Source organism: Electrophorus electricus, chromosome 17 (genome assembly GCF_041902795.1).
Source record: "Electrophorus electricus isolate QZ-2024a chromosome 17, ASM4190279v1, whole genome shotgun sequence".
Classification (NCBI taxonomy): Eukaryota; Metazoa; Chordata; class Actinopteri; order Gymnotiformes; family Gymnotidae; genus Electrophorus; species Electrophorus electricus.
Window position 1 is genome coordinate 21674839 of NC_137513.1, and position 141706 is coordinate 21816544.

A 141706-nucleotide genomic window follows, 5' to 3' on the forward strand; every position below is an offset into this window, starting at 1 on the left:
AGAGTGAAGGAGCCAGACACACGGCGATGTTCATGGGTGTCATCTGGTTCTCCTGGACGGAGGAAGTGACATCACTGAGGAAGCAGAGCAAGGTCTGTAGCACCTCCCGGTTCTCGTCCGACATCAGCATGATGGCCGCCTGGACAGCCTGCAAGCGCTGCTCCTTGGGCACGTCTGTGGGGGCGGGGCAGAGAGGGTGGGGTGGGGTGGAGCGCCAGTCCAAAACACAGGCAGCAGGTAAGCCAAGTAGTTATTCACATATTACCTGTAGCAAGTGGGGAAAATTATTACAGATTTAATTACTACTATCCTGGACCTGGAAGAAACCAGGACTAAACTGCAGTGACCAGTTTAGGACTAATGAACTAATTAACTAATCAACTAATCTGGATCTGGGGAACTGGATCTAGCCGTTTTCTGTAACCAATAAAACTTAGTTTAAATTGCAATAAACGATAAAGACAGAGCGTCATTGTGTCTGTGTGTGAGAGTCCTCACGTTGGTAAATATGGAGGAAGGTTTCTCCCAGTTTGCTAGTGAGGAGAGGCTCGGGAAGGTCTCTGAAGAACTGCTTGACCATGTCTGCCACGTCGTAGGCAGACTGCTCCTCATAGGTCACGTCCTCCGGAGACTGCTCGTTCATCTGCCGGAGTGCCTGGATGCGAGACTTCACTCCGGATTTACGGAAAAGGCCCACCTGGAGATTAGCGTGAGAATGGCCTTAGAACACTGAAATTAAAAGATAACCTCAAAGCATTAACCACCAGTTCCAACGTTGTTACACGTAACAGCGCGACACGCCAATTCCTCTGAATGATTCGTGAGGGTCTCAAGATGAATGGGAATACACAGGCATAACTAACCTGGTCAAAGCACTGGCTCCTGAGGTGTGTAGGTGTAGCTAACCTGGTCAAAGCACTGGCTCCTGAGGTGTGTAGGTGTAGCTAACCTGGTCAAAGCACTGGCTCCTGAGGTGTGTAGGTGTAGCTAACCTGGTCAAAGCACTGGCTCCTGTGGTGTGTAGGTGTAGCTAACCTGGTCAAAGCACTGGCTCCTGAGGTGTGTAGGTGTAGCTAACCTGGTCGAGGCACTGGATCCTGAGGTGTGTAGGTGTAGCTAACCTGGTCAAAGCACTGGCTCCTGAGGTGTGTAGGTGTAGCTAACCTGGTCAAAGCACTGGCTCCTGTGGTGTGTAGGTGTAGCTAACCTGGTCAAAGCACTGGCTCCTGAGGTGTGTAGGTGTAGCTAACCTGGTCGAGGCACTGGATCCTGAGGTGTGTAGGTGTAGCTAACCTGGTCAAAGCACTGGATCCTGAGGTGTGTAGGTGTAGCTAACCTGGTCAAAGCACTGGATCCTGAGGTGTGTAGGTGTAGCTAACCTGGTCAAAGCACTGGCTCCTGAGGTGTGTAGGTGTAGCTAACCTGGTCAAAGCACTGGCTCCTGAGGTGTGTAGGTGTAGCTAACCTGGTCGAGGCACTGGCTCCTGAGGTAGCGTAGAGCCTGCTGAAGGCCAAGAGGTAGAGGCTGCCCAAAGCGCTGAACATGCACGATCAGAGGGACACCAAACACATTCTTCTCCTTGTAGTCGGGCACCTTCATGCGCTTCATGAACTTGGGCACTGACCTGCACCACGGACGAAGACTCGGTAAACAAGGGTGATGAATTTCTAAATGTCAAGGCTTGACAAATTTGTGCTGGAAAACATTAAGCATGACTCAGCAAGCCAGAAACTCTGACCACTGCACTTTTTTTTTTTTTTTTCAAGAAAAATGATCTTAACAGATAATGGCAACACGTGCCCTCTTTGGCAGAAGACTCAGACTAAACAGATTTTCTTCTCAGTGGGAAGGCAGGCGGGCGCCTTACCAGGTCCAGCCGTGCTTGTTGGTCATGGAGTACTTCTCCATGATGGCGGTGAGCCGGAGCAGCGAGAACCTCTGCAGCAGGCTGAGCTGTGCTGCCGACTGGCTGCTGATCTGGAGGCAGGCCACCGACCGGCTCAGACGGCTGGTCATCTGGAAGCTCGGCCAACGCAAGCTGGGCACGGCAAAGACAAGCGGCTTTGGTTAACTCGCGAGGGAAAGGAAAGACAGCTAAACGGAGTGCGTTTTAAATTCAGCCTTACTGGCATTGCACGGAACTGAACGATGTGGAGATATATCCTAGGTTTGTGTCAAGACGCATTTGTGGCAAAGACTAACAGTCTTGATAAATGCATCCAAAGCAAGTCCGTGACCAGTAGCAATAACAAATCGCAATCATGTATACGCATGCATAATCAAATATATTTGCTTGTAAGGGAAATGTAAATACAAAATATGCAAATTTAACATTCAGGGTCAGATGTCAAAATGTGTGCTGTGCAGCATGTTGGGTGGTGCAGGGGTTTGTGAATTAGGATTACAAGTATGAAGTGACTATGAGCATAGACTGTGCATGGGATTATGAGCATGCACAGCCTGTAAGGGATGATGAGCATGCACATCCTCTAAGGGATGATGAGCATGCACAGCCTGTAAGGGATGATGAGCATGCACATCCTGTAAGGGATGATGAGCATGCACATCCTGTAAGGGATGATGAGCATGCACATCCTGTAAGGGATGATGAGCATGCACAGCCTGTAAGGGATGATGAGCATGCACAGCCTGTAAGGGATGATGAGCATGCACAGCCTGTAAGGAATGATGAGCATGCACAGCCTGTAAGGGATGATGAGCATGCACAGCTTGTAAGGGATGATGAGCATGCACAGCTTGTAAGGGATGATGAGCATGCACAGCTTGTAAGGGATGATGAGCATGCACAGCCTGTAAGGGATGATTACTTGATTGTAAGTGGAAATGAGAATTAGATGACAGTCCTCTAACAGAGACTGAGAATATTGCCAAAGTGGTGCAATTATGCGAACAATTTTTATTCACAGAGATGATTCTAAAATATATAGCACTGCAAACGGCCTATGTACCAAAACCCTTTATGTGTCTAAACTGAGTATGAAACTTACCGGTTAGGCCTGGTGAGTGAGGCCCCTACCCCAGAGTCTCTCCTCTCCCTCCTGCCAGTACTTTCGCTCTCGTTAAGCGAGATGCCGTCTCTGTCACCGTTGCTGGGCTGGCGTTCCAGGTCCAGCGTGATGTGGCCAGAGGACTGGATGGCGGCATCCACCTGCGACAGGCAGGGGGCACCACTGTCCCCGATGGGAAGGACGTTCTTGGACCAGTGGTCGACGATCTGCTGCAGGCCGCTGACGTGCTGAAGAATGTCGTCCAGGTGGGGGAACAGGGCTTCCTTCTCCAGATCAATGAGGTCGCCAGTGCTGGCGTGGAGGTGCGAACCGGGCACATTATCGTAGACGCTGATGCGACTTCCGCGTGAGCAGCACTGCGTGATGGGCCGCGGCTCCCTGGCGGCGGGCGGCCGCACCCTTTCCGCCGGCTTGCAGGGCGGCGCTGCTGTGGGTGAGAGGCTCTCGATGGACAGCGCTTTGGGGAAAGTGCCCGGCTTGTGGTCTTTGGGTATGTGCACCACCAGGTCCTCGTAGGAGCGGAACTCGTTACGGCGGTTCTGCTCGGCCACGCCCCTGCCTGCGGCGGCGGGCACAGTGAAGACGTCCAGGTCATCCAGATAAACCCCGGCGCGCTTGTGGCGGGCGCGGTGGGCCTTGCGGTCCGTCAGGCTGGGCGTGCTGACCGCACTGCCGCTTGACAGACTCCCGCTGCCCTCTCCGCTCGACCGCGACAGGCCGTCCACGCCCGGGGGCGGCTCGGGGGAGCCCGCGTTGCTGTCGACGATCTCCAAGCGGCGAAGGGCCCCGGCGGCGTGGGGCTCGTGCCGGAGGACGGGCGCGCTGATCACCGGAGCAGCGCAGGCGGGTCGGGCTCCGGCTGGCGGCCCGGTGCGCGTACGCAGGGCCTCCATGTGCCACAGGAAGTCTTTGGCACGCGCGTGGCCCCGTTTGAGACCCTTGGCTGGGAGTGAACCGTAGCCGGGCGGGTCTGGGGAGCAGGGGGCCGCCGCCAGCGAGCCGCGCTCAGGCGCGGTGTCTGAGTCGCCGGCGCTCGGAGGACACAACCCTCCCCTGCTGCTGCTGCTGCTCTCACTGTGCACGGATGAGGCCTCAGGTTCGCTCAGGTCCGTGAGGACGCTCTCTCTGCTGTGCGTGGTCCGCAGACCCGACTCCTCCACAGACTTGCCGTGCTCCACCCCTCCCAGCAGGCAGTCGATGTCCTGGAGCCTGGACCAGCGCCGGCTGCTCCACTCAAAGGTCCATTTGTCGCTGATGGCGAACAGGTTGTCCTCATCTGAGTCCTCACTCTGGAAAGCAAGAAAGTGGTCAAATAAGTTGGGAAAAAAATCTATAACTGGAAACCTGTGTTCTGTGTACCACAGGGGAATACAGTTGAAGTGCTCTGGTAATGCTACGGTAACAATCAATAATGATTTTAATGTTTTAATGATGATGCAGTGGTAATTGAAAGCATAGAAAACAAACCAGTCTTAGAAATTATATCATGTATTTCATTCCAAACCATTTAACCATCACAAGAAATTTAAAAAAATTCTTTGTTATTTCCTTGATTTTTCCTTCTGTCCTAAAATATATAACCTCCGTTCACAAGACGCTAGTTCACAAGGAACTATTGCAAAGCCATTCCCATCCTGAAGGGAGGGCTTTGCTCAAAGGTGTTTAGCTGGAGCTACAGCTTCTCCATGCAACAGGGAATTCTCAAATATCACATAAGCTAGACTGCAGGGATGAAAAGGGAAGCTGAACGGCGGTGGAATGTGGTGCTCCGAGGGCAAAAAATACACACCTGCATAACAAAGCTGGAATTCAAAGCCTAAAACGCAATATGAGCGCTACAGCAGCGTGAACTGTAAACTAATACAGTTCACTGATCTGACAAAAATACAACAAAAAACAACAACAACAAAAAAACTTACTTTCTTTTTGGGAAGGTTTACATCAAGTTTCATAGAGGCACACTTGTTCAAGGTGTTGAGCCGCCTGGATAAACATAAATAAACCAGAAGTACATGTTAGACATTTCCTTAGACCTTATCACCGCATTCCTGCAGTCTGCACAAATTCACAAAGCTACTGCTAGCTAATCAGACCCGAAGATCTCCTCCTCTTCTGGCCAGCACTCCTTCTGGGCAGCAGTACGCCCAGGCGAGTCTTCCAAACTGGCCCCATGCTCCGTGTTCTTTTGGTTCCTCTAATTAGCAGAACCTCAGTAACTGCAGCTGCGGGGGCCAGAGGCTGAACCTGCGGAGCTCCTAATGCGGTCCCAAGCACGCATTCTTCTGTTCACGTGAGAAGACAGCGGAGCTCCCGCTTGCTGTGGAGCGGCAACCATTCCCAAAGCCAGCTCGGAGTTATTTAAGCACACAAACCCGGATGAAGAATGGTGCCAGAATAAAAGTAAAACAAACCCCCTAGATCTGCATTTTCAGGGCCGTACCCCTGCCCAAACATGCTTTGCTGGATCAGAGAGCCATTAAATCCTGGTTTCAATTACAGCCTCACAATGGCGCATAACGATATTTCATAAGCGGTAAAAGTGGAGCTTGGGGGGCGCCTGATCTCTCACTTTGTGGGAAAGTTGGTTGGGAGGTTAGATGAAGAGCCAGTTTATGCAGTAAAGCCAGCGCAGCGAGGATGGAAACATTGACGCCTCCTCCCACACCGGCTGCGCGAGGGAGGTTGCATCTGCGGCACAATAACCGCAGCTTTTTTAACGTCCCATCATCCCGTTTGAGGGGGGTTGGGACTCGGTGACGGCGAAGACCTCGGAGTGGGGAAATCACAGCATGTCACTATAAAGTAATTTAAGAGACATGTAGTGCTGTAGACTAAAGTTTCATGCTACTTTCTAAAGCGTCGTTGCCTGTTGATGGCATAACACCTCCTACAGTGTCCCAGAATTATACTACGATACTTTAAATATCAAGTGTTTTTGATGTTATATTAAGAAAGTTTTCTGATCGGGCTCTAAAATTCCGCACACTGAAATGTTCTGAATAGCAAGCGCATTTCACCATTTGCATAAGATTTGCAAAGCGAACACAGAAGACCCAAGGGGAGGTAAGGAATTTAGAATCGGAACTGCTGTCAGTCAACTGGAAGAGCCCAATGTTGACGCAGTCACCGAGGCTCGCTAGCACCACGCGCGCACACACACACACACACACACACACACACACACACACACACACACACACACACACACACACACACACACACACACACACACACACACACTGCTGAATCAGACACTTGGTGGCTCCCTGGGGCTTCTGACCGGAGTGAGAAGTCAGAGGGAATGAGCGGGATAAGGTGGGAGCCAGTGGCATTGTTCCCCTACAAGGGCGAGGCGGTTTGGAATTTCGATGAGCTGCTTAAGGGTTGTTTGGAATCACAGCAGACTGAGTTGTGCAAAGCCGGCCCGCGCTCTCCCACCCCTCCTGGCAGGGTCGTCTCCATGACGACTGCAATCACAGGAGAGCTGGCTTTCATTTCAATATGAAAACACATATTGACCCACAGCGTTTGGAGGAGAAGCTATGCTCATTATAGTCACAGCATCATTATAGTTACAGCATCATTACGTTGCCAGAACAATAAACCACGCGATGGAGGCGATGGAGTGAAGACAGACATGCTCATATATTAAACGCGATGATTGTAATTACAGTAAACAAAATGAACAGATATGAAAGCAATAACAAAGATGCGCAAAGAAGCGAAGTGATTTGTCTCGACAACACATCTGAGCTGAGTGAGTCAACTATCATGTGTTTCAAATCGGTTCCGTAGTGTTTTATATTGCAAAGCCACGCATTGAAGGTTTTGTCCATCAGGAGAGGTGTTACAGAGCCGAAACGTGTTCCTGTTTGTCCGTAAGATGCAATCAACAGCAAGGACTTATGCATTCAGTGGGGATTGTGAGAGTGTGCACCCTGTATTAGCATCACCCATATACACACTATAGCATCGCAATGCATTCTGCACACTAAAGGTTCATGTCTTACCGGCACAGGGGCTCCACAAGGTCTTTATCCAAGAAATCGTGATCTTTCTTCACAGGAGAGATGTCTATGGGGAACTGAGAATCTGTAAAGAAGACCTAAATAAAAATTCGAGTACCAGGTTGCCTTTTCATCAAACATTACAATGTAATATACATCTGCTGAGCTTTTTCACAGTACTGACATTTGTGTGTTGTAATAGTTTCTTAACCGATCCGGATCCTACGATCACCAGCATTCCACCGGCTCGATAAAGCCTCCTTCTTCTCTCCGAGGAATATCAGTGCATTTCACATGGAAGCGGATAGGCATTGTCGGAACCAGACCCTTTTGTGTGCTACCAGGGAATTGATGGAAACTCCAAAAACAGTAGCAGCGCAGTAGTAGCAGGTTCCTGGGTTTTAAGCCTGCAGGTGTAAGTGGACTGTAACACAGGCTACAGCTTGGCCCCTTCTGCCGCTAACAACACAAAGGGCCTAGAAGGACCCTTGCCTGTGTCTCCTGGGTGATTTCACAGCGAAGTTATGAAAGAAGTACCTTTGATTACCTTTACACGGCAGGTTTTATGAAGGGAGAAACGTTCTGGGAATTCATATTAAAGTAGCGTGCAATAAACTAATTTATAAACCAGCACATATGCTGGTGTCTGGAGCAGGCTGGAGCATTCAAAGAGTCCCAGCACGTGCAGCGTGGGGGTTTAAACAAGCTTGTGTCACCACGGCCCTGCCAACTCAACGCCGTTTCTGTCAAATTCGCTCTTAGAATGTGCTGTACCGTAGGATGTGTGGACTGTAACCTTAAACTCGAGCACGATCTGCCGAGGTGCAGTCTGTGCTCTGTAAAGTTAAAGAGCTGTCTTCCTGCCCATAGGCCAGTTGGCAGCTGTACAAATGGGGCTCTCAGAAACAGCACGAGTCAATGACGCATCACGCTATAGGGAGAACAAACGGGTTTGTCAGCGGAACGGACGCACATCCAGTGTAGTCTGGCTCTGGAGTGCGAGAGCTGATAAAGTGTGTGTCTGCATGGGAGCAGCGTTACCTTCAAACAGCTGTGCGTACTGCGGGAATCCTGCAGCTCGCAGCCAATCACAGGCTTCCTTCGCTTCAATCTCTACAGTGGGGAAAACATAAGAACGTGTCTGTTAGGACCCATCTAAATCACAGGCTTTTTGTACCTTTTTTTTACTCTGCAGGAAGTGAAACAGATTACACATTGCACCGTTCATTTTCATGGGGAGGTTTCTAATGTCTAAATACAGTCAAATAAAGTAACAAAAAAAACCAAAAAACATTTCTGTCATTGAGCCATTGAAGCCATTATTGGTTAATTTTCAGTCAAAACTTTGAAACTTGTGTTAGACAAGATTTTGCAACAAGAGTTTGGTTGGTTGGTTGTAATGTAATTTATGCATATCAGAACTTGTTTTTTAAATTCCACTGTTCCATATTATTTCATTACAGTACACTGGAAAACGTGACCTCGTTAAAGTGACCTTGTCGCGTAGCTCAAACAACAGCTCTGGGATAGAGAAGTGTGTCTCTGTACTTGACTTCATTCTTCAAGCTTCACGAAGGCCAGCTATCCGTTACGTGTCGGTCCTTCTCACGTAACCATGTCAGGTTAGGTGTGCCGTCCCAGGGGACGTTGACTGATGCAAAAATGTCATTATCGTCATGTCTCACGCGATGACTTGAATGACAGCGACTCCTTCTTACTGCGCGTAAAAGCCACTGGCAAGTGTAACGAGTCAGATGTGGCAGTTCACGACGCACACTTGATAGCTTAGTGACGCCAAGCGCAAATGACCGTGTCTTGGGTGTTCAGAGGATCCGCCCGAGGGGCTGTGATCACATGCCTTCTAGGTAGCCATTCTCAAACTCACAAACACCATATGATGAACCCAGAAAAAAAAAAAACTGCTTAGCATAAACAAAAAGCAGCTCGACGTTGATAAAATGAGACAAAAACAGATGTTCCTCGCTAATAAACTTAAGTTCGGCCTGTGCTTCAGTCTGAAATCCATCTACTGAGCTATTATCTTACTTAGCAATGCCTGGCTCTGCAGTTTCCTCGTGGAAAACAATCAGGGCTGGAAGGTGATTGTGGAGAAGACCACAGTACAACCACACGTAATCATGAGTCCAGGACACGCCATGAGCTTTGGGATTAAAGCCCAACAAACACTTCACACCGTAAACAAGGGTCGGTCAAGTCCAACTCCTTTTTCCACCACCACAGGCTGACCACATGGCATTAGTGGACATAGCAGGAGTGTATCCCGTCAATAAATGTGACACCAGGCCTCAAGGTTAAATAGTGCAAAAGTGTCCAGCCTGAATCACATCGATGTCACTCCTTCTCAGTCATGTCATGTCTTGCTCATGTCTCACGTGCTGACTCTGATAACCTCTGGGAGGAAAAGTATCCTGACTCCACCTGGTAGTGAACATCTCCATGTATCTCTCCCCACAACGATCGGACAAATTAAGTTCTCCAGCCTCACCATCATGTTTTCAAATTATATAAAAATCTCAAGCCTTAATTTCCTTACAGCCCAGCTGTATGTATGATTTTCATACAAGTTCTCACAGTTCGGACAGATGTTTATCTGACCCAGATTTAGAATTCAGACTCTCCACTCAGCAAATATTGGCAGAGATAATCAGACCAGCGCCTGCAAGTTCACCACACACGGCAGAGAGTCAACAAAACCTCTGACTCCAGCACGGCTTTTGAAAAGTAAATAGACACCAAGCTCGTATCCGGAGGTGGGACCTCTGTCGTTGCCGGCATGTACGCAAACTGTGGGAATGTCACAGGAGCTTTCCCGGGTGCAGCGGAGGGAACGTGTAACGCGAGACAGGGATTCCACCATGCACCGCGCTCGACAAATCTATCCCACGATGCCCTGCACGCATGCACCGCCTCCTATTGTGGGTGCTCAGGGAAGACGCCGTACCCATAGGGCAGCACACACCAGTGCAATAATCGCAGTTTGGGTGTCAATTTGCCATCGTTACAATAGTGAGATACGCAGTCTGTACTAGGTACAAATTAAGGGCTAGACCAATTCTAGACCAATACTAACAATCAGCATTTACATGTTTATTACTTAATACTAAACTAATATACTTGTACTTATATCTAAATATATACAGTGTACAGTGTACAGTGTGTGTCATATATATATATATATATATATATATATATATATATATATATATATATATATAGAGAGAGAGAGAGAGAGAGAGAGAGAGAGAGAGAGAGAGAGAGAGAGAGAGAGAGAGAGACAGAGAGAGAGTGTGTTATTTTAATTAATTTGTGAAAGTAGAGCCTTATTATAGAATAACGCCTTATTTTCACAAATTACTGGTAAGAAAAGAAGTCCAGTGAGTTGCCATCTACAATCTGGCCAGTTACAACCTGGTCTTTCAGAGCATCACACAGAGAGTCATCATTACCATTCTCGTCCTAGAGATTAATGAAAGGCCAGCGTAATCCTGACACGAAGGATTACCAATCCTAGGATTACATACAGTACATCTCTCCCAATCACAGAATCAGTCAGAATGATCATTTTTCTAAATATAACTTTCACAACTGCCTGTATCATTAACACAAGTGGCGAGAGCTGGAATTCTCTGCACTACCAATAGTAAAGCGCACTTAGACAATGGGGAAGTATATCAAGCGACTAGAAACGTAGGCAAGGCTCGCCTGTTGAAAAAACAGCATCACTCATCTCTTCTCGTACAGCAGGGTACGAGGAGACGCCGGAAAACGCTCTGGAGAGTCAGTGTGGCTCCGGCTGGGCATTTTGGTGAGAGGGGGTGATACAACTGCCCCCGGCCACCTGACCGACTTAAAGCCGTCCTTCCACTTTCACTGCTTTCCCAAATGTAAGGCTTCGTGCTGGAGCTACACGTCACCTTTTATCTTAGTTTACATCCATAGCAATATTTACATTCAATTAACAACAACATTAAGTCGACCAACTCCACACGATCAAGTACTGGCCAAAAAGGTACTTACGAGAGACTTTCATTGCAGGTCCACATGGCAAGCAGCTCTGCTAGTATGTTTAATTCGGCTTAATTCTCTCTGAACAGCTGCTTTTCTCAGAGACGCCGTGGCATTGAGGAGTCTCTCTTTATCTGTCCTTTTCCTCCCTCTTTCTCTCTTTCTCTCCCCTGCTCCTCCTGTCATACTTGAGCTTTTCTCCGCCCCTGACTCTCAAACTCCTCCCCCTTCAGCATTCCCCGCCCACCCCAGCTCCACCCCCTTCTCCACTAAATCCCCTACAGCTTTTGCCGAGCCCTCTCAGCACATTCTCGGCACTGCCCCCCCCCCCCACTCCCTGGCAGCATGCCAACGGGACGGGGCACTCGCAACCCTGGACTTTCTCATCCTCCCTTGCCCCTCTGACCCAATCGGACGCAGGGGTGTCGTCATCCACTCTGTCTGCGTGTGCTGTTCAAGGGCCATCATTCACACCGTCTCCGCCACGCTCGAATCGATGCAGAGGCGTTCTCTGGGAAGAGGGGAGGGAGGAAAGTTTGGGAAAGTCAGAGCCCGCTTCCAGCAAACCTCCGAAGGAGCCGGAAAAATGTGAGAAGATGAAGAAAGAAAGAAAAAAACAGAGAGAGAGAGAGAGAGAGAGAGAGAGAGAGAGAGAGAGAGAGGCAGAGAGAGAGAGAGAGAGGCAGAAGAGAGAGACAGAAGAGAGGCAGAGAGAGAGAGAGAGAGAGAGAGACAGGAGAGAGGCAGAGAGAGAGAGAGAGATAGCGGAGGGGAAAATTTGACATCAGGCGGAGGCAGCCTCAGCTCTGAATCACGGCATGCCACGGCTTCCTGCAGCACGCGCTCACGTCGCCCCCGGCGGGAAGGACAGCAGCTGGCCTGCTCTCTGACCGGCGCCTACGGCCCGGCACATGGTCAGGCGCCGGGCCTGGGCACGAGAGCCTGGAGCCTGATGGAGCTGTAAAGGTGGGCTGACCCCCCTCCGCCATGAATGGGAAACAAAGCACAGAAGCCAGAGAAATGCCATCACAGATTCCTTTACACATTAACTCAGGAATACAGGTTGCAAAAAGCTGTAATCTGATAAACAAATATGATGTCATTATGTATGTATTGCATATATAATTAAAAGAATAAGAACATGTAAAAGAAAGGATAGTTTCTATTAATATCTGTCAATCATTCAGATTTTATGATGACCTACATATATATTTCACATCTAAGTGGTTTTTCAACTAATAGTTCCCTCTAGAGATTATCGCAAAACATTCAACCCCACAAGACTTCTATACCCAGCCAGACATAACATCATTTCCACTGTAACTTCGGGGGAACTAAAACAAAGCATTAAGATCTCTCAGTGCTTTGTTTATGCTCAGTGACGCAGGGAGTCTTAATAAACCACTTCACCTAACTCACGTAACCCTTCGTTCGTAAAGCGTCTATGGAAATGCTTGCCCACAACAAATTGCAGGAAATGGCTCTCTTGTGTCTGAAAGCATTTGCTAACGACACACGTCTGTCTCGTGCCTGCCTGCCCCAATTCAAATTACACACATGGGGTGAATCAGTCCCATGATGCTACAGGACACCTCACAGAAAAGTACCGGCACAAGGCCACTCGCGGTTCCTGTAAACTTTGCCCATCTCATTGGAAAACACCTGGAGGCCATTCAGCATGAAAACACGCTCTGTCTCACTGCCCCCGGGCAGAGAGTAGCTAGACTTACAGCTCTAGGACCCGATAAGGGATTGTCTTTCCTCTTAATTTCTGCTAACAATTCCACTGAGTCACAGCAGACAGTCGCGTAAGATGAAGGTAAACTCCGATGTCTGAACTTGCCGTTTCGTAGGACATGCCACACTAAAAGCAGTCTGGCTGAACGCTGATGGAAAGATTCTGTTAGGAAGGAGTGAAAAAAGTGTTACTAATCACATAATTATGCAGCAAGCCCTGAGAGCTCGACACTTCGCTGGACGTGCTTGCGTGCGTTTGTGAAATACATTTTAATCAAATCTAAATAAAGTCTAAATAAACACATTTTGATGAGCTGCTTAACAATAATGCTGAGATTATGGTTTCTACAAAACACAGGTTTAGGCAGTAAACATTACAGCAATTAAAATATAACTTTCACAGTCTCTACACCATATATAGCATGATGTGTCAGAGACAAACAGACATGTAACTTGCTGCATGTCCCATTCCGAGACAAGAGGCAAGTCAGAAATAGCAGATGGCCAAACGACAGGGGGACTAAAGGTCAGGGAATGTTGTCCAGACACGTCTGTGGTTCAAGGAAACGCGATTGACGTTGTATGGCGTCATACATTCAGGCAAACTGGCCCATACTGCATCCTTGTAGTGACCTGTGGTGTTGTATGTACAAGGCCTGTATACATCACACATGTACATTTAACATCCGGTACAAAAAGAATGTGTTATTCCCATGTTTTTCGCTTTCAGCTCATCATTTCGGTGAGAACTTTTCAAACGGTCATCTTGTTGAAAAGCACGCGATGACTCTCGTTGGACGAGAGGGGGGAGTCAAGGCTAAATTGCTCCGTGTCATGGTCTACCGATCGAAGCCCAGCAGGAGAGAGCGTACGTGTGACAGGCAGAACCTACAGCCAACTCTGTCCCCTTCGCACAAGGGTTGTCCACACAAAACTGCGTCCACCACAAGTGTCACCACAACAGAGGCAGACATTAATTAATATGAGCACAAACGCTAGTGGGGGAGACTTCACGGGACAGGAACTCTGCTCGGCAGCATGGAGAGCGCACACATATCCGCAGCTCTAGTGGGCACAGCGCGAACGTCTCGGCAGAACGTTACGGTCAGCCGGTAGGACATGGGAAATTCCACTACGGGGGGGTCATTGTTCCCAGATGACAGCCATAACACAAGCTTTAACAAGCAGTGCAGTATGGAGTAGGCCACTGCCATAATATTTCTAGAAAGCAGCCATGGTGATGGCTATTTACGGTCAAACAGCGGACTTGCTGAAATGTGTGGCATATTGGGACGGTTCTGAAGGACCACGCAGACAGTCAACCAATGGCAGCGCTCCATGTCAGAGCTGCAGCTATAAATAGTGCACAATTATCAGTCACAGAGTGGCACTTGGGAGACATCCTGCTACTGCTCTAGCAGGCGAACACAAGAGGGAACAGCACCCAGAAGAGACTGCAGAGAATATGGAGGAACCATGGCGATATCTCAGCGGAGGACCCGCCGTGCAGCACGCGGGTGCGCCAGTCCGACGGCCAGCGTGTTTCTGCACAATGGCAGCACACTCAAGACGGCTAGAGGAGAGCAGACGGCCAGCCACCCCGAGAACTGGCCGAGAGCGGTCTCAGCGCAGTCACCACGATGCACGGTGGGACACAGTGAGACAAAGGTGCCCAGAGACAACATGAGCAAGACCTGGAGAGATCGCAGGCCAACCCAGACCAGCTGACCTCCAAAATGGTCTCAGAGAGAAAGAGAGGATGTCACACTCACGAGGACTCTCGTATTTTACATACTGTTAATCTAAGTAGAGTGTGTTCTGGCAGGAGCTTTCTTTATTGGGTATTAAGATAGGTGATACAAGCTGAAACGTTATTGAACAAAATGACATAAATCTAGCAAAAACATGTTATCTGGAGCACTTTGGTTAAACAGCATGTGTTGTTTGACATGTTCATGGTGTATTTATAGATACACTAAGCAGTATTAGTGTGTGTGAAATGTAATATACTCAGTTTTAGTGAATCCTGTCATTTACCTTGCTGCAAAAAACATATATCACATATACTCTTATAGAAAACATATATCACATATACTCTTATAGAAAACATATAAAAAACATATATCACATATACTCTTATAGAAAACATATAAAAAACATATATCACATATACTCTTATAGAAAACATATAAAAAACATATATCACATATACTCTTATAGAAAACATAAAAAACATATATCACATATACTCTTATAGAAAACATATAAAAAACATATATCACATATACTCTTATAGAAAACATATAAAAAACATATGCCCTTTCCCCTTTTTGTGTAATTAGTTATTTTAGTTTTTCATTTTATACAACTTTAACATTAAAATTCAAAATATGCTTTAGTCTTACTTTACGTCATTCTTGTGGGCATTTAAAAATAAAACTTGCAATAATACTTTACATGAATGTATTTATTCTGTAACAGTAACAGAACAGTAAATGGACGTGTGTTTTTCATTGCAATGGTCTGATCTACCTGCTGGGAATTATTACAACTGTTGATACATTTGGTAATTTCCTTCTTGTTTTGGAACTTGCGTATAACAAAGAAATCTGACTGTGCCGAAGGATTAACTGTGAGCCAAGGAATGATCCCACATGACTTCCATTAACATAGGTTTCGATGTTATTATGATGTTACATATTTACACTGAAATAACAAGGAACAGCAGATTACATGTAAAAACATTTGATATGTTCCCCAGACTGCACAAATATGCCATCAAAAGCATTCCTGAGCTGCCCTGGTGTTTGTGTTGCCCCCCAAAAAGACCCAGGAGTAATTCCGATCAGGAACACAGAAAATGGCTTTCGATCCTGAGAGCAGTCAGTCAGTAGGTGGCCACTGCTGGTGCACTCTGGGTCCAGTTAGGTTTCTTCCGCAAAGGCCCTGAAGTGAATGCAAAGACGCGCACACCTCAGATTAACACCTGGCCCACCCCCCCTCACACCTCTCACTTTGGCCAATCTCTCATCCCATAATCTGAGTCCGCCCCAGATAAGCCCCGCCCCTGGCAGCATCGGCTGATGATGCCGGATTTGCCCGACATGTTCCTTTGCCGTCACAGACCAACTCTGAAATCAACTGGGAAGAAGTGGACATATTTGGGAAGTGTTGGACAGTGCAGGTTGGGATTCCAGCACTCCTCAGTCATGCCCTGTCGGTCTTGGCACTACGGGCCAAGACGATGCTCTGTAGAGTGTAGATGAACCTTCCCATCTTAGAAAAGCTTTTTCTTACCACACCACCACAAGCTCAAGAGCCCAGAATTCCCGGAGAGACTAAAACCCGGGGGTTCGGCTAGTGGCTATGGGCTCTCAGGTGGTTTCAAAAATGTTCATAAAGACAGATGTGGCACTTCATTAACAGGAGAGACTCTGAGGGCCGGTGTGATGGAGCAAGTTAAAGACATGTCTGTGTGGTGAAACGGTTGTAGCTGTTCCAGTCATTGTGTTATTCTGGGAGTAAAAGAGCAAACAAAACAAGGTCTTCTCCTGAGGGGTGTTGTGATCAGATGACAAGGCATGGTCCGTGATCTGTGGTCCGTGATCCATGAGCTGCAGTCCATGAGCTGCAGTCCATGAGCTGCAGTCCATGGGTGTTCCCCTTAAGGCTGCGCTCCTGGATGCTCGTATGGCTTCCTGACCAAGCTGTCATAGCGGGGAGAGGCCGAGCCCCAATCCCAGAGGGACGAGCGAGCACCTCAGCGCCCAGGATCTCCAAAAGGCGCTCAAGAGGAAGACTCCAGCCAAGCGCACTGAGCAGTCAGTCGCTGTGCACCAGTTAAACACTTCCAGATGCTGGCCCACAGCCACTTTCCCACACACGCTGAAGTGTTTGGACAGATCTTCTGTAGGGCTTTTCTCCCTCAGCGAGCACGTCAGCTCGGACGTGAGGAGCTCTCTCTCCTTAGTTCTTCAAAAGACGTCATGTATACTGCAGCCTCATGAACACCCAAACACATTAACACTAATGAAAAAGCGCACAAAAGAAGGGAAAGGAGGCTAGTTCTCTGTTAGATTCCGACTCAGACTCGTCTTATTGAGAAGAATTAACCAACTCTAACCCATATTACTCAGAATTAACCAACTCTAACCCATATTACTCAGAATTAACCAACTCTAACCCATATTACTCAGAATTAAACAACTATAACCCATATTACTCAGAATTAAACAACTCTAACCCATATTACTCAGAATTAAACAACTCTTTCTGAGAATTAGCAAACACAATCCCAGTTTACTGCTAAGAATTACTCTAAATAGGACTTTGATTTCTGGAACATAACTCTCAAAGCAGCCTTCTAATTTTTTCAAGAAATCTTTATAAGTCTTGTAATCTTCAAAGATGAAGCCTGCTCAAAAATGATGAGGTTAATTACACCTGAAAAACATAAGAAACTGACTGTGCCCATGCACATCTGTGTGTGTGTGTGTGTGTGTGTGTGTGTGTGTGTGTGTGTATGTGTATGTGTGTGTGTGTGTGTGTATGACTAGGCACATTTTTTTTCTCAAGAGTATTTACCTCAGCAGGGACTGGTCTGTCCTTGACACTACACCAGCCGTACTGTAACACTGAAATCAGTTCACTTCATACTTCATCCTGCTTAATGCTACTTTAATGTTTTATTTCCATCTCTCTGTCTCTAATCTAACCTCTCTCTCCCTCACTCACTCTCTCTCTCTCTCTCTCTCTCTCACACACACACCCTCTCTCTCTAATCTAGTCTCTCCCTCTCTCTCACACACACATTCTCTCTCTCGCTAATCTAATCTAACCAGTCTCTCTCTCTCTCTCTCTGTCTCTCTCACACACACACATTCTCTCTCTCTAATCTAACCAGTCTCTCTCTCTCACACACACACACACATTCTCTCTCTTTCGCTCTCTCTCTCTCTCTCTGCCTCTAATCTTACTGCTGCCCAAAGCTTTCTGAACATGAAGCTTATGTGCTTTGTGTACTGATGAGCATATTCTGTTTGTTGTGTGTCTGTCTGTGCCTGTGTGTGTGTGTGTGTGTGTGTGTGTGTGTGTGTGTGTGTGTGTGTGTGTGTGTGTGTGTGAAGTCTCCTTTGCCCTGTAATAATGTTTAAATGTCACATAAGATGATCCAGCTGTAGGCAACAATATCACAGATCACTCCTTCACGACTTTGCTTGGTGTGTCATAACAACCGCTTGTGTATCCTGTAATTCACTCAGCTTTATAATAAAGATAACACACACTGACAGTAACACTGACATTTAAACACTGTAATCTACATTTCCATGCTGGTATATCATAGCTGTAACACTCTCGTACTTGAGTGCAACTGTACAATCGCCTAAAAACTGCATGCATGTATATGGAACTGTGTTAAGCCGCTGTGTTAAATGTCAGTGCTATGTATTGCTGAACAATTACTCACATGTGGCCATGGCCTGTATCATATTAATACAGTAGTGTTTGTTTTTATGGATTTCAGACAGCAGCTGAACTTTGACTAACAAGGCCTTTTACTCTATTTAAGAACCATGCAATTCGTTTTTACACCAGCAGGGGACTCTCGTCAGCCAAAATCCCAGTAGGAAACCAGATCTGAGACATTACTAGCATATCTGTTCTGTTTCTGGACATGCAGAAAACGTCAACCACCTACACAAGAGCCCGACAGCTTTGTCTTTTATCCAACCTATTGATTTAGCCATATACGATAAATTACAAAAATAAGCCATGTAAGATGCAGTGTGTTGACCGCGACAGGCTACCGCTTCCAAGAAGACAGAAAAACGATGCATTTGTGTGTGTGTGTGTGTGTGTGCTTTTTTCCTGTTTTCCTTTTGGTATCTTATGCTCTCCGGCGACTACAGAAATGCAGTCTTTGTAATGTATTAGTAGTGGGGTACTAAAATAACCATCACTTGGTTATTCTGTGAGTTCTGTCCATGCCAGCTACACCAGATACTGCACCGAGAGCTAAGCCCAAACCAGGAGCCGCAGGTCAGCTGTAGCCCTAGTGGAGCCCACTTTCTGAACGTTACAGGCATTTGTTTTATTACTTAGACAAAGGGAAGAATATAAGGCAGCTTGGCAAGTTATTCACATGAGGTGAAGCCAGAGACAAACTTTTAAATCAGCACCTTTTTTTGATAGAGAACATAAGGGTGCAATAGAAAAGCAGTACTGTATGATCGCAGTCTATATGGAAGAGAATAAAGGCATTGCATGTGCAATGAGCATTTTAAGGGTTAAATAAATCACTCTTCTCTCGTGTAACCACACTCATTAGGCTTGTAACTGTGACCTTGAACCTGGTAAAAAAAAAACGTCCATCTCTGAGAGAAAATAACAGTAGCGTACCTGCCACGTCAGAGCTCCTAAATCTGTTGTTTTGAAAGCCCAAACTGAAAGGAACTCAGTGATGCCAGAGAATCTGTGATCAGTGTGTGGACTCGAGCCATAAGTGGAACTTGCGGAGGGGGATCGTCTTCTAAGTTTTTGAAAGAAACTCTCTGAGTCATCTCGCTAGCTGAGTCACAGCCCGTTCCTTTGCTCTGGGTGCACTCAAAAATCTTAATGAATTATCTCTTTTTCTGGCTTGGAAATCACAAAAGTATGACAATTTGATGGCCTTAATAATGAAGTTGAATAATATCATTTTGCAAACATACTACATGGTGCAAAACAACCTGTATCTAAATCCTGGAAGGCATCTTTCCTGGAATAATGCATCAAGAAATTTCTGGCTCAGGTTCTTGAGAGCTGCTTCACATAAGAAGATCTCAATGCAAGGAACTTAGACGTGCAAACCTGCAGCCATCCCAGAATGGCCCGGGGCACCGGTCAAGCGGAGGGGGGGCGGGGTCCTCGCCCTTCTTTAGGCTCAAGTGCCTGAATACTTTCCCCTACTCCAGCTCTCAAAAACAAAACAAGAGCACACGGCCCCTTGCAAACCTGCCGTTACATTCTAATGATGGGACTCTCACGCAGCGCAGGAAGAGGGCCTTTTCCCACAACACTGACATCATTCGTTCCCTACGCTTGGCAACACGTGAGATTGACAAACAGCTTTGGATAGCGCTTACATGCAAACCGGGTTCGCTGAAAACCTCTGACCGCTCCGAGCTTCAGATACGCGTTGTCTAAAAACTGATATCAATTTATTAGCTCCAACGATGTAGATATTTTTGTGTAGTGAAACACATTTCATGTGCTGAAATGATGCGGCACAATCAAGATTACAATAAGACCAACAAAAAGACTTTTTGTGGTTAAAACAAAACAAGAAAAGCATGAATAAATAAAAGAAGTTAGCCAGCAGTTAGAGTCCCACACTAAGGATGAAGTGCCATCACAGCAACCTGACAACTAGCGTCAAGCGTTCTGTTAACATTTAAAAGCTCACAGCAACACAGATGGCAGGGCATTAGATCCAAGTTCTCTGCTCCGAAAGTGGCCCCCGGAGAACGTCCTGACCCCATACGGATCGAACTACTGACAACCGACAGGACAACATTGGAGAAGAGAAGGAGACGCCCATGACGGTGTTCGAGGTGTCAGCAGTTAATTGTCCCGCCCTTTCACTAGTCTGTGATGGCAGAAGGAGCAGAAAGATGCAAATAAGAGATTGGCATGTTTGGTGTGGTAGGCCATGGTTGAGAAAGGTGTCAGGGAAGTGCATATATCCAAAGAGATTCATTATTTCCTGGAAAGGGTTTTATCCTAGTTCTAGAGACTTCTACCTCTCTATTAAAACTAATCAAGTATTAAACCACTGCCAAAGCATATACAGGTTTAAAACTGAGTAGTTTATCCTACAGTTTTAACATAACAGCTACTAAATATGATGTTATCTAGAATTTATAGCCATTAGACAAATGCGGAATGAAAAAATGGACAAAACCATTGTGACTTTAGACACCATCAAAACAGATAATAGCATAGCTAAAGGGAGGTTCAGCTTTGTGCTCTGTGAAGTGATTTTTAGGAAGGGCCAAATGAGTATAGCAGCGCGAGGCGTACACAGAGCGGGGGGCGTGCACGGAGAGAGGAATCGTGGAATTCAGGAGAGGCACCTAAAAATCCAGCAGGAAATTTCCTTAAGCATGAAGTCATGAATAGCTCATTGATTCTGCACAAGTGAGCATGTGTCTCACTTGTTTGTCGGCCTTTGTAAGCATGGATGTGTGTGCTTTGTAGGGTGTGTGCGTGTGTGTGTGTGTGTGTGTGTGTGTGTGTGTGTTAATGTATATGCTCAAACAGCAGTAGCTGATATGTAGGTCTGTTGATCCTGCTTGTTTCTTTGTGTCTGGTTCCCAGATGGCCATGAACTGAAAAACATGCCAGCACAGCAATGCTGCTCTCAAGATTACGCACTTGAAATAATCCTGGCAGAAGAAGAGTTCTTCTGGAACCCACCACAAATCCCTACATGGACTAAACATTCAAGGAAGGTTATTGAGGAGTCTTTCATCACTTACGTAGTCAACGTGTCCTGTTTAACCAGCCCCTGTGCACGCTCCTTCTGAACCAACAGAGTGCGCCCAGAGTCGGCGCCCGGTGGCTTGTGGTGGACACAGTCTGGTCACTAAAGTGGCTCAGCATTATGCTGTCAGTGCAGGAGGAGAACGCTCAGCTCTTTTCAGCGTGAAAGCTACAAGCCTTTTTAGTAATGTACATACTCAGTGTTACTCTCTCTGGATGGCGTGGCTGGCCTGCTAATGGAAGCCACGCCAGAGGGTGTGTGTGTGTGTGTGTGTGTGTGTGTGTGTGTGTGTGTGTGTGTGACCTGCTCTCTCACTACCCTCTCTGTCAACAGCACTGACCGGGTGGGATGCAGGAATGTGAGGGTCACGGGATTGACCTTTTACTTTCTCCTGCTTTTCAGGCTTTAGGGCAAGACGTAACTGCCCCACTTTCCCTGACACACTGCGGAGGAGGATTTACGGCCAGTCACAGGTGATTCGAGGTTTTTTAATACTGTGTCTAAGTCGTCACGGACAATGTTATCGTCTATCACAAATACAGATATGTATTAGTGCACACACACCACATCACTAATCAAACAGCAACACAACAGTCAAACTTAAAATTACTTGAAATTCCTACCAAATATAAAACCTATGAGTGCACGTTTTAAAATAGGACATATGATGCATATGAGCACTGAGCATTATTTACAACACAATAATGAGCTGTCTGGCTGAGAAACCACTGTAATCTTACACTTGAGGAAACGTACAGGTCTCTGACGGCAGAGACTGATCTTCAGGACAACTCAGTCAGCTGCAGACAGCTGACTTTTCAGCAAGGAGACTGTCCTACATACCTTGTGTTGATGTCAGACAGGGCAACTATGACTGAACTATGATTGAAAGGCCAACTGCTCTTGAACCCCCTCAGCAGAGCCTACATCACCCCCCGCCCCCGTGTTTCGGCACAGATTATCAAGATTCCCTGAATGTGTGACACATGCCTCTGCCGGGCCTCACGATTCCATGGTACGTCTCCAGTCAAAGAATAACCTGAAGTGTGACTGCTATCGCACATACACTACCCACAGCCTACAGTTGGCGTGTTTGGAAACATGTTTGGAAAACCGTAGAAGGTCACTTTACCTGATTTCAGTGTCGCAAAAGGCAATGGAGAAGATAAACACCATTGAATGGCAAGAGAACTGTTATGTGAAATCAGCATGGGGTTTGTCGTTTTATCCACAAGAGCTTGTGAAATATGGGTGGCATTTGAAGTTGATGAGGACATGAGAGCCACACCTGCACATACGTGTGTATGTGTGTGAGAGTGTGTGTGAGTGAGTGTGTGTGTGTGTGTGTGTGTGTGTGTGTGAGTGTGTGTGTGTGTGAGAGAGTGTGTGTGTGTGTGTATGTGTGTGTGAGTGTGAGTGTCCTAGTCCTTATTGTCATATTTGACCATGACCCAAGGTCAGCTTCCATGTTGATTAGAATATAATGTCTCCTCTCAGAGGTCAAACATTATTGCTCAGGTTCTCCACCATTGTGGTCAATAGCTGGAGTGGTCAGTAGCTGTGGGTGGTCATTAGCTGGGGTGGTGAGTAGCTGTGGATATCAACATTCAGAGAAACTCACGGTCACTTTGCTTTGCAACGCAGCCCATATAAGTCTAACTGTTTCAAGTAAACTAGTTCAACATTTATCGGTGTCTCTGTTGAACCTTAGTTACAAAAAATAGACTGTGTTTTAAAAATTTCTGGTTAATGAGCAGTTTGTTAAATAACAGTTCCCTACACAAGCTGAAAATGAAATCGAATTGCCTGTGAAAGACACTGCATGTACAAATGGCTCTCTGTAGGGAACCAAAGCTGAACTTCTCATGCCGAAGACCAAGGTAGCAATATACCGCAACACTGCATTCACAGCCCAGAGGCCGAAACCCGGCTCAACCCAGACTGTAGAGTGCAAGTATATTCTACAGTGTAAACATGTTCTACGGCATACACACACGCACGCAGACTTTGACCCTTTGAGCCTGCCTCTGTGGCTCTACCTGCTCCGTACGTGACAGCATACGTTAACACACTCACACACACACACACACACACACACACACACTCACACACACACACACGCACAGACTTTGCCGCCTGCATGACTCCACCTGGCCGTACCTGCTGCTATCCTCTGGAGCAGCTGCTGGCGGGCGATGATGCGTCCCAGCCTGTAGCCGGAGCGTCTGTGTCGGTGGTCCATCCTCAGGTAGATGCTCCGCGTCTCTGGGGTCATACTCCCCAGACACGCGCTGTTCTCACTCTCTGTCAGCTCCCTGAACATGGCTACACGGCACAACGCCTTGCAGCTGCCCCCCCCCCACCCCCCCCGCCCCTTTTCCCTGAAAGACAAATACCAAAAAAACAGGCTCGCAAGCGTCTGTCCACCAACAGCCCAACACGTGTAAGATATGAGACCAAAGAGCTCTACGGAATCTGGGAGGCCTGCCAAGGTCCAAGCCACCACCTCTTTCCGGTCACGTGACTGGCTCGGAGCCAATAAGGAGTGAGGGCAGAGGGGCTGCCCCTCTCGGCTAAGCTGAACCCAAGGTCTGTGTGAGCGCGGCTAGGCACGGGAGGGAAATATAAACACCAGAGGAATGCTTGCAAGCTGACAAAGCGGAGAAAAGTAGGAGAGCAGGGCAAAGATAAACAGTCAGGCTGAGACCCACCCTGGCCAAAGTGAACAAGCCCACCGCTGTGAAGCCCCATGCAGGTGCCAAGAGCACTTAGGAGGAGTCTGTTAGCTGAGAAGAACAGGACGAAAGGAAAGAGAGAGCGAGAGAGAAACTTTGGAGGTGTTGCGATAATGATTTTAAAAGAAGATAATGAAATTTCATGCAGAAATAAAGTACAGATTCTGGGAGCCAAATCTGTAAGAACACAGTGGTGAGCTGTTTCCATAGAAACGTGTGAACAGTGCAAAGGGGGGACGTGAGTAGGTAAAGCACCTCCCTCATCACCTCTCTGCACCCGCAGTGGGCTTGCAACGTGAAAAGTAGCAGCGCTCGATTTCACAACACTCTCTCACACAGAGCAGGGCACCCAGGGAAACCGCAACAGCAACATACCAGAGACCTCATCAGTTAAGAAAAAAAAAAGCTTTGTTTCTTAGATGTCTCAGGAATGTAATACATTTTGCTAAACGTATTTCACAAAACATATAAGGTTTAGCCGAAGGACAAAGGTGAACACTGACTAAAAGCTACTAAACCTCCCAACCTAACCTCACATCCCAATCACCTCGGCCTGTTAATTCGGGTCTTAGCGCTATTAAACAGCCCATACCCTAGTGTATAATGTCACCCACGTTTGATTGGAGAGAAACGAGGGAAGCTATACTGCCGTGTAAATAGTGTGCCAGTGGGCACAGTACCAACCCAAGCATATTCCCTGCCCTTTCATTGGCTGACTGGCACACCGCTCACAGTGCTCACAAAGACCGCAATTCAACGTCAAGTAGCCTGCTACACCCAAACCGGCACCCCCAGTTCCACACCAAGCTGCGGGCGAGGGATGTGTTTTTCCTGTCTGACAGCTGCACCATGCTTGTGCAGGCTCTGTGACACGGCCGCGAATTATTTCATTTATTGACGCAAAGCGCAAATACCCAAACAGTGTCCTTTCTGTGCCGTTGTTCCAGACGCACAGACTCACACCAGTAACTACAGGTGCAGCACACTGGGGGGTTTCACTGACGCCTCATTTGCTGTGCCCTCATTCGGTTTGCATTCGTACTGGAACAAGACTCAAATGCACCATTTACATTTAATGCGTTCGGTTGCCTCCTGTCACTGATCTGAGGCCAGTTGTATATGAGCATACAGGGGGTGTTTTGGTAAGGACAGCTAATCCTCAGTCCGAATAATGTCCACCTGCAGTCTATCAGAAACATGAAACCAGGGGGTTCCAACAGCAACTTGTCTTAGGTGACATGTAAACATAATATCATGACTAATAGCATCATTAATTAATGCGCAGTTTATAACAAGCTGCAGTACATATTCCATGCAAAAAAAAAGGCTACTTCTCACAAACCCAAATCAAACACAACCAAAAGAGAACTCAAACTACAGATATACAGTAAGAACCTGTTGTAATCATTTCATAGCAAAACTGCAGAACTTTCGTATTGGTGCTAAAACTGCACATTAGTATCTACATCTCTAGACTACAATTCCCACTATGCAGCATACATAAATCACTTCTGTGACACATGCAGCTAAATACTAGAACATTGCAGCCAAGGGTGCATCGTTTGTGAAGGTGACAATGCTCAGTCCGTATCTGGCGCTGACATTTCACTTCTCTTAAATAAATAAGCACTCAACTGTAATCCCGCCCTGCGAATAAGAATGACAGACATGGACAGATGAATGCATGACATGATTTCTGGGAGAAAATGCATCAGAAATGCATTTGTGAGATCGCATATTTAAGAGCACTGCGAACGCCCTGAATGCAGCTACATACGTGGCCACTCCTGACACAAGGGCTCATCTGCACCCAGTCTCTCATTATCTGTGCACAAGAGCTAATGACAAATGGTCCACAATGACATTTAAAAATGAAAACGCTTGCAAACATGGAGGAGGGGCCAGCCTGCTGCCTGCCAAGGAACACACATTCCACGTTCTGTCTATCTGTGATACAGACACGCGTCCACATGCTCACATGAGCATGTATGCACGTACGCACGCACACACACACACACGCACGCGCGCGCACACACACGCACACACACTGATTAATCCTTTGAGCAACACTGAGCATCACATACCTTGTGTAAACATAAACTATGTAAAGCACTAAAGGCTCCTTAAAAGAACTCGAGATACTTTTGTCTTTTGCCCATTATTATGCATTCGGTTCAATGCAACATTTCTGTTTTGCAGTGTATAGAAAGTTAATCTGGTATGGACCATTTCAGGACATTCATATAATAATGTTCTATTGTTATCTTACTCATCAGTTCATGGTTATTAACGCTAACAGCAACTTTCATGCAGGTTCCATGTGTAAAAAGAAGCCTATGAACAGTGTGTGTGTGTGTGTGTGTGTGTGTGTGTGTGTGTGTGTGTGTGTGTGTGTGAGTGAGTGTGTGTGAGTGAGTGTGTGTGAGTGAGTGTGTGTGTGAGTGAGTGTGTGTGTGAGTGAGTGTGTGAGTGAGTGTGTGTGTGTGTGTGTGAGATAGAGCGAGGGAGATCTGTGAGATGTCTATTGCACGCCTGCCTCAACATGTTCTGTGTAAAGGGCTATATAGTATAAGCATAAGAATTCAAATGTATGGCTTCCCCCAGGTAACAGCCAGTTAGAAGGTGATTCAGCAGTCACCTACAATAGTGTGACGTGCAATTCATTTGGCTTTGTTACAGCACACTAAATTTACAAGTTTCACTGAAAAAGTATCAACCTTTTAAAGGTGATTTCAGGTAGGGAACTGATACACAAAATCCCCTTAACATGTTATGTTTACATTTTTCTCAGTCACAGATGAGACCCCCCCCACGTAAACAGCAGACTGGATTTGTGTTGGGATTCAAAGACAAAGAGAATCCTTTGAAACGTGGCTTTGACACGACTTCTTAGCCATCAGACAACATGAGATGGGCCGATTGCATTTGATTACAGTTACGGTCAGGTGTACTTTTACGCTGGTCTGCGCCCCACCAAAAAAAAAAAACTGCAGTGAGATACTATCCGGAACGATGGCAAACTAAGTTTAACTGGGAGAAGAAGCTGCTTCTGTTGTTTATTGTGGGGACATGGAAGGGCATGATATTCCCAAAGCTGGGAAGATCGTCTGGGAAGCGGCCTATGACTGAGGACAATGGGCAGGTTCCAGATGAAACAGGCCAGGTGCACAAGACTATGCAGGTGCTCAAGCAGTCCAGCCGGCGCTTTCACAGTCAATCTCCAATATTCCAGCTCGACCGATTCATACTTCTCTACGGTCCAAAATAATCACCCCATGTATTGTTTCTGTTTAGCCTGATCAAGAAATCAAACTCAGCTTGCCTACATAACTATATTTGGTAAAGGTATCTGTATAGAAAAAAAACAAACGTTCTAAAAACAGTTGATCTGTCCTCCCCAGTTAATGCATTATACCCATGCTCCCAACAATCCACATGCCTTATGTCTCTTTGCAGAAGACGTTTTGCTCGTACAAAGCCGAGGCTGTCCGCCTGTTATACTTTCAGACACAACTTTTGGTCAAAGGCTGGTTTTAAACCCATTTATAGTTTTGTGTGAGGACAACATGAGGGGACGGCACGCTCTTCTCCAAAACAGCCTCCAGTTGTAGGACTTGAGGCTCACATTCAAATGCATGCCTCACAGGAGGCATTTGAGCTACAGCTCCACTCCACTCTATCCATATTAGGCTCACAATTGCTTGGTGTGTTTATAAACAGACCATCTAGGCAGTGGAGAATGGCACTTGTATGGCACGTTACTATAAAATAGAAGAGGTGGAATTCCTGAAGCATGTCAGTAGAATGCTTTCGGTATCTAAATTCGCAGCGTGCGTCAGGATCCCCAAAGAGGTTACTACATGAGCCCCATTATAATAGTACAAATCCTCAGGCAGGCAACCAGGACAGGGAAATCTCTAACACGAAAAAGGCGATCTAAAAGGTCAAACGTTAGATTAAAGGATTTTTTTAAGTAGTAAACAATATTTATTAAAGTGATTGTTATTTCTACATTTTTTCTTTAAAAAAAAAAAATTCAGCTCACATAAGATGAAGAATCAATCTGCTTTGTGGTGCTCAAATGAACCAGTTTATGTTCCACAGAGCAGGTCACCCACTTGGAGACAGCCATGTTTAAAATAGATTGAGTACTGCATCTGATACATCCAGGCCAACAGGTGTCAGAATAATATTTCATAATGTGAAGAATTATTATTGGCAAAATAAATTATTGCTCCTTAAATTGTAATGATTGGAATCCCACCAGCTACAAATCCTGTCTGCCAAGCTAAGAAACAAGAATGAAACATTTTATTAATTCCAAGGGAAATTTGTGAACCACTGTCCGCAAATTATTTCCAACCAATGACCAAGAAACACTGAAACAGCCTAAATAAATAAATAAACATAAACATAAACACGCGCACACACACACAAAGCCCTGAAAGCCCAAGACCATCTGAAAGCCCAAGACATTTCCAGGAATCACCACAGAATAGCATTGAGTGACATCTAGTGGTCACTTGGGGTATTTTCTTTTACTGTTTTTGTTCACCCCATTAGGCTTTTGCTTCGGGAAACACAGGGGGCTCAGCAATGGCACAATATTACAGCTTAAATAGAAACTTTTCACTGATAAGATAACAATAGGTTTACTCTCAAGAGCAATTCCCTATTGCCAATGGCCTCATTTAATTGCAGATCAGTGAAATTTCACTGCGAACTAACAAACACTGGCCCGATACTGCAGTCATGAAATCTACTAATAGAAGCCTAAACATTACAGCTGTCCTATGCCTCAGCATGACAAAATAAAGGTCGCATCTTAATCGGGCAAAACCCAATAAAGGCTCATGATAGGAAAACTGCTTCTGATGTACTATTTCTCTGATTAAATAACTTAGCATTTATTGTACCCAAACGGGGAGAAACTAATCTTAGTCCTCACGCCAAATCTTCCAAAATTCAATCCAAAAACAGATCAAATGATTATTTATTAACAATTAAGTGAAGCCAGTAGTGTTACCGAAACGGATACTTTGAAGTCTCAAAACAAAAACATTTTTACAAAAGACATGTAGTTTATGAATAATGCCTGATGTAAATCGTTTTACTGTTAAAACGCGAAACGACATGTAGCACACTTTAACTCACAACTTCCTAAAAGTCGACATCTAGCCTTTTACACTTGTTGCATTACGATAGCATGCGGTATAACTATCAGGATGATTGTTTCTTCCTCCTTCTAAACCTTGCAAAAGCTGCACTGTGCGCAATACCGTGCGTAAAACAACGGCTCCTATCAGCTGGACTGCAGACCAGTGCACAGGCAGGGTGTCCTGAGAGCCATGCGCGTTCAGCGGCACAAACCTGCAAGCCGTCGCTCTCTGACCTTTTTCCACAATAAATCCCGAGCTTTGGACGTGGAGTCCCGCAGCTGCTCGCTAAGCGAACGCCCGAGTTTCTGTCGTAGAGACTTTCGCGTCGCTGTCATTGGAAATACGTGGCCATGTTCGGGGACTCCCGCTGCTTCTCCAAAAACGGGACCCTCCTCCTGAAACGGCTAGGCATCCCGGGCTGCCTCACGAGCCTACGCCGCCTTGCAGCCAGAATGCACCAGGCATTTTCCCGAAAAATAAGCACATGGTGAATAAAATGACCTGATACTCCTCTTTGGTGATTACAATGAACGCAAACTTCTTTTTTTTTCACGCGGAGTGGAGGATCCTTTGGCAGGACCAGCTCGCGGTCACGCAGGGCCAGATGTGGGTTTGCGTTGGAAGTTTTCGACTTCAGCCCGAACCGTACGCGCAGTCCTCGCGCAGCGCACCTCCTTCCCTCGCGCGCACTCTCACTGGCACGTGCATTTCGTGTCAAGTGTGAGAGCCAAGAAAGGAAACTTTCCGTGTCACCTAATATTTGCAAAAATAGTGTTCACTATATCTACACTCACTGCCATTGAGCTTATTAGAAACCCCTGGCTTGCACGCACCTAACTTAAGTAGGCTACACCTACCTTACAAGTGAATGACTGCTGACTGTGGATATTCATTCATTCATCCTTTCTTTCCTCATAAAAATTCCATTCGTTTGCTTGTTTATTTAAGACATGCTCTTGCAATCAATATATTCAGTGGAAGATGCTTGGAAAATTTGACACAAATTACGATTGGCTTCTTTGAAAGACGAATCATATTCCCAGTGCAAACATGGATTTGTGTCTCAGTTTGCAAATTATTTTGCATGCCGGGAAAAAAAAAATAAAAATCTGTGTTCAGTTAGTGAATCGTTGGGCCAAGCATGTAATGAAGATGGACGGATTGTTGAATAAGCGGAGCTGTATTGCGCACCGATGGAACTCCCTATAGGACTGTCTATAGGGGTTTAGCTTGCATTACTCCATGAGACAGGGGAGATTGCTTTGTGCTATGGTATTACTGTCAGTAATCTGAATATCTGAACCTTCAACACAAATGTCTGGGGTAAAAGAATTAGGTAAGAAAAAGAAGACAGATGAGGGTATTAGTCATTTTAGTGTGGATGATTGTGGAATAACCAGAATGGCATTTGCTGAAAAGTACCAGAATTTGCACTTCACGATGCGCTCTGAAATCATTCCGAATCAACATGGCAGATTATATCTCTCTTTTATTTTTGGGATCTAGGGAAGAAGCCTTGATTTGCTCGGTCGGACGGTCGTGTTGCTCGAGTGCGACCGAGGGAGAGCATGCGGCCTTCGTCCTAGGGCAGAGTTTCATTCTGCGTCAGAGGCATCGGATGGAAAAACCTCCCCGGAGAACATGGACGGCATCTGCCACATCTCCATTCATGTGTCAGAGGTCAAAGGTTTGGGCCAAACATTTCCCTTCATATGGGATTTGCTATGGAATTCCTGACTTGGAGACAGTACTGGATGGACACTAAAGGAACGGAAATGTCATTGAGATTACTTTAGCTCTGTGGACCTCTATTGGGAATACGTAGTCGATGCCCCATTCGGCTGATAGTCTGGTCGACATGCCAACCGTTATCGCCAACCCTTAATAATGCTGGGAACAGCAAATTTCCAGAAAAGCTGGATCCTACCTTACAAGAGCTATTATTCCAACTTTTCCCATTTTCAGGAAACAGTATGATAATATACTCTTTTCTTAAAACACAGTGTGGCTCCACAGCATGTGCAGGGTCACCTCACAGACCACTGAGAGGGTCCCACCTGCTATTTTCAGCTCTCCATGCTTAGCATGCAGACAGAGCACGGGACACCCCAGCCAGGACAGCCTGCCTCATCTGGGGGAGTGTCTCCCCGGGTCTGGGGAGGAATTGAAGCCCCAGATTAACCCCAACCCACCCCCATCCGCAGCTGTCCCCCAGCCGGGTGAACCCATTTAGGTGACCTTTGATGCGAACATCTCCACCTCCGATCATGCGTGGGCGGTAAACAACCGCTTGCGCAGGCGAGGAGAAGCTCCGACCCTGGGGCCTGCGATGTAAACAAATCCTGAGCTCGGCACAGCCACATATCTTACACAAAGCATTTGAGTATGCGTGTTACAACAGAAGCAGATGGTGCTATCATGTAAGTAAATTAGCGAGAGGAGCAGATGTCTTTATTTCAATGGTATATGGCAAGAGAACAGGACGGAAGTGATTAAGGGGTGCTGTATTCTCACGTGCTGATTGTCCGGTCCTGGTCTGTTACTGTTAGTCATGCCTCAAATCAAAACCTTACCAGCTTGCAAGCTTTTCATGGCAATAAGCCACATCATCACACCTCTTCTGTCAGTGATCTTCGGTTCCCCACATGCACATAGACTGACCATATACTAGCACTGTCTGGGAGAAACCTACCATGCCTAGAATGTGACGTTGGCCTGTGGAACAGACCGAGAGGAAGCAAGAACCCATGTAAGGACAGGAAGTGACCATCAGCACGTGAATGGGTCTCCGCATCATCTTGTCCAACTCAAGCGCTTATTCTTTCTTCAAACAGTGACAGACTCTTTGAACTGAAATTGCATTTGCTTTCCCCTTTTGCTGCAGTTACAGGCACAATCAAGCTTCCTGGGCACTTCATTTAAGCTTCTTGAGCTTATGAAGGGAGACTGCAGTAGTGGAGGTTTACATGTGGTTACCGAACGTACGGCCACCGAGCATGGTGGGCAAAATTCACGCGTTGCTTAATTAATACACGCATAATTCTAATAACTAATAATTCTTGAGCACATCTCACTTGTGGTAACTTTCTTTCAAATTCCACACACTGTGACAAAAAACTTCTTGTAGTTCTTTCAAAAGTATCTGACCCTACATAACCATAGAAATGAATGGAAAACAATGGATGGGGAGTCATCGTCCATGAGCAGAAAAACCTTAGTTAAAATAAGTCAAAATGAATTTTAGAAAAAAAAATTTTGGCAATGGAAACTTTTCTGTCTCACTAACCCAAGGTGACCCGGCACAGGCCCCTCCAGTGGCTAAAACACCTTCACGATGAATGCAGAAGGACTCGCTGTCATCTATCTGCAAGCATGGCTGTGTTATGCAAATCACCAGGAGTTTACAATAGTGGCTACATGGCTACCATCCTTTCCACACAATTTACATTTACAGCATTTAGCTGACGCTTTTATCCAAAGCGACTTACAACTATGACTGAGTACAACTTGAGCAGCTGAGGTTTAAGGGTCTTGCTCAGGGGCTCAACAGTGGCAGCTTGGCAGTGGTGGGACTCAAACCAGCAACCTTCTGATTACAAGGCACCTTAAGCACTGAATTTTCGTTAGCTTCTGAAACTAAGGATGAAGAAAAATAATACAAGGTCATTTTGCACATTTGTATGTATATATTGCTTACTGTTGTTTTTAGTGATCATTTTGACAATTAGGCCCCAGTTCTTATTGCCAACCACAGTAATGTGTGGATAATGTGTCTCTTTTGCACAATAACAATGTGAACAGACACTGACTTGCTTTTAGTTGTTTTTACTTTTTTATATACATACAAATGTGCAAAATATTCTGTTTGGCTTGAAAGCTTTTCTCATTTATATACATTTTAAATGACTTTTTATTCTCTATAGCACTGACTTGCTTTTACGGCAAAACTCACCAAAACAGAGATCAAGTGAACTGGATCAGCACAGTGTGTTTAGGGGTTTGTGAATCTTTACACCAGGAATTCATAAAGTCATATAACACATAGATAACGCAAAGATAACAAATATGTGTATGGGTGAAATGAAAAAAATGAATGAACACAGCCTACACTGACTGTTCGACACACCTCAGAGCATGTTTGCTACCAGCTGGCTTACTGAATATGTCTGATACATCGAAAGAGCAGATCATTCACACTCACTAGATGTTTCCCTCTGAGCTCAGACCTCCACACTATCTGATGAGCTACAGTGGGAAAAAGCCCAGATGTTACGGTCCTGATTTCTCTTGGTACTGATTGGCCTCCTTGCTTGGGCAGGAGGTCCCAGGACACCCCAGCCCATCCCCCACCCCCCCAAGCCTGTCTGAGGCATGCACCATAAATTTCCTGAGAGAATATTCCCAAGCCATGTCTCTGGTTTTCCAGAGAAACCACACATGTGGTATATATCTGGGTTTAGATTAGAAGACTGAACGGGGGAGGAATACATCTTAAAGCTATAGCTCACTACTATGAGCACTTGTGACAGACTTCATTAGGGTCAACAGTCAGTTTAGAATGAAGCTAGTTGTTTATTTTCAATATAAGAACACTACTGTGTCCCTTTTAAATGATAATACACTAAAGTAACTTAACTAATTAACTAAGTGAACAAATAAATGAATGAATGAATGAATGAATGAATGAATGAATGAATGAACGAGTGAAAGAAGTATGGGAAAATAAACCAAACTGTAACAGCAATGTGATGATACAATTATGAGTAAGGTTTGCAAGTCACTTGTGGTTTGCCCTTGAAATACATGCATGCTCCAGTTCCATGGAGAGCTCATGTTATCTAGTACACAGACAGCATGGTGGTTGGCTAGTGGAGGCCGGGGGGATGTGAACACTATTGTTTCGCTGTATGACAAAGCATGTAATGCTGTCAAGTCAGAATCTATTAAGACTCAGCCAACCACAGAAATCCATGGGAAAACATTTACAGTCTCCACACACCACCTGGCTTCTATTAGCAAAGAGGGGATTATCACACACACACACACACACACACACACACACACACACACATCAAACTAATGCCCCCTCCTCCACAATTCACACACTTGAATACACTATGACGTTGAAGATGCACGCTAACAGTGTTGTAGTGGTTCTAAACCATGAACACTGGTGTAAATTACATCATGGGACACCATCGTCCAAACCAACCCGACCACGCTCCGAGCAGTGATCCTTCACTCTCGCTCGGCCTGTGGAGAGGCACTGTGCCGGCGTTGGGACAGCCCCTGTTTTAGCAGAGGAAGAAGAGACGGCACAGGCGCTAACGTTGCTCAGACGGCGGCGCAGGCCTGACGCAGCAGGCAGCTGCGTTGTGTCAGGCCCCGATGCGCGCGCTTGGCCTCCCTGACGTTTCAATCAAAGAGATAAAAACCACCTCTCCGACTCACTTTCGCTCAGGAGGACACGGTCCGAGCTGCGATGGTCACGACGGGGTTTGACGCCCCGCGGAAGCTCCCGTCATCTCCGACACAGCGGTGCAGCTGCAAAGAGCAGATCTGGAATGAAGTCATTATCCTGTGTGGGGCGGTTGCCTTCATTTCCAGACTCACCTAAACAAATAGATCTGAAGTTGAGAAATCTTAGAAAAATAGCACATGTGGTCATGGCAACCCATGCTATTGCCTAAGACGGTTGTCATAAATTACATAATTATAGTGCAATATGAAGCATGGTCTTGAAGTCATCCAACCTAAACCAAAAATGTCAGACTTTCCCCGAAAAAGCGAATTGTGGTTGGCACGACAGGGAATTTTTGCAGTCTTTTGAGGATCACCAACATTGCTTGGCTCTGGTTCACTTGCGTGTCACCTTCCTCCCAAATTACTCGGAACAAAGAAGAGAAAACCTTCGCTGCCAAGTTCCCTGACCAGCCAACATCGACTTCCCACGCCAGAACTGCCTGCCAGCCCTCACTGGTACTGTGAGACATCTCGCAAACAGGAGAGGCCAACGACACCCAGCAGGAAGTTCAACCCCCCACCCCGTAGCTTCGTTTGATTGGAGCACCGCATTGGTTAACCAGCACTTAACCACATGAAAGATGTGGCACTCGGGGCACTGGGGATCACAGTGCTGCTTTCGCTGGCTCTAATGTTAGCTGGCACTAGTGACAGCCTCAGGTAGTGCCCAGGTGGCAGTAGGGGTGTCGTTGGACACAGGCATTACCACGAGACACATCTAGTCTGCAGGATACTGGAGGTACAGACTCCTCTTTCCTGTGTTGTCTTACTGTTAAGGTGCTGGCATTTGTCTGTTAGTGGAAAATAAATATCATATCATGACTGGCAAAGATTTAAAGAGCTTGGTAAATGCTTTAAGAAGAAAAGTTGCAATATTATAAATATAAGAACATCCTATATTATGGTGTAATAGGGTATTGTATCTTGTTTTAAATAAGATTTTGAAAAAACCTCCACAATGGCAGAATGTCAAAATTTTAAAAATAATAAGGATCATTCTATCAGTCTATAGATTAACGTCGATATAGTTGCGGTTAGTTACTATAGATATTAATCATTGACTGGTCAAGACATCATTGTTTGTTATTCACATGTAGATGGACACATAGACTGTAGGGTTATTAAATTTCATTGTACTGAGACTGTTTGCAACAAAAATGAATATATATGTGCTGTCCTCTGATCTGCGTTGCACACCATCATCTCTGTTTACAGGCCTGACAAAGATAAGTGGGTACAAGCTCAAGAATGTAATTGAAGGTTTTCACTTTGTCTTGTATGAATCTTACACAAACACAGGAAATTGTGATCGCACACACACTTGAATGCACAAACACATACGCTGCTCTCTGAAATTATTTCACAAGACAGAATCCTCTTCCTAAATGCAAGAGCCTGCTGCCAAACCAACCATGTTACATTTTTTTCAGCTCCTTCTTTATTATTTATGCACACGCACACACACACACGCACACACACACACACAAACACGCACGCACGCACGCACGCACGCACGCACGCACACACACACACACACACACACACACACACACACACACACACACACACACACAAACACGCGCGCACACAAACACACACACACACACACACACAAACACACACACACACACACACACACACACACACACACAAACAAACACGCGCGCACACAAACACACACACCCCATCATGAGTCACTCTCTGTTGGTGCCAACAACCTCGTGATCAGCTTGCCCAGTGAAAGTCTTACCCACACAGCCTCCAATGCCACTGACGTCAGGGAACACAATGGCGCGAATGCAGGAAAGCCCTTCAGCCTCCCGAGATTTGCACAGCCTCGTGGGTAATTGGAAGGGACTGGTGAAGTGACAAGCCATTTACAACAGGGCTGGAGTCAAATTACTGCCCACTGAAGCCTATTAAACCTCGTCTCCTTGAGGGAAAAATCGCACTCTGGCAATCAGGAGGTAAGCGAGTTGTGGAGGAAAATACAGTCTGAAATTCCTTTGCACTAGACACTCTTACTGAGAGCCTCGGCAGACTGAAACTAAGCCTCTGCAAGTGGCCTAGAGTGTGGTTTTTAAATCCAGAATGTATCTGGAGTCACACGTAAGGAAATGAAGAGTGAGTTTCCAGTGGTTCTAAAATAGGCAGTAAATTGGGCTAAATAGCTATCCATTTTTATCAAACAGAAAGGCAGTGCTCTTACATTCAAAACAGCCGTCAGGATAAAAGTTAGCCGAGCGAATTTCACTGGTGTCACAACTGACCTTTTATAGTCAGTTGTTTTCACAAATGCATCGGCTGTTTAGAGGACACGTTATTCTGTTTCTTTGACTGGGTAAACATACTACTGTGTCCTAGGTAAATGTTTTCTTTGTTCAACATTTAAAATCAGAATTTCAAATAGAAAAATCCATTTTTATGAACATCGCTGCAATTTATGCACAGAGTAATTATTCTGTGCTCCCTAATTACTAAAGAAAATACGACCTGAAATAAACTCTGAAGAATTCATCCAATTCCAGAGTTCCGGATGCAACCAGTGAGACCCACAGGAAGCTGTTTTCCTACTCCCCACATGTGGAATCGCTCCTGTAGTCCCAGTGCCCGCGGCTGTCTCTACAGCGTGGTCTGTCACACGACAAGCCGCCTATAAATTTAACAAATGATGTCACTGATCTGGGCAACGTTGCACGGGACGGCACCTGCAAACGATCACATCATAGCAAAGAGGCCCCATCAGCTGCACAAAAATGACCTGTAGCTTAACTATAGCCAACTTAAGTGCTGTTAACATGGGTTGGAAAGTGGCCGAGCGAGGGAAAAAAGAATATTTTTACATTTTTGAATCATTTATTTAGAAAGGTATCATTTATCATTTATTTACTTTTAAAAACATATCAGACAGTAAGCTACGTCAGTCCTACTCTAGAACATTTCCCAGGTTAGATGCTTTTCTCTTATCTATCCTCTTAGAAATATTGTGAACATCCACAGCAAAACCAACACACCATTCACTGTGACTGGATACATAAAATAACCCACCAGCAACAATATCAATATTTATGGCCTTTACATAGAACAGAATTCTATTTACCAACAAATGACACTCATTTGACTATTGCTCTAAGGCCATTCAAAGGTAAACAAATAAAAACCTCCATTTTATTTGACTGCTTCCTGTCGGAAGCCGCGCGTGTGCTGCTTGGTGTCTCCAGAGACAAGCTGGGACCCATTTCGCTGGGACTGTTTGTGGTGTCTGAGCCCCAAGCTGTTCTGGGATGTATCGGCAGCGAACTGGATATGGCTGGTCCTGAACAGCACGCCTGGCGCTAGGGCAGGGCCGAAGGGGTGGGGGTGGGATTGGCAGTGGTGGGGTTAGTGAGGGGGGCAGTTCTTGGGAGTGTGTAGAGTAGGGAGTGTTATTGGTGATTAATGTATGCTTTTAAGTGCTCCCCTGGGCATCATTTGATAGTGCATTAGTGAAATTAGACCGAGACACTAGGTTCGATATTACAGATGAACTCGGAGATGAAATTACTCCTCTGGTTCAGCTGTAGCAAGGCAGAAGTGCAGCACAGATAAAACAAAATACAAGCAAAACATAATTCATTTCACAAATGCACAAGATAATCTGTAATATTTGTACAGTAGGTCACATCTCTCTTCTACGCTAGCATGTTTGCGGCTGATTCCTTTTTAAAGAAATGTTCATCTGCATGAGAAAATGCAGAACCTCGGGACCCTCAGATAAAGTTCACGTCTTACTGGAGCCCCATTCCAGAGAAGTACACGGCAATGAAAGTTGTGAAACATCAAAAAAAAAAAAGAAAAAGAAAAATTCCTTATGGAAATGTGGGCGAAGTTTAGGTTCCTTAAAAAAAGGAACAAAAAGCCCTTTGGCAGTAAACATGTTAGAAGGAATGTCCTTTAATGTGGTCAGAGCGGTGGGGCTGGCCCCTTTGCTCATGATAATATACGGGGCACAGAGTGTCCTGAGTGGAGAATGCTCTTCCCTTGCGTGATTTCCAGTCTTCCGCAGTCAGCCTTTGTTTTCACACGGTCAGTAGCTTTGGATGCACCCTGTCAGGGAGGAATAACCCCATATTCAGCTCAGGGAGAAGCCGGCGTTTGAGGCCCCGTGTTCAGGGTGGGACCGCAGCACGGCTGGCCTCTGGATGCCACGCTTATGCCACCCTGCCACTGCCCTTCGGTTGTGTCAGCCTTTGGGGAACGGAGGTGTGACAAGGTCTACCATGAGAAAGAGACCCACCGGTTATCAATACAACACGCAACGGGAAGGAAGGGAGACACCCACTGCTTAAAAGAGTTACAGCCACGGTGAGACAGTGCGCTAGTGTCCTCCATTTGTGTCTCTGCACGAGCATAGACAAACAGCCGTGCCTCGTCAGGGTAGACTGTTAAAAACGCGTGACAAATCTGTTGGTTCAAATTGAGCAGAGCGTTCTGATCCACACGGATAAATTGCATTCTAAGATCCACTGACATATCTGACTGAAATATATCAGCGCAAATGCTCACCCCTTAACATACAGCAAACTCACACGTTTACCCATAATGCCCATTCCACAACACAAGGTTCACCAGCGTAAAACACTTAGAGAGAGATTTTACTCAATTTATCAAAATATTTACCACAAAGTTGCTTTGGAGTATAAACTATTAGATTAGACTTTTCCAAAACACTTTTGGGGGTCTGGGAGAGTTGTAAGTTGCAACATCTTTTTGTATCACGTTAAATAATGCACACCCATTTAATGTCCGTCCATGTTGCGGGTGCGGTGTTGGGGAATATAATTCTGTTTATATCCAAGTAAGGGCAAACAGCAAAAAAAAATGAAGAGGCTGAAGACGATGATTTTGCCATATATGCCTGCTCATTTACGTTTTCTTAAACATCTGCCACAGCTCTGTTGACACTGCTCATGTTAAAACGTGTCTCCAAAAGGACAAAGCACGGATTGTTAATTTACTTCAGGCAGCGAGCAGGCCACCTATCAATAACCGCCTAGACGCGGATGCGTTCGTTGGGAGGGGGCAGACGGAGTGGAGGGGCTTCGGCTCCTCCCGTTCTCTGGGAATCCAGAGACTGCACTGGGTCTCGTTACTCTCGACCTCCCCAGGGGTCTGGCGCTAACCAGCCTCTGAGCTAATGCCCCCTTTATAGGATCAGAGAGACATCTGTTTATGGGAGCCTGTCTCACTGCTGGGTGCCAGAGACAGGCCACTATTGACACGAGTTCGCAGGACTAGGAGAGGAATGAAGAACTTCTCCGCCCCGAGCTCACAAATCGGCAAAGGTGCAGTCACGTGGGCGGAGTCAGGGAGGAGAGGCACGTCTGGAGGGCCTGTGTGTTAGCTAGTGCCGTGCATCCGGTAGTGCCCGTGTTCTTGGAAACACTTCAGACGCAAGCTGGTGAAGTCCAGTCCTGGTTTTCTTTGAGTTAAAAATAGCTGAGCTGGAGACAGTGACTGCAAAGTCACACCTCAGGTGTGAGAAACACCCAAACAGTAGTGTGTCTGTGTTTTGCCATCTAAAGACTCTCCATAGAAAGTGCAACACAACTGGCTCTCACTATCGCTAATTATATGAAATCCAGCATTTTCCATTTCAAAAGGGCCAGAGAAATTAAAGCAACCATTGGTTGAGCCCAGGCGTGCTGCCACAAACTTCATCGACTGCATAACACATGAGCTTCAAAAATAAAAACAGCATTTATGAGGGATTTAATAAAAGAACGTGTTTTGGTTTTAGAGCTGGTCATTAAAAGTCAATCCTGCAACCTGCAGTAACTCAGGCTGTGGTCTGGCTGAGGGCTACATAGTCCTCTGCCCTGCAGAATGTCACAGTAATGAGAAGATTAGCATGCTACATACTCGGCTAGCCATCTGGCTGCGGCGCTTGCTGACATCATGCAGTCCCTACGGCTCAGTAGTAAAATATGAGAGTGGAATTTTCTACCTCATGTGCCTCTAACTCTATGGGCTTCGACTTTCTTTTATGGCGTCGTCACTTTTAGGTTTTTTTTTTTTCTATTAGCGTGGCCGTTCAATTCGAAACACATGGCCAGTTGGTAGGTGTGCGTAACTGACCGTGACATCGAGTGAACCCAGGCCACTGTTAATATGGATAAAGGCATTATTACATGCATGGTAAAAGAGGCGCTTTCGAAGATGTCTTATCTAAGGCTGCAGTGCCAGAGAGGACCGCGTTCCGCGTTAGGAACAAGCGTGGTGTACTGCCATCACAGCATCTGGCGCGCAGCCGTGATGCTGACGTTTCTGTAGAGATGAGGATTGTTGAGGATGAATGAGGATGAATTTGATGATGGCTGGTTTGCCTTCCTGCCCTCCAGACACCTGCGGAGGGTCTCAGGTCGCACAGGTACAGGGCAGGTTAGCAACTGTCAGACTGCCACAAAGTAAATTTGTTCTGCATGGCCTCGCAGCCATGGGGTCACGTACAAGAGTAATCTGAGCCCAAAACATAAACACAGCAAGCCTCGCCCCCAATCTCTGCCCCCCCCAGAAATCCCAGCTGCCCTCTTGGGACATATCTCGACAAGCCAAATATTTCACCCCACCATAACAGTAACAATTCTTTGGCATGCCCCCAACCTCCAAGCCGGCACATACAAATAGACCTCAGCGCTCTGCAGACATCCAGACACAAGGACACCTGTCTGCGTCCGTTATGTCCTCGCTGGCCTTGGTGTGAACTGTCCGGCCAGGAGAAACGCAACAAAGATTGCCCGAGTCCTGGGTAATGAAAACAAGGCATTTTACCGAGTGAGCTGGAGCAGAACTGCTATCATGTCCCTCCAAACAAACGACACTCCTGCAGTCGGTGCTCAGAATGAAGTCCACGCACGCTTAGCATTTACCAAGAATGCAGAGACATCAAATTACAATAATAACTGAGCAGCGGATGTAATCGCACCAGTTCAAGCTTGTTTATGTACAGAGCAGGTCGACGAAAATCTTCTTTCCTCAAATCTGCGCTCGTTCAGACTGATTACGGATCAAAGCCCCATGGATGTTTTGAGAGTGAAATATCAAGCTGCTTTTATAGTCTTGTGATGATGCACTTTGCTGATGTAATTGTGTTAGAGAAAGTTCAGTCTCTCCATCTCACAGTACACGTTCGCCGTCACTCTCGTGCGCAATTACTGTAGATTCAATATTCTGCCACAGATAACGTCTTAGCAGAACCTTACCAGCTACGGGGGACTTCTAACAGAAACACTTACTGAAATAACAAGTCTCAATTCAAATTCCATGCCACTGCATCAATTTAATGGCTTGTACACTCGGGCAAGAATTTAAAAACAGACATCTTTCTGTAATCACGGCTCGCTGACGTAAGAGAAAACCAAGTTCTTACCTGTTCTTCCGTGCCTCCTCTTGGTGGACATCTAGAAACGAGACAAAATGATGGTCAGGGTTGAGTTCACATCTCAGCGGACCAGATCCCAACCGCTCACACCCTAACGGGATTTAGCCTGTGAACACGGGCAGTGCCCACCTGACACAGGCGTCATGTCTGCATCCTCTGGTAAATTGATAGTTGTGCTGGAGATACACAGACCTGCGTTGGTGTGGACTGAACAGGAAACTCAACAAGTAGCATCTAACTCCATGTTTATCTGAGCAAAGTGTCTTAAATGATAATGCTTCTCTCTAGTCATCTTGGGAAAAGCCAACTTGCTGCAATGTACCTTCTTCCACAAAACACGCAAGTTGGTGAACTGACCAGAGGTTAGTGTGATGTGACGCTGCCATGCCCCAGCCCAGTGCAGTGCTGTCCGTGAGCTGACCAGAGGCCAGCTTTAGTGCGGCTTCTACTCGTTCAAGACAAGGTTGGGTTACCAGTCGGTGGGAATCCCAGTCTCCTGCCTCAGCTTCCAACTCCTGCCCACTCGCTGACATGATACCACAATTAAAGTTTTAGCATTTGTCTCAGAAACGAACAGGTCGCAAAGTGAAACACAACATTGGGTATCATGACAAAACCGACGAAACAGTAAATGATAGCCATTTCTCTCAAAACATATCTGGTGCTCACCTCCTCAACATTCCCTAAACAACGCGGCCTGCCTCCGTCTGTGCCCAAGACTCATGCGTTTTGTAATGTCTGGAGTTCCCCTTCCTAGTCACTTAGTCTGTTGCATTTGGCAGGCTTGTCTAACCCCCAGCCACATTATACATCACACTGGAGATCGCTGAAAACTTTACATATGTTAGAATAGATGTTCCAATAGCTAGCTCAGGTCTCGGGCAAGGTGTGCTGAGAGCTCCTTCTGCAGACTCTTCTCAGTCCAGGCCTGGATCTTTCCACTTTCATTCCCAGGAAAAGTCCAAATTCTCTGGAGCTTTGAAGTGTTCCGAGATTTGTGTACATGCCCTATTCATCTGGCACAAGGGAGACCAAGGAAGTGACAGAGAAAGGGAAGGCCAGGAGAACCGCAACGGAGCACGTAACACAGAGGAGAAGGAAAAAAGGGAGAATGTGTGACAGAAATGAGAAAGAGATACAGGAAGGACAGATGAACGCAAAAGGAGAATGTGCATGTGTTTGAGAAAGAGAGAGAAAGAGACAGACAGACAGCATTGTGTCTGTGTGTGTGTGTGTGTGTGTGTGTGTGTGTGTGTGTGTGTGTGTGTGTGTAAGAAACAGTATAATAAATAAGAAAAAAAAAAAGGTCTTGGCATCCATTGAAAAATGCCCCCAGAGCGCTTGGCCAGATGGAGTCCCAGGAGCGAAACTCTCCGGCCTCCCTGCAGAAAAACGCACGCCTGCTATATATAGCTGCTTCTCAGCCTCTCTCAGCAAATCTGAGCACATTCCATCACAGCCCTGACTTCAACATCACCTTTAAGCTGTTCGGTCCGGTCGTAAATATGGCTCGTGCTGAAGGCACTTTCGCAGAAGGCTCTTTGGCAGAAGGCGAGGAAACAGTCAGAGGGCTCATCCGGAGAGCCCGTCCGGAGAGCCCATCCGGAGGGTCCCTCTGGAGGGCCTGTCCGTCTCACCGCAGCGGAAAGCGGCCGGACAGAAGGCGCTGGCTTTCTGACTTCACCGCACGGACGAAGTGGGCGAAAGGCAGGTCACCCGGTTTGGGCGATGTGCGATCGAAGTCTGTCTTGGGGGAAAGGTGTAGCCGTGCTCCGCCCCGGGCACGTTTCACTGACACAGCCTGGGCACGTGAGACGTCTTTAGAGAGGAGCGTGCTGGCATGTTGAAGAGCCTGCACGTGACCTGGTCTGTGACCTGAAGCTGCACACGTGACCACAGAGGAGGCTGTTCTGGGTTACCCCTGCTTGCTCTGGTGTGGTATGCTGGGTTTGGAGGGATCTCACTGCAGAGAAGAGGACAGCTCCTAGGCTCAATGCCAGCGTAACAGGACCATGTATCACTCCACCATGCATGTATGAGCATGTACGTGTGTATGTGTGTGTGAATGTGTGTGTGTGTGTGTGTATGTGTGTCGGTAAGACACCCAAATCCTCGAAAGCAGAGTTACTGGCAGGCTTCATGTCACTAACCATGTCATAAGTATATATGTCTTCAGGTGAATCTCAGTAAACACTATAATTTCACTCAGACCCTTCCAAGACTTGTACAGTAAGTGAGGTTAACAGACAAAGTCAAAAGAACTAAGAATGGAATCTACAACTCTTTTATGACTGACATATCTATACAACAGGTGTCATGGAGAAAATGATGTACTATTTACATATAACAGGCTTAGCACGGGAAAACATTCCAGTGTATCCGATACACTAGAGTACACCGGTCAAGTGTTGGCCTGTCTCATCACTGCAAGGCACTGTTAAGACAAACACCGTCTTCCTACATAACATACCAGCTGACAGGACAAATTATTGAGAATCTTCTGTATTTTCAAAGCCACTATGAATACGACATACAGACATATTGGACTGCTTAGGAACTGTGTTTACTCTATATTAACACGCATTGTATGAAAACCTATAAAGCTCTGTGCTGCTCTGTCTGACTTAGAACAGAAACTGAAGGTTTCACTTCCCCCAACACCTTTAGGAGTTCCAGGGAGAATAGCAAGACCTTGCAAGCAGCACGTGGTGGTTGAAATGAAGACAGAAGGAGTGAGTGGAATAACAGGAGAAGGGGCCATCACAACAAGACACAGCAGCCCTGGCTTACAGACATAATGTCTCCTCGGGCTCGCGTCAAAGAGCAGGTCTCAGGCTGAATAAGACAGGACCGGATCACTTAGGCCTGGAAAGCAGTGTCAGCATGACTGCAGGTAAAACCCTCAACAGCCCTGAGATAACCTGGCTAGGCGTGAAAAGACAATGGGAGAGAGCCGTAGAAAAGTCAATCCACTTGAACCACCCGTTTGTGGAATGACTGCTCTGCTGGAAGAGTTTCAAATGACTTCCAGGGCCCCAGAAGGGCTGAGGGCTGCTATCACACACACACACACACACACACGCACACGCACCTTCCTGAGCTCTTCCAGAAGCCTTTAGCCATGTTCCCATGCACCTACACAGAACGCACCTAGCAGAGCCACGCTGTTCAGCTACGCCGAGATTAAACAAACACATCTGGCCCTGTTCTCCGGCTGGACGGAAAAGGAACAGAATTCCCAAAGATATTGTACTCATTAAGACCCAGTGTTGCTCATATGATCGCATTTGGGAAACGATGTTGGGGGTTGGGGGGGGGTTGGAGCCCTTTAAGAGGTTCATTGCACCATGCATGAGCCCTGGCCTCACCCCCTCAACCCCTCACCTCTCACCTCTCACCCCTCTCCTGTCCCTGAGGATCCACCAGCGGAACCAGAGCAGGGGAAAACAGAATGGAACATCAACAAAAGCACTGGATTCCTCTGGTGGCCTAAAACAAAACATGTATCTGTGCAACATGAGAGGGACAGCCCCTTAGAGGTCGAACCAGAAAGAGCTGTCAGAAATACTTCCAATTCTGCATTCTCCTGTTGGTGTTTTACATATTACTAATCACACTGAAAACCAACAGGGACATTCTGGTAAAGCAGAAATCAGAGAGAATCCATCCACACTCGTGAGAGGAGTTGGTGCTCCTCTACATTCTTCAGGCCTCATCATTTTAACAGAAAACACACATTCCCTGTATTTTAAAGCTCAGGTTCATAAGCTGAAGTGTTCAGTAAACAAACCGGAGTATAAAATGTTATCGCTAATAAATGTTAGTAACAATGCAGCTGCTCTTTCTATAAAAAAATATGATTTCACAATTGCGCTTCCTTTCACCCAGCAGAGATGATTTACCGTGTGCTCCAGCTCTGAACGAGCACCGTCATTTATCATCCGCTGCGCGAGGAGATTACGTCGGATGACAAACGGTCAACATCCCTGATCAAACTGCAGTGATTAAAAAAACAGATGCCCTGAAATCCAAGCGTTGACTGATGGCCTCCTTGGAGGTGAGTCGGCATACTGTCTCTCTGAATCCATTCGTTTCATTCCATGGGTTAAGAGGAATCTTAGTTGGATCGGAAGGGATCTGTGCTGGGCGCAGTCCGACAGCACCGTGTCTTAAGCTATCATATGCACTGCGATCGTGTGTCTGTGTCAAGAGCTAAGACGTGCTGCAGATGCCACTCATCACGTGTCCAGCATACTTTATGCTGATCTGAGTACAGCTGGCAGAGCAGGCGTTACCACCACCAACATTTACAATGCTTCTGTTGTAGTAAGTTGTTGGGGTAACTTTAACACGCATTCCATGGGAGCCTTTGCTCTTTTACCATCATGTGATCACAACCTAATGATATGCGATTTGCTCACATTAGGTTAAGCAGGATCAAAGCACCTTACCAAAAAATAAGGCAGATCTACTAAAGGGAGTGAGTGAGAACGAGTGTGAAATCTCGACAGAGTAAGATCAGCCACTTACCTCCGCCTTTCTCGGGCGTGCTCTGGTCACGGAGGATGAGTTAGACGAGAAGACTCCCAGGCCGTGGCATTCCTCCCAGTCCGGCCCTCTGGTTGTGCCACTGCTGTCGAGGGACTGACTTCCCAATGTTGCCCACGCCGCTGCCTTCTGCAATGACGACAGGACTGCAGTCAGCAAGGAGCACGAGGCACGCTCAGCCCAGCCTGGGCCGGGACAGGACGGCGCACTGAAGTCTCAGAGAAAGGGGAATTCAGCCCTGAGGTCAGTGGCGTGAAAAAAAACATGGACCGATAAAAGCTAAAGATTGGATTAAAGGAAAAATGTAGGTAGATCAAGAGCTGAAAAATAAGACCATTCCAAACGGGACCAGAAAGCAGGACCTGCTGATCCACTATGCCTTACTGAAGCTGGTTTTGGGCAACCGTTGTCATCGAGGCAGCAGTCGAGGAGCCTGGAGACGTGAGCCAGTTTGACCACCTCAAACAAGCAAAATGACACAACAAGGCCAGCAGAGCTCACCAACTGACGAACAGGACCCTCTGTGGGACACTCATAGGGAACCAAAAGCCAGTTTTGTTTCTTCCTGTGAACTCTGGCTTTGGGGTGGATGTGTTGCAAGCTTCAGTGAGCGTTTTGTTTTAGAAGTAGCGCTGAAAGTTTCCAGTGGCGAGCTCCCAACACAATGACCCTCTGTCTCAATCCCAGTCTGCAGCACGTCGTCTCTGCTGGCGTAACTCATCGTAAAATGGACGCCATGTGTCTACATGCAGTGGCCCCATGGGAGACATGGGGACATCCAACAGCCTCCTGCACTGAGAGTTTGGTGAATCAAAGAAACCATGATTATGCCCAGTATACACTGTCCCGCGGGACCTAGATCAGTAAAGCAGCCAAGTTTCATGGCGCTCTACTTATGAAGTATTTCCAGGGGTTAATGTCAAAAAATGAAAGTGCTCCAAGTATGTAAAACACACGTGTGTGTCTAGGCTGATGATTCATACGCACTCTCTCTAGGCTACTTGGACAAAACTGCTATAGGCCACCTGTTGGACAACGGTTGGGCAATCCAGCTGGAGGTCCGTCTCATTCCACTCCGATAATCGATTTACATTCAAGCAAGCATGACCTCCATAGGTACTGGCCATATGTACTGTTCTCAGGTCAGCGTTACAGTTAATATGGGAAGGCATCACTGTTTTCACTGAGGTTTGGGACAATGAATGAATCAGTAACTATATCTAGAGTCACCCAAATGACCACAAACCTGGGCTTTGATTAAAGGCGATGGATGTTTAAACAACTCTGACTAAAGCACCTCAGACCGACTAAAACACACTGAAGCTATTAGCTGCAATTCTACAGTACTCTTATATAGCGATTAAAGGTATTCAGTACAGCCAGAATGTAGTGCTTGAAAATGTTCAGTACATCTTCTGTTTCTAGAGAACATTTGAACATTTGTGCACACATACTGCTGAAGTGCGTCCCTGCTGCATAATAAGTCATTGGTCCAAGCAGCTGGAATAGTCACCTGATGATTTGGTTAACATCAAAATGTGAGTAACATCCGCATGGCGGAGTTCCCCTATGTTTGTATAAACCACTAATGTTATTCAAAAATGTAATTTACCCTAATGGATGTCCCAAAATGATTATACTTCTGTACCGAATTTATACAAAGGATACCAGAAACTGCTACCACAGATTTGAATTTTGAAGCATCACACAATCCTAAAAAATCTTCTCAACATGTTAACAAATCTTTCATTGTGTACTAGTAAGATTTAAAACAAAGAAGTAAAACCAACTGAGCCATAACCTGTTGAGTGTTTCTGTCACTGGTTGGCTGTCTCCGACAGGTACAGGGCGTGTCCGAGGGAGATGAGCCGGCACTGATGGCCTCCTCTATGTCCAGGTTGAGCTGGTCCAGCCACTTCATGAGCTGGCTCATGGACTGTGACCATGGAGATAGCGGGACCAGAGGAGACTCCTACAGGAAGAAAGCAAAACTGGTAAACCTCAGTTAAGCTTTTAGGACTGAAACATCTTTACTCTTAATAAGGCACATTTTCTCCAAACACTCAAAACATATCCAAACAAAAGTCATGTGATCAACCCATGCATTAAAATCATCGATGCAAGGTTTGTTGGAAAGGTGTGTGACCATTTGACTGCTGTTGGCTTTCCCTGTCTGGGTTATTTGAGCAGATTTTTTTTGTAGGAAGATCTTGTTTTTGGCCATTCACCAGAATAACACAAAGCCGTGTTGCGAAAGTGTGCTTAATCGCATACAACTAAAAAACACTGCAGAGAAACACGATGCCCTGAGCTCCGTGGAGCAAAACAAACACAGCGGAGCGGACTGCCTATGCATAGCCTGTGGGCATTCCTAGCCTCACCGCCTTCACCCTACCAAAGGGTATAAATAGACCAGCCCATCCAGCACAGATGCATCACTTGAATTTAGGAATCCGAGGTATAAAATAGCAGCAACTACTTAAGTCGTGCAGCCATAAATCATCACGGCCCCTTTGCTTCTCAAACAGGAAATGAAGGAGAAGGATGGAACAGTATGGAGATTTCACTGTAAGGTTGTAGTGGTGAAGCCATACTATTATGGGCAGCACTGTTTGGGCACTTCTTGGAATTGGTAGGGGGAAGTGGGGGGGGGGGGGTCTGGGCAGATCGGAGTTCTGTGAGTGCGCTTGTGTGCGCCCCGGGGCAAGCAGCACTCATCCCATCAATGCCCCCTCTCATCCATGCACAATCATGCTATTGATGGGTGTCATGCCAAAGTGGAATGCATTTATAAGAGGCAACTGAGCTACGAGGCTCTGCTGAGGGCCTGAGACTACAAGTCTACGAGTTCTATAAGTTCCCATGGAATGTGGAGATGTTAAGACCAACTGCCAGTTTTTTGAGAGGACATGGATGGTTAGTTAAGTTAAACCCTCTCACAAATTTCACATACAGTATTAAACACTCCATGGGGCGTGATCACTTACACATGCTTCCATGAAAGAGAAATAATTGAGAAACTGCAACACAAGCTGGAAAACAGGACGCTGGATGGACCTGAATGTCAGAGAAGCAGGTAGTGGCATCACGGTCCTCTCTGCAGGTCTGTGCTCTACACCGGGGGCAATGCTGGATCTGTGGTCATGAAAGCCAGTTCTGGGAAGCCCGTGATCACCCACTAATGCTCAGACACTTGACCGTCACTGAGAAAGTGGCTGACTAGAACCGAAAGCAGCAGCAAAGGCCACATGCTGGCAAAATCCCAGCGGGACCTCTCACTCCCAGGGTGGTCCAGGGAAAACTGGTGGAGGGAAGCCTGAGCTGCCCTCTCTTGGGAAATAAGTGTCGCTCTGTCTTGCTTCTCTGACCATCGAGAACCTTGAATTTGACGAAAGAATAGACATGTTTATACTGGCCAAATCTAGTCCCCGGTTAAGCCATGGTGGACTTTCTATGACGAGCAATTAATATCATTAAGGATGATAAGGGAAAGGTTTGTTTTGCAAGGCCACTAGGCAGACCCATGTCACAGACCCATGTGTCCTACTCTCACAGAAAGCAAGTTCATTAAAAGATCTGTTTTCAATCTTACAATCTGCTTTCTATTATACAAAGCAGTACTCTAGAGATTAGCATGATTAGCACATAGCTTGTGGGGGAGGCAGACTTTTGACCTGACACAGAAAAAATAGACAGTGTTACGCCACATTTCCAAGGTTTTCCACACACTCGAGCAAAACCAAGGAACACAGCTGAAAAATGCCAAATGAAGCGATTCTCGGAATGTGTGCATTTCTTGCACGGAATGAGCGGAATTCCCGAATTGCTTCATCCTCTATGAGTTGAGACAGTAGCCTCAATTCATTTCAGCTCCCTATTCTGTGCCGTCAGTTGGGAAACATACACTTGCCATGGCAACTGGGGCTAGAATGAGGGAACCCTCCGGATCGAGTCATCATTCTGGTCACCGAGAGCATTCAGAAAGGGAGAGGGCTATAACTGTATCGCTGCAAATTGGCCACACTAGAAGCAACGGTGCTGGCTCTCTGACATGTAAATGAGGAGCTAAGTGGCTGGCGAGGGCACTGCTCCGGGCTGCCTGCCACGGCTATACCACCCACAGAGACAGCCAGGAAGCAGTATAAAGGTGCAAGGATGTAGCACAAAAGGGCCACCACCCACCACATGCTTGTTTAACTGCATCTTATCTGGGGGGGTATATACAAGTCACTGAGTTCGAGGGTTTTTTAAGGAAATCTACAGATATTTAGAATGTGTATGAGAAGGTAATACCAAGGTCAGTTGATGTGTAAATCATCATCTCTCGGAAGGGCAGTTTTGCATGGTGAGGAATGTTTGGAAATGGTGCCCTCAGATGGCGACCACGTGGTGCTACATGCAAAACCTTATAGATCTGCATCTACAAGAGCTGTGCACCAAACCTCATGTATAATGCAACACATGTACCAATGAAAGCTTTGATTTTTGAATGTCACTCCTGCATATAGCATATAGCATGTTTTGCAATCTCTAAAGGCTAAGGTATCACCCCCTCTGCACACACACTCTTCGAGAAAAACCCTTTAGACAGTGACTGAGTAGATGATTCGTGCCGGTATTTGTCGAGTTGGTGCAAACAAGACAAGGTCAAATTGTCGGAGAAAGGTAGAGCATGCGTTCATCTCAAATCATGTGTGAAGACAGGAGTAGGACATGGAGGAAGAACAGGATGTGCTTCACAATGCAGGCATGGGAGGTATAAAGAAACCCTCCCAAACTGACCCAGGCACATTTTCATATAATGTGTCCCTTTCAAAACTACTTTGCAGAGTCATTTTAAACCAGCACAGCCATTCAGTGCAAGAGTTTCATTTTTTCACAGATGATTGAAAATTCAAAATGATAATTTACAATTGAGTATGATCATTTACAATTCAGTATTTTTCCTACAGATTTCTTTCACTACTCTGGCATTTGATTCCAGTAATGAACTCATTAATGAATTAATTCAGTAGAGTAAACACACAGCTTCATTGCAGATGGTTTGCCGCAAGGCACGGCCCATTTTTCGACAAACCCACCAGATCCATAAGTGTTCCCGTACCAAAATATGTGAATAAATGATCTTCAAAATGTTTTTTCTTATGCAGGCAGTGGGATTTTTATGAACAGAAGAAATGTAAACAAAGCTTTGCTTCACACACAAGTTCACAACAAGTTATGAACCTGTGAACTCAGCTTTGATGGTTCGGTTATCTGTTTTGAGAGCAGCGACATGAGGCTAGAGGAATGCGCTAAACTGATTGACAAAAACAGGACCTTTGAACAACATGTTCAGTGTATTCTGCATCATGGAGGCATTAATACTCAATTTAGAACAAATCTTTTTTTTCATTGTCATTTGGGAGTTCTTCACAAGGAGCCTAAGGAAGTCTGAACACGAAGAAGGCAACATATCTCACGGACATACACGAGGTACGGAGGGAGTAGCAGAAACATTCCTCCCTTCACTGAGGGTCTGGCTTCTGTTCTATTAAAAAAATAACACCAGCGTCCCTTTGTTCATCGGCTTGATTCTCAAACTCCTTCTGATATTTTTTGCAGGGAAGAAATTGGTGCACACCGGCAAAATGACATTACTGAATAAGCAGTTCTGCACAAAATGACTGCAAGGTACTGTAGTGATTCTGTAATGTGTCCCTCCGTTACCTTATGCTTCAAGCCAAAAAAAAGGAAGGATCTAGGAAATTTGGAATGGCTGTTCCTAATTTCACTTTGAACTGGCTGCCCTGTGCCCTGATATGGGAGCTCTAAGGGGTCTCCCTGAAGCATGCGCTGGGTTACGCACACACGGCACCATGTTCAGAAACATCCAGATGATGTCTCTGCGGCAGCCAGTGAAAACAGGCAGAACGGAGTCATAGGTCAGGCAAGGGTTGGGAAGTGAAGCTATAAATAATGGAGGGCTAAGTTCACTGCTAAATAGACCCTTCTGCCTAGACAGTGAAGAGATCTGGGGGGGGTGGGGGAAGCAGAGTGCTTCTAAATTCCTCCAGGGTCGAGATGAGGGTTGCGCTGTGCCCAAGGTTCCTGTTTACTTCATAACTACTCCGCATGTGAACATGAAGCTTGCACAGAGATCTATGGAATATTCTGTTCTGATCTTCTGGTCTTATGTACCCTTCGTTTACAGCATGAGAAGCTGTGCATAAAAATCACTTATTATGCGCATGCCGATATGTTAATGTATTAAAAGAATGCATTCTAATGAGCATTCTCACGGGAGAGGTTATCTATCCCACACATGGTACATAAATCTCTGGCCTCACCACTTTGCTGTTGCTTTCTTCCTCAGCCTCGTAGCCAGTGGTATCTGTGGAGCCGGCGAACGTAGTGCTTGAGCTCTTCTCCTCCACGTCTCCTCCACCCACAGTCCCTCCGCCCCCTGCTCCTCTCCTGCGCCTGGAGCCAGGGAGGGTCTCCCCACACCGGGACGTCTCCAAGAAGACATCGTCGTTATCGTCATCCTTGTCCTCTTCCGACGAAGGCTCGCTGGAGTTGGAGCTCCCGCGGCCGCCCCGGTGGGGACCCGGAGGGCAGCCGTAATCGGCGAAGGCGATGGAGCTGGGTTTGTGGTTGACGATGCGGGGGAGATCTGTTCCCCTCTGGCCGGAGAGGGGAGCAGATGTGGGAGGGGTGGAGCCAGGTGAAAGGGGCACTGTGGGAGGGCACGAGGGCTCCAACTGGGAGCTCACCACCAAAGCAGGAACTGGGCAGGGAGCACCAGTGTCCACAGCATGTCCACATCCATTTACTGAGACAAGCCCAAAATGTTTGTCCTCTTGTGGCCATCCCGTAAGGTCAATTCCATGACGCCCATTAGGATCATGTTTGTCTTTGCTGCCCACAGAAGATACTCCTTGGTCTTTCGTTGCATTCTCAATCACAGTAGTCCCGGTTTCATAGACATGCTTGCTCCTCTGAATGTGCAGATCTGTAGTAGGTCCCAGTTTAACCGCACCACCTTTGGGAGAACAGGCATGGTCTGGTGGAACAGTATAAATATCACCAGCATTTTGGTCCAACATTTTGGTCTCTAAGCAACATGGATGCGGACCTTGGCTAAATTGTGTCCTTCTGTGTAATTCCTTCACATGTTCTTGCAACTGAGGTACTGGTTTAGCACCATTCTTGGAGGAGATGTTCCAGAGAAGCTCAGGCCTGCCTTCAGTAGTGCTTCCTGTAGTTACTCCCGTAGTTCTACTGGGGGGCAGTGGCATTGCTGACGTCAGCTGCCCCTCCAAAGTGACCACAGGTACAGCGTCCATGTCTTTTTCTAGTGTAGTCTGGCCCTAGTCACAAGGTATTCCCAGAAGAGTCTTAGTCTGAACGCGCACTCTGCTGTGTTCGCCATATTTAAGCATTTGGGCTGGTCCACCAAAAGGCAAAAAATCTTCAGTGGAGTTTCACCTGCAATGAACAACAGGTAATCAGAATCATTCATGTCACGTGACGACAGCAGTAGTAGTGAATTTATTCCAGCATTTTGTTTCTAGTGTGAGAACATAACTATACGAAAAAATGAAAGTTATAGAATATTAGATTTTACTGCTCTCTGATACTTAATGCATGAATGATTTAAATGGTATGAATGGTTATATTGCAAATTGCACCCTGTTGTTTTCATCAGTACTGCGCTGCTGTAGGGTGGGTGCATTCTACAGCTCGGATAAACTGTACAGGACCAAACAGTGCTTAATGCCAAAGAAAACGTCGGAAAATGCCAGAATCAGTTTCTTCTTTCAAGTTGATTCACTGAGTATGCCTAGACCATAAGGACAATAACAGCAGTCGAGCCTTTTATTAATATAACACAAAGAAAACAGGATTTGGGTGATATACTCTTTCTGCTAACGCTAGTGAATTTTGAGACAGGTAGGGAATATCGGAGAGAGGAGAAAGGCACATCTCTAGAGCTGAACATCTGTCTACAGTCGGCACGTTCAAGTCTGGATCTGTTTCAGGAACGACGGTGGTGACATCAGTGGCATGAGGAATCCGGCTGCTCTTACCCCATTGGCTGATTTACAGCGCGCCAGTCCATTCATCAGCGCGGCCAAACGACTCCGGCCAAGCTGTGGTTAGTGGGTCTACTAACCCCCTCATTAAAGCTTATTGCCCCCAGCAGCCCCCTCCAACAAAACATGTATTCAACACAGAAGGACCTCCACATTCCGTTGTGACACCTTGGCTGCAGTGCGTCACCTGAACAGCTACAGTGGGGGAGAGGTTGAAATGGGAGGATGTTATACATCAAGTGCATGACAGGATAAAGTTGGGCCACAATAATCTGTTGTTCAGGCCTCGGGCAACCAGAGAACAGAAGAATGGATGACCGTCATCCAGCTGTATGCACTCACCAGACATGTTATTACATATTATATGCATACAATTACAGACTGTTCACTCGCATAATTGCCCAGCCACCCTCTGCCACGCAGCCTTGGTCAGTCTCTGATCAGAGGACCACTGATGACTAGATGGAGGGAAGGTTCTCAAGACTAATACCCACACGGTTCTGACACAGTCGTACGTGCTGAGCTGATCCTTGAAATGTTCTGGAATATTTTGCATGCAAAACAACTGAAATGTGTTTGTCGTTAAACTATAAAAATATTCCAGCCACCATATTCCAGACCAAGGGGTGTTTGATCATGTTCATCCCTACATAAAGAGCCTGGGTAGTCTCCTCCTACCCCACCCAATCCCACCCCACCCCACAAGCACACATGGAGAACAAGTGGAAAATCATGGAAAGCATTCCCACATCAGCCTCCTGCTCTCATCCACCTCGATCTCTGATCTCTCCACCTCTGCTGGGACAACCGTGAGAAGAGGCCAGCTGGCATCGCTGACTGTGGCCAGCTCACACACACACACACACACACACACACACACACACACACACACACACACACACACAGTCCCCTGGAATTGAGAGAGGAAAACACACACCCCGGGGCTTTGACCTTCACAAGCAGATAAGAAGAGTGTTCCAATCATCAAGCTAAGTTGGGTCCTCACTCCCCCATTGCACTGTGTGTGTGTGTGTGTGTGTGTGTGTGTGTGTGTGCCTGCGTGTGTGTGTGTGTGTGTGTGTGTGTGTGCATGCGTGTGTGCGTCTGTACATGTAAGCCTGCACCCATACCCAAATTAACTAATCTAACAATGGACTTTACTTCTCCGACACAAATAAGATGAACTAGAAAACGAGAACAAGGGTCACCTCTGTATTGCTAAGTTACACAGTGCACTAAAACCCAAGGAATATCAGACCACCACGGAGGTGAGTTCTTCCCCTAAAGGAGTCGGGCTTCTTCTCCCCAGGCCATAGAGGCGTAAGATCGATCAGGCAGAGTCAGCCTGTTTCCCTAAGGCGCTGTGAAGGGGGCCCTCCTCGCTTACAGCCACAGAAAGAGAAAAACAAGCCCCACAGTCCGAGAGGACGCCCCGGTGTGAATGTCATTCACACGTTCCACGGGAACCCCTATTTAACATGGATTACTGCAGGGAAAGTTCTGTTTCCCTTCGTTTGATTCCGCAAATCCGTGTCTCATTCAAATGCAGTAATATGGAATCCTTTTTCAGTTGTCACCATCATAGCTGGAGTCATAGTGTTCATTCAAATCTGCAAATCCCTGACTCTTTCACAGTGTTCACAGTGTTCAAATCCCTGACTCTTTCACAGTGTTCACAGTGTTCAAATCCCTGACTCTTTCACAGTGTTCATAGTGTTCAAATCCCTGACTCTTTCACAGTGTTCACAGTGTTCAAATCCCTGACTCTTTCACAGTGTTCATAGTGTTCAAATCCCTGACTCTTTCACAGTGTTCAGTGTTCAAATCCCTGACTCTTTCACAGTGTTCAAATCCCTGACTCTTTCACAGTGTTCAGTGTTCAAATCCCTGACTCTTTCACAGTGTTCACAGTGTTCAAATCCCTGACTCTTTCACAGTGTTCATAGTGATCAAATCCCTGACTCTTTCACAGTGTTCATAGTGTTCAAATCCCTGACTCTTTCACAGTGTTCATAGTGTTCAAATCCCTGACTCTTTCACAGTGTTCATAGTGTTCAAATCCCAAACTCTTTCACAGTGTTCACAGTGTTCAAATCCCTGACTCTTTCACAGTGTTCATAGTGTTCAAATCCCTGACTCTTTCACAGTGTTCACAGTGTTCAAATCCCTGACTCTTTCACAGTGTTCAGTATTCAAATCCCTGACTCTTTCACAGTGTTCACAGTGTTCAAATCCCTGACTCTTTCACAGTGTTCACAGTGTTCAAATCCCTGACTCTTTCACAGTGTTCACAGTGTTCAAATCCCTGACTCTTTCACAGTGTTCACAGTGTTCAAATCCCTGACTCTTTCACAGTGTTCACAGTGTTCAAATCCCTGACTCTTTCACAGTGTTCACAGTGATCAAACAAATACCTGCCTGACAGATCAAACTACTTTTGAATTATGTGAATCACAGTACATGTACTGTGCAGTATATAATTTTTATGGTTATGTTCTCTGCTTGAGTTCACACATACTTTTAATCAGTGGTAGCTGCTTGTAGCATTTCTCCCATTATACGACAAAAGACGCAAGAAACCTGAGAAGTTGTTGTAATAATGAAACAAAGCCCAAACTGTCACCTAAAGTGCATGGCAGTAATATGACTGAACACACTGAACTCTACCATACGCTCCCAGTCCCCCACTACCACCTGTTGCCAGCAGAGCCGGTGTGCTGAAAAGAAAGGAGTTTAACTGAAAACCTCACCTGAAGCGCTGTTCAGAGTGTGCTGTAAAGTCCAGCGGATTTCACAGGAACGGTGATGAGTTGCTCAGGTGAATACACTCCACGGTCTCTCTCTCTCTCTCTCTCTGTCTCTCCACCTGCACTGCAGACCGCTCTGCACAGCAGGCACGCTGTCATCACAGATTCCCCAAGAATTGCCACAAGCAACAGGACGCGTCAGCGCGCAGTGACTAAACCACACAGAGAAGGGTGCAAGGAGCGTATGTACGTGCATGCGTGCGTGCGCGCGCGCGCGTGTGTGTGTGATGGTGAATGGGAGGAGTCTGGGTTCAGAGAGAAAGAGAGAGAGGGAGTGAGAGAACGAGATATATGCTGTTGTGTAAACAGGCAGTGCACGCTACATATTTGGATGTGAATGAAGCACTCTGGCTTAAGGAGCAGCTGGGAACAGAACCAGGTCCCACTGGGCTTGTGCACTGATCAGCTGGGTTGGACACATGTCCGGATGAGCAGTGCTGTCCTTACAAAGGCACACAAATACTGTAGTTCCTACTTGCACAAAACCCTTTCTCCGTTGTGGGAGTTACAGAGTGATTCAGTAGGTCACACTCTGTTTGAAATGCATTCTGTGAAAGGTTGGGGGGGGGGGGGGGTATGATAGAGAGTTTTCATATTCCAGAATGATGGTTCTAGTTGTTGCTGCATAGGGAGACATGCTGAACTTGGGGACATACCCACCAGTCTAACTGCTTATTCTGTATTTATTAGTTAGAAGGTTTTGTTAGTTTATGCATGGTAGGAGAATCTATTTCCATCCGTAAGCTGATCTCTGATAGGATGCCTCACTGGTCTGAAATTGCTTGATTAACAGTGTTATGCTATTCTTTTCTATGTACCCAAAAACATTTATTCACTTGCTGCATCACTCATTCATTGAATTTTAACCATTTCATATTTCATTCACTGTCTCACTTGTCTTTCTTTAACCACACAGTGAAATCAACCTGGACTTTAACACGAACTCCAACTGATGACAACAACTAACAATTTATTGGTGTGTTAAAATGGAAAAAGAGAGAGCAAGAAAGAGAGAGAACTATCAAAATAGAAAGAGATTAGGTCAGAGAGAGAGAGAGAGAGAGAGAGAGAGAGAGAGAGAGAGATATCCTGTACATTCAGCAAACACCCACAGCCCTACCATACTCTCAGTAATGCACTAGCAGTATTTCACCTGGAAATTCACAGCATGTAGCACACCAATTCTACAATGTATCATCAATATGTTGTATACTGTCAGGTCTCCACTGTAGAAAACCTTTTTTATTGTTTAGAACTGACTATCCTTGATAAAATGGACAAACCAACCCAGAACACAATGCTATTGTAAAGAGGTTATTTCAAAATCTAGAAATGGTTCTTATCTCTTCAGGCAGAATGGAGACCATTAAACTTCCCTATAGTGTCCCTGATGATGGACGGTTAGTGGAAAACCTTCCTCCCTTCCATCTTTTTAAACGTTTTTATGGTGGAAACCTGCACATAAAATTGGCTTTGAAAGCTTGCCGCATGCACCGGTACAGTGGCACACACGTATTCACGGTACACTTTTATTACACCAGAAGGAAAAAAATGCACAAATTCAGGAGAAACAGAACACGTTTTACTGAAACAAAAGAAAGCTTTTGATAGGACTGCAGCAAATGTGGTCGTTTGTAAAGTAGCAACTCTACAGACGAACGACTGTATTGCGAAGCAGTCATGGCCACTCCGAAACTTCCCAAACCTTCAAAGTCGCTTGCACACGAGAAAGTCCTTAAAAGGGAGAAGTTCACGTCAAAGCCCAGGCGTTTGGTACAAGCATCAGCACCAGGGGCAGCAGTTGAAAGGGCCAGACCGAGCACTCCACAGCGCCGGATGAATGGATGCCTTTATCTGCTCTAGCTGAGGGGAGGAGACCCATCCCTGGGCTGTGGGAGGAAGAGAGAGTCCGCTTAAATACAGCTGGTTGTCCGCTGAGACCGGCTAAGGAGGCCTCTCCTTCCTTTGTCCCTGTGCCACCAACGTGCCCTTGCTTGGCAAGGGCCACGGTCTTCCTACCTCGGAAAACAGAGGAGGCAGAAACAGTCCATCTCTTCACTTGCTTGGGTGTTGGTGGCCCCATACAAAGTAATTACTGGTCTCCTTCCCATCCAAAGTAATTGTTAGTCTTCTGCACTGCAAAGGTCTTCTTCTCTCAGCCTTCAGAGCCTGAGCTCGGTTAGCAGACTGGACCACAGAAGCTTATCACACCTCGGACTGTTTGCATCCATCGAGCAGAAACATTGTAGCATCACAATGGACTGACACAATGAATACAACTAAACCCATCACTCCCACAAAGGCCACATTTATCTAATCAAGATCACTTTGCCACAGTTATTCCCATAATGCAAATGTAGCTATTAAAATGATTAAGATGAAACATTTTAATTATCTATTATTGCCTAATTGGTTGCATGGGGGGGGGGGGGGGTTACAGGGCCAGGAAGTACTACTGGGAATTCCTTAGTCAACCATTGCTGAGCTGGTGGGTTCGGCAAAAAGACAGACCGCTTCCCTTAATTACCTTAAATACCTATGACTGTGATGTCAGAAGCAGGACAGGAGGCAGAGAGAATGTCCCTCAAAGCAACCAGCCACACATGACCTCCAAGCCAGTGTCAGGTCCTAGGGCCAGAGTGCATGTTGGGTAATCTCATGTCCACTAAACAAACAGCCAGGGGCTGAAGGTACAATACGCCTTCTTACTGAAACACACTCTAATGTGTGTGACATTTCCCAAAGACAACAGAGGAGCTGAAATCAATGAGTCCTTTAGTCGATTGAAATTTGATGGAAATTTGAGTCCAATGAAATATGAATACCATTTTTAAAATTCTTTGAATTCCACTTCTTGCAAGCATGTACTGTGTGCAATGTCATGTTGAGTACAATTTCTCACTTATTGATATTTTTGATGAGAGATATATTCCTTTACCAGTCTCCATAACAAACATACAAACACACACACGCACAAACACACCCACCATCAATCATGGATCCTTCATAAAATGGGACACCACCTCAAGCTCAGTAGATGTTGTTAAATATAAACACACTTACATACCTGTATATGGCATGTATCAACGCTGCGACACGTTTGCACTGTGCCGCTCCTGTGTGGGCACACATTTGCAAATCCCTTCAGCAAGCAGCCAGAATGCAAACAAAGGAATATTTCTCCACCACTATGCAACTATGGGACAAGACTTTGATAAAGTAACAACCAACCAAAAACAAACTTCCAAATACACACACACACACACACACACACACACGCATATGTGAGAATTTCTTCAAGACTAATGGAAAAGCATCATAGGTGTCTACACATAGGGAAGTCATTCATAAAACAATATTTCTTTAACACAGCAGAATCATATGATATATATATATATATATGTGTGTGTGTGTGTGTGTGTGTGTGTGTGTGTGTGTGTGTGTGGAGGGGGGGGAGTATTTGTTATAGTGTTTTAGGTTTGTGCTCACAAATTGATTGCACAATTCAAATTCGACAATAAATACTTTTTGCTGCACGTATTCAGAAAACCAAATAATGAGTGAAACATTATTATTAGCCTCCCGAAGTTCGCAGTTTTAGCGCCTTTCTCCCAGCCTGGAATTCAACCGCAGCCAATCTCCCACAACCTGCCCCCGGCTCCTCGTCACGACCTCAGACGCTTACGTACCTCTGAACGGCCTCTCACAAACTAAGGAACACAGACCAATAATAATACCGACGCAGAAAAATAACAGTACCACAGCTTGTTTTAACATTCCACCAATGCCTGCGTCTTTGACTCAGTATTCCCATTCCGTTTCAATTCTGTGAGCAGATTCCCAGCATTCCGTGAAGCCCGCACAGATGGTCCGCATTAGGACCTCTGCCTCGGCCTTTTCCCACCCTCGTCATTATCGCTCTGTGCCGGCGCTCGCAAATACCTCACGGTGCGCTTCAGGCAGAGCCTCTGGTGCGTTTGATTCTGCTCTCGCTGTTACCGTAGCTGCGGATCAAAGTCGCCGTCGATACGTCCCCCACCCTCCAACCTCCCCGACCCCCGCAAAACGGTTGCCGCAGGCCCAATAAAAAGGTGTGCGGTTATCAGCAGATCAGTACGAACCGTTAGTCACCCTGCTGTGCCTTCAGAGGATGACTGGAAGATGAAGCCCACAGACAAGTGGATCTTTCTGATTCCAGAGACCCAAGCCAAGCAGTCTTTCAGGAGGTGATCAGCGGTCCACTACAGGCCAACACAATTGTGAGGGTTGACATTTCACCATGGTCGTGTTTCTATGAAAGCTGACACAAAACCTAAATGCATTTACGGCAACAAAGTTCCTGTAGAGCATAAATGTAAGCGAGCAAAATGACCAGCCTTGTGCAATATTAACATTAATTGGCTGGATGGATGAATGGACATATGAGCAGATAGATGGATGGATGGATGGGTGGATGGATGGATGGATGGATGGATGGATGGATGGATAGATAAATAGATAGATCCATTAGAAGGTTGGTTGTTATTATACTGTCTTCCAGAGCACGGGGAGGAACCAGGTCTGAGCCTTAAGGGACTGCAGATTAGCAGGCCGCACGGTTCTCTGCCCTGCGGCGGCTAAAATGGGTAATTATGCCTGCAGCACACGCTTATCTCCGGCTAGCAACATCTTTCGGCTCGATCCTGGCCTCCGAGCATAGCCCGAGCTTACCACCGCGGCACTGAATGTGCGCTATTAGCATTAGTGCCATTATTATCATTCATAGCTCTCTCACAACGAGCTCTCATCCGCTGAGGGCTTAATGGCGTCACGCCGCCTTGCTTCAAACTAGCTGTCTTATTCTCTAAGCGAGCATTTATTTGTCACATGTCAAGGTCTAGTACGGCGTCTTCCCATTTTGAGCTCACAGTAACACAAGATCTGAAGTTGATGTGGATGGTTCTACTTATTTCGGCTTAGCTATCTGTGACTGAACTGTTGGTAAAAGTATGTTGAAATTCAGTGCATGTTTAAAACTGCACAGCTTTTTTTTTTTTTTAAGTTCATCTAGTAGCAGAATTTATAAATAAGTGGATTTCAGCATGATAATGTACCTAAAAAATATGTCTTCAATAATAAACATTTATGTCCCTCAAATTTCTAGAATCAATTTATCTAGGCATAGTATCAACACATATTTGAAAAAATTCCATAGATGAATAGCCAGTCATTTATTGCAAAAAAACTGTGCACCCGACCTTACTTGAATATCATGGCGATTAGCTGTTGACATCCCAGAAGGTCAGCCCAAACCGCAGGGTTGATAGTCTCTCTCTATTTGTATTTATGGGGGTTTGGAGGTTTGGATCCATTGCTTAACCCACAGCGGAGTACCGCACAGACCTCAGGTCTAGCTTCAGGCAGCTAGCTGAAACAATAATGGTTCACTACTGTGGGAAATATTCAGGGCACAGAGTCCAGTCTGCAGAATCACAACTACATACAATGGCAGAAGGAGGAAGACTGTCTTCGCTGTTAACCTGATCAATCAGTTTTTTCTAGCTTTTTTTATTCTTTACAATCATGTATACATGCCTTCCATGAGAGGGGAAGTGCTAACTGATTGCTAACAGGTCAGCAGAGGAGAAGCCATCTTTTGAGTCATCTGATTAGCGTTTTTAGATAAACAGGACGAACGAGGCACTGACCTGTTATTTCTTCGGCGGCGTCCCACTCTGTGTCTCTGTGATTATCCACGCAATATTGTCACATAAAGATATTGCAGTTTGTGTGTTTGTTTGTGTGTGTGTGTGTGTGAGAGAGAGAGAGAGAGAGAGAGAGAGAGAGAGAGAGAGAGAGAGAGAGAGAGAAAAGAAGAAGAAGAAGAAGAAGAAGAAGAGAGAAAGCAGTATCTGTAAAAGGTAGTCATTCACCAATCTAATAATGACCTAAATACTATCGTTAATTAATTGATCCCAGTGACATACTGTAGCCCTGCCATGACTTGTTCTATAAACACAAGTAAGGAGAGAGCAGATTCCTTGCACCTTACAGCAGGGCCAGGCGTGGCCTACACTGGGATGGTTGAGATATTAGCAGCTATTTTTGAATCTGTTGTCTCAAAACACACAGACAAATGTACATGTACTGTCAAAGCACACAGACAAATGTGTACAGCCTGCGTATCATGTGCCTTACTAGTATAAACACAACACTCAAAAAACTCTACCTAAGAGTTCCGCAATGACAGTAAAATTGGACTCAAGAGATAACTGGTGAGACAAATCACTCCTCAAGCATCACTCAAGCCTGAGCGATCCCCCTGATAATTAAGATATGGCTCCAAATCAGACCTACAGCTATAGCAAAGGTTGAAACTTCTGCTTCTGTGACCTTAGATTACTTCCATTCACCACAGTTCCAGGTTTTTATGCCCCAGTAAAGAGCTGTCGCCAACATAATCAGCATACCTGACCACTCATCCTATTTACTCCATGCTAGGCTGCACAGAAGCACTAAAAAATGTTTGCACTTGTTAGAGGTGACTAGTTTGAATTTGGCATTTAAAATGCCTCTGGGCTGAAAGTGAAAATAAACCTCAAGATGCAGCAACACACTCATTTACGTCATTCTTAAACTGGCTAAATGTTAACAATACAATGTTAAATGCTAACATTTGAGAGAGAGAGAGAGAGAGAGAGAGAGAGAGAGAGAGAGAGAGAGAGAGAGAGAGAGAGAGAGAGACGCTTGTTTGTTTCACATCCTTACTGATTTAATAAAAGTGCCCGACATGTAACAGAAGGTTCATGATTAGATAAGCAACCGTTGGCTTCTGTTAGATTTAGTTCACAAAGTCAAACAAGTGAATTTAAATAAAGGCTCCATATAGGACTATACACCTACTCACAAAAGCAATACTGCCTACTGAATTCTGTATCATGGGGTCAGAAAGTGAAGGAAATGGTTTAGCCCACATTTAGTTTTCCCATACGGCGATGAACATTGGCTTGCCAACAATAACAAAATGAAATATAAAGTTTCCTCATGTAGCTCTTCATCTGAGTTTGAGCTTTTATGTCTGTGTAGGTTACTGGCCAGCTTCAGACTAGCCTTCAGTCTAACCTTCAGACTAACCTGCAGCTGAAGAGTTTCTTAAGACTTTCATCAGAATGTCATGTATTCTAAATCAGAGTTTTAATAGATCTGCTTTAAAAACCAGAGTCTGTTTGTACAAGTTCTATGCAAGTTCAATGAAATGTATTTATTTATTTGGCAAGTCCCAGAGCCTGATTACAGATCTGCCAGTGATTCGATATCTCACTGCAAGCATGGTAAAATTACATTTTGTTTCTTCACAATAAGTTATTTGAAGCATTTCACTGAAATCATGATGTACGAGAACATATCCCCAGCCATATTAAAGATACCAACTTTACTGTACTGAAATAAATTATTCCAGCTTTGTCAAGCTTCATGAAAGGTTCCTGGGTAATGTTGGCTTTTTTTTACTATTCCCAGTACACGGATCAGTGAGCCTTGCCTTTGTTTGTGTGTGTTTAACTAGGAAAAGCACAGGATCCGGAAACATAGGCACGAGGACTGCATTGCCCCTGTTCTGCCAAATCACAAGACGGACTAAACACACAGGAACCTGCTGTCCAGCTTTAATCTCTGAATGATGTGCATGAGTCCAGATAAATGCTGTCGGCACACTACGCGCAGCGCCTCTGGTCCTGATAACACCCTGCTGACATCCGTTTAATCACAGCCCCTATCAACTGTAAACACAAGGTTGCGGTGGCTGTCGCCTGCACATGCGGAGACGGCAGTGAGCCGTGTCCCGCCACAAATGAGGACAACACAAGGTGACTTTCAGCTCTGTTGAGCGCGCGGGCACACACACACACACACACACACACCTCGCCTCATCGACAATTGCTAAATAGAGATGCACATGGCAGCAAATTGAAAGAAAAAAAGAGAAAGATCACCAGTGTATAAAACACAGTCCTCAGCATTAAACATCGAACAGCACAGTATACTGACAGCACTCAAACACTGAGCAGGAGTTACTGGTTCTGTGCGAGCTTCCTGCACTGAGGGGCAGTGTGTGCACAGGGTTGAAGAAGGCCTGGCAGGCAGATTGTGCCTGGAGGGCAGCTGTCTCAGCACCTGTCAGTTCTATTGTTCCCTGGACTGAGGCAGCCCAGCTGGCTTATCTGCTTCACTCCTATGCATGCATGTCCGTAATGAGATTTCGGATTACTATTCCAAAGCCGGGACCTATGACTCCCGACTAGGTCGAGCCGATGATATATATACATCAGTTCGGTTAGTTTGTCATTATCTCTTTTATTTTGCTACGCATGTCACGGTTTATAGCGGAACAGTGCAGTTTTCATTTTTCTTGACGCGAGTAGTTTTGTTCAGTGTCTCCTAGCAATTTAAATGGATGTGAAGAGGTACTAATTGAATTGGCAGGATTCTGTTTTATTTGCTTGAATGAGTCAAGCTGCTTCTGCATCTGAGGCCAAGACTGAGCAGATAGAGAGAACTCTATGCCTTAAAGCACCAGTTAATTCTGGAGAACAGACTAACAGATGCACACACACACTCATGCACACACACGCGCACACACACACACACACACACACACACACACATGTGCACGAGCAGCTGTTTTTTATGCCTCTCTGCCAGTTTGTCTTTCTTTTCCTGTAAATGCTTGATCTCTTCCTCCACTCACGCGTCAAATTCTAGCCTAAAGCACATAACACCGACTCAGACACAAAAACTCTTTGTCACCACAAACTCTTTATACACATAAATGGCAAGACACCATGCTGCACACTGGAAACCAGACACGTCACAAACAGCTGCCCTAAGCTTCAGCAAATCTCAAACCACAAATCAACGTGATACTGATCACAGCATGCACAAGTACTCACCATATACCCTGAGAACAGAAAGTACATCCAATAGCTTTCTCTAATTCTCTTACCCCTTTATAGCATGGCTGTGCTTTCTTCATGGTAGACAGCCCTCCGTCTTCATCACACACACACACACACACACACACACACACAATCCTTCCCTCTAATCATAATAAAGTGCTTTAAATGTCGTGTCAGTGGCAAGGGACCACCCCCTTCAATCTGGCAAATTTGTGTGTGGGTGTGTGTGTGTGTGTGTGGTAGAGATTTGTGATGGATGGATAGCTTGGAGAATAGAGTCACGTGGTCAGAGGAGCGGACAAGGATTAAACTTGTTATCTCGTGGTTTTCGGAGACTGAATGCAAATGACCCTCACACATCTTCAGAGATATTAATGATAAATAGATGTATAACCTTCACTGCACTAACCCCTTCATAGCCAAAACATATGCACAAAGGGGATAGAAGGAGTAGTTAAAATTCCCTGGGGTCTAATATGTACTTTTAGACTGGTATCTACAGTATGCTCATATGGAGCAGAAAAGTGTCTAAATATCTATATGATAAAAAGAGAAATGTTACTCACAGAAAGACATTCTCCAAATACTGGAAAGCTTGTCTGGTATCACACAGCAATTTTGCTTACATATGCAACGATATCTCATCAGTCCCACCCCATGCATCACCCGGCGAGTCCTAAACTGCACTATGGTCCAGAAAAGTACAGTCTTCAGTAATATTGAAGATCAGTCAAAATATAGTGCAGTCTTCACAAAGAGCTGACACACTTGGCAGTGTTTATATCAGTGTCTCAACAGCTGTCTGGCAGTAAGACACATTGCTGAGCCACATTGCTGAGATGACTTGGCGAATTTCAGCACATCTGAAGTGATGTCAGGTGGTGGGAGTGAAAATACCATCATTCTTTACATTGTTTATCAGTAATACAGTTCAACAGTTTAGACCCAGATGCCGGCGGCTCTGAGCACAACTACTAAGACTACAGCACGCGTGTTAATGTGAGGGCCGGCCGGTCCACAGCATGACTGCCCTGTGGGGGAAAACAGCCCATCCCTCACCCACAAAGCCACTGAGACTCGACCCAGTACACACTCACTGAGTCTTAAGAACACAGCCCTATACAATAGAGGCGGAACTACCAGGCCATGAGCTACTACATATGTCCAGAACGTGATCGGTCAAATGACACCTTATTGTCTTTTGGCTTTTAGTGTACAACGGGACTCAATATCGCATTGTTGTCTGCACACTGCTGATCTGTCTAGTTTACTAACACGTATATTATCCAACAGCAAGACGGTTCTCCAAAGAGCAGGTAAGGAGAGCTTGAGTGGAAAAGATCTTGTAGAAGCCGACGTAAACATGTCCGGGACATTTTACCTATGACTGTGTGTCAGGTGTTGCTTCTATATCGGGCTCATGTGAAGTCTAATGTAAGTCATCTGTGTCGTGCACGCGTGTGGCATTTCCCAATCGTCAACGGTGCTATTGGGAGAAGGCTGAATATGAAAGGAGTTTGCAGAATCCTTCCAGCCTGCTCGAACAGATGCAGTGTGGACTGGCTGCATGATATAACTCCAGAGGTATCTGAGGAATGGGACGTGGATGTAAACCAACAGCCTCGGGCTCAGTCCTGGGAACATCCAGAGCCTTCTCTGTAAACAAGAGGCCCCTTCTCCATAGGGTAGCTGGGATAAAACCAGGAAAAGGCTGGATTCCCTCCATTCCACAGAGAGCGGGAGTCTGCTGTGTATGACTGAGATTGGGAAAAGGAAAATCAGTTAATCTGGAGTAGAGTCATTTATTACACACAAACACACACACACACACAGACACACACACACACACACACACACACACACACACACACACACACACACACTTAATCACTTAATTCTAACACCAAAAGCAGAGCATATAGTAACATAGTTTATCTCACTTTTCCAAACACTTATTTTTTTATCCAGATGTGTCATGGCCAAATGCAATTTACTTTTTGACAAATATTTGGAAAGATTAGAACATTAAGTGACTGAAGAAAAAAACATCATAGCAAAAACCTTTAGCAAACATTCATCATCTGAAAGTGTTCATAGTACGCCAACAGCTAAGAGGAGAAAGGGGAAATAAAATATATCCAAAACCTTCCAATTTTTGAGGAATTAAACACTGGAATAAATATTTGGAAAACGTCAATAAAACATACAGGGAGTTATGATTATTTGTATTGGAGTTTAAAGGTTTTCTCTGCACAGAACACAGATAACAGTGCATAATCTTTATGATTGACGTGGAATAACTAGATTGCTGAATTCCTCGCCAGGTGGTGGCGGTATTATGCAATACATTAAACCCTCCGGACCCGCTGAACTACATTTCCCAACATCTATCCGATGTACCCACAGTTCATGTATATATTTCGGTTTGCGGGAGCGCCAAAGCGGAATAAAATCGGCGACGTGAAAACGTCACGCAGCGGTATTTACAGCGCGCTGCAGTTCCAGACGGGAGTGCGTGCGCCTGCATCAGAGCTGAGATTATCCCACGCAACCAAATTATTCACTATTTTGTCATCTCGGTCACTTTATGAACCTGGCTGTGTCTGTACAAAACAGACATTTATTTCGTGTTTTATTTCTTGCATGGCAATGCATTTCCACAGTTCATTCGAGATGAAACGCTCTCTGTCCACTTTCAACTACACTTGTGGAAGTTTGCACTAAGCACGAGTAGTGCATGGAAACGTCTTGTCAAGTATTTTAACAGATCTGCCAGGAAACCCCCAAAAGCTCAAAGGCACAAAGCACGTAGACCTAAACACTCTTAAAGTCCTTAAGGGTTTACTCAAAGATTTAGCAATAACGCGCAGACAGATAGGTTGCATTGAACGTGATCTTTATGCACCCAGACCAAGAGACAGGGCTGCGCAGTGCGTTCATGCTACCTGGCCACAGGTCTACCTAGCCAGCCCACAGCACGGAAACCTGCGGATTAGGAACAGGACGCAGCCTTCGATCGGGTACGAACAATGAACCCGTTTAGCATGCTCCGCAGACCCCACGAGTCGCGGACCGCAGACCGCAAACACCTGGCACTTCACAAGCACAGAGGGAATGCGTGTGGCGCACGTGTGCATCACACACTGAATACGGAGCGTTTGATTTGTGCTTGGGATTTTTAAAATTTTAGTTTATTTTACTAACATTGAAAATGCTTTTTTGTCCCCACAGTACACGTATACGAAACGTAACTTCGCACGTATCTTGTGCCTACGTGAAAAGAATCCGATGAAATTATAAACCCTAATAAAACCGATGCTTCATTTAAACCTGATTAAAAGAACCGATTCTATGTCTGCTCTTTTCTGCAATGTGGACACTTTTTTCCTCTCTCAAAAGCAGGTTGATGGCCGCGCCTTTACAGGAGCCAGATGTGCTCACATCGTCTATGCACTGTGCAGACGTTCCCTGGAGGAAGCAACGTGACACGGATATCGTCATGTACCTTTCCACGAGCGTGTGGCCTCAAACACCACTCCCCCCACAGGCAAGCACAGACAAACCATTCTAAGTTAGGCTCATAAAAATATGCTGTTGCCGTCTTAAACGGATGTGAATTTCTGGAAGATTACTGGGAGTTGAGCAAATGACGGCGGTATGGAGGAATTGCTCCAATTGCACAGACACCGCGCTCGCAGGACTTCGCCAGCACTTGGTGTTGCACGCGGCTGAGGGCGCGCTCAGGAGACTTCAGATAACCAGGCGAGGTTTGACGCGTCTCTCGGGGGCGTGCATCGGAGGCACGCACGCACGCAGTTACAGTGCATTAAATGCCCCGTTGAATGCTTAAAGTCGTCGAGCGGTGCTCGCATGACACAGATCTGAAGCCTGGATTCTTGTTTCCAAGAGAAGGGCGTCCCTGCGGCCTCTGTCATTGGAGGACGTTACTCCAGGGCGTCGACCCGTCCACAGGGGCTGCAGCTAAGGTGAGACGGCGGGAGAGCGCGTGCGCCCCGCTCCAACCCACGGCTGGAAGACAATTGCTGGAAATGGACAAGGCGTAACACGGACTGAGGTCTACAAACAAATATCCTGAGAAATGAAATGAAACCGCGTGCATTTAAGAAATGATCTGCAGAAGACTCGTGTTTGCATTCGAGACATTGGTTGCTTGTGACTGAATCGTTAAGCCAAATCACGTTTCTTTAACCACATACATTTTAGGGATGAGATGATACGTCACTTATTAATTTAACGGGTTTGTGGGATTGCATAAACTAAGTGAATGCTAAGCTTACATAAATAGAGAATAATGCGCAAGATGGAATAGGATTAATGCTTGAATTAAAATAATTGCTGTATGTGCAGACATAATTACTGAACAACAGGAAACACCTTGGATGTGCATATGTGCGATTGTGCAAGAAGACTTGTGAATGTGACAGTTAGACAGAGGCGAGGGCTGAACTGAAAAAGTACTAAGCTGAAGTGGCACAGGAGGAGAGGTATACAAGTATGTGTATTGCGAAGTTATGTTTTAGATCTCACTCGCACTGTGCTGTGAAGTGACATCTCCAGAGCTCTGCATTAATAAAAGGCTACAAGGTAACGCACTGTTTCCGGTCTCTTCTTTCCTGCATCAACGAATACGACAGGTTCAATTGATAAAATCTTTGATTTAACTAGGTAATTAGTTTATCATTTTGAACCTCAAGTTCAGAATAATAAAATCAATGAAGTCAGCAATTCCTGCTTTTTAATTCAAGAACCAGAGGCACAGCGTATTTAGTGTATTTAAAATATAGCATATTTATTCAGTTTGAACAGAATACACAATGTAATGGAAAGAAACATGATTCAAGTTTAAAACATAAATCACAAGACTTAAGTACACTGAACACTTGCATTACTATGTAAAAAATCCATAAATACTAGTAGCCAATGTAAAACATTTATTCAAGTTTGGGACTCGGTGTGCAAAGTACCTGCACTAAACGCAGCAACGTCTGAGGATGATGAAGCACTTAGTAGCTTAAGCCGAAAGTACAAGACACCACGAGCATACACGAAAATGACTCCTGAGAAGAAGGCATTCACTACTTAAAATGCTAGTTATGTGCTCACGTTTGTTTCAGAACAATGTGGAGTGCTCTCAGTTTCAGATAGGCATCGCTTAGGGCAGCTAACAGTGACATGCTTGCCGTGAAAATCAGTGCCATGATATGATTTTTAAAAATCACTTAAACTGCCATGGAATTCAAAAACAACCGAGACACAAAGACAGCTGGAAACTAAAAACAAGCAGTATTTTATTCAGACCTAAAAAGACTGGACATTATTGGATAACGAGTCTTTAACCACTGGCAGCAACAAATGCTCAGTTGAACTAATAATACTGCTTCAGTCTACATTAGGAAGCAAGCATCAGTATGTGATTGCCTTACTGACCCTTCTCGTAGATAACAAAATTGTCCCTCCAATACAAATACTAAAAAACATAAATAAAACATTTAAAAACACTTGGAAACAAACCTTAATAGAAAAGTTTAAATGGAGATGATAAATAAACTCAAACCCTCCAAACTTGAACCTTCTCGGCCACCACACACCAGTTGGTGTGATCCAGGAAGGTGTGCAGAACGTGGAGCTCTTCGACGTGCTCCTCGATGAGCTGTGCGAGCTCCCCTTCCCTGAAGACGTGGTAGTAGCGAAGACACGCGTCGTCCAGTTTCTCCCCGTCCCACTGCTCGCTGCGTTGGAGGGACACCAGGTTTCCCTGCCTTCCGGCTTCGTCCTGCCCCGTCTTGCTACCGTGCGACTGCCCCTTCTGGCAGGGTACCAGGTCGGGCAGGGCCACGGCCGAGCAGTCCTGGACAAGCGCCACGGAGACGTGGCCGTCGGCGGGCTCGTCGGCCGCACGCGCCCGGTCGTGCGGCTCGGCGGCGAAGACATCCTCGTCCAGGCCGGTCCTGGCCGACGGCGGGGAGAAGAAGCTGGACACCTGGCTGATGAGGCCCCTGGCACGGTATGCGATCTCCCCATCGTCCACGGAGGAAGGGCGCGACATGGTCAGGCTGCCAAAGTCCAGCACGGAGTCGAGCGAGCGGGAGAAAAACCAGAGGCCCTGCCTCCTCTGCTGCCGCGTTCTGGCCACCTCGTCCTCGTCCGCTGCGGAAGATGTGCTTTTCGCGTTCCTGTGCTTGTTCTGGGCGTCGGCCGCGTTGCAGACGCCTCGGGTTCCGCTGCCCCGCCGGCGGGCTCTCCCGCGCCCTCTGGGGACGGGGTGTAAAGGAGGGTGGGGGGTCCAGGGGACGAAGACGTCCTGCTTCTCGAACTTGCGGTGCTTCTGCTCCATGGCCCACACGTAGATCATGACGCGGCCTCCTGGACGCAGCGTGCGTGCCATCTCCCTCAGCGCGCGAATCCGACGCGCCTTCGTCGACATGTGATGGATGACTAGAAGTGCGAAAATGCCATAAAGACTGAAAACAGGCTTGCAGGGTGACACAGAGGAGCCTGTTACTTTAAGACCCTTTGTAGTATTTGGTCATATTTGTCATTGTGGAATGTAATAAAAATGTAATACTAATTAGACCGTAATTTGACAGTCTAACGAGGAGGCATTATAATATCAATAATACTACAGTGTAATAATGCAAATTAGGCAGAGTGTGTTACAGTGCAGTGATTTTACTAGTGAGAAGCCAGTTAATACTTTAATGCAAGCTGTTGGAAAAAGCAGTATTTCGTAGCGATACATGACGCAAATTGCACGCTTTGAAACTAAAGCACACGGTGGTTAGTCAGCAAATCATTTCTTGGCTTACAGTTCGCCTGAAGTCTAAGCCAACAGCTGGAACCTCACAACCGTTTCCATTAAGAGCTACAAGGTGTATGATTCTTCAGCATCTCCATGTCTGCCTAATGACACATAATAGTGGGTGATGTGCACAACATCAAAATCAAAACTCATCTCACACGCTCACGGGCGCAACAAATCCTTTTTGTGAGTTGTGTCAAAACAAGATGTAATCTTTAAAAGGTCATTAAAGTAATCATCTGAGCTGAATATATCCTCCTACACTCCCCCCCTCCATGCTTTCAAACACCTCTCTGTTTTCTTGAATGGCCGCGTTAATCGTCTCTCTGGGGGTGGAACCAGGGTTGCCAGGTGACCAAGCCTGCCTGAGAGCTGCTAATCTCCCGTAACCTGGTAACATGACTCATTTTCTGCACATCTTACGTTAATAAAAGGTTATATTACCTGCGCTGGCACACCTTAATTACTGGAAAGGGCAGCGGATTGCCTCTAAAAAGAGTCTGGCTGCAGAGCTGTCTGGATTAATCCAGGGCATCGCATGAACCATGAGCTCTCGAAGTTGCATCGTGAAAGGCGAAAACAAGTTGTTGCCACAGTTGGTAGGGCTTAAACAGAACCCGATCATGGCAATAAAAGAGCCTACAAAATTGGTTTTTCTACCACATCTCTGCACCTGTATCAGTGCAACCGCATGTTTTTAAACTACCCTGATGTTTCTCCTGATATAATAATCCACTAGCATACTAAGAACATAAGACTGTCTGGAGCTTGTGGGGGTGGGGTGTGACCACTGATTTCTCTTAAAGGACTTCAAGATAATTACATCATTAGCAATCCAGTTCTTTGTTATAGAGCAGTGGGGAGACATGAAGCTGGGGCTCACCTGCGATGGAGAGCACGGCATCGAAGCAGCCGTCCCGGTAGGGCAGACGTAGGCCGTCGCACAGTTGCACCTCATGACCGCGACTCCAGGCCGAGTCCACCAGGGGGCGGCACACGTCACAGCCCAGCTTGAAGATGCCGTCGTTGATGTGCAGGTACTTACCATTGCCGCATCCTGCGGCAGCCGCAAATAAACAGAACGCATTCCGTTTTATTGAAAGGCAGGTGGAGGTGAAGAGGGTGTGTGTGTGTGAAGACACCCCTCATAATGACTACTCTAGGGTGGTTTGTTATATCGCAAAACACCCGTTAACCCCCTACCCCCCGTATTTTGATTATTGCACTGTAACTCAGCCCATCCCATTACGTTTTATGAGCTGAAAAATTGCGTTTTGCTTCAGAAAAATGCTGGCACGCTCATTATTTTAACAGCAGAGCATCTTTAAGTTGAGAAAGATGAGAAAACGAGGGATTTAAATGCCTTTAGCTTTAGAAGTCTAATCCTTCCGACAAGCTTGTCATCTAAAAAGGGTCCAAAAAAAATGTCATATAAATAACGTTTCAGATCAGTTCAAAATGGAGAAGGGACAAATACGGTTTCATCAGCTAACTTGGAAACGAAACAGACAAGGCAGACGGAATTGAGGCTTTGAGAGCACATTAAAAAGGAGAGCCATTTTGAAAGAGGCTCCAGTGTGTTGGTGGCGGAGCCCGACGCCTTACCCACATCGGCCACGATGCTGCCGGGTTCCTGCTCCAGCAGGAACTGCTTGACCCGGGGCCAGGCCTTGTAGCGGTTGTCGTTGAAAAAGGGTGCGATCCTCTCGTAGACGCTGTGAACACGCTCCCTCTCCAGCTGGCTTGCAGCCTTCTCCATGGTGCTCACGAATCTGCCTGCCCCAGCATCCTCAGTGCTGAGGGAGGGAGGGAGAGAGGGAGGGAGGGAGGGAGGGAGGGAGAGAGAGAGAGAGGGAGACCATAACGGTGTTGTTTTGACTAACAGGTCGCTCTCACTACATCAGCCCGATTAACAGAGAAGTAGTCCACAGTTGCGAGTCACTGAGCCATCACCCTGCGGCAGACGGATGGGGTCATGACCCGGCTCCCTCGTGCGCGGTGCTGCCGGCCATAGCATCTCCATGTGGTGACAAATCCCCGGTGAGCCAGTTACCACCACCAACGCCATCATCCTCCTCGTATTGTGAAAAAGAATTTGCCCTTCAGACTTCCTCGAATTCTGCTCGTGTTTATGCGCTGAAGATGATCAAAGCTTTAACCGCGCTCAGCAGGCTGTCTAGACAGCGTTTAAACAGAGCTGCACTCTACGCACTCTACACAGCAAACCTACTTATGCAGTGTTGAATATTTTATTATTCTCCTGTGGCCCTGGGGTGAGTTCACTGGACATGGTGGGGGTGTACCTTGCACACCTATTTTTAATTTAGAAGCCCTACAACCAATGAACATTAACTTGAACTGATGAAGGCAGAATAAACTGTATAAAATAAACAATCGTGCCAGTTCCGCACTGCATACATTAGCGCGCAGCTCACGTGCCATTTGCAATAGGTCTTCACCATCAGCCCGTGTGCGATGTCCTCATACAGCGCGTGCCTTTCAATCGCTGCTTGCGCCATCGCAGGCTTGCGCCCCAGCCAGGGACACCCTTGTTCCCGGTCTGGCAAGGAGCCCGGCGGGTGGGGGAGGGTCACGTTTGGGTTGCGGGAGGGGAGGATATGGGGGTTGCAGTGCACCTGGAACAATTGAGATGCAGAGTGTGTCCTGCCCGCAGGCTCACACTGCCTGCTGCTGGCACCTTTTGTTAAGAGCCTGCCTGCGCCCTACATGAATGCGCGAACATCTCCGTTTATTTCTTTTGGGGAGGGGAATAAGCAAAACATGTTGACTCGAAGCTCTTAAGAGCAGTAGATGGAATTAAATCAGGTTACGCTGATGGGACCTTGTAGTGGTGTTGTTGAGGTACAAGCTTCTGAAGTCATTAATTACGAGCTGCACATTTTGAAGCGCTCGATTTCAGCTCTTCTGCCCCGAGCCCCTCAGGGTTTTCGGTCGATGGCTTCATGGTCCAACCAGCAAATCAACGTGACCTTCAGAAGGACTACTACTAGGGAACACAAGTATACTGAGACATGAACGACAGATTTAAACTTCGAAAACAAACAAATGGCACGACACTGGTTTCAGAGCAGCGCCATTTTCGAGGGTCTGACCTTCAGTGAAATTCTCAGCAGAGAGTGCAGTCATTATATGGTGATGCTCCAGTCTTTTGGAGATTACGGGAGAAGGTTAATCAAGGGTAAACTGCTCTGTGCCATCCACTCATGGTGTTCTGAAAAGGAAAAACGCAAAATGCAGAATAAGGACCTCAGAAGCCATCGAGCAGGGTTTCCCCAACAAACCCATGCACATCCACTGAGTACACAGTCGTGCTTCCTCCCAGCTGCCAGTGCATCTCTACCAGGTATTCTGCACTGCTGGGGCGTGTGTGTGTGTGTGTGTGTGTGTGTGTGTGTGTGTGTGTGTGTGTGTTGTGGGAGCTGGGACCGACTGTTCTAGTGCACTGTGCAGCAGCACAGACAGGTGAAGGCCGGGGAGACACTCTGCTCCGAGCTGCATGCTCGTGCTGGTAGTGCACACCGAGACGTGACGCAGGAAAGAACCCAAGGTGCATCCAATTTCTGGCCACAAAACTGACAAGTGAATTCAGATGAGTGGAACGATTGCACAGAACGCCCGTGTTCGCCTTTACATCCGAATTTCAGAAAAGCGCGCGTGTGCATAGAGAGCAGAGGCGCATCAGTGCCAGCAGATGTGTTAGAAGAGCATCAACAACAGGAAAACACCCATAGAAGTGTTTCCCTTGCTGCTTTTACCTTGCCTTGCTCATTATCCGTCTGCTCTGGCATTTCTGCAGCAATGATTTGTAATGATACCTGCTGTTAAAAGAGCTAAACAAATAAATCCCAAATTACACTTCCTATAACCTAACAGCACCAAATACCTCACAGAAGAGATTTATTTGCATAGGTCTTTAGCGGTTTAATTTTACCTACAACGTACCCACTTCTGATTCGATTTAGGTTGGTATGGAATATGATGTCGAGAAAACAAAAACAAAACCTCAGCATTTGTATTCTCAGTTATGAATGACTAAGCATTCTCAAGGATATCTTCAGTATGGACACTGCCCTCAGACACTTGGTTTAATGAAAAGAAATGCACGATACCAAACGTAACGTTAATCTGAAGGATATCTGTGAGAATTCACAGACCCGTCTACAAAGCAGCCTGCATTCGAGAACAAAAGGGTCTGCCAGTGCTACGTTAGGGAGTTCACTGCACCCTTAAAGATCACAGGCATGTCAGCGGCGCATGTGCCAAGCCCTCTTCAGGACCCCAGCACAGACGCAGGGTCCGTCAATGGAGCGCCAAGCACTGGGCAGCAGAGGAAGCTCTCGGATGTCTGGTGACGAGACGCGCGTTAGAACCACAGTCCCCCCCAATAATGAGGCACCATGACAAATCCTGTCTATTTCCAGAGACCACAGGTCATGTGGGAGTCAACGCTGGCACAAATTTCAGCACTTCCTCGTCACAGGGTCCATTCTGGGACCGTCTTCAATGAGAAGAGCATGACACATCAACATCTCACAGCGGCACCAACTAACAGCTATCCTTATCAATTAATCATCTTACGAGCGTTCTGATTAATTGATTAGTGCGATATGAGAATTTATGCTATAAATTCACATGCAATTCTACAAAGCCCTTTTGGTCTTTGGCCAACGTAGAGGACTTTGCAGAGGATTGCCAGGCACTTCTCAGGAACAACTCAACTTCAAAGTCCACTACTTTGTAAGATTAGATTCTATAGAGATGATTCAAGTACATGAAAATAAGAAGTTGCTAAGTGAATCTACTACACAAGCCTTCTTCACCAAGGAAGTGGAGAACCTGAAGTAACTGGTCATTCCTGCTGACGGTTTTCAGCTGCTTACATGTATTTGGCCATTTGTTTGACAGGCTACTTTCCCTTCACGTGGTCGCTTTACCCACTGCCGTCTTTCCCATGCTATTCCTCTTCTCATGCAGCACTGTTTGTAACTAAACGATAAAAGAAATTGCAACTGTTTTTTTTTGTTTGTTTGTTTGTTTGTTGTTTTTTTAATAGTCATCGAAAGAATTGACTGGTCATCCCAGCCCTACAGCTCAGCACTCAACGTCTGGACTCGTTAGCGGAGTCCACGAAGCTGCTCATAACAGCAGGAATTATGTAAGCCACTGCAGGCGCCAAGCTCCGAGCGTTCGACGGAAGAGGAGAGGCTATAATTAGGCCCATGCGCAGCCATTCTCTCAGTGTGCATCTGCTTCCAGAAATTATGGGAGCACCTTATGAATTATACAATGGTTTATTGTTTTTAGACCCGCCGATATGAATGGGGTCATTTTCTCTTGCTGCAGTGAGAAGCCAAACATAATACACTCTAGTGTAATCCGATGTGTAAAATTCTAATCACAGTAATGAACCTTTATCTCATCTACCGGTTGTTTACACAAAGTATAGGTGTAGTGTAGTAGCTCACTACCAGCTCAGTGCTCTGTATGGATCAGATCTGTATCACTTGGGTATGGACCTGTAATAATGTGATGCCATAGTTAATAGCTAAATATAAATGTTGTATAAGAGATGATTACAAATATTCAAAACATATGATGAGCTGATGATCTGACAACCATCAGTTATGTTCTACCCCCTTAGAACAAAGATTCAATCACAATGCTTATAATGGTATTTGTGGTATTTAACGTTAAATCCAATTTTCCTTCTGCTACTATTCAGTGTCATCTACGGCGGAACACTAGGCCTATCAAAGCGTATGCCAAATGCATTTACATAAATAGTTATGTAAAACAGTTACATAAATGGTAAGAGTGTCTATGCGCAGAGATCAACCGGACGCATCATTTGTTGCAGCAGACCGATTAAGGCCGACGCAGCCATACCGTGCATGACCGTCCGCCCGCCCGCTGCGACTCATTAACGCACGTTAACACACGCTTCCTTTCCCAGGTGTGCATTATCTATTCCAGAAAAAACACACACGCTTCCTTTCCCAGATGTACATTGTTTGTCCAGAAACACACACAACCCCAGATCCGAAACAAGCTTGGCACGCCGGATGACAAACGTACACGCCAATTAAGCGTTCAGCGAATAACGCAGAACGAACACCGGTGACTTTACCTGCAACTCACAACTATCCGAGACACTAAACCCGAATCCCTGTACTGCACGTGATCCTTGCACTAGAGCAGACGCACGCACGCGCACCGAGGAGTCCGACGCGTCCGCCACGAGGACAGTGAGAGTGGAAAGTAAGCACGAGCCGAAATTGGCACTGGGATTCGCGTTTTGACGTCACAAGCCACGGAAAATCGTGTACGGGAAAAAAACGGTGTACGTACCGCGTGCCGGCGGGCGCTGGACGCAGGAGCTGTTCGGATGTTCGTGTTTATCGCGTCCCGGGGTGCAACAAGCCGAACACGAGAGCAGAGAGGACAGTGCGAGCCCCCTGCGCGACACCCCCCGTGCACTCCGCGTGATAAAGCCGTTACCGCAAACGCACGCAGCGGCGCCCGCTCGCGGCGTAACATCCGCGGTTGCAATTGGCCAGTTCACTCACGTGACCTCAAGACAACAAAACACTGTTTGACACGAGATCCTGTAACGCGTGAAGTCGGATCCTAGGATCCCTTTTGTAACTTTTGCATAAAAGATTCCCCTTTTATAACATTTATTTTACGTATGCATTTCTACACACTTCCGAACAGCCAAAAGTAGTTTGTCGCTACAAATTACGTCGGAAATTACAATTACGTCGCTGCAAAACTAACAGTCCCACGAGCTCGTGAGCCATCCTTGTGCACTGCACTGCCGGTGCTCTTTACTATCAATCTATGCACTGATAGCTGTAAATATAGCTGTGAACAAAATATTAGACGTCCATACATTTTTTTTTTTAGAAAAGTGTGAAACTCAAATGTTTTTAACGCTTAAACGCGGCTGTGCTGACATGAAGTCTCAGTGGAATTCGTGGGGTGAGTAAAGCCTTTTTTCCTAGATGCACAAATCCGTGATTAGATGTCCATCATCATCATAAACTGTAGCCTACAACACCAAACAGCACACCCCCAATGTGACGTACCAATACTGTCGAGTGTTCAAAGTGACCAAGCCCTTTGCTTCATATTCATTCGTACATTTGTTTTATGTAGTAAATAATGCGGCGTAGTCTGGGCCTTTGGTTAGTCAGTTTGTGCTACAGATGGGAGACTGGATTAAATCATTTTCAAAAGGGGTGAAAATTAATTAACAGAACTCAGTAACACCATAAATAGCTCCAAAGAAAACATCAAAATGAATCCTTAAATGGTAACCCATATTTGATCAGTAAACAGGCATATTATTAAAACAGAATATTTTATTGGTTCAGCAGACTGAAAAAGTGGTTTGGGGAATTTTAATCTGCAACTGTTTTGCAATACACAGCCAATATTAAAATGGATGCTCTGTACTAGACTTCCTCTGTTCTTCCAAACACTGATAAGATCAATACTGAGCAGGGAAAGATAACAAATAGGTGGTTTCATCATTTGACCAGTGCTTCCTTCCCCCCACCTAGGCACATTTGCACATCCACAACAATATGCACACAAGTGATACACAAATGAGAGGGCGTTAAAAAAGGGAAAGAAAAAAAGACAAACGAATAAAAAATGGAACTACAAAACAAGTTATTTATGTTGCACAGTACAGAATGACACAGAAAACACACTGGACATATACAGTACTGCTAAAAGATGCTTTTCAGAATTTCATTTTCTTTAATACTTGGACAGTTCAGCTGGTGCAATATCTTTAAAGCCAGAAGGGTAAAAGCTATACAGTCGTCTCCCTAAAGTTGGGTGTGGGTGGGGGGGAGGGATGACAGAACAAACACTATTTACATTTTTTGTGTAGGTTAAGATCTTTCACATGGTCAGCACACGCAACGATGCAAAACAAACCACGAGTCATGGTGTGTAGGCGTGGCTAAAGCATACAGCGGAAAAGACAGCAAAATACAGCTGAAGCAAATGCAGGGCTCTATAAAGTCCCAAATGTCTCCCAAAAAAAAAAAAAAGTCCCTCCTTTGTCTTCCAGGGCTTTCCTACGCTCAGCTGTCACGAATCCTGCTCGCTCGAGTGCGTCATCTCCCTCATCTCCGATCTCGCCTTCCGGCCTTCCGTCGCACCTGTACAACATGCGAGGCAATTAGCACTCCAAATCAGGGGGCTATTCTCGGCAATGCCGATGACATAGTCTGCTGGGTTTATTTTAAGACTTTGACCATAACTGTAGGCTTCCTACTATCACGTCAGACTTTTTTTTTTAATTAGCAGAAGTAGAAATGTTGACATATATGTATCTATTAACATTGTTGGTAGATAATCTACAGACAAAAAGTATGCAGACCCCCATAATTACTGAATTCAAATATTTTAGCCACACCTATTGCTAGCATATTTATAACAAAGCACATAGCCATGCAACTGCCATAGACATATAACGGCAATAGAAGGCGTTATATTGAATAGCTCAGGAAACTAAACGTGGCACTGTCATAGGATGCCTTCTTAACCAGTTCATGTAATGTCTGCCTTGCTAAATCTGTCCCGGTCCACTGGAAGTGCCATTACTACGAAATGGAAGCATCGAGGAGCAACAACTGCTCTGCCATGAAGCGGCAGAGAACACAGAACGGGGCCACTGCGTGCTGAAGGCCGTTATATTCCCCTATACCTCCAGAGGTGGCTAGAGTTGCCAAAAACTGTACTCAAGTAAAAGAAGCATTACTTTAAAATAAATACTCAAGTAGAAGTAATAAGTAGTCATTTAAATAATCACTCAAGTAAGAAAGTATCTGTTAAAAACTGTTCAAGTAGTGAGAAAAATGAGCTCCAATAAAGTAACAGCACATCTCTCTCTCTCATATATATATATATATATGTATGTGTGTGTGTGTGTGTGTGTGTGTGTGTGTGTCCGTCCCTCATAGCTTTTTTACTCTGAAATCAAATCTGTTTTAAAGATGTCTCTCTGGCGTGGTTTTTAAGTGAATTTTACAATAAGTATATATAGTACTTATTCATAAATAAAATATAAAGTCTTGTACATATGTAGGAATTACACTAATATTTGGCCTCAGTGTCTAGTAATAGCCTGCCAACACTAAGGGGCTCCACCTTCCTTGGTAGCGATTTTCCACAGGCCTGCTATACATAATGGTATGCAAGTATAATTGGTTGTAAACTATTTGTCCTATCCAAGTAGACAGACAAAAGCACTTTGGTAGATCCCATCTGCTAAATACCATACATGTAGAAGTAAACATAATGGAGAGGAAAAAAAAAAAACAAACTATGGTTGATACGGAAATTCTGAAAATATATTTGGACTTGGCACGCAAAAATACATAACCAGTTCATGTGTTGGTTTCTAATATCAGCGAAATATTGTGCATATAACATAAGTAGCAAGCATCACATTAGATTTGGTGATTGTGATTATTAGTTTCTGGGAATATTCCTAGCTCTTGCAGAAGGTCACATTCTAGATATTTTACTTTTCGTTATGTTTACCTTGCAATTAGGTGACCAGTCAGACCAGCTAGTGTGCAAGCTATCCTACATTGTCTAGCTAACAGCTGCCCCTGTATGTTGTCGAAAGAAATATCGATATATAAAATCAATAACAAGCCTTAAATGTTATAACATTGAAACCTTTATAATCTAGAAAATATGGCTCAGAATGGGGAAGGCATTGCCACACGCCATGAAGTCAGTTCAATTGCTGCACTTATTTACCTGCTGTTTGTAGTTTATACCTGCGTATCTAGTGAGCCATTCTGTCTTAGATAATCACTGATATCGGACTGCTTTACTTTCATATTAATAATGCAAATTATGCAAGCGCCGATTTTAAACAGATATGTGAGCCTTAAGGAAAAGTATATATTGCAAGATACTTTTCATAAATGTAATAATTTGAGCCCCACACAGGAAAATGTGCCTATTTGCTGTTCACTGTGTCTACTACTGTTCAGTTGTCTAACTTACTGAATCAACTTGGTAGCTTTCAGTGATCATCTTTAAAGAATTTTACCAACCCTCCCACACTTGACAGGTTTCAAGTTATTTTAAAATGTAACCAACGGAAAATTGACAAACATAACAGAATAAAAGTAAATTTGACCTCGCAAATGTACTCGGGTAAGAGTATAAGAGTACTCTCTTTTAAAGCAATTCTTACAAGTGCAATTTGTTCCAAAAGTTACATAAGTAAATGTAACTGAGTAAATGTAGCGCGTTACTACCCACCTTGGGATACTTCACTCAAGACACAGTTCCAAACTGCTTCTGGAAGCAACACTGGCACAAAGACTGTGCAGCAGGAGCTTTATGAAATGAGCTTCCATGGCCAAGCAGCTGCATGCAAGCCTGAGATCACCACGCACAACGTCACAGACTCCGGAGCAGTAGCAATGTTATGTGGAGTGATACTTCACTAGCTGGCAGGCTGAGGGGTACTAATCTGGGTTTGGAGGATGCTAGGAGAACGCTCTCTCCCATAAAAGATAGTTCCAGCAGAGCTTGGTGCTGGAGGAGGGATAAATGGTCCAGAGTTGTTCGCGTTTGGCCAAGGACCTTTAGAGTCCTAGTAAAGGGTAACAGCAGGTGGGAGCCACTTTATATTAATGCCCATGGCTTTGGAGTGGAATGTCCAACAAGCTCGTACAGGTGTGATGGTGAGCTGTCCACATACTTTTGGCCATATAGTGCAGCTGAAAAACTCCCAGGATTTTGTTCCAGCCATGTGGCTTTACTAATTAGCTCAAGCCAGCTGGTAGAATTAATTAGTGAAACTGAGTTATATGACAGAGTTATACGACAGGGCATTTTACCCCTCTGCCTATTAAACACGTTTTTCTACTTGTTTTACATTAAAATCCACAATTTTGTATACACTGCAACCCCCCCCCAAAACCCCCCCCCACAAACAGTGTATACTCGAGAGATAAACATACGTACATACAGACATACATACCTACCACACTAACACACACAACCTAGCATACCATCCTAACTAGCCCTGAAGTCGTCCTGCCTAAACTGGGACTTCCCAGACCCCTAATTTAAAAAGATATACACCCCCCGAAACACAGGACTTACTTTAGGTGAGGAGTCCTGTGACTGCTCCTCTTCTACCTCCTCCTCGCTCTGCTGGGATGTCTCCATCTCCTCCTCGCTCTCCTCCTCCTGGCTGGCGGCTGCTGCCCTGGGCCGCCCGCCACTGTAGCATAGAAGCAAACGGGTCAGTACAAGTGCTACCAAGCCCTCGTCGTGCCCCTCAACTAGAGCAAGCCTTCAGTTGAAACCTCAGTGAATGCAGGCGCAGTTCAACATCCACGTACTGATGGCACTGAAAACCCATCAGGGAGTGAGTGCGGACCGTCTGTGTCGGCGGATGAACTCAGATGTAGCGCTCGTTAAGGCCTCGAGACAGAAGCGTGCTGCCTACCCTGATTTTTTAGCTGCCGTCTGAGACTTCGGAGGTCGCCCCCTTCTTTTCTGCGGGGTGGATTCGACTGAATCGCTGGTGGCCTCCAACGGTGCCGCTCTGAAAGGAATGATGCACACCATCAGTTTCTACGTTTAGTCTGGCAAAAACATGCAATATTTTTGTTTCCATCACGAGCACGCTCAGTTAGGAGCGCTCTCAAACGGCCGGCATTGGTCACGTGACTGACCTGGGCCTGCGGCCTCTGCCCCTGCCTTTAGGTTTTACTTCCATATTTTCACTGCCTGCTTCCCCTTCATCCTCCTCTTCCTCTTCGCCCTCCTGCTCTTCGTCGTGCTCCTCTTCTGGGGGCGGAGCCACCTTCCTGCGCCCTCTCCTCCCCTTGCCGGGGGTGTCGTCCCTGGCAGCGGCGACGGTGGCCGACTTGGGTGGCCGTCCCCGCCGTCCCCGCTTGGGTGGGCTGTTCTGCTCATCCTCCGTCTCGGTGGCCGTCTCCGCCACACTGCTGTCCTCACCGCCCCAGGGCTCCTCCGTGTTGTCCACACTGCTGTTGGCCGCCCTCTTGCGGCCACGCTTGGGCTTCGACTCCTGCGTCTTGTCCTCCTGGCTGGAGGCGCCGCCTCGCTTGCGCCCCCTGCTGGGCTTGTCTCCCTCAGACGGGCTCTTCATAGAGATGTCCTCATTCTCACTGTGGTCCACTTCGGCTACGTCAAGTCTGAGAGGGCACAAGTGGGTAACGAGATCAAGCCAGCGAAAATGAAATGCATCGTCTTTCAAGCTCTTAGTCTTCTGCTTCAGGGACGTGCCATAATCCAATAAGATCTTCCCAAGATCTGAGGCATCACTCCCTCTCCAACCTACACAACTATACTAGAGTGGATAATGAAGCCAGTAAAATGCAGTGGAGTGATGAGCATAAAGCAGACACCCGCCTCTGCATACCACTAGCAGAATGCTGAGAAAAGCCAGGCTACTGGAGACCAGCCCCTGTAGTCAAAGTCAAATTTCCTGCCAGTGGAGCTGTAATCATTACATTCTTGTGATGCAAATGCCATTACCAGCGTGTATTCAGGTGTATGCGAATGACACCTATTCACGGTGATTACAGGGAAAATGGTGTCTAGTTTTATAGAAGACAGCAACACCAGACTGCCTCAGCCTCCTTCAAACGGATGATTTAAACTTTACTGTGACAGATTTTTTAATGGGTTGTTTTGTTTTGTTTTTTCCCCTTTTTGAAACTACTACCTCCATCTGGCATACTAACATTTGAAGTTTTAGAGGATAACACTAATTTTAAAATATCCAGACTCGTATCTAATATTTAACATGCAGTGAGGTTAGATACTACCTTCCATCGATACGATAACACATTACAGTAGACCTGATGGGACAAATAAAATTGGACTCAGTGCATATATAAATATTTGTTACCACATCATCTACTACTATTAGATAGTAGTACCCACACACCTTCCTTTGCTGCGGCCAGGGGAGCTGGGGTTGGAGTTACTGCTGGCGTTGCTGATGGTCTCCATGCGGGACAACTTGGTCTGCAGCTTGCCTGTGGCTGATAAGGGTTTGTTCACCGCCCCAAGCACATTTGCTGCTTTGGGCTGGGGAAGAGATGCCAGTGGTTAAGGTACTTGATTAGTAATCAGAAGGTTGACAGTTCAAGCCCTACTTCCGCCAAGTGGCCACTGTTGGGCCCCTAAGTAAGGCCCTTAACCCCTAATTGCTCAAGATGTCAAAATTTTAAGTCACCTTTGGGTAAAAGCGTCAGCTAAATGCGTAAATGATGCAGAAACTCAACATAAACTCTAAAAGATACAAAACAATAGCCAGGGACGTACCTTGCCAGGGGTGAAAAATGACTTCATCTCAGGAGGAAGGTAATTTTTTGTGTTGCTGAAATTCTGTAATATAACCCCAGAGAAGGATTTAGAGGACAGGCACTGAAGGCAGACAAGCCATTATCTTGGAGAGCAATTTCCTGAGATTCGGTCATCATATTCAGTATCGTTCCAGGAGGTCTATCCCAAAAGGTGTTTGGCTCTCCTACCTTGTCAGGCTGGGTGAAGTAGCGTGCAGGCAGCACAGGGTCTTTTGGCGACTCCAGACTGTATGTGGTGCTCTTGGAGATGACGATATTCATGGCTACGTCGCACACCGTGTAGAGTTTCTAACGGGAAAGAAGTTAGAGAACAAAGCTATGGTAGCGAGGGAAGGACAGACCAAACACACACACACACACACACACACACACACACACACACACACACACTTACACTCACACACACTCACACACTCACACACAGTACATCCTGAAACAAAACACGGCATGCCCGGAGAAGGACTGAAGCTGATAGTTCATCTAAAGTCTTCCTAAGGGTGAGATGATCTCTGGCACCTTCCTAATTACCTGTACTGTGTAGCACTGTAAACACTGGCCCTTATATGGCACTGTGGTCTTGTAGAATGTAGAATCATTAGCATGCTTTACTGTATGCTAGTATATGAACCGGAGCACATATACCGACTCTTGACAAGGGGGGGGGGGGGTAAAATACCTTCAGAACAGCTTCATCATACCTCATTTATCTTGGCATCGTCAGGAGATTGGCCGTCTTTGGTCTGTTTGATGTTCTCTACCATTTTCCTAATAAACGCATGACTGTTGTTCTCGTTTTTGGCCATTAAGATCTCCAAAATAAACCACAGAGCCCTGTGTGACGAATGGAGTGCAGAAAAATAGAGTGAGAAAGAAAGAGAGAACATCATTTTTCACTGATAAAGGCAGAGCTCTCGCAGGCACACTGCCAAAGGAAAAGAGAGGCAGGCAGATGATTCTGCTTGGCTTGATTTACAGAGCAGCACATTACAAAGCACCCAATACCCCCGCCCCCCCAAAGCACGGCTCCCGCACACATGTGGAGACTCACTCTTTGATGTCTTTGAGCTGCTCTATGTCTTGTACTTTGACATAGTCTGGGTCATGTGCCAGCAGGTGGATGGCGTACGGTACCACATACTCTGGAAGCAGGGAGATCAGCTTCTCTGCATGCACACAGATGTTAGTGTTATTCGGTTTTGTCATGAATGACGGATCACTCAGGAGTTTTGCCAGCTCACGTGTCCGAGAAGCGCAGGGATTCGCCACGAGGATGAGATAAATGACACGTGGAGTGCATTACAAGAGGCTTGTGCTGCATCAGATAATCACAATCCAATTAGTCCAAATCAAATTAGCTCAGAAAAATTAATGGTGTGAATTAATGGCAACCATAGCAGACAGTGGCCTAAACAGTCTTCTGATCCAATTTGACAGGAAAGACATAGCAAAGTCATTTCTCACTTACATAAACAGGGATTCACAATATGTACTAAAATATTTTGCTGCAGTTATATTTCCACATATTGTTCATTTACTGATCATCATTTACACTTGCTAAACGTAACTGCTGTGAATCAACAAAACTGCGACAGAACACTTAACTTGAATACCAGCTACTGGTGAAGTTGCTCCCAGCATATTATTATTATTATTATTATTATTATTATTATTATTATTATTATAATACTCCCCATTACCCTGAAACACTGAGTGCTGGGTGCACATCCATGTTTATACAGGCCTACTGCAGTGAACCTGCGACACTACGGCAAAGCCCCAACGCCTGGTGTCAGAGCGCCCCGCGCAGTACACCATGCATTTCCTGCCACTTGGAGGGCCAAGTTCAGGTGCGCACAAGAGGCTGCCCTGCAGTGGTAGAACGGAGGGAAGAAGAATGAGTACATGCCCTCACCGCTGACGGCAGCATGCTGTTTGAGGTACTCTCGCCGCAGGTTGATGTTCTTGACCAGGCACTGGCGGGCGTGTGCTCGCCGCTCCTTCACCGGGTCTTTGGCACACAGCGCGAACACCGCCAGGTACTCCAGCGGCAACCGCAGGCGACACAGGCCCTTGTGCAACTTCTGTGCAAATGCCTGCCGCACCTGGTAGCACTCGTCCTGGGGAGAGAGGAGACTGCGTGACTAACTCATAAGAGGCCAGACATCGTTACATTGAACAGCTAGAATTATCATAAAGTAATGAGTGAGTGAGGGAATTAATGAATGAAAGATTAATGCTTAATAAAGGATGCTCTTAGTATTAAAGGATATTAAAATATATGGACTGACAAATCAGAATTACTGCAAACAACTGTTTAACAGAGTTGCGGATCACGTTTGAGAAGTATTGGCATTGCTGGAATATGCTAGTCATACAATTTGCAGGCGTCTCCTCAAATGAAAGTCCGTCTGTGAAGTGTTGTTAGGTTTACGAAGGGCACTGTATAAATGTGAATAATAAGAACAATAATAATGTCTGTAAGCATGTAGCCTGGAGCAAGCTAAAAAAAGCCTCCATATAGTGACAGTGATACGGGCTGTTATATGCCCCATTATGTGTCACAGGAAGGTGATGGTGTCGGATATTGTCCTGCGAGACGGGGTATGCGTGTGTGGGGGTGGGGGGGTGCAGGGGAAGTTGTACGTTGATGACAAGAGCACAGAGCTGGTACTGTTCCAGGGTGATGATCTCATGGTAGCAGGGTTCCTGAGCCAGACGCAACACCGCACAACCCGCCGCCAAGCGCAGCCGCGACATGTCTGGCTTCCTGTGCGCGCACACACACACCAATAAAACCAGGATCAAATCTGCTATGCATGTATGTTTTATATCTCTCACACCCACCCACACCACTGCAGTACAAGGACGGGTTTGCTCAGTAGCGGGGATCGCAGTGATGGCAGCACTCACCCCAGCCTGCCCTGCTCCGTTAGGTCTCCATCACTGTTCAGTATGGCAGTAAGCATCCTCAGCGTGGAGTTACCCGACTTACTCTGGTTATTTTTTACCCCGAGCAGCCACCGCACCATCAGCTTAATACCCTGGATCTAAAACCCACAGCAGAGAACTACTCAGTCAGTGTGTAATGTTTTCTTACACACATACACACACGCTATATATACATACATATATATATATATACACACACACACACACACACACACACACACACACACACACACACACACACACACACAGTCTGTGTGTGTGTTTATATGGGGTGTGTGCACGCATTTATATTCACTTGGAGGAAAAAAAGGACCATTAATCAGCGGCACCAAGGAGGGGGATCTGGCCTAGAGTCAAAAACTGCGCTAGACAATCAATCCATCAAAGGCAATCACTCTACTACACACTTCACAGGCAAAATCCACGAACAGCAGCTCGGGTGTTTGGGCTGCATGTGCTCTTAGCAAGCACTCTGTGTAGGGTGACTGAGGCTCACCTTAGCCAGCGTTTCAGGGGAAACCTCATCGTCTGGAACCCAGAGCTTGGTGGTTTTCTTGCCAGGAATCTTGGAGAGACAAATGAGAAAAGAAAAATCAGCCCTGTGTGTCAGATGGGATTTGGGATCAGAGTATGTGCTACAGAACTCTGTTCCTCCCCCAATGTGCACTTATTAGGATATACCATCCATCCATTAATCCAATTTCTCATTACCATGGAAACCGTTGCTCTGCAACGTAAGATCTTTGTCGGCTGTATACACACCGGTCCATAGAAAATATAGCAAATGACTTCTTTATAAAGGTAAATAACTATGTGGTCGCCTTACCAGGACACTATGATATATGTTCAAGAGAGACATACAGTGGTTTGTAATCTGGAAGCGAGAATCTACAAATTATTTCTAACCAAATAAATTGGCTATAAAATGACAGACCAACACATAATGAAGTCAAATGAGCTACTGTCTCAAAAATTAGATCAGAAAAACATTCATGACATCAGTGCCATCTCCTTTTACAATATGCTTGGGTTACTTCCACCGTTCCACGACTCTTTAAAATAATTTGTGAAAGCCCTTATAACTCCTCCCCTGCCAGCTCTTCAGAGGTTGCAGTGCTAAGTTCTACTCATTCTCACCCTGTCGTTCATCAGCAGGTCTTTGACAATGAAGTTGGCCACCAGGGATTTGAGGGGTCCAGCGAACTGCTCCGGGGCCAGCATGGCCAGGTGGCCCAGGGTGGTCAGAGGGGTTATCAGCTGCTCCATGTTCTCTGTGTCCAGGCTTTTGTGCAGAGGCTAAAACCAACGAGACACAGTCAGTTGGGGCCATGGACAGCTGCTGCTCCTCACTGGCATATTCAGCACTCACCTCAAAGATCTGGGCAAAGTGGGTGTCCCTGTTGGAGAACATGGCGTGAATGCAGCGGATGGCGAACTTGGCCTGGCGGGGGGGCCCCTTTTTGGCCTTGTGCTGGAGTACCGGCAGCAGGACACTAGAGGGGGCAGACACAAGGAATGGTGTGGAGATAGTCAAAGAAGGTCAAACACGTGAACTATACAGAACCTATGGAAACGGGCAACGGACTTAAAACTTTGTTCCTTTGTTGTGTCTTTTGTGTTGTGTTATCTTAAACTGAAGGATGATATTGTCAGGCTCTTGGTAAACCAGGGTTTCTCAGTGCTGGTCCTGGACAAGCCCACTTTTTCACATTTTAGCTAGAAGAAAAAACAAAAATAAAACAAAAAAACTAAATCTCCCTGCCAGTACACCCAGCTCAACTCAATGGCTAACTAAGCCACCCTTCATGCGGTTCGAGTGAGAGAGTTAGAGCAGGGAAAGATCGCAGGGCAAAGGAACCGCTGAACCAGGGCAGAGGAACCGCTGGCTTACAACACCCATGAGCCTGGGCAGCATGGGCACTCACGATTTGATGTGCGGGAAGCTCTCCTCCAGCTTGCTGCCAGTGTTCTTGAAGATCTGCAGAGCTGCCTCTGCCACCTTCTCGTCGTCCATCTTGAGGCAGCCCAGCAGGGACTCGAACGTCTCGGCCGAGTGGAAGGACACGGGGTGGGTGAAGGACAGGACCTGCGGGACACCACACAACCCGTCGCTACTGCGCGCTCTGCAAATACTTGCCACCTCTTGAGACGGGGAGGAAGGGCCCATATCCCCTTGCCTCAGTGGTGCCAGAATTAGAATGATGACCTGTCTACAACTTATTGATTTTGGGCTTTTTTTGCTGTTGCTGACAGCTTGGTACACAAATTAGTAATCCAGTCAAACGGGGCATTAAGTTTCCTGAATGTGCCGAGTAAAACTTAATCATTCTGTGTCTCATTTGTTTATTAAAAAATAACTGCCACATAATGAATGTTGGGTTTTTGTTTGTTTGTGTTTCTGGGGCAAAATGAGTGGATGAAACACGTTGGGATGTGGAGGAGCAGAAGAGAGTGAACGATCTCTCAAACTCATGTGCGTTACTTCATGAGTTACGTCAGTGCTGAAAAGAGACCATAATTACCTTGAGGAGCTCCAGGCCGGCTCTGATGGCCTGCTCCGTGGGGACGCCCTCGTCCTCGTCATCGGCCGTCCCTTCGATCGACTTGTTCACCTGTTTGATAAGTGCACTGTGGACAGGAGAACACGGGAGAGTCAGGCTACAGACGGGGAATGTACCCCGGATTAGGGACATGAGAAGCATCAGTGAATTGGGGCTGATTGATATGGATAAAATACCTAATTGCGATTTTTCTAAATCAACACAGTCACTGCAATTTAAAAGAATCTAACAGAATATATGAGGAATTAAAAAAAACCCAACAACTTAATTTTAACAAAACTGTTAAGAATTGTGTCATTATATAGTCTTCTTCTTATCTCAAATTGTGAAAATTGCTTTCTTTTCAAAATAGCAATTTTGAAAAAATAGCCGTGGGCTGCACCTGATGGACTCTGTGTCAATATGGACAGGGGCGATCCTCTCCAGTAAGAACTTCACCATCTCCAGGAAAGGGTTGCTGGGCTGCTTAGGGCTGCCCAGTTTCTTCGTGATGTCTTTCTGTAGGAGTCAACAAGCCCACAAACGGAGACACACTTAAAAAGAGGCTCAGACATGGCTCTGCAGGACAGGCCATAATGAAAACCAGATTCAGATTTTCTGTCGTGGGCCACAGGACTAGAGCAGGACAAAAGGAGAGGACTGGGTTTCAACTATGCAGTGTCCATGTAGCTACACATCACTACATTTAAAAACACATTTTTTGTTACAGAAATTTTGTTGGTTTTTTTTTTACATTTACATAGCACAGAAATGATCGTTCTGTCAAGTGTTAACAAATGTTCCAACACCAGGAATCAAAATCTGTCAAGAAGAAAGATCAAGTCAACACACACACACACACACACACACACACACACACACACACACACACACACACACACACAGTGGTGAGGTGTGGGAGGACCGTGGCGGTTCTTACCACGCACACTTCAGCCTGCTTACAGGAGCAGGAGGGGCTGACCAATGTCTCCAGCTGCTTACGGATCTTCTCATCCTCCTCCAGGACCTGTGCCAGCTTCTTCACAAAGTCCTGCGCCTTTCCCGGATCTGGCAGGTTCCCTGAAAAAAAAAAGGCCAGCAGACCCCAGACGTTGGCCGAGTGCTCATTTACCTTCCCTTTCACCACAGGAGACGTTTGCGTGAGCTGTTCTGAAGTTCAAGGATCATGCCAGACTCACTTGTGATTACCATGACTTTCGAGAACACTGCCTTGCTGTAGGAGTCCGACTGAAAGAAAGGAAAACGGGGTTACGCCTTTAAACTTGCAACTCGCAAAACATGACGAGGGGGGTCATGGAGGTACCACGGGCCGGCGGCAAGAGAGCCTACCTTCGGCTGCTTGACCAGATCCAGGAGATCTTTGACATGGTGTCGCAGCATGTTCTGACACTTCCACATCTCGTTGAGGGCTCTGAGAAAACAAATCACATCCATGTCATCGGAGATCAGATATCAATCGCATCACCTCACACTACAACGGATTTGCCACCACAAAACGGTACAGTAAAAGGTGCAGCTATGTAGAATTAGTATATCATTATATACACCACTACTACTACTAATAATAATAATAAACTGGATTTGGATTGCTTTATTTTTTATATAAACTGTAAATGTAAAACACTGCACACCATAAACCACAATCAGCTGTGGAGTGCAGTGGTTTTAAAATAGGGTAAACTCTAAAATTGGATCATTCATTTTCCATAGCCATGTCACAGGTAAATCAGACATTAGTTTTTTTTTGCTTTGAACTGGTGCAGATATAAGAAATCTTGTGACTGGAAAGCACCCAGAAAAACATAACTGCAGGACTACAGTCTCCAACATCAGATACGTAATGAGTAAACAAAACCACCCCCAAAAACCCAACATTAAATCTGTTGTGAAAATTATTCCAAATGCAGGTTACAGTTCACACAAGAAAATGAACCATCTACGATTATTAGCATTTTTTTTTAAAACTATAACTACATACAAACGAGGCCTAAACATACACGCCATGACGAGTTAATAGAAAAAGGATATTGAAGCACTTACTTCACTGCGTTGGAATCCAGCGTAGCGTATAGGTAATACAGACACTTCATCCGCTCTGTGGTCTCCAGGTTGTGAGGCACCATGTACTGGGCAAAGATTCGTTCCACAAGCAACCTGGAAGCACCACAGGTGTTTAAGCCGTTTTAAAAATCCTTATCGTATGTCATGATAGCACAAATTTCAATCACGAAAAAGAGGGGAATGGGACCACACGCAAGTGGCCATCTGTCCAACAAGAGGCATAGAAGTATATTTCTGCCGTTTTAAACCTGTACACAGGAATGCTGTATGGGTGCTTCCACTTTGAGGATTTCAGAGTGCGGGTTTTCACTTTCTTGATCGGTAACTGCACATCACATCAACAACGTCCACAGTGATGACTCTTAATACACCAGACTCACCGGCAGTTATTTTTTTACTGCATATGAGGCAGTCAGAAGAAACATAAGGAGAGCTTAAAAAATTTGATGAAGACTCAACTAACCGATAGGCCCTGCTGCACCATGTGCACAGCCTGCTCAATGAAACGAAATTACTGGCCCAACAGAAACCTGCACAGCCCAGCAGATGTTCCCATCCCGATATGCAACACAAACATTAAAACGCACAGCACTGAAGTGGGACGCACAGACTGCGGGTGGCGTGTGGCTCCCTGGCTCTCCCTGGGAGCTCCTTACAGGCCGTCAGCCAAGTGGGAAGGAACCGGGAGGTGGCGCGAGCCAAACAGATTCATTTTCCTTTCCCTCTTTTTTTTAATGCAATGACCTCTGGATCGTATGCAACCTTGATAAATACTGCACATTACAAGCCAATGCAGATTCAACGAGAAGTAAATTCAACAGAAATCTTAAACCACGTTAAAGCTATGACCGATAATGGATTTTTCTATTTTTCTTAATAAAATTATTTCAGGTCAGGTTCCAGAGCTGAGGTTTTAAAACTAAGTAGTAAAATTGCCTTTATGGCATGTCAAGAAACATATGAGCTACAGTGCATCACAGAGAAAATCGTTATTATTACAAAAGCAAAAAGATATGACTGGGGTGGAGAAATGACAGGTAGAATATTTCAATGACAATTACTATGCCCTGTAGGCCTTATTTATTCACATTTCTGAGACTCTGGGATGATTCAACAGAACAAAGCGCTGCACTGCTGAACAAACAGCAGGTACCAATATGATCCAAATGGCCAGTATGCAGTACTGGATACTGTCTTGGAGGATGAGTTCTCAATGACAAGAGGATAAATAGTTGCTTTATCAATACACAGGAGCTGAAAACAGGCTAAGATATTTCCTTTATAGATGTCCGCAACACAAGCTGCAGATTTCCCAGCATGCCCCTGTTCCTTCAGCTAACCAGTGCCTGAATCAATAATCACCCTTGCAGTGTGCACTGCTGTAGTCACCTGCTCCTTGGGGAAGGGTTAATAATGGGAAATATACTAGCGCTATGACATTTCTGAGCCTGAAGCGCAAGAAACCACAGCATTACAGTGCAATATTACAGCTCAGGGACGCTCAGCCCAGCACAGATAAGAATACAAATTCACAAATGTGTGCAGACACCTGCACCCCCACCCCCTCGCACAAATGGCCTGCACAAATTTTAACAGTGCCCCTCAGCAAAGCAGAGCTGCCTAGAGTTATATCGCCAAATTAAACTGAAGAGACTGCGGACATGAGCCACAATAGCTCGTGTTGCTTTTCCCATTTTGGAGCCGATTCCATTAGTCAGGCTTCTGACACGTCCAGCATTACAGTACTACAAACGAGCCGTGAAAAGCCTCATCGTCGCTTCGTGCCGGAATGCTCACCGGTCGTCTATGCTGTTCTGGTAGTAGATATGCAGCAGTTTGTCTTTGATCCAGGAGATTTGCTTGGCTGCTTCTTTGCCGGCCTCTGCCTGCAGAGAGTACTTCTTATAGATCTGTGCCAGACCCATCATAGCTTCCTTACGCACCCTCCACTGCAACAAAAACAACACACACACACACACACACACACACACACACACACACAGACAGACACACAGACAGACACACAGACAGACACACAGACAGACACACACACACACACACACACACACACACACACACACACACACACATCCATATGACGACAGTGATACAAGCCAACACTCAAATTACCCTGCTAAACCTACACATTCACGAGCAACCTCAAACACGGACGCATGCTCAAAACAACACTGCCCTGCTTCGCTGAGACAGAGCTAAATCGAGCCTCCACTACTAAACAATTCGGGTCACAGCTCTCTGCTTTTGCAGAAAGGAGCCTGTTGTTAGTAAAGGTTCATAAAAGTGCAAATGATGTCAGTGTCAAGGCAATAAAAGGATGTCTGGAAGATATTTCAGCACCAGTGCCAAATAATAACATAACTAATGAATGACGTGAGGCAAAAACAATTCCAAACTCCAAGATAATGTGTGACAAAGCAGCTGTCTGAGGGGAAATGGCAGTGTTTTAATAAAAGCCAGCCTCTGTTGTGCTCGGCGACACGTGGCAGACTGTAATGCGTCTGCAGCACCATCGCTCATGCAGGTGTATGGGGCGAGGATCAATTAGGTTTCTCATTGAATGGACTTTGGAAAGGCTGAAGAATAGCTATACGCGAGTAACGGTTCAATTTATTTCACCGGTCTCCTCTGCTTTGCATCTTGGAGATGAGATATGGGGGAATGGGGGAGGTCTGGAACGAAAGCACGGTGCGGACGCGCTCCTGCACAGCCTCATCCTAAAGGTGCAGGGAAAATAAGGGGAGTGGAGGAAACAGCACCAACCCACCCCCACCCCCACCCCCACCTCCACCCACACCTGCCTGCAGCTAACCCATCAAATGAGGCAGAGTACTACTTAAAAAAAATGGAAGCCAATAATGAAAATGTCTGCATTGTATGTGGGGCTGACCCGCTTGTCGAGTGTCCTCTCCCTCACAAAGTTCAGCAAGTGATCGTTGACGAGCGAGAGGTCCTTCTTGGAGGCGGTGACGATGGACACTATGACGTCGTGGCGGATGGCTTCCTCTGGGTCGTGGGACCTCACTTTAAGATACTCTATGCGCACGAAACATCCATGTCACAACAGCCAAAAAAACCCACGATATAAAATAAACCAACCTTTATCCATTCTAAGGCGAAGCAATTAAAGAAATTCATGTATTTCTTCAGAGCGAAATATTCCTGGCTTGTTTAAGGCATGTACGTACACCTGTGAAGAATGTGTACCTGTAAGGAACGTATACACAGGAGGCATGAACACTAGTGAGGAAAATATAGTTGTGAGGCATGAACACCTGTGAGGTCCTTAGCCAGATCGGGATGGTTCATCAGACAGTGACTAGCAAACTTCACACACTCCAGGCGAATTGGAACATGGATGTCGTTGAACCTGAGTAAGATCAAACATTTGACATCAATACGGTGCTTTACCACAAACAGATAAAGGTTTTGTTAGAGGAAGAGGTAAAGAAGAAGGGCGGAGTTACGGAGAGGCCCCACCTCCCCAGGTAGCACTGCCACAGAGGCTTATTCTGAGACGCCAGCTCTGAGTCCTTGGCCCCAAACATCTTAGCCAAGAGTTTCACAACCTGGAGGCGTTCATCGTTGTCATTGCTCTGCGTGAACATGCACACACACGCGCGCGCACACACAGCTCAGTGATTTTCCATGAATATATACTGTGGATTTATTCAGTTGTACTGAGCAAAACTCAATGATTATCTATTCAGCCTTCCTGCTGATCGTACTCTGCATAAAGACAAAAGAACGGACCATTTTCACACCCATAATGAAATTTCGCACAACAAAACGCACATACAGTGGTGACACTTCACGAACATACCATTTATCACCAAAAATCCCGGCGTTGAAAAGAACCTAAGGGGATTCATTTATCTTTGAGGACTCAAGAGTAAATGACTAATCAGACAGAAAGCTGGAAATGTGCAGGCCACATGGAGCACATGGAATAAACCGCCACACGTTTAAAGGGGAGCTGTGCCGTACCTTGAGTTTGAACTCCAGCTGGGGCAGCACAGACAGGAGGAGGTGGCTGTCGATGTTGTAGAGCTCCAGGATCAGGTCAAAGACGTGCTCCGACAGGTCGCTCACCGACGTCTTCCCCAGCATCAGCACCTGGTTGAAGAACTGGGACAGAACAGGAGCCCTGCTTCACACACCTGTGTCGGTGACTGCAACTGCAAAGGCTGGTCTGGGATCAGTCCTGCCGTGCCTACAGGCCCCAGATTCAGTGCCTATGCACAAATAACCTGCTCCTTTAGAAGGAGGAGCCTTCTGGAGTGCAGGCCCTTCAGTCAAGGGGACCGCATGGAAATGGCATAACGTGGTAATGACTCAAGCAATCCAATGCCACTCCTTTTGATTCCAAAAAGGAAATGTATTCACGGAACTCAAAACAGCTGTAATGGAGAGCAGTAGAGCATTCTCCATGATGGCAGTCATCAACACTGCCTAACGACCTTACACCAGCTTCATCTGCAATTCTGCCCAACGACCCCACACCAAACTCCTCTCCAACTCAGCCTAATGACTTTATTGCGCCTAATGAGCCCTCCGCACCCTACAGGCTGCTGCCCTGTGGCTACCAAGGCCTCCTCCTCGGGCAGAGTACTGCCGTTATCCACGCGAGAAACACCCAGTCACAGCCACCTGCTCCTGAGACAGCTCGGCGATGGATGCCATCGAGGCCGAGAAGCGGGAGGAGAGGCCGACTGTCGCATAGGGCTGTTCTCTGAACGCACAAAGAGACGATTCAAGACGATTCAGCGTATAGCTTGCAAGACTCACTCACGTTTGTGATGTAAGGCTCGATGGCCTGCGCCGTCCTCTTCAGTAGGGCTTTGGCCAGGTCATATGCCTGTTTGTTCAGATTCTGCAGACAAAACCACGTTCAGATTCAGCACATGCAGGGAAAGGCGCTATTGTGTGCGCAGTAATGGATGAAAGGCAGACAAAGGCATGTCTGCACAGTGTGTACCTTGTGTGCTGGAACTAGGTTGACCAGGACGGTGTCCAGAAGCTCCTGAGACACAGAGTCGCCCTCACAGACGATTGAGCTCATCAGGTCCACCATGTGCATGTGAACCTTCTGATTGTGCCCGTTGCTGTGGAGCCCGACAAATAAAACCATGCAATACACAAACGACAAGACAACAAAGAACAGAACCATCCTGCAGCAATAATACCAAGTCATTTTCACTTCCCTTTACATAACACTATAATAATAATAATTATAATAATAATAAAAACACATTTTAAACTGTAATTCTAATACCAAAAATGAATGAAGAAAGAAGGAGGGGGGGAAGCCCCCAAAAAAACCCTACTATGAATAAATAAATACCAATAACACAATATGCTTGCTCGGTACGCAGAATGTTACACTACTCACTTCATCTCTAAACAAGGCGCTAACAGCACATCATTTAAACACATCATGTCAATAGCTCAAACCATTTCTGCAGGAGCTGCGTTCTGGGGGTGGAAGATGGAGGGCTGTTTTTTTTTGTGGAGGGGGGGGGGGGGGTGTTCATTTTCACACAAGCTCACCAGCTCTGTGCTGTGTCAGCCTCGGCGACAACGCCCAGGGCAGCTGCGGCTGTATGAGCAATGGTGGTGACAACACACCACCAACTGGGACCTGTCCAGCAACGGACTACGCCCCCGGGGGGAATAACAGCAGCGGCCAGGAGGTAGACAGCTCGTTACGGCACAACAAAAAGACCACAGCTTCACACTGGCGTCAGCCGCACGATAAACCATGGCCCGCGCCCTTCCAAATTACGAGCAGATGACGGGAGCTTTAGATGCAAAGCTGTTGTGCTGTGCATGCAAAAGGTGTGCATGGAATTCATGCCAAAAAATAAAGACTTATGTAAAGAAAGAGAGACTCACTTGATCACTTGGAAGAGGGTTCTGTACAGCTGAGTAAATATTTCATTGCTGTCCTCCAATTCAAAACAGATGTTATAGGATTTGACCCAAGCAATATTCTGAAGAAGAGTAGGGGGACAAACATAACGAGAGCACTAAAGAATCCAGCACATGGATTAATGCAGGCAAACAGCACATCATGTCACGTACCTCCAGCAAGTAAAAATATCTATTGAACTGGGCGCTTTTGGTATCTTCCAAACCTTTCAGTTGTCGAGTTATAAACATAAATATATCCTGGGGGGAGAGAACAGAAGCACTAGATAAATTTTCAAATCCTGTGGCTTGATGGAGGTTTTTTTTTTTATCCTAAAGCAATACTAAAAACATTCCCTCCAATTTAGACTGCAAAAACAATCAGCACCTGCCGCCAACCTCTCAATAGGGCTCAGACTATTCTGAAATCATTTCAAATGAAGCGCTTTCTTAGACCATGAAGGAGCGTGCCCATCTAGAAAACACTACAGACAAATACTTTAGTTCTTCTAGAGATGCTGGGTAAAAGGTACATTCGTTTGTGCCTCTAACTGGCCCAACACTTTACGTGATGCAGCTGTACAGATGCCTTTCCACATTAGAACCCCCCCCCCCACTCACCTTCAGCTTGTCTGGGGATGTGTAGGGCGCCTCCGGGGCATAGATCCGGAAGATGTCAGCCAGGCAGCAGGCCACCAGGAGCCTGACGTCTTTGTCTGGGTGCTTCAGGAAGAAGTCTGAGGCCAGGTGCAGGGCCAGGTTCAGGTAGAGCTCTTTCTCCTCCTCCGAATCCTGGTCCATGTCCATAAAAGTCTTCACCACCATCTACAAAATAACCCCCCCCCCGAAAACAGATGAAACCCTCAGCGCCATGCTTGATTTGATGGGAAAGGGGAGAGTCAGAGGTGTGCAGAATAAGGGGTCACCAAGAATTCCCAACTGGAATAGTGAGCCGTGCCCCGATGACACAGACTGTACCTTGAGCCTCCGCACCATCTCCTCCTTCGATATCTTGTCAGAGATCTCCTTCACCCCCGGCGGGTAGGTGATCTTGCCATCTGTGGCTCGATTCTTGGAGTGAGCCATGCTCTCCAACTTGTGCACGCTGGGGAGGGGGTGGGGGGGTGGAAGCAGCAGTCATTGAATCATAAGATCTTAACGTGGATCTTAATGTTAGTGAATTGCACAATGCAGTTTCAAATTATATGGCCATTACGTTTTAACATTACCAAATGTAACTGGAATTGAACATTATTTAAAAAAAAAAAACAAAAAAAAAAAAAAACAACACCTCAGAATAATTTTTATGGTTTGAACAAAAATACAATAAAACTATTACCAACAACAAATTGTGCCCAACCCACAACACAAATACTGGAAAATAATATTAGCCTACATTTGAATGGACACTGAGAAATTATGGTTGTTTTGTTTCTCTCTCTCTCTCACACACACACACCCTTAAAATTCCACTCACTTCTACTGAAATTGGAAACAAGGCATTCTTCAAAACACGTCGAAAAATTCCAATATTTAAAGTCCACTTAGAGCTCCATAGAGTATTTCACATAGCAGGGCAGTTCGCTCTGAAGTATGAATGACCATTAATATTGCTCTTGCTTTTAATATTTTACTTGTCTTTTTTTACTTGGTTAGCATGATATGAATTATGAGACGGTGTGCTCAACTGAACCTACTGTAAAAATAAAAAATGAATAAATAAAACCCCCAGTATTTTAAGAATAGGTTGGTATGATTGGTTCTACTAAAATGTACCAGATGGTAGGTGTAATGCACAGTTATTACTAAAATATATGTTCAAAAGAGAGTATGGGGTCAGGAGAGCCTCTCCAAATTTGTGTTAGGGACGTGTGACGTGACGATATATATCGTGTGACAACAGAAAACTGCATCAGGCCTATATTTTGTTTGCAGCTATAGTTGAAAAGTATTTCCTATTTATATTTTCTTATATGCTTAATGGGAAACGCGCACAAAGTTGTAAATAAAAGGAGAAAAAAAAGATCAAATATGAGAAAATACCTTTTAATGATAAAAGTATACAACTTGATGCAATAAGCAACAGGACTTACTGTTTAATCATTTATAAACAATATATTGCATGAATTTACAGAACACGTGCGATATCTGATGTGTTCGTTATCTGGATATGAAGTAATCTATATATTTGGAGAGTACATATATTTTGAGTGAATTTCTCTGTTTCAGATGTCAAATTGCTACAACCGAACTGCCAGTTCAACTTATGAAAAACATTTTTAAATCACCCTAATGGGCAACAGAACAGTGACAGCAAGAATCAGATCACAAGGAATAGCACTTTGAAATATAAGCTTTCAACTACAGTGCTGCTACACCTCGAAAGGTTCAGCACCAGGTCTTCTTTGATATTATGACAGAACCTGAAAAATAACCGCTACGGATCAAACTGCCAGGCTAAAGGCCTGTAACCCAAATCCAGTGCATAATGATATGATTCTCCTCTGGGCCCTGCTAAGGTGTGTAAAGCTGGACTGTCATGTCTTGTTAGGTTAAATCTAAAAATCATCCACACCTCTTGCTACATTTTATAGTACTACAAATTAGGGGAGTTGGAGTAAAGGAAACAAGCAAACATTCCAGGACTGTGGTATGGGAGAAGTATGGAAATATAAGACCACATACACTTTAAGCAAACTCAACTTCACACTCAGTCAGGAAGAAAACATTTCATTTGGTGTTTAACACATTTGTTATTTCAGTATTGTGTGGCCATATAAAACTATATCTTCAGTTTCAGTTGTCAGCGCGTCCTTCATCACTATGTAAGGAAGAGCTAATAGTACTAATAATTGATTAGCGCTGCTTCACTGCTCAGTATTAACTCTGTCAATCTGCCACCACGACGTTTGAGCCAGTGGTAAACATGCTACAGCTTTCAGCTGCAGGTACTGCATATTCATTACAAACAAAATCTATTCCAGCCAGTGTGTACATACACAGACACACAAAACGATTCAATTCTCTAGCCGATGAATTATTCAGTGTGAAATCCACTAGGACCAACAAGTCCTCTGATCTGTACACAATGATGAGTTGTTAGGCCCAAGTGAAGTGGTTAACCATAACTTAAAACCCTGGTGCCATGTAGTTGTGCCATTTTGCAATGCTGTGATAAAAAATTCAAGACAACACTTTAGAAAAGATAAACTAATATATTTCACAAAGTCTTTCACAAAGTAAACCTGTCCAATTTCAATTTCTCTGGGAATACAAACAAAGTTCATACAGTAAAGCACAAAAATGAAAAATAAAAAGATTAAAATAATAATCTGCAATTAAAAACTCCTTAATGCTATGTTACACTGACATGTAACAACGATCAAATTGTAATTTTAAACATGTACAAGATGTTTATTTGTCATCTTTACAGATCACACAATCCATAATATCTAATCCAGTATTACATAAACAGCAGCTAAACGAAGTCTCGGCAGAAAACTGCTGGACAGCGTTGATTAATTACATGCACCTCCAGTTTTAAGATTATTTTGAACCATTTTTACTTGTTCACTTTAACACTGCACATGACACAGAAAGAAAAACGTAATTAAATTATGTTACATGTTCAATACGGGCAAGAACTACATCTGCAGTTTGCACACATAAATAACTCACAGCTTTGATTTAAGGCAAATGTCCCGTGTGTATGGTCAGCGTTTGGGCCACATCAAAACCAGTGCTATACTGGCAAAGTGCATGTTGCTCTAATGTTTTATAGCCAAACCACACTTCTGTCTTATTTCACAAGTTTGCCTAGTCTAGGGAAATAAGAGCCCACCAAGTGACATTAAGCGCCTGACTTTCTCAAGCAAGAACCAAGTTACCCCGATCATGTCTATTGAGAAACGCTTTGTGGGGAGAAAAAGGTATAAATTACTGCAACTCAGCTAACTTGGACATGTAAGTGACTAAATACAACAGCAAGAAGCAGCCGCATGCAGACAGATGCTTTACCCTGCAACATGACAGCTACGCTAGCTAGCCAGCAAGCTAGAAGACACCCATCAACGCGCTTCTGTACCCAGTGCAGTCGTCCGCATAAAGCTGCCGAGGACTTAACCGGCCAAATGCAATCGAAGTTAAGTGTGATCAACCTTTACATGTGGATAAAGCGAGCGGGCGAGGCGCTCGTGTGTGGAGGCTTTGCTGAGGTGTCAGGGGAGCGGACTAGCTAGCCTAGCTAGCTTAGCCTGTGGTACGAGGCTAGCTACACAAACAAAAACACCACACACACCTCGCCGAATCAAGGCGTATCATTTAAACGGCGGACGGAGAAAGCTAAAAAAAAAAGCATTTATCTGTATTTATCTGAATAATAAGCAGTAACAACAACAATAATAATAAAAGATGAGGAGAGGCGGAGATGTGCTCAGCTCGGACAGGCATCACCTTGGCTACCAGCTAGCTCGCAGCTAGCTCACAATATTACCTTCAGCCGACTCGAAATATTATATAGATTTGATGAAGAAAATTATACCGAGCAGAATTAAAGCGGACACCTTGCGTGCCTGTTTTAACGGAAACAAACAAACGCACCTTGTTCGCCGAGCTGCAGCCAGTCGCTTCCCCCGCCGCTCTGGTCCTCCTCTCGGCTTCAAAATGGCGCCAATTCGTCCCCGGCTGCGCCAATCCAGCCGCGTGAAGCGCTCCTCACGCGCAGCAGCGGGTCGCGAGAGCCTCGGGTTTGGGGGACATGGGGCAGCAGCGACCCCTACAGGCCGCAGGCGGGATAGCGTCTTAAGATAAGCGCAGCAGCAGCAGCAGCAGTAAACATCATTACGTCTAGAGCTGCCGCAGCAGTAATAAATATCCTTATAATTATCTGCACGAATGTGATGCATCTAGTGTTCATTGTTAATTTGTTGTATTTGGGTGGGAAGATAGTTACACACACGATGCAAATGCTTTTTGACAAGTCAGCTGCGCATATATATATATATATATATATATATATATATATATATATATATATATATATATATATATATATATTATATATACACACACACACACACACAGCAATGAGTTTTAGTGCTGAGTGGATTGGGTCAGTATTACAAATAAATAAATCCCTAAATCATTATAATCCCAAATCAGTTCCAAGAGACAGCATCGCACTAAAAACCTAACAATGGGAGGGACACTTATTTAGAAAAAAAAGTACCCACCATCTTCAAATACCTCATATTAATCAAAGAAAATACTTTAATAACATTTTACCTGAGGGCTTGTTACAGTACCTTCTAAATGGTGTTAAAATATCCATGATTCTGCAGAAGCTTAAAAAAGAGGTGAAAAAGATCAAAAACACTGTGACTCAAAAAAGACAAGTTTGTAGAGTCCATCTAAAAATGGTTTTATTTAACAGGGGAAAGGCACGTCCACAGAGTCTTTTAAAAGGAACACCTTGCTCCTGAAATTCTAGCTGATTGAAAAATAAAACCCCAAAATTTTTTTAATAAAAAAAAATATTACAAAAACTAGACCTCTTCCTTATAGACTTTCTATTGCTTTACAGATGTCCAATTTATCAATATTAACAATTTCACAATTACTTCAATGATCACATCCATTTGTTGTTGTTGGGCACTCTGCTCATGGAATATTCATAATGCTAAACCTAACAAAACAAAGACTACACAAAGAGACATACAAATCTGAATATCAAAAAGCATTCACCAGAACTCTTAAAATTTTATAAACACTTACATGACAATATTAAAAATGTTTTACAAGTCAGAAAAAAAATTCACATCTTCAAGTAACAAAAGTGTACATGTCATCAGATTTTTTCTGTACATGTTGCTTGGAAAGGTGCCCTCTGCATTTATGAGGAGACTCACAGGAGTTCATCACAATGTCCACAGTCATAGGGAGTTCAAATAGACTCAGCATCTTCTGGATAGTCTCCCGTGGAACCCCATGCTTAGTCCGCCTGTTCAAATTCAAGAAATCCCTTTTTTTTTTTTTTTTAATGTACAGAAATGTCGGTAGCAATTGCACACAAAAATGAACTTAAAACTGACTGCCTTTAACTACCCTTGCTCAAAGCGAAATTTGATACATGAACCCGACCACTCCATAAGCAACTGGACAGTGGCAATTTGGGGTGCTTTGGTTCAGTGCTAGTTACAATGATATCATATGGCAGAAGCACTTATTTACTTCAGCACACTGCATTTGAAATTAAACCATGACTGTGACATTAAGTTGCAGAATGCCAGATTTGAATGAGAGTGCTCACTATTTTCGGATGTTTCAGGCAGGGTGACTGACAAAAGCATGCCTCTCCATGCCTCTCCTTCAAGCCACTATATTCTTTCAAGCCAAAGTGCTACCAACTGAATTTTGATTGGACCCAATCAGTTAATATGCTTCTGTATGCTTCTCATCCTGCGGCTTCCTTCGGTCGTTGGCTTCATTAACATTTCCATGCAACCATGTGTCACAGAGCAGGTGAGACTCAATGGCTCAGTTTACTCTGGTACACGCCTCTGAGTGATTTGGTTTGATTAACCTCATTATAGGCAACTGTACCAACCCTGATTTCTTTGATCTTACTGTACATTGCCAAATTATGAAAATCTATATCTATAATCAATTCCAGTCCTTTTATACATTAACTAAAGAGACACATACACACAGCTGGCCTAGAAACAGCTGAGCAGAATTTACAATTACTTATGGTTCATGCAGTATAGGTGTAAACACCCTTCAATCAAAACCGACCTTTGGCACTTTATCCTTAGTCCTTGTTTTATTTTTAATCCGTCGTGCTAGGGTACAGAGCCAGTACAACAAAACTGTCACTGTCAAAATATTTATAGCCGGTACGCTGAAACACGGCTGCTTAATGCAGGTTGTCACTACAGACAGAGCATGAGCATAAACATCAATAATACTGTAGGAAATATGAAAGAGTTTGACCTACATGAAGTCCCCAAGTCAAGGAGAACAGCCAAGGCAAGACAAATCAATTTCTGGAACCATAAACAGACTTACCTTTCCAACTGGTCTGGATCACATTTCCAACTGGTGTCAGGCTCAACAAACTCCACTCTATAGCCCATCTCTAAAGCCTGCAAAACACAATGAGAGTAGACACAAAAAAGTCAGGATCCAACAACGAAATATGAATGAAATGTAACAATGTGAAAATGGTACCAAAAAAGAAAAAAAGACCTAGACAACTCTTGCCATCATTCAGAAAATGCAATAACAGTCAGGTAGGACTATTGGATTCAGGTTTCTTACCATTGCAACATATGGCTTCATTTCCCAAGCCTGCACATTTGTGTTGTCAATAATAACAGGTGAACGGCCTTCCAACATGGCCTCTCTAGCTAGAAACAAAGAAACAAACACACAGCCATGACCCTTCATGAACCCCCAGTGCAGGGTCTCTTAAATTAAGCAAAATTAGGAGTCAATTTATTTTAAAAAGTTTTAATTGATCTAGCCAAAGACCTTGACTGAAGGAAATCAAAATGACCTTGTAATGTAATGGCTTGGTGATGTTTGATTTACTCTGCCCTGTGTGCATAAATGCATACAAAATTGCCATTAACTGTGGCAATTAATGAATGCCACAGCCATCCTCTTTATATATGACACATTGTGCATGAGGCAGTAATTGTTAATGACAAAGTAAAATGAGTTTGCTTAGGATGCAACTCAAAATCACAGGGAAACAAACCAACCAGTCATGAATCTACTTTTTTCTATGGTTTATGCTCTGCTTCTTTATGGGGTATCTTGTAGGCCGTGCTCCAAAATAACCGAGAAAGTACAACAGAAACCTCTGTCTGATTTTGATGAAAATCCTGTTGGCCCCAATTTAGTTTTTTAATTCATAAATTTCTCCCTAAAACAGGTGGAACTAGTAAAATAAAACAAAAGAAGTTGTGTGGTCCTGAGATCTATGACTGCCAAACCTCTCTTCTGATTCCAGTCATGGGCATCTCCAAGAACAGTGGGGTCAAAGAAGTAGCCGTTCTCTTGAAAGAAGTAGTCATCTGTACTCAGTATCAGTCCAGTGGAACCAGTGGACAGAATTTCCCTGCATAACAAATATGGTGGCATTACTAGGCTTCTGAAGGGGAAAAAAGACAGAATGACCTACAATTTAAATTCAAGAGCACGCATAAGCACATAAGTTTCATTTGTACATTTCCAGGCATGATCGCCAGATCAGTATCAATACCCGAAAGCATATTATTATAGGTGTGCTGCAATTACGAATCATTATTTGACAGTCACATTCAAATACTACAATGGCAACATCCTTTACACTAATTTTCACAACTTACTTTGCCAGGGTTGATTTCCCAGATCCTGGAAGTCCTCTCATCAGAATCAATACAAAAGCTTCATCATTATGTTGATAACGATTCTCTTCATGGTAATATTGTTCCTCATATGGCTGCCAATCATAGGAGTTTCTTTCATGCCATTCATATGCCCCTGGCTGGTTAGATGAACTAAGTCCCAAATGATAAGCAACTGGTAACTGGGTCTCTTCCCAGGAGCCCCAGCTGCTACTCTCAGAATGCTCATAGTCATTGAACTTAGGCTCAAAGTATAGATGGTGCACAGGATTCCCAGACGGCGGGGGTGGAAAGAACCGCTGTGGTTCCTGAAACTGGAATTTTTGCGGGTCCTGTAGGGGTCTAGGTGGGGCCTGCTGCCACTGACCTTGGAAGCTGTATGCATATGAGCTATCCCATGTCATATTATTGTGTGATTGAGGCCTCCATCTCCTAGAGTTTCCATAGTCCTTTCGATGCCAGCCATGACTGCGAGGAGGCGAGTAAGGCCTGTGGGCCTTTTTGAGGTCAGCTCCCCTGCTCGCTTTTCCAGGAGCTGGGTCGGCCATGGGCACGCTGGGCTGAGACGGATCTTCATTGATTCCTCTCTTTCCATCAACAGTGTCTTGGTGGTCGATCTGCTTAAGCTCTTTATAGAACTCGCTAAGCTCCTCGTCTATCGCGGACCGCGGGCGACACGGCGGACCGATGAAGGCAGCGCTGCTGAGGCTTATCTCTCTGATGACCTCTTCTTTACTTCTCCCGTGAGCACGTTGTCGGGCATCATCCCCCGAGCCTTGCTCATCGTGGTTCACCTCCACCATCTGGACACCCTCCAACTCATGCTGTGTGGGAAGCACAGTCTGAGAAGAGGCATCTTCTGAATTAGGCTCAGTGCAGGCCAATGCAGACGAACTTATCGCCTGCCCCTCTATGGCGGCCTGATTACAGACAAGCTCCTGTAGGTGATGGGGCTCTTCTACTTTTCCACTCAGAGGTGGAGAAGATATATCTGGATTGACATTAGGCATCTGGAAAGAATGATGACAACCGTGAATTCACTAATACTCTCACTTTAATCACTTTAATACTCTCAAATCAAATATTTTCACAAATGAGTCTCTGTGGAATGCAGCACACTGGGTACGTAAACAAAATACAATTTCCTGAATGGGTTAATTAGCCATAAACTAGATCAATATCTCCCCAACGAGATGATAAACAGCCACGCAGGTCGGCATTTTGATTGTAAACGATAGCTAGCTAACCTAGCTAGCCAACTTATAGATGAAGCAGCTGAAACTGTAGTCACAACCAAGTGCGGCTGCTGAGATTAAAAACAGGGAAACGTCTACAGAGACTCAGAAAAGTCTAAAGCATCTGTGTGGTGGCTGTAACCCAAGTAACTCCGCAGAAATGTGATTAGGGTGAGCTAGCCTAGCGCTAGCTAGTTAGCTAGCTAGCCTAGCCGTCTGTCTCCAGGCAGGCTAGGACAAGGAAGTAACCATTCGCACGACTAGGCAGATTTTTTACCTAACAAGTGGAAAGTCGGATAATAAACGACTGTCTTCGTGTGGAGGTTCCTTTTCAGGGGTCTGTGAGTGAAGTTAGACGTGAAGCTACCTCGCTAACGGAAGCTTCTTAGCGCCGTCAACCCACTTCCGGGGATACGGACTTAACGCGCGGGGTAGTCCCGAAGATTCACAAAGGTTGCCATGTCGGGAGAAACTACACGTGTCCAAACATTGTAGTGTGTGTCTTTGTTTTTATGGTGTGTGTTTGTTTTTAAATGAAAACTTCTTAAGCAGCAAATAGGTGGAGCTGCCAAGGAGACGTGTGGCCAACATTTACTGCACTATCTGGAAGTAAATGGGCCTAGTCATCCCAGAGCCACAGAGCCAAATGCAACAACAGCAAAGCTTCACCTCCAGATTGCCCTAAATAGTTTAGTACTTTTAGCCAAGGGCTTAACTCAGGTCAAATCTGTGTAGAGTGAGAGGAGAGACCACTGAAATAATTAAATCCCACTAAATCAAAACATATAACCAGGACACCCATATTTAAAGTATTGCAATTATAAACATACCTATTGTTTTATTTATATATATATATATATATATATATATATATATATATATATATATATATATATATATATATATATAATACATGTGTGTTTGTGTATTTCTATAGGTGTTTTTGTGTGTGAACACCATAGCACAAAACCATAAAGTGATCAGTGTCATCTTTAAAAATGACACCATTTATATCTGTACTAACCATCTTGCATGTTCATGTTTTCAGTATGTTCAGTATGTATATATATATATATATATATATATATATATATATATATATATATATATATATATATATATATATATATATACTGATTTACTGATATATACTGATTCATGCCAACATCCTCTACAAAAACAAAAAGTTCCACGCTCCAGGTTATCATCTATTATGCTTGAGACGAGGAAGAAATTCCTGTTAATAATGTAGATGAATTACTGTGTGAATTACATGAATTACATGAACAACTGTGGTTGGCTATAATTCTCTACAAAGTGGCCATCTACAAAGTATACATACTCTACAAAGCATTTAAAGTGGGCCATGAAAGTATATATATATATATATATATATATATATATATATATATATATATCCATTTACATTATTTTTCAAGTCACTGGACATTTTCTACAATAAAAATGTAGCTTTTTAAGTAGATGATAATACTTTAAGTGCAAACTAAGATTAGTTTGCACTTAAAGTATTATCATTATATGACAACAATCACAGAGAGAATACACAGATCAAAATACTTTTTAAAATAATTTATTTAATTTGTCTAGGGTACATACTGTTAAATAAAATATACACTTGTTCATGAAAATTTTTTTTATGTCTTTGAGTCAACAAAAAACATTTTATGTCACCAATGTGTGGAATACCCATTCTGACCTTCCACCACCAGAATTTGGTGAAGGCATTACCGAGCATGATTATGGCCAACCTTTTAGCATTTGGCAGATATAAATAAATGTGTACATCTACAGAACAATTGTCTTCTCACTGGTTTACCAGCCCAGGCATCAAACATTTGCAAAAAAAAAAAAAATCTGTCACCTCCTGTTGTTGGAGTTTCTCAAATGTTAGGTAGCTATTGTTTCAAGTCATCCATGTTGCTGGATCTTAGCAGTTCAGCAGAGAATTTGCTCTCATGATGCGAATGACTTTCTGTGCACTGTAGTTGTACTCGAACTGCACTTGATCGTGGTACAAGTACAAGTATCCTGTTTGAAACAAAAAGGGGAGCGTAAGGAACATTTCATGAGAGGTTGTGATGGACATAATCTTTAACTATTTGTGGTTCATTCCAAATAAATCAAACAATGTTACATCTCATACAGCCACAATATTAATATGACCAGGATTATACCGTAGTGGTAGGCAGCAGCATCTATTTCATCCCCTATCCCAGGGAAGTCGACTTCAATGGATCTTGGGTATCCGCTATCCATTGCACCTCTCTGTTCATTGTAACTGTGGATGACATATGATTCAGTGAGCTCTAATCTCTATGTGCCGCCTAATCAATTTAATCTTTTAGCATTACCTTTACTTTCGGACATCAATCATGTAGCAGCACAGCAATCTTTACCATACAGACATTGAATTTTTCATTTTCGTAGTTAAGCCGGTCAGCATACCTCCAGTAGTCCTCATCTGTGAAGAGCAGAGTCTTGCCTGTGTCTCTGATGTATACTGCAGCATCTATTTTGCGGATGGATTTGGGAAGGCCCAACTTGTGGATGTATTTTGGGTATCCTTCCACCACATTGTAACCATTGAGAGCCCACATTTTGATTCCTTGTAACACATTCAACAATGAGAGTCACGTCTTTGAAGTGAAGGAGAATAACAAAAATCTCACTCGTCATTATCATTGTTACTGTTTTCATCGTTAACATTATATATATATTTTGCATAGTATATCCCAAAATAAACACAAACCACGGAATATGATGACCACATCTTTCTCTGGGTTCTCATAAGCTGCATCCACTTTGCCTGGGATTTCTGGCCATGTGGATTTAATGAGGTTTTGCTCTGGCTCCACAACCTGCGGATGCAGCCGCCAGTAAAAGCTGCCAAATGCACAGGAACCGTGCTCAGAATGATTACTGAGACAACTAGCAAGAAGCAGAAATAGTCCCAAGAGCACCTAGTTAAACAAGGGTTAGGCAGTTTTCAAGATTCCAGTGGGCATACCTGTCTTTGAAAATGATGGTTTCTCCACGGAGTTCTGTCACAGCGTCAATGGTTAGCATGGGGTCACATTTGTTTGGTGCCTCAGGCTTGGGTTTGACTTTCCTGTGATCGGGGTTAAGACCTGTGAATCCCCCAAAAACACAAACAGAAACAGCTTGTATGTTGCAGACCCCATCAACAAAAACATCAGAAAATGGCATGTTTCCATATTATTTGAATAAGAACCACCTATTTACCATAGAGGGATTGTATGCCTTTGATGTCGTCTTCAGACAGAGGGAAACCACGGCTGTATGAGTATACTGGGTACATCAGTGCCCCGGGATCAGAAGAATGAGCCATCCCAAGGGCATGACCGAATTCATGAGCCGCAACTAAGAACAGGTTGAATGCTACAAGGGAAGCAATCAGAAAAACCCATCAACAGAAATCTCTTTTTCAGAACTAACATCAGCTACAGGTAGCACTGTAACACATTTGTTCTTTTCTAACAACCATGAGCGACTACTGCTGGACAACATGGTACCATGTGAGTCTTTTGTCCATGTTTCGTCCTCATCGAAGTGTGTGTCACCACCAATGCCGTTTCCTGGAGGATAGGCGTGGGCAAGCAGCCCCTCTGGACCATCAAATGGATTGAAATCTCCATGTTCTGTCATTCGGGCAGCAAAATAGAACCCAATATATTTGGACCTGAGAGCATTCAGAACCAGATATGAGAGAAACTCCTGATCCTGTCACATCCTGTGAGGTACCATACCTTTCCTTCCAAAGCTGATCATGATGTCCGCGTCTCCTTCGCGTAGCTTCTTAAATTTCAGAGGGGTCACTTTACTCCAGACATTCAAGGCGTTGTGGACAGCTTGGTCCACATCTTCCTTCTCCAGATCTGGGGTGTAGTTCGTTATCCTGAATATGAATCAACAGCAGTTGGTTAAAAAAACAACAACGACACGGATTTACCAGTTATCATACAACAAAAGAATTAAGAAACCTGAACGTGATGATGCTGTTTTGCCATTTGAGGTCCCTGGGGAAGTGGTTGTATTCTGCTGCATCAGGCACACCACATCTGGCCTTTTTCATGAGCTCCAGTGTGTTGTCGTCCAGCTGTCCAGTCACCTCAAGCCTGAAGAATGATTGCATCTCACGGATCTTCTCATGCATCACATCCGATGTCTTGGTTTTTCCTTGGAGACCAGCTTGCATGCCATAGTACCGCTTGAGATATTGCTAAGATCACAGTTTTGAAACGAAATGAAAATCATGGTTTAGAAATAATTAGGGTTTGTTTTGTGTATGAAAAAGTGATGAGTAAAGAAATGCCTCTCTAAATTCTATAAAATACTAAAAGCATGTGCTCCATTAGTGGACTACCTACTTGTGCTATTTTTTAAAATTTGACATAATTTCTGTACATTGTTTATGCATTTGAGACAAATACATAACGTATACATAGTGTGGCAAGACTAACTGAAATAACAAAGACAATCAAACTGTCCAAAACCCTCTTACCTCTGCTAATAGCCGCTTGTCTGTCTCCTCAGTAGGCAAAGGCTTTGCACAAGAGTGTACCACAGCCAGAAGCAGCACAACTACGGCAGTGATCTCCATGGTGATTGCGCAGCTCCGTGCTGGGAATAGCTGGGACGAGGGCTTTATACTGTCCTGAGTTCTCAGGAATATGTTATGATTCATGTAAAAGTACCCCAGTCACTTCCTTCTAGGACGATCCTGGAGAAGTGCATACAACAGTATATATGCGGTTTTCAGGGGTTTTTAGGGGGTTTTTTTCTCAGACTTTTTTTTATATATATATAAATTATAAATATAGCTGGCTTTGAATTAAAAACAAATAAAAAAAGTGACCAAAAAAAAGAAATAATGTTTTGTAATGGCTTAAGCTGAAACGTTGATAGCAATTGCAAAAATCCTCTGTGGACACTCGTCAGATGGTTTTAGACAGACACTCGTTAGACTAACTCCAGGCTGATCCTGATCCCATCCTTATGTCTAATAATAATCATTCCAGACAGAACGGGCACGCGTGACTGTGAGGCAGCGACGTGCTGCTTTGAGCAATCGCTGCTGTATGATCAGGTCAGCAGTTCAAACCCAAAAAAGCTACATCAGAACTGTGTAAAAGGGCAATTGATTTGTAGTTTCATTGTACGATTTATCTAAGGTGATTGATTACGGTGATTTTTAGGTTTTCTTCTATGTGCACATGCTGATGCCCCAGTTTTTCAACACTTTATATGTGAACAACAATGAAAGAAAAAGAAAAAACCTCTTAAGGGACTTTTGATGATTGTGCAACCGGTACAAATACTCTTCAGCAGTGAAGAAGCTGCATCTCCTTCCGCCTTTTCATGTGGTCAGGCCTGCAACTATTTACAAACTCAAGGAAGCATGAGGATAAAGATTTAAACCACATGTGAATCTTTTACACGTTAAGGTTTATCATTTGATGATGTTCTTCATTTGGTTTTCACTTATTCTTTGTGAAAATTAAGTTGTTTATTAATCTGGACTGCCCAAAGAGATACAACACAGTGATCCAAGCAAGGGCAAGATTTTTTCCACTGTAGTGCATGCTAAGTGCTATAATGTAAGGGGCAAAATTCCTGGATTTGAACTATCAATTTGCAACAACCTTAAATTTAGAAGGCATGCATTGTAAACAGAAAAACAAGCACGGATACACACTTAAGAGACCAACTTTGCTCCACAAGGAAGCATGGTTGTTTTCAAGATTAGAGGATAAGATGCACACATGGACTGCAGCACACTCACACACACACACACACACACACACACACATGCAATTAATATTGCTCTATTTTATGCATACTGTTGAAGTAGTTATTAATCTAGGTATGAATGAATGAATGAAATCCTTCATTGTACCTTCAGGAACTCTTTTATAATGTTTAAACTGATCTCATCTGTGACACATCCATGATGCACACAGATGCTTTAAAAAGCTGCTTCACGAGAACGTTTACAGTTTACTTTTGTCTGGTTTTATGCTGAAGCGAGCAGACAGATGTTGTCATTTCCTCTTTCATTTGAGTCATACGCGTTTTGCAACTAACTTGTAATTTGTTTATCGAGTTGTTCATGTTTTGCTTTTAATTTCAGGTCTGCTTTCTGACAACAACAATGATTTTTGTCGTCAGATTTTAATATAAAAATAAAATAATCATCCATTTTTAATTTTTTAATTTCAATTTTACAAATGAAAGTATAAGGACCAAAAGTACACAGAGATTTATTTTAATTTATTTTATTCAGTATCAAGCTTGTCAGCAGAAGCCATGTGTCCCACGGCAATATTTTTGGCTTTAAAAGGATGAAAACAGAAACTGCTTCACTAGTTACATGTTCCCTGCCATCTTTACCAAGATAGCTATCTTTCTTAGTCCCAGATTATTCATGATTCTGTTCTACTTGGTTCAGTATTACAAATGAGTAATTCCAACAGACATGTAATTCATGAAAATAACTCACATCTTACCTCTTACATTGTGTTTACATTTTGTAAATTTATCAAAATGTTTAATGCCGCTGAAGCCTTACTGTGGCTCCTGAAACTAATCGGAATCTGTCTAGGTTAAGCAGTAATCAAAGCTGAACTGGAACTGAACAAATACTTGCAACAAACAAACAAACAAACAAACAAACAAATAAACAACAACATTAATTCCTTCCTTCCTTCCTTCAGTCAGTCAGTCAGTCACTCAGTCAGTCAGTCATAGAGTGTCCATCAGGTTTCTGGTCGTTCACACGTCGTGCTGTAGGGGGCAGCTTTGCGCCCTGGGCTGCTCAGGCCACCCAAAAGCGAAAGAAGAAGAAGAAGCAGACGCGACCACGCTGCGGCTTCCTTCCTTTCTCTCTTCGCTGAAGCGCGGCTCCGACGTGGCGAGGTGAGGGTTTGCTGGGGTTGTTTGGTAATAACTGTCATTTCTCACGGTTCACCGCCGTTATAACGGACTCCGTGCATTCGTCTACGTGCAGATCTGTAGGTAGATGTCCCACTGGTCATTATAGCTGCTTGGGTTCATCTAGTGTGCATGTGTGTGTGGCTAGCAGCTAACGCTTCATACCTGCCTAACTCTCTCTCTTTAGCTTTATTATTGTCTAGTATTGTCTGTTATTACCTATTATTTTCTATTATTGCCTGTTATTGCCTATAATTGTCAATCAATATGACATTATATTGCTGCATTATGCAGGCGCAATCTGCCTTGCGGAATATTAAACCCCCCCGCCCCCCCGCTGGTCCCTGGATATAACATAACTAAACGTGACACGTTGAAGAGCTTTTTAGTCGAGTTGTTTAGCTAGCCCGCGGTAGATAATGTAAATGATGTGAGTTCTCACACACACACACACACACACTCTGGAGGGTCAACATAACCAGCTCCCTTCTGTCTGAAAGATGGCTGAAGACTGGGAGACCACACCAGCAGTCACTGAAACCCCAGAGATCAAGTTATTCGGGAAGTGGAGTACAGATGATGTCCAAATTAACGACATCTCCCTGCAGGTATGAAGACTGCGTCCCCGTATGTAGTTCCCAATTGCTTGTATATTTCACTCGATGGAGAGATGTGTGTAAATAAGAATAAAAGAAACTTTTAAGTATCATTGTGAGCAAGAGGGATCCTTTCATTGAATTTAGCTGTAGTGTCTCTGTGTGAAGTGGTCATTTTCACGGTATATTCCATATATGTAGTAACGTCCGAGTGTAATTGGACTAAAACCATTCTATTGCACAAATAGGATGTGTAAAGCACACCCAGAAAACATGATTAGAATTAGCAAATAAAGTACCTTTTCTATTCTGTAGTTTCTTGAGGAGAGTAAGCTTTGTGCATTTATATCACCTCACATCCCAGAAGTCTGAATAATGTACTGCTGAGTAACGTCCTTCCATGAAGTTTTATGAATAGCCACTGGCCTAACTGACCTCTGCCTCATGTTACAGGACTACATTGCGGTGAAGGAGAAGTACGCCAAGTACCTGCCCCACTCCAGCGGGCGCTATGCGGCCAAGCGCTTCAGGAAGGCCCAGTGTCCAATCGTGGAGCGCGTCACCAACTCCATGATGATGCGCGGCCGTAACAACGGCAAGAAGCTCCTGAGCGTGCGCATCGTGAAGCATGCCTTCGAGATTATCCACCTGCTCACAGGCGAGGTGAGCGCACCAGCCAGCACCAGTTTGGTTCTAAGCAAATGTGACTCCTGCTGTGCTTGTTGGTTGGTTGAGCCCCGAGAGCGTTGAATTGGCTTTGATTTTAGTCGATCCCATGCGCCAATTGTCCTTTTTTTCAGTTGCGCGTTAAAAAAAATTCTGCTGTGTTCGGTTTGCCATTATACTGTCAAACACGGTGATCGCTCGCTCATCCCTTTCAAAGGGTTATTGGATCATTTCCAGCCGTCACTGTGCCACTTAAGAGGAAAGGCCTCGGCATCACGCCACTACTGCTAACTCTGCATCTGTTTTCTCCAAAAACATATCCAGCCACGTTGGTTATCCAGACAGAAAAATTTCGTTTTCAGCAGATGAAATGGGTCCGGTCAGTTTGTTTTCCTGTGCCAATGCCAAAATGTGCTCTGTCAACACAGAAATCACTTTGATAATAGTGTTGCTGTTAGTAGCTATTGGTAGTGATATTTAGCTGTAGTAAATGTACATTTCTCCCCTCCCACCTCACAGAATCCCCTGCAGATTCTGGTAAACGCCATAATCAACAGCGGCCCCAGGGAGGACTCCACGCGCATCGGTCGTGCAGGGACGGTGCGGAGACAAGCTGTGGACGTGTCTCCTCTGCGCAGAGTCAACCAGGTCTCGCACCTTTCTTCACTTTCATACACTGTGCCTCTTATTCAGTGGAGGGAATTGCGACTGTATTACTGCTTGGTTGATGCTGGTTAGGAAGTTTTTTTTTTTTTCAAGCGTAGTTTGCAATAATGTATTTTTCTTCTTTCCAAAGCGGTTTTCTCCATCTGGTTTTAGGGGTTTCTGATTCCACTGTTGACGGGGTTTGCGTTATTTCCCTGCACCTTCACCTCAAACACTTCAGCATGTCGAGCCACCCTCACGCTAACCCCTTGCCTCACAACTCAACCATGAGGATGGCGATTTGTTGTCTGGGGCCGGCCACATGGTCCCCAGCACGGGAGTGCAGTTGTTGGTCCTGAAAAAAGGCACAAGGTCTTCTGTTGTCGCATCTGAACATGGGCCGCCAGTCAGTGATCTAACCACACCTCCTTTCCCCAGCTAAATGTCAGGCAACTGCTGCTGGGAACTTGGAAAATTATGGACATGGTTTTTGACGCTGTGACCACTAGGAGCCAGAGAAATCTGTCTACCTTCATCAGACTGCTTCTGTAAAAACACTGGCAGAACCTTTTCAGGCTTTTTAAAGTTGGTGTAATGACAGGTGGCTTGCATCGCTAGCGGGCTGCAACTGGAAAGATGCCATGAGAGGGGATCTAATCAGTGCTCGTTAGCCTGATGCCCCTGAGGTGGGCCCACCCTGTATAACAGCTTCACAAAGGATACAAGAAGTCTTACTGTGTGCAACGTGTACCCAAAGATTGCCAGTAATCGTTGTTTTCAAAGTATGAGATTCCCCACTTGTCTTTCTCGCCTGTTCTTTGAGGAGCAGGTGTTGTGCTTCTTGTTCTGTCTCACCTATAAAGTGGTGATTAGAGTCTGGGTCCCCTGGCCTGGGTGCACCCTGTGCGTCCCTGGTCCAGGCAAATCTAGTGGGGCTTTCATCTGGTCATTTTTTAGTTAGAAGAGGCTGGGGGTTTGCTCCCCTCTGAAACTCTTCCTGTCTGGTCGGGTGAGCCTCCAGCTCCCTTTCTGCTCTAGCTAGGTCATTCACGCCCACGTTCCCCGTCACCTTCGCAGTAGCGGAGCTGGTGGAGCTGTGTGCTCTTAGTTCTACACTCCTTCAGTTCAAACCTCGTCTCTGCTGCCCGGTTTCCTTTTCCATTCCTTGTCTATTCCTTTGCTCCACCTTCTTTACGTTTGGGGTTCGTCTGGAAGGTCCTGCCCTCCTAGAGTGGCCAGCAGGGGTGCAGGCTGTCGGGGTGCTTTGTCCCGATTTATCCTGACAGCCCTGCTGTCCTGTTCAAGCAACATGCTTTCAGATATTGAATTACTAATCAACGTCCGTAAACACGATGACAGGCGACCGTCTTGTGAAGTATTAAATCAGCAAGTCAGACATTTACATTTACGGCATTTAGCGGGCACTCTCTTATCCAGAGCGACTTACAAAAGTGCTTTGTCTTTTATTCATAGAATTTACTCATAGAATAATCAATCAATAGTTTTAGGTTTTTCTACAGTTCCTTGCAGGCTACTTGTGTTTTCAAAGGTAAAGCATAAATATGTGCTAATATCAATAAGTTTTAACTGTCCAAACCTGGGACTGCTTACCTAAGGCAGTATCCTGTACCATATTGCCGTGTTGTGTTTTCAGGCTATCTGGCTGCTCTGCACTGGTGCTAGAGAAGCAGCCTTCAGGAACATCAAGACCATAGCGGAGTGCCTTGCAGATGAGCTCATCAACGCTGCCAAGGTGAGGCACAGCGCCCCCAGCACAGCGGCATGTTTGGCTCTACACGCATGTCGTTTGCACGGCTAAAACAGGAGCATTTTAACGCAGCGTGTTCCTGACGGGTCGTCTGGACCACCAAGACACAGCCACGCTCCCACAGAATGATTTGATGTTTTAATTGGCAGTAAAAGGATAAATCCACTGGAAATGTTTTGTACAGTATAGAGGCTTGGTTTAAAGAAAGGCAAGTAAATTGGCAGTTTTATGGGGAATGTTCAAATGCTTAATGAAATTAATTGTTCCATTAATCTTTTTCTCATTTTCTTTTAGGGCTCATCCAACTCTTATGCCATTAAGAAGAAAGATGAATTGGAGCGAGTGGCCAAGTCCAACCGTTAAACTTTGCGCAAAGTGAAGTTAAATAAAGAAATTCAGTGTTGTCTCATCTTTGGAAGCTGTTTGGTTACTGAAGCAGTTGTCCTTGTATAACTGTTTTTGAATACTAGGGGGCGTTATCTAGATGTTGACTAGATGTTACCCATGTAGGGTGGTGTAATCCGTTTGGTATAACTAGTTTTGAATAGTGCACCTTCAGATTTGGTGTTCATGTTGAATATTTGTATTTCCAAAATTGTTTTAAAAATGACGCTATATTCAGTTGCTTTGTGTGAAAGGTTCATTATTGTGGTGACTTGCTTAATTATATGAATGTCAGTACATCAAATCTGAAAAGGGATGCATATTTATTTATTTAGTTTTTAAATGAAGATGTCTGAGTCCAGAAGGGGAGACATGATTGACATCCTCCTCTTTCCAACTTGTATATTAATGAGCAAATTTATAGTTGTGGAGACTTGAGAAACCAGGGGCTATTAGCTTTACTATGCAATGATTTCTATCAGATATTTCTATGCATAAGTCAACTGAAATTCCTACATGTTGGCTGTTTCTTTGGCTACAGTACCCCTGCAACGCTGTATGACTTGCTGAGGTGGTAAAACATGCTTTAAATTACACATTGGAGTGGGTACGTTTGGACTGTTTGAAAGTGGAGGGTATATACTACTTACATGGAAGTGGTTTCTAAAAGATGGAGAAATGCAGACTTTATTACTGGGGATTGAAGTTGAAACCTGCTGGCAGTTGATCGTTTCATAGATTCCACATACCTTTACTGTGTTCTGATACATTAATTGACTTTCAAAACAACCTGGATCACATTCTTCACCAGGAAATTGTAAATCCAGTGTGAAAAGAAGTGTACTCCGGTCATTGTAGAGGAGTAATGGAAACACGTTTACAGTCACAAAGAATATTTACTACATCATGTAACTGCATCGGGTTTTGAGTGTTCAAACCATATACTCTGACCATATATACCTGACTGGGTGACAGCAGCTGAAAAGCAGCGTAAGCTCTCTCTGCTGCCCCCTGGAGGATGGCTACGATACAACTCTTAGCTCTGTCCCTTTTCTATAGAGGCTGGCTAATATATAAGAAGTGGCAGTGAAAAGGGGATAATGGTGTTCTGTTTCCTCTTTGGTGCACAGGAGGGAGACAGAAATGGGTGACATGGAGTGTAAATGTCATTTCCATCTACACATAGACTAATACATAAAAAACATCCAATCTGGATCGTGTAGTCTTGTGGAGGAAGCCAGTCGACTCAGCAGAGGCAAAGTGCAACTGGGCTCACTGGTGTCTGTTATTAGGCGTGTCTGGCAGGCATGACGCTAATAGATGTTTAATCAGATAAACGACATAAAAAAGTTTAGCTTTTGAAGCTCCATCTGAGAAGCCTACAGGCAGATTGGTCTTTAAACATCATTTATATATGCACAGAAAGGCAGCCTTGAAAAATAAACCAAAATGCAAAAGCAGACTCATGACGCACTCACAATGTGGTCGTGGTGACCAGTCAGCTCAGCCCACAGACTGTCTGTTACAGGTGTTTGTTAATCTGATGGATGTCATCACCTGTTCTTCAAATCACGCCTGCTGCTGTTCAACTACACACACACACACACACACACACACACACACACACATGAGAAAATCAACCTCCCCAAAGGCGTTATAGTTATCATCAGCAAAACCATCTCTGCTTCTCACACACACACACACACACACACACACACACACACACACACACACACAAAATGAGCATTTATTAATCTTCCTATTGCAGGAATCTTGTAGAAATGTCAAATTCGATGTTCAAGTGATTTTTATCAAAATTAACCAGGATGTGAAAAGGTCAGAACTCTTATCTGAAATGCTTTGTTTTCTCAGGAGGAGATTTTGAGTAGATGAGTACCAGCTGTGAGAAGAAATGTTGGTTTTTCTCATTGATTCTATCTTTTTTTGGTAAACGTTTGGTGGAAATTCATTTATAAAGTGTTCAGTAAAAACATAAATTGTTTCTAAGTGTGAATATTGCTAAACGTAATCTTTTAGACTTGCAGCAACTAGAATAGTCCGTGTGACATCTTGAGTGGCCACTCTACCGATAATTAATCACGGGCGAAAAAAACAAGGACACGGAGCTTAAGTGAATTGATTTATAGGCCATTATTTGAATTCTGTGCGTTTAACAGTGCTGCAGTTGCAATATTTCGCCAGCAGACGTCACTATATACGGATTAGAGAAACTTTTTTTTTTTTTTTTGCATTAAAACTACATAAAACCAACGATTTTTGAAGCTGACAGAAAATTATGAGACCAAATGTAACGACACCAAAATCTTTTAAATAAAATAAACATTCAGGATTTCCTAATTCTGACACTCTAAACACGGCATGTTAGAGTACTGATAAAAGGTTGTCCGAAGAAGGGATGAGTAATCCGTAAGTAAAATAACCACTGGCGCGTTTATTACATTTATTTATTTATTTTTCACAGCCAAACACTTGCAAAGGGTGACTGCGCTTCATGTGTATTTGCTGTGTCCTTGTTATCAAATGATCTGCCGAATCTAAACCATTAATTCACCTGTCAGAAGTAGAACTAGCATTTTTAAGATTTGATTGATTATAATTGATTATAGATTCAGACACAGACACAGACACACACACACACACACACACACACACACACACATACACACACACACACACACACACACACACACACACACACACACACAAACAATTGTTGTATTACGCTGTTTTGTGTGTGTGTGCCCAGACAAATGGCCTACGTGGTAGAATTTTAAACGGCTGTAGACTAAAGTTCTGTGTATTTGCAGTATCACATGTACCTGAAATAATACTCAGTGAAAATGCAGTATCACATGTACATGTCTGAAGTCAATTATATGAAGCAATAGTGCATCCCCTTGTTTAGAATATCTCAACTATCAATCTGTTTCTGAATACAGAAATAAAATCTACTTTATTTATAATTACAAACCGTAATTCCTTCTCGTATAATAATAAAAATATATAATAATAAAACAATAATAAAATAATAAAATTGCATACTCCTGTTAGTAACGGCATTCCCACGCTCTGGTGCTGAAAACATAGGCCTAGCTATCCAAGCTACGGAGTGTCAGACAAATTATTATTATTATTATTATTATTATTATTATTATTATTATTATTATTATTATTATTATTATTATTAGTAGTAGTAGTAGTAGTAGTAGTAGTCACTGATAACTAGCCCAACTTTACCAGACGTACGTTCGCTAGGTTAGCCATCAAAGGTAATATTTTTCTTACTTACTTTCTCTTCTAAACTAACTACACAGATAATGTTTTAAAAACTACTAATAACTAAAATAACATTTATCTGTTCGTTTGCTAGCCAGTTTCTCGTCGCTAGCTAGCTAGGTTATATTTTCCACTAATAATTCTTAGCCAATAGCTAATTAGCCAACGTTAGCTGTTGTAGCTATTTCTAGTAAAACCACAATATTGTTTTATATCACCATGTCACTAGCGTATATCACTAATAACGTGACTGAATATTGTTTTATATCACCATGTCACTAGCGTATATCACTAATAACGTGAGTGAATATTGTTTTATATCACCATGTCACTAGCGTATATCACTAATAACATGACTGAATATTGTTTTATATCACCATGTCACTAGCGTATATCACTAATAACGTGACTGAATATTGTTTTATATCACCATGTCACTAGCATATATCACTGTAATAACGTGACTGAATATTGTTTTATATCACCATGTCACTAGCGTATATCACTGTAATAACGTGACTGAATATTGTTTTATATCACCATATCACTAGCGTATATAACTGTAATAATGTGACTGAATATTGTTTTATATCACCATGTCACTAGCGTATATAATTGTAATAATGTGACTGAATATTGTTTTATATCACCATGTCACTAGCGTATATCACTGTAATAACGTGACTGAATATTGTTTTATATCACCATGTCACTAGCGTATATCACTGTAATAACGTGACTGAATATTGTTTTATATCACCATGTCACTAGCGTATATCACTAATAACATGACTGAATATTGTTTTATATCACCATGTCACTAGCGTATATCACTAATAACATGACTGAATATTGTTTTATATCACCATGTCACTAGCGTATATCACTGTAATAACATGACTGAATATTGTTTTATATCACCATGTCACTAGCGTATATCACTAATAACATGACTGAATATTGTTTTATATCACCATGTCACTAGCGTATATCACTGTAATAACATGACTGAATATTGTTTTATATCACCATGTCACTAGCGTATATCACTGTAATAACATGACTGAATATTGTTTTATATCACCATGTCACTAGCGTATATCACTGTAATAACATGACTGAATATTGTTTTATATCACCATGTCACTAGCGTATATCACTAATAACATGACTGAATATTGTTTTATATCACCATGTCACTAGCGTATATCACTAATAACATGACTGAATATTGTTTTATATCACCATGTCACTAGCGTATATCACTGTAATAACATGACTGAATATTGTTTTATATCACCATGTCACTAGCGTATATCACTGTAATAACATGACTGAATATTGTTTTATATCACCATGTCACTAGCGTATATCACTAATAACATGACTGAATATTGTTTTATATCACCATGTCACTAGCGTATATCACTAATAACATGACTGAATATTGTTTTATATCACCATATCACTAGCGTATATAACTGTAATAATGTGACTGAATATTGTTTTATATCACCATGTCACTAGCGTATATCACTGTAATAACATGACTGAATATTGTTTTATATCACCATGTCACTAGCGTATATCACTAATAACATGACTGAATATTGTTTTATATCACCATGTCACTAGCGTATATCACTAATAACATGGCTGAGAGGAGCAGTGGTGTAAGAGATGTTAGTCTCAATGGAGATGATGAAAATGAGGAAACCACTGAGGTAGGCTAAACGACGATCCTGTGATTTTATTGTTTGTCCGTTAGTGACTATAAAAGCATCGGTGGAAAAATTTGCAATAGCTAAAATCTTACTAGTACTGTATGTGACTAGTTAGCTAAGAGCTATATGATTATTTTTGGAGACTTGGTGGAGTGGTAGTGTTGTTTCCATCCTTTGAAGGTGTTCCTGAGTGCATTTGTTCAGCATGAACAGCTTGGTCTAAGTTTTTATGACAGTAGAGATTATACCTTGCACTTCATGCCTGACACAGTGGATGACACGGACCTCCATTTATTGGATAGAGGTAAACAAACAGACAACGCCCCCCCCCCCCTCAAATAGTAATGAGAATATTCTCTTAGGTTTATGTGTTCAGTATAGTAAAGATGTCCTCTTTGACATGCACATAAAGTGTACATAAATTTCCACTTGCACAGGTTTCACTGTAGCCTAATTGGTATTTGCGATTTGTCTTTTCCAGTGATACAGGAGATCAGCCCTCATGTCATCATTACCAGTGCAAAGCAAGAGCAAAACATGGCCCGTTTTATGAAAGGACTGGGTAAAAGACATGTGCTGCTCAGAGGGCCGCAGACAGTGGGAGTTACACATTCATAAATGCGTTTCTTTCTTAATTTCAGGATCAAATTCAGACTACAAGCCAGAAATTGTTGTGTATCCCCATGCTGACTTTGGTAAGCATAGCCGCATTACAGTCTGCTGTGCAGCATCATATGACCTCTGTGGAGCACTGACATGCAGAATATAAATCATTACATAAATCATTCCCAGCAATATTCTAAGTGACTTTGCAAGTAAAACTCTTACAGGGTATTTCTAAACATTTCACCTCTGTGTACAGCTTCATTTTTTTAAAATGAAAACAGCAAAGGCTGCACACATTTATATGCAGATTTATGCAAAATATCTATAAAAATATTTGCATCCTTCTTTTCCTGTTAGTGTAGCGATGTAGTTGATATGTAAATAGTACATGGCTGGGTCTGCGTAAAGCCTGTGTGCGACAGCCCGCGCCTTTCGCTGCTCTGTGCTGCAGGCGTGGAGGTCAGCAAACAGAGGCTGCTGTCTGCACATCTTCCCTTCATACCTTCATCCATCACTGAGCAAGAGCGCATTTCCTATCTCACCTCCTGCATCCCGTTCGACTCTGTGATGATGGTGAGACCCTCGTGCCCCAGGTGTCTGTGGTGAGCAAAGTATTTCAGTGTCACGGAAATACAGTCACTGAAAGTGATTCAGTGACTTTTCAGCCACTGAAGTACTTTGCTCAAGTGGGTGAAGTATTTCGGTGACTGCTCCGACACAGAAACGCGTTGCTCCCACACACAGGTTCTTGTCTTGTTGTGCTCATGTGTCGAGCCTGTCGAGGGTTTGATGAAGCTCTTAGGCGCTTCCGATAAAGGTGCTGAACCCAGTCCGTTCTTTCCGTAGCTGCGGACGGTAGGAGCGCTCCTGAAGTGTCTGGACAGGAGAAGGGTTGGCGTGGAACTGGAGGACAGCAGTGTAGGAGTTCCCATACTGCAGTTTCTCACCTACACGCTGTATGGCATGCAGAATGCTTCTTTGGTTGTTCACTCGTAACATTTGTATTTTTTTTTATATTTTACTATTTTAATTGGTTGGCTCTAAATAGTCTTAACTGTTTGTTTTCTATATTTCATTGTTAAATTTTAAGCTGAAAGGACACATCTTAATAATGATAATATTTGTAAGAATATGGAATGGATTTTTAAATGTTTTCAAGTGTTGGGTACGCTGTTTCCTTTCTCTGTATTTTAACAGAATGGATGTGGTGTATGTTGACAGGGACACATACAGGTGCGCTGTAGTGTTACTGTAACATTTTACAGAATAACCAACCACTTGTGCTGGCAGTTGTATGTGATTTGTTGGTTTTCTCTATTACGTGTCCTCAGCGTTCTCCAGATCTTCAAATCTGAGCTGCACCCTTCTGTCTACAAGCTCCAGTCAGGAGAGAAGGAGGGTCTGAGTCTATATGGTATAACTAAAGCTTTTCAGCTGTACTATTGTATATAACGGTGCCTGGCTTTGCTTGGAAAGGTTAAGACTTACAGTACTTGTTCATATTGAATTCAGTATTTTCTTTTGCATACTGTCAGGTGTAGAGAGTAAGGATGTGTGTGTGTGTGTGTGTGTGCGTTTTTGTGTGTGCATTTCAGGTATTCTGAACCGTTGCCGATGCAAGTTTGGGTCCAACCTTCTTCGGTAAAGCATCCATATTTCTTACCCCCAGTCTACAACCTCTTATCCACAACCACTGCTGTAAAATAAGCAGTGCTGTGAAGGAGTGCTGGGGTTTCCATGCCAACGCACATGCCGCCTGTTCTTTCCTCAAGGCAGTGGTTCCACAGGCCCACCAGAGACCTAGGTGTGTTGAGGAGAAGGCAGGAGGTGGTGCGTTTCTTTACGTCCCCCCGCAACTCTGAGGTCATGCGCATACTGCAAAGCTTCCTGCGCAACATCCGGAGCGTTCCGGTACGGACAGCAGCAGCTGGCATGGCCGAAGGGCATCTCAGAGTGATGTTCTGTGATGTCTGCACTCACCATCCAGTTTATTAGAAACGCAAACCTCCCATCCACTGCCACTGACCACTTTATCTGCATTATAAATGCATGTTGTAAGTGCACAATTATCCAGCGCACAGTTTTTGCATAACGGCCTTTACATTGGTGGCTCTCTGTGTAGCAGTGAGGCTGCTATGGTAGTGGGTGGGTTGTAGTTTGTAACTGTCTAGTCTACACATGCTAAAAATCATAGTTAAATTGAGTATATATCTGAAATGTTCAAATACATTTTACACATTTTTTTTTTTTTACAAATTTAGATTTTATACATTGCTTTAAAAAAATGGCAAAAACTGTTTTTTTAAAAGGTTATCTATGCAGCTTTAATAATTGTTTAATGTCCTTTCCCCCAAGATGTAATATATATAATAACTTCCTTTACAGACTTTGCTGCAAAGGATGTCTCTCTCTCATACCAAAGTCAGTGACTGGCAGAGTCTGTACAAGGTTAGCAACACCTCACTTGAACTTAGAGGCTCCACAGGATTTAAACAGACTGCTTTTTTTTTTCTTTTGATAAATCTTTGTGTCATTCTCCAGACTGTGTATAGTGCCGTGGGGATCAGAGACACAGTGCGCTCTCTGCCTCAGACCATTCAGCTTTTTCAGGAGATCAGTGAAGGGTTTGTGGATGATCTGCACTACATCGCCGCGCTCATTAGCAAAGTGGTGAGGCTTGAATTTTATACATTCTGTACATATTATATAAGATGTACAGAATGTATAAAATTCACTGTCTGTCTATCTATCTATCTATCTATCTATCTATCTATCTATCTATCTATCTATCTATCTATCTATCTATCTATCTATCTATCTATCTATCTATCTATCTATCTATCTATCTATCACTATATATATATATATATATATATATATATATATATATATATAGAGAGAGAGAGAGAGAGAGAGAGAGAGAGAGAGAGAGAGAGAAATACACACACACACACACACACACACACAATTCTATATATTTTCTAAAATAATTTTACCACTACAGAATCCCTTACTCAGTCCTGCTTGAACATTCAGGCATGTTTGTTTGCCTGTTTGTTGTTCTTTTGAGGTTTAGTCTAATTTAATATTTGGTATTTTTAATGATGATCTAACGTGATAGCCTGAGGACTGTTTGTAGTTGTCTTTTGCAGGTTGATTTTGAAAGCAGTTTAGCTGAGAATCGTTTCACCATTAAACCAAATGTTGATCCCGCCATCGATGAGAGTGAGTTTGCCACAGACTCTTCAGTTAAATTTGATTATTTTCAGATTCTTTTCTGCTTCAAACTGTGAAACAGACAATGTTAATCTGCAAAACAGTTATAGGTTACACCCTCCAGTCTGAACCAGGGTTTTTTCCCTCCCATGCTTTCAGAGAAAAGACGGATGATGGGATTGTCAGATTTCCTAACAGATGTGGCCCATGCCGAGCTGCAGACTCTGGACTTGCGTTTTTCTACTTGCAGTGTTATCTACATTCCCCTGGTCTGATATCAGTACTGCTGTTCTCATTACTTTCAAGCTCGCAGCATTTTCTAACCTGATCCTCAGGGACCCCCCAGTCCGCATTTTTGCTCAGCCCTCTCTCCCAGTTCAAATGAAGAATGGCTCAGTGTTCTTGCTCACTGGAGCAGGTGTGTTGGGAGCTGGGTTAGAACAAAAAAAAAAGGGGGACTATTTTGGGGTTGCTGAAAACCAGGTTGATAAATCATTGCCATCGCAATTCTGGAACTTAATCCATCTATGGAAAGCTTCCATGTGGCAAAGATGTCCTACTATCTTATTGTATATTACAAATTTAAACGATACTGTCCAAGGTTTGTGGTTATATTATGTGGTTTCAGATGATGTAGTACTAAAGAGAGTTTTATGACCTTGAACTGAAAGAGTCAGAGAGATGCACCTCTGCTCAAGGATGATTTGTCTGACTGTGTCCTACAGATCGGATTTCTTCTTTCAGTACCTCGTCTGCCTAGCATGGTGGAGAAGGAGACCTTTGAGATTGAAGGCCTCGATTTCATTGTGGGTGGCTGTCAAAGAAAATATTGCATGCTTAAATTATTCCACTGACTCATGCAAAATACTAACGAGTTAAAGTGAAGAATAATCTCCCTTCAGCATTGATGGATGATTGCAATCTGAGAGACCTGCAGTAGATGATGTGTGTCTGCCTCTGTGATGTGTGGTGTGTGTGTATATGTGTTTGTGGCTTGCCTGGTTTAGTTTGTGTCTGAAGACCGACTTCACTATCGCAGTGCGAGAACTAAAGAGCTGGACAACATGTTGGGAGACCTTCACTGCGACATCCGAGGTGAACTGGGAGCTAAACTGGATTACCAGCCTACTTTACTCCATGCTAACAGACACGTGCGATGGTGCGTTTCAGACATGGAGACGGCGGTGATGACGCAGCTCCAGGCCACTGTCTTGCAGCGCGCCAGCTGCCTGTGTAAGGTCCTGTCCCTGTGTGCAGAGCTAGACTGCCTCATGGCGCTGGCTCAGGCCTCGCAGGACTACGGCTACTGTCCCGCAACGCTCACAACACACAGCAGACTGTCCTTGCACCAGTCCCGGTACATTGCTTTTGAGGTGGAAGATGAAGGAGCCACTCTGGTCTGATAGGTTCTCTGCTGCGCTTGTTTATGTCTGATCTCTTCCCCTTTCAGACATCCTCTGATGGAGATGTGTGCTCCAGTGTTCGTGTCAAATCCGTGCATCAGTTCTGAGACTGAGGGACGGGTCAAGGTGTTAACAGGCCCAAACTCTTCTGGCAAGAGCATTTACCTAAAACAGGCAAGAAAACACACACACACACACACACACACACACAGACTCCAGGCTCATTAACTCAACTTGTCACTAGTTAATGAAGCCAGTTACTGTATGCGTAAATGTATGCAGTGCATACAAAATGTTTTCCGACCCTTTCAGGTTTTCCACATGTTGGACTGATCTTAAAATGGACTCTCATGTATACTCTTTTTTTTTTCCTTTATCGATCCACAGACTCCACAGGGATACAGCAGAAATTGATTTAACAATAAAAAACAGATATAAAATTTAAATAGGTATTTTGATTTTTTGTTTGAACAATCGCAGTTGAGTTCAGGTGATCCTACCTCTGTTATTGGTCTTTGTAAGACTTCTACAAATGAATTGGAGTCCATCTGTGCCTAATTGAATTGATTGGACATAATTAGGAAAGACAAACCTGTTTACCAGTCTAGGTTTCACAGTTATTAGTACATGTTAGACTGAAAATCGAGCCATGAGGTTGAAAGAATTATACATAGGCCTGTGAGACAGGATTTTGTCAAGATGCAGGTCTGGAGATGTTTACTAGAAGGTTACTGTTGTATTGAATATGTCCAAGAGCATGGTAACCACCATCTTTCTCAAATGTAAGATGTTTGTACCATCAGTACTTTCCTAGAACTGACCACCTAGCCAAACTGAGAACTCAGGGATGAACAGGGTAACCAAAAACCCAACAGTCACTATGAATGAGATCAAGAGTTCCTTTACAGGAGGATAACTGTCAGTGCAGCACTACACAAATCAGGACACTGTGGTACAGTGGCCAGATAGAAGCCATTCCTTACCAAAAGGCCCATTAGATCCCATGTGGAGCTTCTCAAAAGGCCCTTGAACAAATTTCAGACCATGAAAAGCAAGATCGTCTACTCTTATGAAATAAACACAGTTGAACAATTTGGCCACAGTCCCCAGCAGTATATGGAGGATATCAGGCACGGAGCAGGACCTCGTTAATTCCATTCCCACCATCAAACACAGTGGTGGCAGTATCAGTATCAAGCATTGGGGATATTTTTCTGCAGCAGGGACTGAAAGACTATTCAGCATAGAGATGAGGAGGGATGCGGAAAAATCTACATCAATCCTGGCTGAAAACCAGTGCCTGAGATCTCGTCCTGGGGCAAAGGTTGGAAAAGGACCTGACTCATATCGCCAAGAACACACAGCCTTGGCTTTGGGCAAACTCTGTGGAGATCTTGGAGTGGCCCTGGACCCAAGAGAGCATCTCTGCAGAGACCTGAAAATGACTGTGCACAGACACCTTGGCTGAGTTTGAATGATTCTGCCAAGAGGAATGAGAGAAACCTCCAACAGAAAGCTGTGCCAAGGCTGTAGGATCATTCCAAAGAATACTTGAGCTTTTCATTGCTGCTAAAGGTGATTTAACCAAGTAGTATGTAAAAGGTATGAATCTTTCTGTAAATTGAATGTTTCCATTTTTTGTTTTTAATAAAGTTTCAAAACATTCCAAAAGACTGTTTATGCTGTCATTATGGAGTATTGTGTATATACCGATGAGGAAAAAAAATGTTTCATTAAATTCAAGTCTGAAACTAAAATGTCGGAAAACTTTCTCATTGCATTATATCTAGTCATACCTAGTGCTAAGCCATCAAACAGGTTGAAATTTATGTTCAAAAGTAGCTGACAGAAATTAGTCAGTGTTTTGAAATACAGGAATGTACATGGTTGATTTACACTGATGTTAAGATTTGAGTAGAAGTGTTTCTTGTAAGCAACCCCTTGAAAATAAGCCACTTAAACACTTAGAAGATGCTTATCTCATCCTGTGTATGCATGGACCATGTTGCTTACTAGATTTTGACTGGTTGGTGTAGGTGGGCCTGATTGTGTTCATGGCTCTGATTGGCTCTGATGTACCTGCAAAAGAGGCAGAGATTGGTCTGGTAGATGGCATCTTCACTCGCATGCAGAGTCGTGAGTCTGTGTCTGTGGGCCTGAGCACCTTTATGATAGACTTAAACCAGGTACAGCCCTCTAACACACACACACACACACACACACACACACACACACACACAGAGACTCCAGGCTCACTAACTCAACGTGTCACTAGTTAATGAAGCCAGTTACTGTTCTGATCTGATGTAAATCTTCTGTTTCCCTACTAGATGGCAAAGGCTTTGAACCACAGCACTGGAAGGTCACTCGTGCTTGTGGATGAGTTTGGCAAAGGAACCAACACGGTGGGCCCAGACACCAGGAGAAGTACTCATAAGCAGATTAATGGAGAAAAATCACTGTGTGCGTGTGTGTGTGTGCATGTGCATGCAGGTCGATGGTTTATCCCTCCTGGCTGCATGTCTGAATCACTGGCTAGGCAGAGTTCCAGCCCAATGTCCTCATGTTTTTCTGGCTACAAACTTCCACGGTGTCCTGCAGCTGGGACTGCTTCCACAGACTCAGCTTCTGTCCCTACTGGTGTGTGTCCACACGCAAATGTATAGCACCTGGCTTATTAGAGTGGATTATTCAGAGCAAAATCCCTTGTATATTTATCAAAGGCTTTGTAAAATTAGTCTAATTAAACTATTAAAAGTCCCCTTCTGCTTTCCATATCAGGGGACTTTTAATAAAAACTCTTGCATGATTTTTAACCTGTCACAGTCCATCATTTACTTTTAATGAACCATACTGTGTAATGATCTTTTGAGTTTTATGATGGCAGGGCTCCAGTGACAGGTGTTGATCTGTGTACTCAGACATTAGAGACTGCTGTAGATGGGGAGGAGTTGGTCTTCCTCTACCAGCTGAAAGAGGGCATTTGCCAGTCCAGCTATGCCGCAAACATCGCCACGCTGGCAGGCCTGCCACCTGCCCTGGTACAGAGAGGGGTGGAGGTACATTTCTAGTACGATGTAGATAGTACCAGTGTTCCTACTAAAAAGGACCTACCCTTCGGAGAATAAACTGCTGAAAAGCTTTCTTGACATAAGCTTCATGCTGTGCGTTATTACTTGTCACATAGATCTTTTTTAACCCTTATGCAGGTATCAGATTTGTACAGAACAGGAAAGGCCATCAAAAGGCTTGACCAGCCCTCTAGTGATGAACACACTAACAGGTTTGTCTTAGACAGAAAACACAAAAAGGGGCTGTTGATATTTGCTCATTTTGGCCTGCTGAGATGAACAATTTTCTGTGGCAGTATCTGTCAGCTATAGTGCTGCTGTAGCTCATCCGGAGCGCAGCTGGTAGCGCTTGGCGCTAATGACACCAAGGTCATGGGACCGATTCCCAGGGAGTGCGCATACCGTCACACTGATAAATATGCATTTCACTCTGGGTTACCTGGTACGTGTCCCAAACGCCATAACTGTAGAGCTGTTTCTTATGGCTGCAATAGAAGTGATATTGTACTCTAAAACTGGAGGAGTATACAAATAATAATGCCACTTGGTTAGACCAACCACCTTCATTTCTGACAGTGAGAAGGTTTTCTCTTCTGTTATCTTGGTTATATTCTTCTCCTCTTCCTGTTATTGTGAAACCAGCTTTGGTGTTGATTTTACTGAACCTGGTCATAACCGTAGGTAACTGCGCGTTGTGCCTTTGTGTTTAGATGTGAAAGAGTGGTAGAAAAGTTCCTCAGCCTTGACTTGGATGACCCCTCCGTAGATTTGCACAGCTACATGAAAGACGAGCTGCTGCCCTCTACGGGAGAACTGCTGTGATGACAGTTCTGGGGCGTGGAAATGTTGGAAATGTTCATGGCAGTGTGAGCTTGCTAGTGGTTCTTTATAAGTACAAAGGTTGTGCTTTTACACACACAGTAAAGTTATTCAGAACCCTGACCAACCAACACAAGTAAACAACTTAAAATAAGATTTAAGTACTGTAAAACACAGGGTAGTGTTGTATTCCGTTAGTCAGTGGATTACAATTTTACAATTTAAATAGTTCTTTCACTCTGAATATTGAGGTTAGCTTTGCAATTACAAAGTGCAAAATGTTAGCAAAGATGTTTAATAATCTAGAAAACATTTTGGTTGTTATGTATTTACTAGTTCATTAATTTTATAACTGTTGATAAGTGGTATCATTCCTGTTAAACATATTTTAGTTAACATATTATTGCATTTTTGTAGATTTGTTTATATTTATTGGCCAGTTTTTATATATTACCAGTTGTATGTTTTTCAAAGTGACAACGTTGCCTTAGACTTTCCGGAGGTGAAATGGTTCACCTGTTGACTTTACTAAAAAATCTACTGTAAGTTTGTGCCTCGTCAGAACTGTGTGCTCCATGTTAGAAGCCACCATCTGCAAACCTGTTTTGGATAACTAAAGACACTTCTACTACCTGAAGACCACTTATGAACACAACATACCTTAAACAGGGAATGAGTGTGTGTGAAAAGCTCAGAGTTGGCCATTTTGGCCTGCCGAGTTAAAACAGAGTGGGTGAGAGCAAGCATGTTCTCTAGTTACCTGAAGAGGCCTAATCTACAATGTTGATTTGCCCAGAGCAAATGCCAGGGTAACGACTAACTGAACTCTTAAGTCTGCCTGCCTTACGTGATCCAAGTAAAAAGGGTGGTTGCCCGTGACTATACTCCGTGATCTGTAGATCCAAATGCATGGACACCAAACGCGTGGACTCACCCATCGTAGTACCAGGATGATAGTGTTGGCCACACATTGGTTTATCCCTCTGTAAGTTTGAATAAATAATCTTCGTGAGGAATTTCTTAATGTGTAATGTCTCTCATCAACTTCAAATAGAATTGTGCATTGTCCTCTTTATATAATGTAAAAAAAATAATGTGATAGTGTAATTAGGCATAACCTCTCACCACACTTTATAAGGTGCACTTTAAAATTATACTTAATCCACCTCTTCATAAGCACTAATGTCTTTGTCTTACTAATTCGTCTATCTTGCTCACACACACTCACTTTTTTGTGGTATGAACTGTGAGTCCTTTATCATTCTTGAAGTTGTTGGTTCAGTTAGAGTGGGACATTATGGAGCCAGGATTAGGAATGTCAGGCTAATATGATCCATTGACCTCTCCCGCCTTGTGTTTGCTGTTAGTAGGAGGGACAACAGACATTGGGAGTTATTGCCTTCATTAGAAATGGAGCCAGACTGTCTCCTATTACTATTACACATGCAAATCTGGTATAAAACACAACTTTCAATAGTCATTTTGCAGCAGGATATGCAGTAGCTTGTTTCAGATAATTAACCTAATGCTTTACCCTAAAGAGGATTAGAGGTAAGGTTAGGTGCTGAGAAAACCAAAAAGTGTCAAAACTAATGGTCAGAATGGCATTCAATTACATAACTGAGTTGTTAGAATAAACAACTCAATTTCATCCAAGGAGTACTAATCCATTATGATGTAAAACTGAACAAATGCCAAGATAAAGACAAACTAAGTAAAGGTGGCTGCTGTCAGACTCGGGGAGGGGGTGTGCTGGGCTTATCATGCTGAGATGAGCTACATATGTTATGCTGTACTTTCAACTTTTCTCATCACAGCCTCAAAAGTAAGCCATGGGTTAAGAAATCTCTAACACGTGCTAACGGAGAGAGCCACACAAACGAGAAGGCAGTTTTGGAGTTACGACATATCAGGACCACCTTAAGTCTTACTGAAAGGTCAGGTGTTTAATCTTAATGATGTGAGCTTAGGTTCTAATTAGTCAACAAGATTGGCCTGGGAAACGCTGGCAGGCAAGAGAAGCTTTCCTACACCAGGAGGGGCAGCTGCTACAGAGGCCCCACAGTGAATGTATTTGTATTTGAGAGGATCTAGCAACGTGTCATTGTCACACTCTTGTAGCTGGTTGCTAATATGAGAAAGGGGGGACAGCCAGTAACCTTCAGGTCCGTGGTGCCTCCACCGACAGACCTGCTCAGCCAAGCTGCTCACTGGTACTGGACACAGGCAAGCCAAGAAGTGAGATAAAAAAGATATGCGTTGCTGTGAAAATTGGATTTGTGTGAAAAAAGATGATTATGAGCACATTTTTACACATTTTATGTTCATACGTGTTTAAGTTTATTCACCCTTATGTCATTTCTCAAACTGAATTTTAAAAAGTTAGCATTCTTCAATAACATTTTGCACCAAACGATACAAATGGTTTAAGGTTCTTTTGCTTTATATTTTCCTAAAAATAAAAATAAAGAATGAAAATCTTATTTTGAGGTTTTTGGTTCATAGTCAAGCATTTGGTGTCTTTAACACCTGGTGATGAGGCTTCATCGGCTTAGCCCTCAATCTGCTACTTCCCAGTGTCCTTCCTGATCACATTTACTCACCTTTTCACTAATCCCTTAAAGTCTCCTTAATGCAGGTATAAATACCCACCCTTACACTGGGCACACACACAGAAGGGCAAGGCAAAACCTGTCATCCCTGGCCGACCCACTGATAGATGCCAACATGTCTGGTCTGCATGGCTTCGAGGGAGAAAACTTCTACATCCCTGTGCATAACCGCACAGGGCTTGTACAGGACCCCTTTCTGTACGAGCAGTATTATTTAGCAGACCCATGGCAATATAGACTGCTGGCTTGTTACATGTTTCTTCTGATCATTTTCGGCCTCCCCGTCAATGGCTTGACCCTCGTGGTCACGGCCCAGCACAAGAAACTCCGCCAGCCGCTCAACTTTATCCTGGTCAACCTGGCCGTGGCCGGGATGGTCATGATCATCTTCGGGTTCACTATCGCCCTCAGCTCCGCGGTCACTGGCCACTTTTACTTTGGACCCGTGGGCTGCGCCGTCGAGGGTTTCTTGGCAACGCTGGGAGGTGAGCAAAACTGAAAATGTCCACGCAATGCATCCGTAACACCTGCTGCTACATTTCAGCTGTGTGAAGTGTAATCATGCCCTGTGCCCCCCTCAGGTGAGGTGTCCCTCTGGTCACTGGTTGTGCTGGCCATTGAGCGATACGTTGTGGTCTGCAAACCCATGGGGAGTTTCAAGTTCTCCACGTCACATGCCATGGGAGGCATCGCCTTCACCTGGACTATGGCGCTGAGCTGCGCATTGCCACCCCTCATCGGCTGGTCCAGGTGGGACTCACTGTCTGCAGATAAGGGCATGAAATGAAGGCATTACTGCCTTTGTGGATAGCCTGCTTTCACTTGATGAGAACTAGTGCGATGCACATTCCCTGAGAAACTCAGACGAAATGGTGCAGATATATAAAAAGATATTAAAAGCTCAGCTGGACCCAATTATCTTGATTTAAGTACCGATTTGATAGATGAATAGATGTTTTGCTGTTTCACTCCCTCCAGTGCTCAGTGTTTGGTCATCTAACAGGTACATTCCGGAGGGCCTGCAGTGCTCATGTGGGCCAGACTACTACACCCTCAACCCCAAGTACAGCAATGAGTCCTACGTCATCTACATGTTCTGCGTTCACTTCCTGTTCCCAGTGACCATCATCTTTTCCACTTATGGGCGGCTTGTGTGCACGGTCAAAGCGGTAAAAACCTTTCCTAGACAGACTACAAGTTGCTTTAATTGGACTTAACAATGACACCATCCACATTTTCCTCTATGGTGACAGGATCCAGATTCCCTCTTTGAATATTTGTACCTTAAAGCAATAAAAGGAAACCATATTTCCTGTAAGTAATGAATTAAGGAAACTGTTTTTGCCGTCCCACGGTTGTGGCTGTCCCTCCTGTCCAGGCTGCAGCGGCCCAGCAGGAGTCTGCCTCCACCCAGAAGGCGGAGAAGGAAGTGACACGCATGGTCGTCCTGATGGTGTTGGGCTTCCTGCTGGCTTGGACGCCCTACGCCAGCGTTGCTGCCTGGATCTTTTTCAACAAGGGGGCTCAGTTCAGTGGCCAGTTCATGACTCTTCCCGCCTTCTTCTCCAAGAGCTCAGCCCTCTTCAACCCTGTCATATATGTGCTACTGAACAAGCAGGTCTTTGATCATGTCAATATTTGGTGAAAGCTCACATGCAGTAGTAACTTCGCAGTAACTTTCCTTTTTAATGGACGATTCGGTTATTGTGACTGTGTGGAAGATATATGTTCATAATCCACTGAAGTTTCTTCTCGGGTATTTTTTCTCCACAGTTCCGTAACTGCATGCTGACAACCCTGTTCTGTGGGAAGAACCCCTTGGGAGATGACGAGTCTTCATCAGTCTCCACCAGCAAGACAGAAGTGTCCAGCGTAACGCCGGCATAGGAACCCTTCTCCTCCCCCGACGCAAGCTTGGAGCTCTTGGAACTCTTGGAACACTTGGATCTTCGCTTGCGCCCCCTCATTTCTTGCAAGGCGTTCTTCTTAACGTGAGAGTGTACAGCGTGGTCCGGTCGCCAAGGTCACCTGGCCTGACTCCTCCCACCTGCTCCACCTCTCCATAGAGTGTCATCCTTCACTCGCAATGTTCATCTACATTTTAATAAACTCTCTTTCTCTCATGTCTTGATAGGTGAGATTTTGCTGAAGTCAATGTTTATTGTATGTTTTTATATCTACAAAGCAGAAAGAAAGCAAACAAAAATTGGGACTGCATGAAGGTAATAAATATTGAATTTAAAATATATATTTATAATTCTTATTTAGAACTCTTTATTAAGTTCTAAATGTGAGGATTATTAATTGAAAATAGTTGCTTGACTAAATCTCAGGGTATGTCAAGGGTTTTTTTCAAAACATACCCTGCCTGAGAACATACCTTGTCTGTTTCCAAAGCAGAGAGTTCCCGTTAATTCATTATAGCTCAGTTATAGTGTTGGATACTGCACTGAGTGATCTTTATAAGAATTGTAGAAAGTAGAAAAATCCCTAAACTACCTATGCACACATGGGACTGAGACACAGACTATAGCACGATGCCTTAGGGATGGAACCCGTGTGACTTTCCATCGGTGCAAATCAACAAATAACCTGGCATGTCCCATATTAGAAATGTTCTTGACTTTTTCCTTACTCTACTTATTACATCTTGCCTGTTTATTATACCTCTGTAGGATCATGAGGAGTTGTGGCATTAGTAGTTGTAAGACAGGTTCACACAAGACCCATGAGACTTCATTGCTGGGATTCAACTGCCATGATACAGTACAGACAGCACAGAGGTACAGTAAAGACCATAAACTCGGACACCACGGCCACATCCAGGAACTTCAGGCGGTCTATGTTGAGAATTTTATTATCATTTCAATGATTTTCACACCTCTTTTTCACCTGACATATGCCCTTGGACCAAGCTACCTTAAAAGTACAACAGTTGTGGTTTTCAGAATATAGAAAACACAACTTAATGAGTACAATTAGTGATCCAAAGGAATAAAAGAATATATGAACTGACATGACAAAAGAAGGATTTTTATTTTTTGCTGAAATGGAGTTACATGTAACTTTTTAATCTGGAATGAAATTGAATTTGTCTGCTTATATTAATACATTACTTGTTCATTTTGAAGTAAAATCAATAGGCTTGTCAAATGGATGTGCTATCTTTCTTCATGTATGGGTGAAGTTCTTAGCCAATGATGTGAACAGCAGCTCAAAGAGGCATTGATCTAGACTGCTTTACACAGACCACTCTAAACAGATGCTGGTACCTCAGAACACAAAGGACACCTGTTTTTAGTTCATTTGTGTAGCAACCATTATGAGGAATATATTAGCCAGCAATTACTCAATTAGCCTCCTGTTCTCGCCAAATCCTGTGTCACATACTACTCTTTGATATTCATTATACCTAACTTAATAGACCGAGAGAAAGTACATGTTAATTTGGTATTCGAAAGCTGTGTAATAGCCAGAAAGGTCACTTTGAAAGACTGTTAAACTTTTGTAATAAAAAGTATACAATTGACAATGTACATGACTAGATTACAAGTGTCTAATTTGTTCTATAGTATAGTTACTCTATGTGTGAAACAGAACAGGCTACTACTATCTTTCAGTAGTTATTATCTTAATTTCTAATCAATAACGGTATCAAACCTCTAGAGTTGGCTGTGACAGAGGTCATGGGTCATGGGGAACCCTGTTTGAACCCTTCACACCATTAGAATGTACAGGTTGCAAGTGTTGAGAGTATTGTAATCTTGTAGTCTTAAATCAGATTAGCGCTCTTAAAATAAATGAGGGAATCTAAGAACCTCAAGGGCTTTGAGCCACAGCACAACAGCCATCAAATGTTATAAGGTCTGCTGTCATTGTTGCGACCTGTGTGCTAATATGGGGTTTAATGCTGATATGTCTGGGTTGCCACATCATCCTCATCCTCACTTTTCTTTAACTATAACATTCTCTGTGCAGCTATCGAGGGTTTAAAGGAATGTTCGACTCCCCCTAGTGGACACTGATCATTGAATCGCC

The 141706-nt window shown here is 44.4% G+C and overlaps 8 protein-coding genes and 2 long non-coding RNA genes across 33 annotated transcripts in view; 4 read left to right on the plus strand and 6 right to left on the minus strand.

Moving 5' to 3' along the window:
• Positions 1–53172, minus strand: part of stard13b (StAR related lipid transfer domain containing 13b) — a 55973-nt gene extending 2801 nt beyond the window's left edge. Inside the window, exons 1-12 of one of the 13 annotated variants that reach the window (XM_035534442.2) lie at positions 53039–53172; positions 48511–48681; positions 46692–46838; positions 42150–42180; positions 8079–8150; positions 7041–7122; positions 4950–5013; positions 3010–4319; positions 1869–2039; positions 1466–1625; positions 499–697; positions 1–174 (exon numbers count right to left, since the gene is read on the minus strand). The exon at positions 1–174 is cut by the window's left edge and continues 40 nt beyond it. In XM_035534442.2, coding sequence (XP_035390335.2) covers positions 1–174; positions 499–697; positions 1466–1625; positions 1869–2039; positions 3010–4319; positions 4950–5013; positions 7041–7122; positions 8079–8150; positions 42150–42180; positions 46692–46838; positions 48511–48642 — 2542 coding nt within the window. In that variant the 5' untranslated portion in view covers positions 48643–48681; positions 53039–53172. Of the gene's footprint in view, positions 175–498; positions 698–1465; positions 1626–1868; positions 2040–3009; positions 4320–4949; positions 5014–7040; positions 7136–8078; positions 8151–8532; positions 9599–11075; positions 11275–23484; positions 29396–29429; positions 31414–34669; positions 34693–42149; positions 42181–46063; positions 46200–46691; positions 46839–47093; positions 47308–48510; positions 48682–53038 lie in introns of those variants that run through there. The other 12 variants (XM_081700462.1, XM_035534447.2, XM_035534446.2 and 9 more) reach the window with 12 other exon arrangements.
• On the plus strand, positions 36318–53201 carry LOC118242589 (uncharacterized). Its single transcript, XR_004776913.2, has 9 exons — positions 36318–36708; positions 44829–45054; positions 46053–46218; positions 47706–47825; positions 48135–48247; positions 48551–48703; positions 52118–52184; positions 52314–52382; positions 53065–53201. It is a non-coding gene; the product is annotated as an uncharacterized LOC118242589 (long non-coding RNA).
• Positions 53202–61642: 8441 nt separating this feature from the next.
• Positions 61643–63442, minus strand: LOC145651807 (uncharacterized). Its single transcript, XR_014117820.1, has 3 exons — positions 63282–63442; positions 62837–63001; positions 61643–61835 (listed from the first exon to the last, which is right to left on the minus strand). It is a non-coding gene; the product is annotated as an uncharacterized LOC145651807 (long non-coding RNA).
• Positions 63443–71311: 7869 nt separating this feature from the next.
• On the minus strand, positions 71312–79870 carry trmt9b (tRNA methyltransferase 9B). Of its 2 annotated transcripts, none has more exons than XM_027018219.3 (5): positions 79717–79870; positions 76461–76579; positions 74953–75143; positions 74231–74404; positions 71312–72983 (listed from the first exon to the last, which is right to left on the minus strand). In XM_027018219.3, exons 3-5 carry the CDS (start codon positions 75104–75106, stop codon positions 72097–72099), a joined length of 1215 nt encoding a protein of 404 aa, XP_026874020.2. In that variant the 5' UTR covers positions 75107–75143; positions 76461–76579; positions 79717–79870; the 3' UTR covers positions 71312–72096. The 2 variants fall into 2 exon arrangements, with proteins under 2 accessions (XP_026874020.2, XP_081556556.1); XM_081700430.1 differs by lacking the exon at positions 79717–79870 and adding an exon at positions 79496–79679.
• Positions 79871–80712: 842 nt separating this feature from the next.
• pds5b (PDS5 cohesin associated factor B) lies at positions 80713–104966 on the minus strand. 3 transcript variants are annotated; one of them, XM_081700032.1, is made up of 34 exons: positions 104864–104966; positions 101243–101369; positions 100886–101089; positions 100439–100525; positions 100250–100347; positions 99333–99459; positions 99147–99227; positions 98342–98482; positions 97835–97950; positions 97630–97724; positions 97245–97390; positions 96134–96285; positions 94316–94429; positions 93605–93686; positions 93454–93502; positions 93195–93334; positions 92658–92773; positions 92237–92342; positions 91640–91800; positions 91084–91207; positions 90852–91010; positions 90211–90279; positions 89676–89812; positions 89409–89532; positions 88678–88882; positions 87814–87928; positions 87464–87596; positions 86934–87053; positions 86725–86787; positions 86345–86487; positions 85101–85586; positions 84872–84970; positions 84523–84643; positions 80713–81545 (listed from the first exon to the last, which is right to left on the minus strand). In XM_081700032.1, exons 2-34 carry the CDS (start codon positions 101348–101350, stop codon positions 81510–81512), a joined length of 4257 nt encoding a protein of 1418 aa, XP_081556158.1. In that variant the 5' UTR covers positions 101351–101369; positions 104864–104966; the 3' UTR covers positions 80713–81509. The 3 variants fall into 3 exon arrangements, 2 of the variants coding, with proteins under 2 accessions (XP_081556158.1, XP_081556159.1); XM_081700033.1 differs by lacking the exons at positions 89409–89532; positions 89676–89812; XR_014117869.1 differs by lacking the exons at positions 80713–81545; positions 84523–84643; positions 84872–84970; ... (2 more) ...; positions 86725–86787; positions 86934–87053 and having other exon boundaries at positions 87814–87923.
• Positions 104967–105667: 701 nt separating this feature from the next.
• n4bp2l2 (NEDD4 binding protein 2-like 2) lies at positions 105668–110305 on the minus strand. 8 transcript variants are annotated; one of them, XM_081700556.1, is made up of 7 exons: positions 110167–110305; positions 108637–109664; positions 108262–108419; positions 107582–107670; positions 107330–107406; positions 107057–107103; positions 106126–106262 (listed from the first exon to the last, which is right to left on the minus strand). In XM_081700556.1, the coding sequence occupies exons 2-6, from the start codon at positions 109662–109664 to the stop codon at positions 107091–107093; spliced, it is 1365 nt and encodes a 454-aa protein (XP_081556682.1). In that variant the 5' UTR covers positions 110167–110305; the 3' UTR covers positions 106126–106262; positions 107057–107090. The 8 variants fall into 8 exon arrangements, 6 of the variants coding, with proteins under 6 accessions (XP_026874025.2, XP_081556680.1, XP_081556681.1 ...); XM_027018224.3 differs by lacking the exon at positions 107057–107103 and having other exon boundaries at positions 105668–106262; positions 108262–108386; XM_081700554.1 differs by lacking the exon at positions 107057–107103 and having other exon boundaries at positions 105668–106262.
• Positions 110306–111464: 1159 nt separating this feature from the next.
• mmp13b (matrix metallopeptidase 13b) lies at positions 111465–114544 on the minus strand. The gene is made up of 10 exons (XM_027018216.3): positions 114433–114544; positions 113912–114150; positions 113678–113826; positions 113444–113569; positions 113154–113309; positions 112918–113038; positions 112660–112793; positions 112356–112515; positions 112085–112188; positions 111465–111938 (listed from the first exon to the last, which is right to left on the minus strand). Exons 1-10 carry the CDS (start codon positions 114529–114531, stop codon positions 111838–111840), a joined length of 1389 nt encoding a protein of 462 aa, XP_026874017.2. The 5' UTR covers positions 114532–114544; the 3' UTR covers positions 111465–111837.
• A 2185-nt stretch (positions 114545–116729) lies between these two features.
• Positions 116730–120945, plus strand: rps5 (ribosomal protein S5). Of its 2 annotated transcripts, none has more exons than XM_027018221.2 (6): positions 116730–116846; positions 117362–117469; positions 117911–118120; positions 118643–118771; positions 120423–120521; positions 120831–120945. In XM_027018221.2, the coding sequence occupies exons 2-6, from the start codon at positions 117362–117364 to the stop codon at positions 120897–120899; spliced, it is 615 nt and encodes a 204-aa protein (XP_026874022.1). In that variant the 5' UTR covers positions 116730–116846; the 3' UTR covers positions 120900–120945. The 2 variants fall into 2 exon arrangements, with proteins under 2 accessions (XP_026874022.1, XP_026874023.1); XM_027018222.2 differs by lacking the exon at positions 116730–116846 and adding an exon at positions 116917–116941.
• Positions 120946–125869: 4924 nt separating this feature from the next.
• Positions 125870–135059, plus strand: msh5 (mutS homolog 5). Its single transcript, XM_035534324.1, has 24 exons — positions 125870–125941; positions 126122–126245; positions 126423–126503; positions 126583–126636; positions 126999–127120; positions 127394–127503; positions 127745–127780; positions 127879–127961; positions 128143–128188; positions 128320–128458; positions 128933–128995; positions 129089–129217; positions 129700–129772; positions 129923–130032; positions 130489–130569; positions 130771–130858; positions 130934–131120; positions 131214–131340; positions 133203–133352; positions 133497–133571; positions 133660–133806; positions 134088–134225; positions 134376–134449; positions 134948–135059. The coding sequence occupies exons 1-24, from the start codon at positions 125870–125872 to the stop codon at positions 135057–135059; spliced, it is 2421 nt and encodes an 806-aa protein (XP_035390217.1).
• A 2687-nt stretch (positions 135060–137746) lies between these two features.
• LOC113582451 (green-sensitive opsin-3) lies at positions 137747–141165 on the plus strand. The gene is made up of 6 exons (XM_027018210.3): positions 137747–138153; positions 138250–138418; positions 138672–138837; positions 139047–139286; positions 139442–139890; positions 140344–141165. The coding sequence occupies exons 1-5, from the start codon at positions 137784–137786 to the stop codon at positions 139553–139555; spliced, it is 1059 nt and encodes a 352-aa protein (XP_026874011.2). The 5' UTR covers positions 137747–137783; the 3' UTR covers positions 139556–139890; positions 140344–141165.
• The last annotated feature ends 541 nt before the right edge of the window (positions 141166–141706 follow it).

Excerpts from the sequence above, each read along its gene's own strand:
- mmp13b (XM_027018216.3), bottom strand. The coding sequence starts at position 114,531 with ATGGAGATCACTGCCGTAGTTGTGCTGCTTCTGGCTGTGGTACACTCT. Across the intron at positions 114,151-114,432 it reads ACAAGCGGCTATTAGCAGAG|CAATATCTCAAGCGGTACTA; the intron begins GTAAGAGGGTTT and ends CTGTGATCTTAG. Across the intron at positions 112,516-112,659 it reads TGTGGTCATCATATTCCGTG|GAATCAAAATGTGGGCTCTC; the intron begins GTTTGTGTTTAT and ends ATGTGTTACAAG.
- msh5 (XM_035534324.1), top strand. The coding sequence starts at position 125,870 with ATGGCTGAGAGGAGCAGTGGTGTAAGAGATGTTAGTCTCAATGGAGAT. Across the intron at positions 126,246-126,422 it reads CCTCCATTTATTGGATAGAG|TGATACAGGAGATCAGCCCT; the intron begins GTAAACAAACAG and ends TGTCTTTTCCAG. Across the intron at positions 128,459-128,932 it reads GCAACATCCGGAGCGTTCCG|ACTTTGCTGCAAAGGATGTC; the intron begins GTACGGACAGCA and ends CTTCCTTTACAG.
- n4bp2l2 (XM_081700554.1), bottom strand. The coding sequence starts at position 109,664 with ATGCCTAATGTCAATCCAGATATATCTTCTCCACCTCTGAGTGGAAAA. Across the intron at positions 108,420-108,636 it reads GGGAAATCAACCCTGGCAAA|AAGCCTAGTAATGCCACCAT; the intron begins GTAAGTTGTGAA and ends TTTCCCCTTCAG. Across the intron at positions 107,407-107,581 it reads TGAAGCCATATGTTGCAATG|GCTTTAGAGATGGGCTATAG; the intron begins GTAAGAAACCTG and ends TGTGTTTTGCAG.
- trmt9b (XM_027018219.3), bottom strand. The coding sequence starts at position 75,106 with ATGGAGAAGGCTGCAAGCCAGCTGGAGAGGGAGCGTGTTCACAGCGTC. Across the intron at positions 74,405-74,952 it reads CAGCATCGTGGCCGATGTGG|GATGCGGCAATGGTAAGTAC; the intron begins GTAAGGCGTCGG and ends CGGCTGCCGCAG. Across the intron at positions 72,984-74,230 it reads TGCCGTGCTCTCCATCGCAG|TCATCCATCACATGTCGACG; the intron begins GTGAGCCCCAGC and ends TCGCACTTCTAG.
- rps5 (XM_027018221.2), top strand. The coding sequence starts at position 117,362 with ATGGCTGAAGACTGGGAGACCACACCAGCAGTCACTGAAACCCCAGAG. Across the intron at positions 117,470-117,910 it reads TTAACGACATCTCCCTGCAG|GACTACATTGCGGTGAAGGA; the intron begins GTATGAAGACTG and ends CTCATGTTACAG. Across the intron at positions 118,121-118,642 it reads TCCACCTGCTCACAGGCGAG|AATCCCCTGCAGATTCTGGT; the intron begins GTGAGCGCACCA and ends CCCACCTCACAG.
- pds5b (XM_081700032.1), bottom strand. The coding sequence starts at position 101,350 with ATGGCTCACTCCAAGAATCGAGCCACAGATGGCAAGATCACCTACCCG. Across the intron at positions 91,801-92,236 it reads CCGGCCTGGAGCTCCTCAAG|GTCCTGTCCTTCACCCACCC; the intron begins GTAATTATGGTC and ends GGTGTCCCGCAG. Across the intron at positions 90,280-90,851 it reads ACCTGCTGATGAACGACAGG|ATTCCTGGCAAGAAAACCAC; the intron begins GTGAGAATGAGT and ends TGTCTCTCCAAG.
- LOC113582451 (XM_027018210.3), top strand. The coding sequence starts at position 137,784 with ATGTCTGGTCTGCATGGCTTCGAGGGAGAAAACTTCTACATCCCTGTG. Across the intron at positions 138,154-138,249 it reads TTTCTTGGCAACGCTGGGAG|GTGAGGTGTCCCTCTGGTCA; the intron begins GTGAGCAAAACT and ends TGCCCCCCTCAG. Across the intron at positions 139,287-139,441 it reads ATGTGCTACTGAACAAGCAG|TTCCGTAACTGCATGCTGAC; the intron begins GTCTTTGATCAT and ends TTTTCTCCACAG.